Source organism: Sminthopsis crassicaudata, chromosome 2 (genome assembly GCF_048593235.1).
Source record: "Sminthopsis crassicaudata isolate SCR6 chromosome 2, ASM4859323v1, whole genome shotgun sequence".
NCBI classification, from domain to species: domain Eukaryota; kingdom Metazoa; phylum Chordata; class Mammalia; order Dasyuromorphia; family Dasyuridae; genus Sminthopsis; species Sminthopsis crassicaudata.
This window is the reverse complement of record NC_133618.1, coordinates 88,975,172-89,119,350: the sequence shown is the minus strand read 5'-3', so window position 1 is coordinate 89,119,350 and position 144,179 is coordinate 88,975,172. Positions and strand designations below refer to the sequence as shown.

Sequence of the window (144,179 nt, the reverse complement as noted above, 5' to 3'; positions counted from 1 at the left end):
TCCTTAAAATGATAAGTAGATTGACCTAAAACCAACAGCAAACATTATCTATAATGAGGATAAGCATGAAACAATTGCAGTTTTTTTTTTTTTTTGGTATTTTGTATTTTATTTTGTGTTTTATACTGCCTATGTTTCCCCCCTGAATCCCTCCCCTTTTTCTATCCTAGAAAGTCATTCCTTATTACAAATTTTTTAAAAAAATATGGGGTGATATTTGAACTATAGATCATGGCCTCAGAAAAACTGAAATTTCAGATTGGCCCAAAGAGTTATGGAAAATTAATTGTGGGTATAAGCAAATTGCAGCATATTACAAATGATAAGTCACATTTGAAAAGTCATTGAAGACATATAATCAAAAAAAGGATGTGGACTGGTCAGTTAGCAAGAATGAACAATAATAGGAGGACAACTTGAGTGCCACTCGGGTATACACAAAACTCTAAAAAAAAAAATAGCTTGTCAACTGACTATAAACTTTAACTGAGCTGTTGGTAATCTGAATATGAAGTCCTCATTTTGTGATTATCTCATAGAATCATGAGAGAGTATATCCTTGGGTGATGGGGAGAAATCTCAGAAGAAGAAAGAATAGAATTATTTCTATTCTTAATCTCTCTTCACAGTGTATATATCCTTTTGCAAAAAAGGATGTGATTTATATACATCATATCAATTTGGGCATTCATTCTATAAATCCATCCAAAACAAAAAGAAAATTGCAGCTTAAAAAGAAAGAAAGAAAGATGGCTCACAGGCCCTAAAGTGGGTTTCATTGTGGATATCAAGACAATATAATAAGAACCATGAATATAGTAAATTAATATAATAAGAACCATGGGACATGTGACTATCTCATATTGTAATGCTTGTAGTAAACATTTGCAAAAAAGTTGCCATGAAAATAATGGCAGATTATTACCAATGTCTCTGACAGAGATTGAGGAGGTAGAGGAAATCTTTGGAAAACTTAGTGAGATCATTCAAATTAAGTCTGAAAAATATGTTGGAAAAGATAATTTAGTAGCAAGAAAGAAAGGAGGTCAAAGGGTTACAGGCAATACAAAATCCTCCGTAGAATGAAGATTTTGTTCAAGAAGAGAGTCAGGAGTTCCTACCTAGAAAATTGACAAAGATGACATAAAATGGAAATAATCAGTTTAGAACAGTGTGAGAAACTAGGTACACATATATATTGTTGGTAGAACTAAGAATCAGTACAGTTATTTTGGGAAATGATTTGATATTATGCAAATAAAATGAGTAAAATGTTCATACCCTTTGAGCCAGATATTTTGTTATATAATATTTGCTACAATAAATGTATACATGTATATATGAATCATATATGTCCTATATCATATATAAATATAACTTTAAGTTTACAAAATGCTTTACATATGCTAACTCATTTGAGTCTCGCAACAAATAGGTGAAATAAATTCTATTATAATCTGAATTTTATAGATGAGAAAATTGTTGAGAGAGATTAAGTGACTTCCCAAGATCACACAAACTAGAAGGTATCTGAAGCAGTATTTTACATTTAGGTCCTCCTGACTGTGCTACTTAGCTCCCTACACTAAAGTGGTTATTGATTCAAGAAAGATCTTGTTTAACAAAGTATTTTAGAGTAGCACTTTTTTTTTTTTTTTTTTTTTTGTGATAGCAAAGAAATAGAAACACATTAAGTACTTATTGAATGGGGTATGACTAAATAAATTTTAGGACACAAACATAATAGGATATTACTTGTTGTTCAGTTCTTTTAGTTGTGTCCAAACTTGGTGAACCTATTTGGGGTTTTCTTGACAAATATACTGGATTGATTTGTCATTTCCTTCTTCAGCTCATTTTACAAATGAGGAAATTGAGGTAAATAGAGCTAAGTGACTTGTCCAGGATCACATAGATAGTAAGTTCTGAAGCCAGATTTGAACACAAGAAGATAAATCTTTCTTTCTGCAAGTCTGGCACTCTATCCATTGTGCCGCCTAGCTGTCCATAGAATATTACTTTGCTGTTAGAAATGATGAATATGATGAATACAGAGAACCATGGCAAAACTTATATGAACTGATATAGAGTGAAGTAAGCAGAGTAAATAAAATCATATCTAAAAATATAATTACTATAGCAATATAAATGAAGAGAACTATCACAAAGCAATTGAAAGTAAATGTTGAAAGATTATTTTAAAAATATCTTCAATGAAGAAATGTGAGAAAACATGCCCCACTCTTTTGCAGCGGTGGGAAATCCATAGGCTTAGAACATTGCACACATTTTTTTCAATGTATTATTTAGTTTCTTCCTTCTCCAGCTCATTTTGCAAATGAGGAAACTGAGGCAAACAGTTAAGTGACTTGCGTGGGGTCACATAGCCAGTTAGTGTCAGAGGTTGAGGTCTTCCTTGCTCAAAATCTGGCCCTCTATCCATTGTATATTTACCCTAATGGTAGTGATAGAGATGAAAAAAAAAAAAAGCAAGAAACAAAAAACAAAAAACAAAAAAACAGATGAGGGGCAGCTAGGTGGCACAGTGGATAGAGCAGCAGATGTGAAGTCAGGAGGACCTGAGTACAAATCTAGTCTCAGACACATTTCCCAGCTGTGTGACCTTGGGCAGCATATCACTTAACTTCAATTGCCTCAGCCAAAAAAACAAACAAACAAACAAACAAAAACAGATGAAAGAAAAGAGTATCAACAAACTATTTTTAAATAGTTAGGAGGTGATTCAGACCAGTTCTAATGATGTTGTGATGAAAAGAGCCATCTACACCCAGAGAGAGGAGTATAGGAACTGAGTGTGGTTCACAACATAGCATTTTCACCCTTTTTGTTGCTTGCTTTCATTTTATTTTTGTTCTCATTTTTTCCCTGTTTGATCTGATTTTTCTTGTGTAGCAAGATAATTGTATAAATATGTATGCATATATTGGGGAAAAAAAGAACTGTTCTGGAAAAAAATTAAAAAATAAAACCTTACCTGTCCAAATAAATAAATAAATAAAATAGGAAGGAAAAAAAAAGTTCAGAAGAGGACTCAGAGTAATTTTGTTGCCATTATATTAAATTTTTATACACTTTTTTTTTTTTTTTTTTTTTTTTTGCTGAGGCAGTTGGGGTTAAGTGACTTGCCCAGGGTCAAACAGCTAGGAAGTCTTGAGTTTCTGAGGCCAGATTTGAACTCTGGTTCTCCTGACTTCAAGGCTGGTGCTCTATCCACTGTGCCACCTAGCTGCCCCAAATTCTTGATTTCATGTATAATCCTTGTTTTAGCTTTGTTCTTTTTATTTTTGTAAAGTAAGTGTTCATATTTGTTGATAATTTTGTTTATAATTTAAAAAATGGGAAAGAGCACTGAAGTGAGGGTGAGAGAGTTAGGTTCTGGTCTAGTCTAGTCTTAGGTGCTGCTTAAGCTATTTTGCATTAGATAAGTTATATATTTTCTGAGTTCCAATTTATCTGCACAACAGGGGAGTTAGATTAGATAATCTTGAATATTCTAAGTTTGAAAATTCTTTTGTTCTCAAGCCAAACTATTCTGTATAGAAGTCCTGTGGTATAGTAGAAGTAGATTGATGTTTTTAGAGTGGTAGGCTTACACTAAGGAGGACTTGGGTTCCAATCTCACCTTGAACATTTACTAGTTGGGTAAACCTGAGGAAGTCACTTAGCTTCTATTTATATGCATTAGATAAATCACAAACAATTGCAATATTCATTGGGTAGAGGAAGTTTCTGGCTTTTTACATATTTCTATTGGGTATTACTAAGTTGTTGATAGCTTTCTCAGTATCTCTGATTATTATAACATTATATTATTAATATATAATTATATATTATTAATATATTAGTTGTTAGGATTCTTACAAGGTGCTAAGTAAGTGGAATTGAGGAGACAGTAGTTAAATCTAGTTTAGCATTGATTTAATCCTACAACCAATAATGGTTTCCTAATGATATAATGATTGGTATATACTCAGTGTGGGACATATAAGGAGGAGCTGTCAGGGCCAGGAAGGACAAGCTCACTCTTGGGGGAGGAGACAGATTCATTCCATCTTCCACCTTTGTGCTGGCTGGAGACTGACGTACAAACCTTTGGATTTGGAGACATTTGGAGGGAGCTAGAGGCAGAAGCTGGCAGAAGCAAAGGACTAGCAGCAGGATCTCTCGGAACCAAGTAGAGAGATAGGTCTCTAAGAAAGCTAACCAGGCCCCAGGAAGGAGACATTACTTGGAAAAAGAAAATAAAGGATCTGGACTTTAACTCCTGGCTGCATTTGAGGTGATTATTGAACTGAAAAAAAATCTGCTCCCAGAGAACATTACACTTTAGAAAAGAATATTACATTTTGACATCCAAATGTGGGATTGACACGATCCTGATTTCAGTGGAAAAGTCTCCTTGACCCAGAAATTAGGGTGAGTACAACAAGGAAACTTTGTTAAAGGGCTAAAATAGTATTTCAGCTAAAATAGCACAGATGTTTAGAAAACAGCCTTCTTTTCCTCTTCAAGGAAAATGTGTAGAGAGCATTGTCAGACTTATGAAAAGCCAAGGTTTGATTATAATTTGGGAGCAGATCACTGAACTTTTAGAAACTGTACAGTACACCTCTCTTTGGTTCTATATGGAAAAAGAATTGGATCTAGAGGAATGGAAATTAATAGGAGTCAATTCTACAATGAAAATGGACCTGACTCAATTTCCAAAGACACACTTAATACATATAATTGAATACAACTGGCTTTCAGAAATTATATAAATGTTAGAATAAGGAAAAAGAAGAAAGACCAGAAGGGGGAAGAGCCAAATAAACTAGGTGAAAAGGATGAAGAATCAAATAAGAATGGAGTTAAGTGGGGCAGCTAGGTGGCGCAGTGGATAGAGCACCAGCCTTGAATTCAGGAGGACCCGAATTCAAATCTGGTCTCAGACACTTAATACTTCCTAGCTGTGTGACCCTGGGCAAGTCACTTAACCCCAGCCTCGGGGGGGGGGGGGGAAGAAAAGAAAAGAATGGAGTTAAGTACAATTTTAAGTATAGTGCTTCACAGCAGGAGAAATTAGGTCATTCCCCATCCCCTGACCTACTTCCTTCAATTAACCCTTCATGGGTGGAGGGAGAAGGAAGAGGGGGAGAGGCAGTGACACAACCACCTCTGAAGCAGCCCATGACAAAATTACAATTGGTTAATGCAAAAAATGAAGGACAGGATATATCTGATTTAAAAATAAATGCATACCCTGTGATTGAAAAGCTTGACTCTTCAGGTCAAAAAAGGAGAAGATACACTTTTTTCAATTTGGAAAAAATTAAGGATTTGAAAAAGGGTTGCAATTTTTATGGCGCTACATCATCTTATGTTAAGATGTTACTAGAGAGTTTGGCTTATGAAGTCTTAACCCCTAGTGCTTGGAAATCCATAGCAAGGACATGTTTAGAACCTGGACAAAACTTGTTGTGACTTTTGAAGTATCATGAATTATGTAGGATTCAAGCCAGACACAGTAGGCAAACAGGAGTTAATATACAAGTCACCTTTGATCAACTAGCAGGTGAAGGTCAGTATACAGAGAATTTAGAATTAATTACCCCATGGCAGCTTATGAGCAAATTGCTAATGCTGCAATAAAAGCTTGGAATTCCCTCCCAGAGAAAGATGGAGGTAAAGCCTTCACAAAAATAAAGCAAGGTCCCAATGAACCTTTTGCAGATTTTGTGGGACGTTTGCAAATAGCTGTCAAAAGAACAATTGGAGGGAATGTAGTTACAAGAATAATGATCAGACAACTGGCTAAGGAAAATGCTAATGGGGTTTGCAAAAGAATTATATGGGGACTATACAAAGATGCTCCTTTAGAGGAGATCATAAGATGCTGTTCCACAGGGGGCACAAGTGCTTATTATACCCAGACTATGATGAACATGGGAAGACAAGGTCCCTCTTGGCAAGGGACTTCTAGAGGAAAATCATTAATGTTTTCAGTGTGGAAAAGTTGGACATCTGAGAGCCCATTGCAGATATGGAGATAGAGTAAGAGGACAGGGTGAGAGAAGACCTGAAACTCTATGTCCAAAATGCCACAAGGGCTTCCACTGGGCCTCAGAATGTAGATTGACCCAGAGAAATGAGAGGCTGGGAGTCCAGCCCCAAAATATCATACAAAGGCAGGTGGGGCATGATGGCAGCTGAGTTTACATCCAGAGAGTCTTTAGAACTTCAGGGCTCTGATGTGATCAACCAGCAGCAGAAAAGAAATCATATGGCAGAAGGAATTACAATTGGGGAGAATACAGGCTTTTTTAACCCAACAGAAGGGCAGTGTTCAGTGAGAGCAGCTCCAATATAATGAGCAGCTCTAATGTAATTGCCAGGTGATGAGATGAAATCTAGAAAGTGGTAAATAGAAGGGATTCAGATAAGTTAACTGCTTGGGAGAAAGGGTTTGCTTGTATTCCTACAGATGGAGAAGGAAACAGATGGGTGGCAACGAGCACCTGGAGAGAGACAGAAAAAGAGAAAAATCTGGAAACAAAGGAGAAGACCTAAGAACAAAATCTGCAGGAATCATTGGATTCCCTAACAGAAGATGAGACTATTGCAGGACTTCAAAACTTGCAGGAATTATTGGATTTCTGGCACACGAACTAATGTACAATAAATACCTTTGGGACTATTTCTAGGACTTATGGACATGTATAAGTCTTCATGTTGCTTCATGTTATTTCTTACATCACTTCTAGCCTGTGCTACTATGTGCTTATGTAATTTATGTAATTATGTATAATACCTCCCATATTGATGGATTTATGTATACCTGTTTTAAGAGTGAGCCCCTTCAGAAACCCATCAATCTGCTTTGATTTCCCATTTCCTTTAGTGTTTTCATCTCCCTTTCTGAGATGTCAGGGAGGGCATGATCACCTCTTTTTATGGTGTTTTCACTCCTTTTTTGAGCAGTCAGGGAAGGCATGATCACCTTCTTTTTTGGGGTTCTCTCCTCCTTGAGAAGTCAGGGAGTCATGACCACCTATGTTCTAAATCAAAAGAAAGTGGGAGATGTTAGGATTCTTACAAAGTGCTAAGTAAGTGAAATTGAGGAGACAGTAGTTAAAGCTAGTTTAGTATTGATTTAATCATAGGACAAATAATGGTTTCCTAGTGATATAATGATTTGTCTGTACTCAGTGTAGGGCATATAAGGAGGAACTGTCAGGGCCAGGAAAAACAAGCCCACTCTTGGAGGAGGAGACAGATTCATTCCATCTTCCACCTTTGTGCTGGCTGGAGACTGACGTACAAACCTTTGGATTTGGAGACATTTGGAGGAAGCTAGAGGCTGAAGCTGGCAGATGCAAAGGACTAGTGGCAGGAGCTCTTGGGACCAGGAGAGAGATAGGCCCCTAAGAAAGCTAACTGGCCCCAGGAAGGAGACATTATTTGGAAAGAGACTATAAAATATTTGGACTTTAATCCCTGCCTGCACTTGTGATTACACTGAACTGAAATGAAGGCTGCCTCCAGAAGCCCCCAAGAAACCTGATCCCAGAGAACAATATATTTTAGAGAAGAATACTACAAGAACCCCAAAAAACCACTCCAGTATATATATATAGGTTTGCCATTTTCCTCTCCAGTTCATTTTAGAGGTGAGGAAGCTGAGGTAAACAGGATTAAATGACTTGCCCGATTTACAGCTAGTAACTATCTGATTTGAACTCTGAAAATTCTTACTCCCTCCTTGCCGTCCAGTGGAAGGACAGTGGAAAGAAATAATAGGTTAGTCAGTCAATAAGTATTTATTAAGTACAACTTAATAAATGTGCTAATTGTTGGAAATATGGAAAAAGGCAAAAGATTGAACTCAATGAGCCTACAATCTACTATATTCAATACTACAATATTCAAACTGTGATGTACAAACAAGCTATATATTGTACAGGAGAAACTTGCTAATAAACGGAGGGAAAGTAAGCCCTTTCTATAAAAGGTGAAATTTTAGATGGATTCTTAAGAAAGTCCAGGAAGGCAGAGGCAGAAATAAGGAGTGAGAACATTCCAAATATGGCAGACAGTCACTGAAAATATTCTATATGCAAGATACTTTGAGTCCAATCAGTCAATAAGAATACTTACTGTGCCAAGTACTGTACTAGGTACTAAAAGTATATTTTAAAAAAATGATGTGAGTTACTGCCATCATGCCCAAAGGGCATAAAACTGTGTATACCCTTTGATTCAGCAATACCACTACTAGGTCTATATCCCAAAGACATAAAAAAAGGAGAAAAGGACCTATTTGTACAAAAACATTTATAGCAGCTCTTTTTTGATATGCAAGAATTGCAAATCAAAGGGATGCCTGTGGATTCGGGAATGGTTAAATGAGTTGTGGTATATGATTTAATGGAATACTATCCTACTTTAAGAAATGATGAGCAGACAGATTTCAGAAAATCTTGGAAAGATTTACATGAACTGATATAAAGTGAAGTGAACAGAATAGGAGAACATTGTATACTCTAACAGCAATATTGTTCCACGAAGAGCTATGAATGGCTCACTATTTTCAGCAATACAATGATCTAAGACAATCTAAAAGGACTAACGATGAAGTATGCTATCCATTTCCAGAGAAAGAACTTAAATTGTTTGAATGCAGATTGAAGCATTCTGCTTTTCACTTTTTTTTATCTTTTTCTTTTAATCGAGTCTTTTTATGCAAAATGACTAATATGGAAATAATTTACATGATTGCACATGTATAACCTATATTTTATTGCTTACCATCTCCAGGTGGGGTTAAGGAAGGGACAGATAGAATGTGGAACTCGAAACTTAAGAAAACCAACCAAATGTTAATTAAAAAAATTTTTTTAAACATATAATTGTGGAGAGCAGAAATAAAATATAATTTTAAAAAATTAGACATAATTTCTTCCATCAAGGAGTCTATATTCTTTTGGAGATGAGTAAAACAAGCAACTCACAGTTTCTGAAGTCATGGTATTTAAAATCCAGTGTGTTTGGGCTGAGGATGGGGCATATGGAGGAAAAACCAAGTATTCAAAAAATAATAGAAAACATTAAGTTGCTCTGGGTCTCAATACCTATACTGGTAAAACAAATATGTTACACTATGGTCTTGAAAGCTCCTTACAGCTTAATAAATTTAGGAACCGATGATCTGCCTTTCACATCAATGATGAGAAGTGATTTTAATTTTTGCCATGAAGAGGATTCCTTAGCTGTATTCTCAGAGATGACTAACCTCTGAGAATTTGCTTCTGTGGTTAAATAAATCAATGTTATATATATGCATATTTAAATATGATTGTATCTAAATATATATAAAATATAACATACAAATATTTGGGATGTGTACATAAATCCATCTGTATGTTTAAAAATGTACACATATTATAATATATATGTTTGTTTCCCTCCTTCTCCCCATTTGTCTTAGTCTTTGTCTTGAGCCCTGAAACACCTAAACATATATACACAGAAAGAAAGGAGAGAGAAAAAGACAGAGAGAGAGACAGAGAGACAAAGAAACAGAGATAGAGATACACAGAGACAGAGACAAGACAGAGAGAGAGAGACAGACAGACACACACACACACACACACAGAGAGATAGAGAGACAGAGAGACAGAGAGACAAAGAAACAGAGATAGAGATACACAGAGACAGAGACAAGACAGAGAGAGAGAGACAGATAGACACACACACACACACACACACACACACACACAGAGAGAGAGAGAGAGAGAGAGAGAGAGAGAGAGAGAGAGAGAGAGAGAGAGAGAGAAAGAGAGAGAGAGATAGAGAGACAGAGAGATAGAGAGAAAGACAGAGAGACAGAGAGACAAAGAAACAGAGATAGAGATACACAGAGACAGAGACAAGACAGAGACAGACAGACAGACAGACACAGAGAGAGAGAGAGAGAGAGAAAGAGAGAGAGAGAGAGATTTTCTATACCTCCTTTTCCTCCCCTGACCACTCCTTATTTGTCTTAGTCTTTGAGGTGAAAGTGTTGTTCCATGTCTTGAGCCCTGAAACACTTAAACATTATGTAGAGGCCTCTCCTCTTGATCAGTTTTAAGCTCATTAAGCGAATTACTGAGCCAGTAAAGTCTCATCTAAACCTGTAGCTCTTGGGGAGATTACCTGTTGTGAAGCTGCCCTGTCAAGAGAGACTCAATTAGCTCAGAATGGATTTGGCTGAGACTCCATGACCCAAGGCTGCTGGCACACATTCAGCTAAGTGTGAGTGTGTGTGTGTGTGTGTGTGTGTGTGTGTGTGTGTGTGAGAGAGAGAGAGAGAGAGAGAGAGAGAGAGACAGAGACAGAGACAGAGACACAGAGACAGACAGAGAGAGACACACACACACATACACAGAGAGACTGACAGAGACAGAGAGATAGATAGAGAGGAACAGAGAATCTAGACAGAGAGACAAAGAGATAGATAGAGAGAGAGACAGAGAGACATAGAGAAACAGAGATAGAGAGATGCACAGAGAGAGACAGACACACAGAGAGATAATCTGTGTATTCTCCCAGATGGAGAAGAGATCAGGGAGACAGCCACATTAGCCTCTGTAGAGAGGTGGTAGCTAGGTGACACAGTGGAATAGGCCTTGAGCCTGGAACCTGCCTCATTGTGCTGCTGGGACCTGGTAAATTTATCTATTCTCCACTTCTTTCCTTGTCCCACCCCCATCTACACCCCCAGCCTCCTGGCTACCTGGTGAACCCGCATTATTTAGTCTTTTGAAGTTTCTTGATCAATTCAAACCTTCTTTATCTGCTGAACCTTTATTATGGTTTTGTCTCTGGATAAAAACAACAACAACAACTGACTTTTGCTGCATTCAGAGCCCATTTGCTATTGAGAAAGGCATTAGAAGGGGAAACACAATAATTAGTAATGCTCCCCCCCCTCCAGATTCTACTTTAAAGAGCAAAGGTCAGTCTTTGTCCAGTGGCTAGGGAAGGGAAAATATATCTTCTCTAGGCTGAAGGTTTAAGTGTATTGAATTCCACAAATAGTCAGCAGAGCTAACTCTCAAAATAGTAAGAAGGAAAGGGAAAAATAAATTTATGAGACCAATTGTCCTGGACTCAAATAAAGAAAAACTGCAATCCTATATTAAATCCTCTTTCAATACAAAGAGTGGGTCTTAAAGCTGGGTAGAGGCAGGAAGAGCTGCCTAGATTAAGGGATGAGTCAATACTCACCTCTAGCCAGCCATGGACTTATAGATAATGCTTCGGCCTATTGATCTGTCTTCTGGGACACCAGGGCCTTGCCATGCGGAGCACCTTTCCATCTGCCTTGCTGTTGCTAGTATAGTCCCCCTTTCTTCCTCTGCTTAGAAATAATGAAATCAATGTCACCATAGCCATTGAAAAGGGTATAGCTCACTTCTAGTCCTTGTGACTGCCTTGGCCAAAGCTCCCTTCCCTGACCCCCACTCCAGACATTGTGTGGTATCCCTCCAGTAAAAGGAGCTCCTTGGGGAAGGGGCTATCTTCTGTGTATACTATCAACTCAGGTCCTAGCAATGTGCCTGATAATAATAGTCACTAAATAAATAAAATAATAACATTCCCTAAATAAATAGTCACTATTTAGGTCACTAAATAGTCACTAAGTAAATGTTTGTTGGTGGACTGATTAATTGAGTGGTAGAGTAGAGAAAGAGAAATAAAAGGAGAGTCCAAAACCCCAAGCAAATGTCCATAGGAATAGGTGGGAGCCCCAAAAGAAGAAAGGACTCTATAAACTCAAGAAACCTTAGGGATTATGCTCCATCTCTTCTGCATCAAGTGACCTCGGGACTTTCTTCTGCCCTGAAGTATCTCCTTCCTTAACATGCCATCCTGTCCAAAATTATCCCATTCTTTCTCAGTGGAGAAAAGACAGAATAAGTCAGTCAAACACATTTATTAAACACCTGCTATATGCCAACAAAGGGGAGAGAAAGAAGGAGGCTGGAAAAGAAGGAAGTGACTCAGAAATGGAAGAATACAAACTTCTGCTGAGTTCATAATTTGGCTTGACAGACAGATGTACAGTGAGCCAGGCAGCAGGGAGGAGCAGAAAGCTTTGACCACTGCCTAGAGTTTCATGATCAGCCTATACACATTCAGCCTTAATTAATTACCCCTTCTTCCTTGCTTCCCTCCCCCCTCTCAGCAAACAAAGCAGCAAGGATTCAAAAAAGTGTGCAGCTTTGACCTGGGAACCAAGGATCCGGGTTCTAGTCTTTGGCCTACCACAAACTCTCTGGGTTTTTAGGCCAATTACTTATTTTCTGAGTTTGAGGATCTATAGAATGAGAGACTTATGCTTGAAAATCTCCAAGGTCACTTCTAGCTTTAAAATTCTTTTCTACAATTCTAGAACTGGTATGTTTTCTCCAGTTTTACAAAGGATGATGGACATCCTCTTTGACTTATCCAGAATTTCTATGCCCCTTTCTACCCATGAGTCTCTCGCTACCTCCCAAGTCCCCTCCCCCCCAAATCAGTTGAAATCCTTAAGTTAGAGAGTGGTTTTGGCCACTTAGCAAAACTAGTTCATGTCAAAATTTATGCTTCACTTCCCTACCCTGACCCCAGTGACTAATCATATTAATGAGGCTTGAGAGGAAAACACCACTTTGTTTCAAAACCAATGTGCACTTGTCTGTTGGCAGTTGTTTTCATTTGTTTCATTTAATTTCTGGGCCAACGTATAATGCCCTTTAAAAGAGAGAGGCAGGAATTTAGGTGACATTGGAAAGCAAACCCAGGTCCATTGATTCTAAAACCAATGCCTTTCCTATGCTAAATCTAAGAACCAGAGTTCAGTTTCTGTCCTTGGTACTTATGCACCATATCCCTCTCTAGGACTCAATCCTACTGCAATCATGAGCCTGGTTAAAATGATCTCTAGTTTTTAATCCTATGATAAGAGAGAAAGTCTATCTAACCAAGGCCTGAATTGCTCTTTCATTTCTAGGCTGTTGCTCATCCTAGAGCCCTCTTTAGAAGGTAGCTGGTCGGATAAATTGGTCACCAGAAAATGTCCATTTTCAAACCGGAAACCTTCCTTTCCTAATATGTGGAGCTCATCATGTTAACAAGTGATCTTTTTCTATAGATCACACAGGAGTGGTTTTCTATGTTGATTTAACCTCTCAGTGTTCAGTGTGTCTATGGTGAATACAGATTCACTTTTTTTTTTTAAATTAAAGCTTTTTATTTTCAAAACCTTTTTTATTTTCAACATTGGCCCCTTGCAAAATCTTGTGTTTCAATTTTCTCCCCTTCCCTCCCACCCCCTCCCCAGATGGCAAATAATAATCCAATATATGTTAAACATATTAAAATATATGTTAAATCCAATATATGTATACATATTTATACAATTATCTTGCTGCATGATAAAAATCATATCAAAAATGAAAAAAATGAGAAAGAAAACAAAATGCAAGTAGACAACAACAAAAAAGAGTGAAAATACTATGCTGTCATCTATACTCAGTTCCCACAGTCCTCTCTCTGGGTTTAGATAGCTCTCTTCATCACAAGATCATTGGAACTGCCTCAATCCAGATTCACTTCTTAAAAACCTGAGCCCCCTTGCATTGGAAAGGCATTCAGAGTCCCCTAGCACTGGGAAGTTTCTGCCCTCAGAGAGAAGTTCTTTGACCATAGCTTGGATGATTACTACATGACACTGACTGCCACAGAAACATTTCTGAAAAACTGTCAGGGCAGAATTTATGGGTCAACATACATGTTATGCAACCAAGGAATACTGGAGAGAGAAAGGACCTTAGGAATGAACTAATCCAATCACTCCATTTAACAGAGGAGAAAATCGGGGCCCAGAGAAGTGAAGTGATTGGTTGACACACAAATGGTCAATGGCAGAATCAAGGTTTGAACTGAGATCTTTGAATTCCAAGCACAGTTCTCCTTCAGTGTTCTTCAGGTTTTTAGAGAGAATATTTTGTGGTTACTGGTTTTGATTTTTGTTTGTTTGTTTTACTATGCCCCCTTAGTAAGTGCCTTTATTATGAGTGAATTAACTCTCTTGACTGATTATGAATAGGATACACACTCATGGACATTCACGAACTTTAAGGAGTATATACCAGAAGTGTATCCCTAAAACCACAAGATATTAAGCATTTTTTCCCAGTGTGGGATGAATTCAGAATTCCTGACTTCAATTCTTCCACTTTCTCTCTTAGTGGAAGAAAGACAGAATGTCAATCAGTCAAAAAAATACATAATAAGCACCTGTTATATGCCAGCAATGAGGAGAGGAAAAGGGAGACTTCGAAAGGAGGAAATGACTTAGAAATGGAGGAATAAAGATTTCTGCTGAATTCATTGATTTGGCCTGACAGGAAGGGAGCATTCAGTGATCCAGGAAGCAGAGAGGAGCAATGGGCTTTGACTACTGCCTGGAGTTTATGGATGAGCCTATACATATTCAGTATTAATTGACCACCCCATTTCTTTTTTCCTCCCCCATATGAACTTGCCCTACATAGGGTAAGATGCAAAGGAGAAATTCCAGGTCCTCTCTGTGTTTCAGAGACCCAGAGGAATTTTTCACTGTGTGTATTATAGGTAAACAAAAAAATGCTCCTCTAGCACAATGTCTGACAGGGACATCTAGTCCACATTCTAACCAATATTGGGAAATCCATATTGGGAACTCAATTGAGACCTGGCTTTCCCTCTGAAGGGAGAAAATATTTTCCCTTCTCATTATTTTTGGGTAAAGTTTTCAAAGGTACCAAGAGAGGTGTGTATGAAAATGTTGTATTTATTAAATTTGTGTACTAAATTTGGAGAAACAAAGGTGAGGAAGAAAGAGGGGAAGAGAGAGAGAAAAGAAAAGAAAAGAAAAAAGAAAAGAAGAATGTGTATGTGTGTGTGAGAGTGTGTGTATGTGTTTAAGAGAGTGTGAGAGTATATGTATATGCACACAAGTTAATAAACTCACCACAAAGGGGACCTGCGCCAAAATGTAAACTGAGGTTGGACTGAATGTCTTGGGAACCTCTAGGCAATAGAACCTAAAGCTTTTAGTTTTTTTCTACTAGAAAAACTCTCTCTCTGCTCCTCCCAATTATATTACTGTATGTTTCATTGATTCACTTCTAACTCAAACACATCTTACATAAAATTTTGATTGGAATATTTTTGTTGTTGTACAGTCATATCTGACTCTTAGTGACCCATCTGAGATTTTCTTGGCAAAAATATTGGAGTGATTTGCCATTTCCTTCTCTAGCTCATTTTAAAAGATGAGAAATTGAGGTAAACAGGGTAAAGAGACTTATCCAGAGCCACATAACTAGTAAGTTATTTGAGGCCAGATTTGAACTCAGGAAGACTCATCTTCTTAACTTCAGAACTAGTACTTTATTCATTGTGCCACCTAGACGTCTACTCTGTAGTGGTCAGTGACATGCAATAATCAAGTCCAATCTATGATAAAATAATTTCTCCTTTAGGGCAGCAAGCCTTCCTAATACTGGGGAGCTTCAAATGTCTTCTAAACATTCCGACTAGCTGGAGTTAAAACCAAATCTGCCCCCTTCTCTCTTATATTCTTGAATTCTAGTTCAATATTTGGTGTCCCCAGAAAACCAGATCTCTTCCTGAGACATTCTAGCAAATCACTCTTTGGTAATTCACAGAAAAAGATCATTAGATGGCATGATGAACTCCAGGTCCAGAGAAGGGAAAGTGGTTTGAAAATAGGCAACTTTGGGTGGTCAACTGTCACACTAATTCGTTTCTCAGAAAGGACTCTGAGATGGTGCTAGAGGTGATAACAATTCAGGTCCTGGTTAGTTGAACTTTTCTTTTTTATAGCTTTCTATGTGCTGATAGTTCTGAGTTCCTCAAGCTCCCTAGGAGGTACATTAATTATTATTTGGTCAACTCCCATCATTACTTGTTGTTCTTCCTCATTTGAATTCAAGTTCCTAGAAATTAAGGGTTGTTTTATTCTTGGTATTGAAGCCACAGCTGCTAGTGCAATGCCTGGCAAATAGGAGGTGTAAATAAATTCTTGCTGACCTTTTTGTGGTAACAAAGAACTGGAAACTGAGTGGATGCCCATCAGTTGGGGAGTGGCTGAATAAGTTATGGTATATGAATGTTAGGGAATATTATTGTTCTGTGAGAAATGATGAGCAGGATGATTTCAGAAAAGCCTGGAGAGACCTACATGAACTGATGCTAAGTGAAAAGAGCAGAGCCAAGAGAACATTGTACACAGTAACAACAAGATTATTTAATGATCAACTGTGATGGATGTGACTTTTTTCAACAGTGAGATGATTCAAGAAAATTCCAAGACTTGTAATGGAAAGTATCATCTGTATCCAGAGAAAACTATGGAGACTGAATATGGATCAAAGCATAGTATCTTTTAAAAAGTATTATTTGTGGGGAAGCTAGGCGGCACAGTGGATTGAGCACCAGCCCTGAAGTCAGGAGAGACCTGAGTTCAAATTTGGCCTCAGACACTTAACACTTCCTACCTATGTTCACTTGACCTGCGCAAGTCACTTAGCCCTAATTGCCTCAGCAAAACAAATAAATAAATAAGTAAAATTGTTATTTGTTTGCTTGTTTTTTTTCTTTCTTTCTTATAATGTTCTCTTCTCTAAAATATAATTGTTCTCTGAGAGCAGGTTTCTTGGGAGGCTTTTGGAGGCAGCCTTCGTTTCAGTTCAGTTCAATAATCACCCCAAATGCAGCCAGGAGTTAAAGTCCAGATCCTTTATTGTCTCCTTCAAAATAGCCTGGTTAGCTTTCTTTGAGTCCTATCTTTCTCCTTGGTTCCAAGAGCTCTTGCCACTAGTCCTTTGTTTCTTCCAGCTTCAGCCTCTAGCTCCCTCTGAATCTCCAGCCAGAACAAAGGTAAAAGATGGAATGAATCTTGACTCCTCCTCCCAGAGAGGGGGTTTGTGGGCTTCTGACTTGTGAATCTCCAAGAAGTCCTTTAGTGGGCTTGTGAACTCCTCCTTACATATGCTCTCTAAAGGTGTGAAGTCTAATGTGTGAACTCCTTTAAAGGTGTAAACTAAGTACATAAGCATTAGCACCTTATTTCAAGTTCTGGCCCATAACACTTTCTCATGTTTTTTTTTCTCTCCTGATCAGATTTTTCTTATGCAGCATGATGAATCTGAAAATATGTTAGAAGAATTGAACATATTTAACCTATATCAGATCGTTTGCTATCTTGGAGAGGAGTAGAAAGAAGTGGGAGAGAAACATTTGGAATAGGAGATTTTACAAAGATGAATATTGAAAACTATCTTTGCGTGTATTTGGAAAAATAGAATATTGTTTAAAAAAAGGCAGGGGGAAGAAACAAAAAAATTCTTGCTGATTGATTATAAGAAGGATCTAAAAATGTTTATCCTGGAAAATAGAAGACTTAGGAGAGACATGATTTCAAGTATTTTTAGTGGCTGTTTTGTGTAAGAAATATTAGGATTGTTTTGTTTGGCTCCAGAGTAGGACCAGGCAAACTCAGGAGAAGCTGCAAAGATGCCAACTTACTTCATATCAGACTCAAGAACAGGAAAACTTTCTAACAACATATTAAAAACAGTAATCTGTCCAGCAGTGAGTTCAATCAATCAAGGAACTAGTATTGTGGTGAAAAAGCTCAAGTTTAGAGCACTCCAGAGCCAAATCTCCAAGGGTTTCTCTTTCTCTTTTCCTTACCTCTCTCCTAGCATTGACCACTAAGTAAATGAACACCAACAGACAAAGAGAGCGTTATTTAAATGGCGGAAGTGTTGAAATCAAGTTCTATAAGAATTGATGGAAGGAACTGAGGATATTTAAGGGGTATAATTGCTGGATGGAACTTTGACCAGAGGATAGAAAAAATTCTAAAAAATTTGAGCTTTCCAGAATTTGAATGGCCCATTCCCCTTCACAGAGACTTTCAACGGGATGACTACTTGCAAGGGTTGTCTCAGAATGATACTTGCTTCTGTCATGAGTTGGACTAAACACGTCTGCGGTCCCATCCAATTTTGAGAGTCTGTTATTGAAAGATTCTCTGTATTGGCCGTGTACTAATCATCTGCCTTTTCTTGTATTTCTTAGTCTGCATCTAAATCTGTTGGTATCCACTACCTTTCTGTTTTTCTTTCTCCTCAATCATCTTATTAATACTCTTGCTGGCTGAATCTCTCTGCTGCTCATTTTTACTTCTTTCTTTCTTTAATTCTCTATATTTTCTTCCTTTTTTCACCTATTTATTATCTTTATTTTCATCCTACCATTTCCCTTAATTTCTTGTCTCTGTCTGCCTATGTCTACTGGTCATCCACATCACCAATGGAAAAAATAAACTGAAAGATCAGAGGAGAATCAGTTTCTAAGTACTCCAACCTTCTCTCTGTTGACCCTATATTAAGAAGACATGGGATTTATTTCCTGATCTGAGATGCTACCTGCAGAAACTTGGAGTCAGAGCAAAAGGGAGTTATTGGTAGAAGTATTTTTCCTGTCATTCCCTAAATTCTAGTGGTCTTATACTTGACCAGGTGGTAGATTAAGTGAAGTTAAGGCCAGATTGGAAGGGATTGATGGAGAGGAGAATAGCAATACAATAGCTTGCAAGAAAGAGTCATGTGTAGGAAGTCATGAAGAGTGGACAGAGACAAAAATGATCCTTATAGACATTCACAATCAGTGTGGTCCCACCCCCACCCCATCCTAAACTCTACTATTTACTACTTGATTTTCCTTTCTTATCAGGGTTAACAGGTGATTAGACATTCAAACATATGACAGCTCTACTTTGCCCTATATTCTCAAGTAGGATTATTAAAGTGATGGGGTTTATTTATAGAATTATTTTTATTATATATGTATATGATACAATATAATATAATTATTTATAGAAAGAATCTTCACTTTACAAAAGAATTAATTACAGGATTCTCTGAATGAATACTATTGTATTTAGGAGTGTACATAGGTCAATAATCTTTGACAGAAGGATGAGTTTGGCATGAATGATAGAAAGGTGAGGTATCAGAGACTTCTGCTGTTGAAATATTAAGATCTTCTCCTTCCCTCTTTCCCGCACATCAAATAGTGAAATAGAAGAAACAAGCAGCATCTTTGGCAAGGGAGGAGGAATGTGAATGGAAATCAAGCTTTCATTTATAAAAATTCAACTCATGTTCAACTCTTTATTGATGCTTAAAATGAGGTTACTCTTCCTGGAAACCACTTGTCCAACTCAGGTTATAACTTGTTGATCTTTTCATATTCTCTACCAAGAAGTTCCTATTTTTTCAACCTTCTTCCTCTTCCCCCCCCCCCCATTTACTTCCTTTTCCTTTCTTTTTAATCTCTTCTTGTTCCCCTGGCCCTTCCGATCTCACTTTTGGAAACCAGGCAGAGTCTCTAGACCTCAGCAGAGGGTTGGGGGCACAATGAGGTTTCTGTGCTGCTCCAGTTAGCTGTCAGCATGACGCTGTCCCCAAATGAACAGCTCCTTTCACGCTTCATTGGCCAGGGGCTCCAATGAAAGCTACAGTTTGTACAAGGATTTGGGCACAGTTTGGGGTTCTTTGGGAGTTATATGCGCAGCCCTATTGCCTGATTCAATGTTAGGCTCCACAGTGATATGGTATCTGCCTATCCTGTCTAATGGACAGACTGGTTCAGACATTAAGAAGTACCAATAGATCGTGGAATAGCTCAGATATGCTGAGTTGCTTAATTTCATTACTATCCTTAATTCCTAATCCAATTCCTTAATTTCATACCTAAAATCTAGGTCTGAGCCTGTGTGCTTGCCAGCATTGAAAATGATAAATATAGAGGTATGGAGGCAGACATTCATTAAAGATTGAGGGGGGTATATAGAAAAGAATAACATGGGTGATAATGCTCACAGTCTAGCTCAAAAATTGAGCCATCCACTCATGGAACATTTGGAGAATAATCCCAAACCTGCTAGAACATGTATGGTCGATAAATATATACTGGGATTGGGGGTAGGAGGACTAGTGAGCAGTTGGAAGCTTCATGAAGGAAATGAAAGTTGAGCTGAGAGCATGACACCAGGAATTAAGAGATAGAAGTGCTAATTCCAGATCTGCCAAATAACTGTTGAACTTTGTGCAAATTTGATTTCATTAGATCTCTGTTCTTCATCAATAAGATGAGAGGTTTGAATGAGAGAACTTTCAAAGTTCCTTCCACCTGAACATTCTAGGGTTCTATTCAACCAAATTATAGGACATCAGGACTCTAGAAGCTCCTCGCTCCATTCCCTCTCTCCTTTAGGAAGTGGTCTATTCTCCATGATTGAAGTCGATGTCTTGTGAAAATGAAAAGACATGGAAGGTCATAGAGGAAGAGTCAGAAATGTTCCCTGTACAGGACTGAAGGTTGGATATGACAGTGTCAGAGAAGCCAAGGGGAGGAAGGATGAATATCTATTAGAGTCCACTGTTCCTTTGTAGAGAGGTATATGGAGGTTAATTAATAAATGTTTAATGAATTGAATTAAATTGAAAGATTAGTGGATTTTAATTCAGAGAATCTGAACTCAAATCTTCTGTTACTACTTTTGTGACTTTGGGCAAGTCAATTAAGCTTTTGGAGATTTGGTTCTCTTATCTGAAAAACATCTGAAAAAATTTTTTTTTTAGAATGTGAGGTTAGGGAAGTCCCTCCCAGCTCTAAATCCTCTGATCCCAGGTGGGAGGGAATAAGGAACCAAAAAAAGGATCTTGGATTCAGACATTCAGATGCATCCTTCAAAATCTAGTTCAAGTCCCCTCAATACAACAAATTCAACAAACAAGTATTCAATTTAGCACTGTGTACTGAGGGAGAAACAAAGTTCATAGATTTATGTGAAAAATTGTAGCCCACAATGAACTCAATTTTTATTAAATTCCTAGAAGTGCCAAACCTCAGAATTAACAAGGACTCAGAGGTCAACAAGTTCAATGCTTTATCTAAATGAGAATTGTGTCTTTATTACACCTGCCTAGTGGTCACTCAACTTTTGTTTGACATCCTTCAAGAAGGAGACTATCCCAAGAAAGCCTATATATCATTGTTGGACAATTCTAATTATTAGGAAGTTTTTTCTTACACAGAGACAAAAATTGCCTCTCTGCAATTTCTACTTTATTCATCTAGTTTTGTCATCTAGGGCCATGCAACTTCTATCTCTAGGTTCACAGAAATTTGTCTGTTGAGCACTTAAAGATCTTCTCCTCTTCCTTGCATTTATTTATATTTATAAACTGGTCCCAACTATCTTTCCAGCCTCAATGGATATTAACACTCCTTCCACACTCTTCGATGCAGGCATTTCTCACATACAACCCTCTCTCTCTCTCATCTCTTTGCTCTGGCCATTTTATATACCTGATAGGAATCCTTTCTTACCTCATAGTGACCCTCTCTTCCTCAAGTACCATTTTGTGCAATGAAACTTTTCTCCTTTGACTGAGTGACAATGAGAGTGCTCTTCCTTCTAAATTACTAATCACTAATTTATGAATTTAACTAATATCTATCTATCTATAGATTTATCTACCTACCTACTTGGAGGCTTGGGACTTGGAGGTTGGGCTTTGGCACACCCACACGTTCGTACTCCTCACCCCAACCCCAGATTCTGAGTGTTGCCATCCTATAGAGGGCTCAGACCCACTAGCGACTATAGAAAGCATTGGGTATTTCTACTCCAGGGTGGGATGTGCAAACCATCAAAGTGAATGTGGAGCTCACCAACAAGTAGGTATTAGCACCACATGATAGTTAAGTGATTACTCATACTATTTCCCCTTATTAAAAAAGAAATAAAGTTTGTCTGACATGACCTGTTTCTGATGAAGCTATGTTATCTCTTTATCATCACTGTTTCCTTTTCTAGTTGTTCACTAACTAAAACATTTCATAATTTCAGACTTTTGCCAGGAATCAGTCAAGCTCATTTTATAGACTCTTTTCTCCCCCTCCATTCTTTTTATGTTTTCTTTTTGGAAAATCAGAGTGTTCATCATTCTTCAGTTCTCTGGGACTTTTTCACTTCTTTGTGATTTTTCAAATATTATTTACAATGGCTCATCAACCTCATTCTCCAAAGACTTCATTGGCCTATAGTTCATCTGTATCAAGGGCATCTATTTTATTATTTATTTTAAATATAAACTCCCTGTTTGCCATTTTCCCCCTCTTTTCCAGTCCAAAGATTACTCTCTTTGGTAGAGAAAACAAAAGCAAAATAACAGTTGAGCAACAAAGCTTTCTCCCCATCATCCATTATTTTTGTGCCATCTACTCTGAGGGAAGCCTCATTTCTTCTCTGATCTTCATCTTTTACCCAATTTAGCTTCAAAACAAAACAAAGATAAATGAACTAACCAAAGTAGAGGGGGTGTCCCTTTTTGTTATTTCTGAGCTTCCCTTGCAGTCTCAACTCATTGTGAACTTAACCAGTCCTGACACTTCTGTCATAGGACTATGCCCCCATGCAAAGCTCCATTCTTATTCCCGTCTTTGTACTAACTTGCTGTTTCCCTCCTGCTTGGATTATATTCCCATTTCTGCCACTTAGAATCTTTTTATCAAATTTCAAAACTCTGTTTAAATAACATCTATGTGCAACCTTCTCAGACTCAGAAAGCTTTACTTGTAGTTATTATATATATATATATATATATATATATATATATATATATATATATATATATATATATGTATGTATGTATTGACAGACATATTGTCTTTCCCAATAGATGTAAATACCTTGAGGTTAGGTAGTGCCTCATTTTAGTCTTTACATACCCAGTGCCTGGTACAATGCCTGGACCATTAGGCCTTAATAACTAGTGGTTGATCCATTAGAATGTGCTTCCTTTTTATTTTGCCTTTTCAGAATCTTCTCCTTCATGTTAATACATTCTTGTGGTGGGGTAAACTGATACAACTATTCTGGAGAGTAATTTGGAACTATGTTCACAGGATATAAAAGTATGAATACCCTTTAATCCAGCAAATATCACTACTTAGGACTGTAACCCAAAGAGATTTTTTAAAAAGGAAAAGGACCTATTTGTACAAAAATGTTATAGCAGCTCTTTTTGTAGCAAAGAACTGGAAATTGAGGAAATGCCCATCAATCGGGGAATTAAAAAAGTTGTGGTTTGTGATCATAATGGAATATTGCTATGCTATATGAAGTGATGAGTAGAATGATTTAAGAAAAATCTGGAAAGATTTACATAAACTGATAAAAGTGAAGTAGCAGAACTAGGAGAACATTGTACATAATAACAGCAACATTGTGCAATGATTAACTCTTTTCTCAGCAATATAGTGATCAAAGACCATTCTAAAGAACTCATGATGAAAAAATGCTCTCCACATCCAGAGACAGAAGTGAAAGAGTTTGAATGCAGATTGAAGTATACTTTTTTTCACTTTCTTTATTTTTTTGTGTCTTTTTTTTCCTTTTGTCTGTCTTCTTTTGTAAGATGACTAATATGGAAAACTGTTTTGCATGATTGTGCATGTCTAACCTACATCAAATTACTAATTGCCTGAGGCAAGGAGGTAAGAGAAAATTTGGAAGTCAAAATTTTAAAAAATGAATGTTAAAAATTATCTTTACATGTAATTGAGGAAAATAAAATATTTAAAAAATCTTCTCCCTTCTTTAGAGTCAAATGAAGTTCTAAATCCTGCATGAAGCCATTCTGGATTCTTTAGTTGTTGGTATTGTCTCCTTAAAGTTCCCAAGTACTTTTGTTCCTCTATTGCCCCATGAATTAGTGGTATTTTATATATCTTTGTGTAAAATTGTATCAGTTTGTGCCAGTGCTTTAGGGTGGAAGGTGGCATATTAAGTTTAGGTAACAGCCTCCAGGTAATATATTAGTTTTTTTGTTTGTTTGTTTTGTTTTGTTTTGTTTTGTTTTGTTTGTTTGAGATCAGAGATTGTTCTTAGTTCACAGAACAGTGCTTTGAACAGAGAGGTTGTTGAAATTTATTGAATTGACAGAAAGAAGCTTGAGAGATCAGATAAAGATGTTGAATTTTGTTTTACTTTTAAGAAGGAAAGAGATAAGAACATTTTTAAAGTCAGTAGAGAAGTGGCTAGAGTTTTGAGAATAGGAGAAAGGGGGACTGATCTAGGAAAAATTCCCAGAATGGGATGAGAAGGGATAACAGTAAAAGAGGTATTCTCCTTGTTATGAAGGAGGATTTTTTAGACAGTAGAGTAAAAGAAGAGATTGAGGAAGATATAAAGGAGATTTAATCTGTGTACTGGGGGAAAGAAGGAAGTACATAAAGATATGGCCTTGAGTTTCTTGATAAAGTCAGGAGGCAAGATCATGAGAGAGAGAGAGAGAGAGAGAGAGAGAGAGAGAGAGAGAGAGAGAGAGAGAGAGAGAGAGAGAGAGAGAGAGCTCGCGAGCTCGCGGGCGCTACGTGTGACTTTGGGGGTTTGGAAAAAGGAGAAAGTTTAGAACAAAAACTTGAAAAACAATAGTCAATCAGGAAAGAGAAAAAAATTGGTAGGTAGCAGCAAGGAATCAGTTGAGACTAAGTAACATAAATGTTCTTGTGACTGTGTTTTGCTATTAGGGAATAGCAATAATGAAGGTAGGTGCTGGAAGTGGACCCAGGATAGAGAGTAAATAGAGATTGAAGGTAAATTATTGAAAGGTGGAAGAAAGTACATAGCTGAACAGAGCAAGACAATGAAGTGAATAATAAAAGGCTAGAAATACAGGAGAAGTGAGAGAAAAAGTGGAGGTAATGATAAAGATAAAAAATAAGCTTAGGAAGAATGGAGCAGAAGGAGAAATGGAAGGATAGGAACTTGTTTTCAGAGAAGAGAAGTTTAGAGTTCAGGATTAGGGAAGTGGGACATTTTTTGAGAAATGGTGAGGTCTAAGATAAGAACATTCTTGTGGGTGGCTTTAGGACCATTGTAGAGGTGGATTATGAGTGTAGGGAGAGTGGATGAAGTAAAACAGTAATGTTCCAAAGGATATCAGTGTGAACACTGAAGTGTCCAACTATGATGGATGGAGAAGATTGTGATCCGGTAGTTGATCTCCTTGAAAAAAAAAAAAAGAGGGAGAGTGACCTGAAGGTCAGCAGGTGAAAGCTGCTTATAAATCTGCAAAAGTTGATGAGGAATGATGACAGTAGATCTGGGAGTGGAAATATGGAACAAGGAACATATTGACTGTTTTCTTTGTCAAGTGTATGAGGGTATGTGTTGCAGGCAGGGAGGAAGAGGCACATGACCAGCATAGGAGGTAGCCAGGGATGAAGAAGATTCTTTGAGGAAAATTCAGTGGATTCTAAAGTGACTTAATTGATCCAAAGAAAATTAAATCTATGCTCCTGAAGGCTGGTCTGAAACCTGCAATTCATAGGGATGTATACAGATTAAATTATGTGACCGGGAATCACAGTATTGGTGAGAAGGGAAGGAGGAATACACCCTTCTTCAAAATGGTGAAGAAAGATTAGCCCAAAGGGCAAGGTGGCGGAGTGAAGGATGCTGGGCCTGGAATGGGAGAGTTTTGATTTGAATCCCAGTTCTGCTACTTTTTATTTGGGTGATATTGGACAAATTCATTCTCTCTTCTGGGTCTTAAAAGCTTCTCTTTTCTGTAAAATGAACAGGTGGAAATTAAATAATCCTTTAAGTCACTTCTTGCTCTAAATCCATCATCAACAATAAATAAATTGCAAGGTTAAGTAAATGGGGAAAGAGCTTTGGGCTATTAAGTCAGAAATGGAATCCTTACTAACTTTATATTCCTTTGTCATTCTAACCAGATCAGTCTGTTCATTGCCCCTTTCTCCCGCTATATTTCTTCTCATGTTTATGTCCTCTTTTCTCTTTCCTATTTATCCAAATCCTACTCCTCCTTCAGGGCCCACCTTAAATTCCTTCTTCACAAAATCTTTCAAATCATTCTAACTTGCCGTTTCTGAATTTTCATAACATTTAGAGTTTGTAACACACTGTAGCAAGTCAATTCAATTCAACAAAGATTAAATGGTTACTATATGCAAGGCACTGATGGTGGGAGTTATGAAGATTTTTTTTTATAAGTCCTAATTCTTAAGGATCATTTGATTATAGAAAATTATAGGAAATTAAACTAAAAGGATCTAATCCAACTCCTTCCTTTCTTTACAGATGAAAAAACAGATTCAAAGAGATTATTCATTATATTGTTTCACATGTTAATATTGTCTGTTTGCTAGAATGGGTAATAGAAGGTACTTAACAAAAAGCTTGTTGAATTAACTTGAATTGATTGCCTGAATACATGAAATTTTGGGGGTAGGGAATCATTGTTTTAGATCATTGGAACACTCAAATCCTCCACTAAAGTCTTTCTCTCATGCTTCATTCTTTGGTGAAGATGACCCAGTATTCTTGAAGCCCATGCCAGCAGAGCACAAACTCTGACAGATTCTACAAGCTGGATGCTGTGATCTTCATGGTTGGAGAGAGACTTCAAAAAGATGTGATCATTGGAACATCTTCTAAGTACTCAAGGCTTTACTTTCAGTCAAGTGAAGGCTACTGCCAACTCATTAGCTCTTGAATACTTTGTCTCTAAAGGGCCAATCCATTCCTCACCTTTCCCTGGTTGCTCCCTAGCTTATTTCAAAGCCTTCTTTGGAAACTTTTCCTGATCTGTTCAGTCATTTCACTCTCTCCCTTTTGAACTTACTTTGCACCACTTCATGTATACGGTACTTACTAACTCTTGTACACATTGTTGACCCTCAATAAAACATCTTAAGCTTCTTAAAGACTGAAATTCATTCATTGTCTTTGTGTATGCAATCTCTAGGACAGCATCTTGTACACAGCAGATGCTTAATAAATGTTTGTTGAATTAAATTTGTTGAATCTGATCTGTAGAGTCATCACTCTCTCCCTTTTGAATTTACTTTGCATTGCTTCATGTATATATGATACTTAATACACATTGTACACATTGTTGACTCTCAGTGAAACATCTTAAGCTTCTTAAAGACTGAACTTCATTATTTTTGTGTATGCAATCTCTAGGACAACACCTTGTATACAGCAGATGCTTAACAAATGTTTATTGAATTAAATTTGTTGAATCTGATCTGTTCAGTCATTATCATTCTCTCCCTTTTAAATTTACTTTGCACTGCTTCATGTATATATGGTACTTATTAACACACATTGTACACATTGTTGACTCAGTGAAACATCTTAAGCTTCTTAAAGACTGAACTTCATTATTTTTGTGTATGCAATTTCTAGGACAGCATCTTGTACAGAGCAGATACTTAATAAATATTTGTTGAATTGAATTTGTTGAATCAATGCAAACCTTAATTTTCTAGAAATAATTTAATAAATACTTCATTTTACAATGATAGATCCATAGTAAGCAAGAGCCACCCACAGTGGTAGGATCAGTATACTTTAATAAGGTGTCAGTGGCAAAATACAGTTCCTTATAAAGTTAAAGTTCCCATACACGTATAATGTCATCAGTAAGAAATCATCAATATAATAGTTTATGAAGTCACTATGCCAACAGGTCAGGTTAATATGAAGCTTAGAACCTTTTTCAGAGTGTTTTTAGTAAAACTGTAAGGGTAAAAAAATGCCCTTTAATGAGGAAGCAACAGAGATAGAAATAAAACAAGAGTTTATGTGTCAATAACCCTTCAAGTACTCACATACTATGCAGGTTTGTCAAAGCTGCTCTGCCCAAAGAGCTACTCATCCAACATGGATGCTAGAGAAATTAATTCATTTTGCACTTAGATTTCTCTTTAAAGTTATTGTGTGGTTTTTTTTTTTAAATCTTGGATGAGTCTTTCCAGGCTCACCAAATCATGGCTTGTTATGAATTTTTTTTCATACTTGGGTTTGTTTTTAATAGTTTATTTCAATGCACCCATCATGACAGAAAAGGTTCTAAATGCTCAGTGTATTCAAACCAAAAAAAAGTAAGCTCCCCATATACAGTGAATTAGAGTGTTCTTGGAACACTCAGTTACAGTGCTTCCCTTTCTGAGCAAGTCAGTGCAAGTTAGCAAAGAGAACATAGAGAATCTGGCTTGGAAGCTGCCAGGCAGGCTGGTCACCAGTGAGTGGGCAGTGCCAGGCAGGAAACCAGCAGGAATTTCAGCTTGCCTCTCCCTACCTGGGTACAGGATTGCCCTTTGCCTTCTCTTCCAGCTTAGTCTGACCACAGATTGTCGAGGCTTTTGGGGCTATGGTGGACTCCAGCTCCTTCCTGGGTACTCACTTCGCCCCTCAGCTCTGCTGTACCCATGCAAAAGTGTCCCTCTGAGAGTCTGGCCCACTCTATACAGCAAACCTTGTTTCTGAATCTTGCTTCTGTGCTCTCTACATCAAATCTTGTTTCTGAATCTTGTTTCCTCTCTTTAATTCACATCAAAAGCTATTTTTAATGGCAGTCCTGAAAGCATCCTAATCTCAAGTGGAATGCCAATAGAGTCACATCACTCCAGGAACTTGAAGGGCTATCAACAGTAAGAGCAACAACAAAACCCCAGAGATTAAGAAAAGTTGTATTATTCCCCCCCCACCCTCAGCTTTCTCCAGCCCTCTCCCCACCCCTCACCCCATGACATCAGGCCCAGCAATAATAACAATAATAATAATAATAATGCATACATAATACATACTTAGAATATAAGGGAAATATGTCTTTTAATGCATCAGTGTATTGATTCTGCTGACTTCTGACTGCCTATTAGGCCTGCAGCAGATAGGACACAAAGAGCTAACAGTGGAGGAGAGACAATTAGCAAGCAATGTTAGTGCCAGCCTATGGGAAAGATATGTACAATCCTGCAATATCAGCAACACCGGGACAAACAAAATTAACAGCTTAAAAAAAAAAAAAAAAAAAAAAAAAGCTCTTAAAGTGATCTCTGAGCAGGACTCCATTTCAGTTTTGAAGTTTTTAGATATAACAAAGTACCAATATATATGATAAACACTTAACCCAGATATCAATTGTCTTAAAAAAAATACAAACCTCAGGTATGCTTTTGTATAATAATAATAATAACAACAATAATAATAAAAACACCAACCCACCAAATGGAAAAGACCCCCAGAACAAAACACCACACGATTTAGGAAAACCTACAATGTGCCACTTTCACAGATAACCACAAACATTGCAGCTCACTCTTCACATTTCTGTTTCTGACAGACGGTATCATAATGAGAATAGTCAGCTTGGAGAAAAAAAAAAAAGACATTACATTTACAATATGGTCATTAGTGCCAGGGAGGAGAGAACAGAGAACGGGGGACCGAGGGAATCATGAACCACAGTTTGGGAGCAGACTCGTTGTTGATTCATTTATCTTTGGCAACAACAATACAAAATAATTCTTTGCAATAAAATGGAGCCAAAGTGTTTTCTCTACAAAGGCACAAACACACACCACAGCTCGTTAGTATAGATATTGCAGAAAAATTCATGGTGACTATAAATTAGAAATAACAGGATTCAAGAAAGTAAGATCATATAAACTTTTTAAACATTTTCATTGAGAGAGGAAAAATACAGTAGCTGAAACATATTTCTCTTTTAAACATGGATAATAAAGTGAGTAAATTCAGAAAGGCCACTGTTTGGTGACGTAGACAAATTCGACATGTTAAGAACATCTCGTAGAAAGTGTTTTGGTGTTAGAAATATCATCTAGTTGCAAAAATAGAAACTGACGCTGTTGAAAGAGTGTTGGCCGAGGGAGGGGTTGCTACCGCCTGGCCCTGGTTCAAGTGGCCTGGTCCAGGGCTCTGAGCAGTTCACTCCCTTGCAGGAGCGTGGAGCTGCCAGGGACAGGGACATTAACCTCACAGTCATATCTGGTCAATTCAGGCAGCAAATAAGGTTCAAACGAAGGACCAAGAAGCCGGCTTGTCATGCCTGAAAAAAAAAATAAAAAAGAAATTAAACATCTTTGTAAAAAGAGTCTGGTTGACTACTAATTTTTGAGTGGTAAAAAATATGATTCAACAAGTGTTGGGTGCCTGCGTCCAGAGCTGTAATTAGGGCGGAGCCACCTGGGAGGGGATGGTATGTTTCCTCCCTCCATCCCCAGCCATCATGGTCTCCAACTCTGAAGGAGTCAGCCTGAGCTGCAGCACAAGACCCTCATCGCTCACTCATCCTGGGGGCTTGTGGTCCCCTTGTTTTTTGGGTCTCATTTCCCTCCCAAACTCCCATGGAGGTTCAGACCAGACTCCAGGGTTGAAACTCCCTCTTTTTTTTGATGTCAGAGTGTCTTTTTGCCACCTACTTCCCTCCCCCCCCCCCAGCTGAAAAGGTCTCATTAGCTGTCCAGCTTTGTCCTAGGGGACTGTGTGAAATGCAAGAGGAGAAAACCCAGTCTCTTCTGGCACAAGGAATTCAGAAATAAAGAGAAAACTAACACAGGAAACAGAAATAAGTCTAAGGTATGATGTGAATAAAGGCTAAAAAAATTGTGTGGTCCAGACCAAGTCAAACAGGTTGGAAAAACTCCCCAGTGCTGAGGGAAACTGATTAAAATAGAAATTATAATATCATTGGAAATAGTTAACAAAATAAATAAAAATGCCATAGCATATATATTAATATGAGTTTTTCTAAGTCAATATGTGGCTTCCAGGGATCTTTATGTGTGGTGGAGCAACCCTATGGTTTTTGTTTTTTATTTTTTAATTTTTTAAATAGGTCCTCTGTTTTTAGTTGAGTTTGACACTAAGTGCTAGGACTTCTGAAAAGGGAAAGCTCAGTTCTGTTAGCCTCTGTGCTCCAGGGAGGCTTGCAAGAGAAGGTAAGGGCTCTACCCAGAAACTTTGAGAAGTGGCAGGTTCGGAAGGAGGAGGTAAACTGCAGAGCCCCTTGCTTTGCTTCTTCCCCTTGGTGTCTGTTAGGGAAAGGGAGCAGAATGCCCTCTAGTCCTTCCCTGGACATTCCTAACATCAGTCATGCTCCAGAGTGGCCTTTTCTATTCTTTAGGACCCTGATAATCCAATCCTCTGGCTGCCCAGCCTGGGAACCATCCTCCCTGGTTGAGAATCTGGTTGGATATGCAATCTGACAAATTTTGAGTGCCTGCTCTCAGGGCACAAAAAGCAAACATGGCTGGGGGAATATATCTGAGCTATCTCACTCAGCCTCTCACACACGTTCCAGGTTCTTGTAATGTCTATGACACAAGCTCATAATGTATTTTTCTTTCTCTCTTCTTGTTTGTGGATAGTGAGCTGGGTCCAAAATCAGGAAGTCCTGAGTTCAAATCCAGTCTTATTACTGGACTTCTCTTCATGTAATCTCAGATGTCATTAGGCCTAGTGTTCTTTACAAATATTTCTCAACAAATATTTATTGAACCATGATAATTTATGAGGCACTATGTTCTCTTCCTAGCCTCTGACCTCTTTGCTATGATTGAACCCCATAATGAGATGGGATGAGGAAATGACACTCACCTGATAACTTGTGAACCAGTGGTGGTGGTGGTGGGTTGTAATCCTGATAGTGGGGAGTATAAAACTGGGGAGAATAGACCGCTTTTGGATTTTCCCCAGGGTCCAAAGATGATGGTGGTTGTGGGGCTGGCAAATGGCTTAATGGCTGGCTCAAGCCCAGAGCTGGATTATGGATAAACTCATCTGAAAGAAAAATGCTTGAGAATGAATATGTTATGGCTATCAACATGGGTGTAAGACGTGGGTGTAAACATTGTTCAAGTCTGGGAGGAGGATAAAGGGGTTGTTAACCCATTGTGATGACCTTTTCCTCTTAGACTAATCATTGAAACATTATGGTCAAACTTGATTGGGAAGAAGATACTCAGAATCCCTTTGCAGGAATGAAATTATAGGATTCAGAGCTCAAAGGAAATATAGAAATAAAATAACAATAACAGTTGGCATATCATAACACTTTAAGGTTTGCAAAATGCTTCACAAATATGACTTCATTTTATTCTTTATTTATTCTTACAACAATGTATATTATTATTCTATTTTATAGATGAAAGAACTGAGTCTAATAAATTAAGTGACTTGACCAGGGTCATATATCCTGTAGGGGTGTCAGAGACAGGATTTAAACTCCAGTTTTCCTGATCCCAAGCCCAGGGCTCTATTATGTCAGTGTATTATAGATTAAATGAAAGGTGCCAAGATCACTTGGAAAAGGCAGGATTTGAACCTGACATCTGTGGCTTTTAATTATACCAGGGAGGAGCCAGGAATGGCCATTTATGACCCTTCAGAAGTGATTTTTAAGGTTGGGTTAGGATTCCAAATTTCTCAGACAACAATCATGAGGGGCAAGATAGCAGAAGTTAATAATGTAGCCCTTGGCTTGGTTGGGTTAAGGAGACCCTTTGAAAATCAGCATGGAGGATGAAGTCAAGATATTTCACTGGTTCTACCTTGCTTTCAAAAGGCATAAATGCTATGATTAAAGACAATGTATTACATTTTGTTTGACTTCTTAATATTCCACAAGCCTTTAACATCTATGATCTTTTTTGAGCTCCATAGTGACTGGGCAGGTAAAAAAAAGATCTTACATTTGGCTGATGAGTAAAGTAACATCAAAAGAGGTATCAGAGACAGGCATCTAAAGTAACAGAGTCGTGTCCTGTTTTATCTATTTCTCTTTCTACCAGAACATTAAGAATGACTTAAGGCTGGGGTACTTACCATTGAGGACACTCATACTCAAGGATTTCTCTGGCATTAAGGAACAGTTTCCACCTTTGAGACTTTTCATCCTTTTCCACATTAGGTGAGGAGCATTACTGCCAGGCAAATTTCCCTTTGGATCAAAGAAAGTAGAAAACCCATATTTTAGCCAAGGAAAGAGAAGAAAGCCACCTCAGAAAAGTTTGCCAGTGATAGAGGTTAAAACAGCTCCATAAGATCATTCTATACATCATTGGGATCCACACTAAGAGTGCATCAACTCTGAGGGCAACCAAAGTCATGGATGGGTGGGGCAACATGTCTCTACTTCCCATGCACAGATAGCAGTGTACTAACATGCAAGACTTTTAGGTAACAGCAGTGTGATTCATTGAACAGAACATCTTTCTTTTTTTTTTTTTTTCCCTCTTCTACCCAGCAGGTAATTGTGAGACAAACCAGATTAAACTGGGAGAAATTGTGAACTGATCCAACTATTCTGCAGAGCAATCTGGAACTATGCTCAAAAAGCTCTCGAACTGTGCATACTCTTTGATCAAGCAGGGGACTGGGCCTGTATCCCAAAGAGATCATAAAAAGGGAAAAGGATCCACATGTATAAAAATGTTTGTGGCAGCCCTTTTCATAGTGGCAAGGAACTGGAAACTGCGTGGATGCCCATCAAGAGGGAAATGGCTGAAAAAGTTATGGTATATGAATGTTATGGAGTATTATTTTTCTATAAGAAATGATAAACAGGGTGATTTCAGAAAAACCTAGAGAGACTTACATGAACTGATGCTCAGTGAAGTGAGCGGAACCAAAAGAACATTATACACAGTAACAACAAGATTATGTGGTGATCAACTGTGATGGACTGAGTTCTTTTCAACAATGAGGAGATTCAAAGCAATTTTAATAGATGGAATTTAATAGATGGAAAATGCCCTCTGTGTACAGAAAGAAAACTGTGGAGACTGAGTGTGGATCAAAACATAATATTTTCACCTTTCTAGGGTTTATTTGTTTGCTTGTTTTTTTTTTTCCTTTCTTGTGTTTTGATCTTGATCAGATTTTTCTTATGCAGTATGACAAATATGGAAATAGGTTTACAAGAATTGTACATGTTTAAGCTATATCAGGTTGCTTTCTGTCTTGGAGAGGGGGAAAGTAAGGGAAGGAAGGAGAAAAATTTGTAACACAACACTATCTAGACATGTATTTGGAAAAATAAAATAATATTATTTCATAGTCATTTCAGGATGTATACCACAATGCTCCATTAACCCCTAATCCCTCTGCAATGTCTTCCCTTATAAGGGAGGGAAAAAATAGTCGAGCCAAATTAATGGACACAATGTACACATTTAACATCACATGCAACATTCTACAACCAAAGTCTCCACCTCTGTAAAAAAATGAAGTAAATACATTTTTCTTGTTCTTCTAGGAGTTACTTAAACACAGGCATAGCCACAGATACAGATAAAGACACAGATACAGATAGCTACAGATATATATATATATATATGTATATATATATGTATATATATGTACAAATATAGACACAAATACATATATATGTGAGTGTATGTGTGTATCTACATACACATGGGTATAGCATAGACATATACACATGCATGCACACATATCCATTCTCCCATGACCAAACTTATGGAAAACTCACCCCACTCATGTCCTGAAAGTTTTGTTCTTCATACTCCAGCTGCCGCTTCATCTTCAGTTTGTTAGAGAGGGCTATCATCGCTGGATTCATCTTATCTGGGCCTCGTGGCCCCAATCCCTTCACCAAACTGTCAGGGGCAAAAAGGGACAGAACAGTTTAGTTGGCATATCTATCAAATGGGGGAAATGATCCAGGGTATCTCAAAGGCCCCTCTAGGTCTAAAATTTGTGATTCTATAATACTAAAAGCATGGCAATACTAAGCTTTTATGTGGAAAAAATGAGCCTTTGATTATTTAAATAATTTTTCCCTCTCTTATCTGGGTCCCTCATGTTCCTTTTGGTAAGACATTAAAAAACAAATACTATAAAAGAAATTAGTCTGCTTTACTCTCCCTCTTTTCATTTTATATTTCTAAGGTTCCTTTAACTGCACACTATACAGTCAGCCCAAGAATAGTCAGTCAATGAAGTGACAAGATCTGAGTTCAGTGGGAAGTCCCTCCCTCATGCTTCCTGGCAATAACATTCTTCTCCTCATTTTTAATTCTGCCTAAAATTTCACCACTAAGAACTGAACTAAAAATTGTCATTTTAAAGCTCAAATGCCTCTGAAAATAATGATGACAATGATGAGTTTTATATATATATATATATATATATATATATATATGTGTGTGTGTGTGTGTGTGTATGTGTGTGTATGTGTGTGCGTGTGTGTGTGTATGTATGTACATATAAAGACATATGTCTTTAAGGTTTACAAATGCTACATAAGTGTAATTGTATAATGATATCTCATTTGATTAATAAAGATGACATGCCAATCTTGGAAGTCATCAGTAACAATTTGATCAAGTCAGAGATTTCAACAATGCAGTGAGAATAGTCCTATTGAGAAAATGAGGTATAATGGAGCCGTAGATGATTTTTAGAATCTGGATCTTGTAGAGATGTCACTGTAGTGGGGGCTTTGAACTCCCACTTGCTTGGGGGAGTTCTGGATATGAGGCTATTACAGAAAGACACAAAGTGGAGACTGGGGTCACCTGAGACAAGCTTTGTCTACTTCCCTGTAGCAACAATAAGATTATATATTACTCCACAAATGTAAATTGTTATTAGTGTTGAGGCTGGCCCCAAGCAAAATGTTTATCTTCTGGGGACCCAGCTACTCTTTCCGTGAGTCTTTGTCCACTTTCTTTCAGACATTCCTTCTGTATTTATCATTTTAGATTTGTAGGATTCTCATGTTCTCACCTTTCCTCCTGTTCCCCCACTCTCAGGAAAGATCAGTTACTGATGTTTTGTTATGAATAAGAATCACTAAACTCCCTCTCTCTCTATGAGGTTTGCATTTAAAGCATGATTTTAGTTTGTGGAACTAAAGATTTAAAGGGACTTCAGACATAGGGGCAGCTAGGTGGTACAATGGATAGAGCACCAGCTCTGAAGGCAGGAGGATCTGAGTTCAAGTGTGATGTCAGATACTTAGCACTTTCTAGGTGTGTGATCCTGGGCAAGTCACTTAACCCCAATTGCCCCAGCAAAAAAAGAAAAGAAAAGAAATGTAGAGAAGGAATTACAGAATAAATGGGAAAGATACTTTTGAGGGACCAAATGATTTTCACAATGACCTTGTAATCTTTCCTACCAGGGTAGTTAGCCCCTATTCTATCTGTGGATAAAGCTATCCCTAATTGATATTTTTAGTTTTCTTTGCAATAACAATTTTTCTTGAAATAACAAAAACATTTTTACCTTTTCTTATACATTGAGATGTTGGGTGCTGGCAGAGGGGGCCCAGAGGGAGATCTCAAGGATTTGGCATATTGATCTGCTAGTGTCCACTTTATGGGTCCATACTCTAACGGTGGGTCAGGGGGCCACTGGGTATTAGACCTCCCTCCCATGGAAGAGAGTGGGGTACTGGCAGGCCCATAGCATGGGGGTAGGGTCATCTTGCTCCCTCCATCAAAGAATATGAATGACATTGGCTGGGGGTCCAGATCTGACTTCTTGCTTTCCATCTGATGTTGGTACTTGTCCAGCATGAAGGGGTTATGAGAGGATGTTGGGGCCAAGGGTTGGAAGATGCTGGTCATGGTACTGAAATTGGCCTGGGGGCTGGGCTGAGCATTCTCCAGTGGGGGACGTTCCTCTTGGCAGATGGGGCTCAGTTGGAAATCTTCCCCATCCATGGGGATGTAGGGAGCCAGTGTCTCCAAGTCCAGCTCATTGAAGTCAGTCTGTATAGAAATAAGAAGGGATAGCAAGAATCCAAAGGAATCATGGTTAATTCTCATTGCCACCATCCTAAATTAGGTCCTCTTCATCATCTGTAATCTGCTTTTCTGATCTTCCTGAAATGTAGTTTGATAGCAAACATTTTAGCTACCCCCTTTCCAACCCAAGCTTTTTAGTTTCCTCTTCTTCCATTAGAATTCAAGCTTTGACAAGGGCAGGGACTGTCTTTCTGCTTGTATTTGTATTCCCACAATCTGGCATAGTGATAGGTATACAGCAAGTACTTAATAAATACCTGTTAACTGACTGACAGGTACCTACTAAATGGACATAAATATGTTAGAGCTAGGGATAAGATAAAGGTGAAAAACAACATAACACATATTCTAGTATGACAGCAATGGAAGCCCATTGAAAAAATGACTAATTTCACAAGGAGGTAGAACAGAGTAATTAGAGAAATTCAAGGAGGGAGGTATCTAGGTTGCTCAGTGGATAGAATATTTGGACTTGGAGTCAGGAATACCTGAAATACTACTTCACAGACTTAACTAGCTATGTTGACACTAAGCAAGTCACTTAAACTCTGCTGGCCTCAGTTTCCTCAACTGTAAAATGAGAATAATCACAGACCGTATTGCACATATTTATTTTGAAGACAAAGTAAGATAATATTTATAAAAAATTAAATAAATATGTAAATAAATCATAGTGGATATCACATAATAGGTGCTATATAAATAAATGTCTATTCCCTTCTCCTTCCTTTCCTTTCCTTAAGGAAGTTCTAAATCCACAATCCTTTGATGAGATAACTTTTGGCTGGAGGTGGGAATCTGAGAAGACCTCATGGAAAAATTGGTACCTAAACCTGAAGAAAGAGAAGGGAGATCTCAAGAGTAGGGATGTAGATGAGAATGCTCTGTAGGCTTTAGCAAATGTATGGAGACAGGATTGAGCAGAGTTAGAGTAGGGAACAAAGTAAAGCTGTGTAGAATATAGGAGGGACAGTAATATGAAATAAGCTAGAAAGGCAAGCTGAAACCAAGTTATAAATGGATTTGGATATCAGGATAAGGAGTTTGTATTCTACTTCAAAGGGAGCCTCCCAGATTTTAAGCCGGAAGCTGTGATGTTGACATGTCGGACCATGACCTACAATACTCTAGCTATAGAAAAGAGAGACTAGAGACTGGAAGACTATTTAGGAGACAATTATAATAGTTCCTAGCTAAGAGATGACCAGAATCCTGATCAAGATGGATGGTCATGAAAGCGATTTTCATCTAGTCATTCCTCTGCTTAAGAACCTTGGAGTATTAAGGATTTACAAGCCCCCAATGAAAGTAAAGGTAGGAATTTCTCTCTCTGGTCACTCACCTGGGTGTTACATTGATTCTTGGACTCAGTATCCATAGCAAAAAGCTTTTCTATCATTTCCATCTTTAGATTTTCATCCAGAGAACTATAATAATCTCCTGGGCTGCTTGGCTATGGAAAGGTAGGATAAAAGAAGATAGAAAAGGGGATTGATTATTAGACAGTTGGATACTCTCTCCTTATTAACCAAGAGGTCTTGGGCCATGGTTGTTGGTAAACCTCAATGGCAGTCTTATTGGTTGTTTATATATGTTACCTTCTATAATATGTCTAGTCTGGTTTATATGCATTTATATGATTTTCTCATTAGTTCATGTGCATGAGCTCTGTCTCTCCCATGAAATTGTAATGGGGCAAATGGAGAAGGGAAAGTCACCTCTTTTTTTCTCCCAGGTGACCTACCATAGAGTAGGTACATGAATATTATTCAGTCTAGACTTGTCAAATTAGGCAGGGATTTGAGTAGAGGTTGCCAATTAGTTCAAATGTCTATATTTTTCCTAGCTGGATTTCCTATCTCCTAGCAAAGAGAGGACAAAGATTCCTGTCAGCTGGAATTACTCCTAGCACAAGGTCATGCTTAGTAATTGAGCTTATTAAAATTTTTTTATGATGAAATATGAGGAAATGGGGGTCTCTGGATAAATTCTTTCTAAATGTAAGGTTAATGATAATGATTTTGATAAAAATCATTAGCTCTCTCAAAAAACAGGGCCTCCTTAAAAGACGATCTCCTTGGTCCCCCCACTAACTAGAAAGTAATCTTTTGTACTTCAGACCTCTTAAGTAACTTATTTGTACTCATCATTCATTTAGCATATTATATTATATTACTTCTTTTATTAGATTAGAATATCTATAATATAATATGATAATATAATAACTCCACGAAGTAGGGATAGTCTTATTTAACCTTACTTCTCTCCTGAAACCTAATAATCTTCCCTGTAAAAAGTAATTAGCCCATGTTGTACAGAACTAAATTGTTCAACAAGCAACCTGAGATTGTCAAAGGAAAGAAGAAGATAATGGAATAAAGAGAGACCTAAATCTTTCCTTCCCACTTTGTACTTGGTTGACCTGCAATCTACCCAATAATTGCTGTCTTGATTTGCCTCCTACCGTGGAACAGCTACTGTTGCTGCTGGCACTGGGGGTAGTGCTGCCAGGAGGGGCCATCTGGGGTACAGTAAATGAGGCCTCACTCTGGGAACTGTGATTCTTCATGTCTCCAGGCCATGGCTGGCTTGGGGTCAGGAGGGCTTTATTGTAAGTAGATGATTCTTCAAAGCTCTGGTTTCCTGTAGAGATAAGGGACATCAGTCAGGGTAGGTTTACTCTAACTTAATTCATCTCACTCATGAATATATACAGGAGGCAGGGGGACTCAAACTACACAGGAAAGGAGGCAAAAAGCTTTGTGGACAGATCTTGGGTTGATCATGGGTTTCCCTATGATAATTTAAATTTGTAAATTTAAGTTGTGTGTGTAAGAGAGAGACAGTCACAGAGACACACAGAAAGATGGAGACAAAAAGGAAGAATGTAAAAAAAAATTCTTCATTACTATAGAATTTCTTTAAATGGAGATCTCTCTCCTATACATAAGTGTCAGGAAACTATAGTTAGTGTCTCCCTCTTTAAAAGAACAAATAGAAATGATAATATAATATAAATAATAACACAGTGGCTAAAGCACTGTACTTGGAATCAGGAAGATCTGAATTCAAATCCCACCTCAAACTTAATAATGTGACCCTGGGCAAATCACTTAAATTCTCTGTACCTCAGTTTCCACATCTGTAAAAAGAAGAATATGGATTCAGTGATAAGGGTTTCTCTAGCTCTAAATTTGTGTTCTTAAGATAAAATGAAGGTATCAGAATAGCTGAGTTCTTTTAATCCTAAAATTCAAAGAGTCTAGCTTAAGGTAGGATGAACTTTTTTTTTTAAACAGAGATCCTAGTGCTAAATACAAAGCCCTTAGAGATTCAAGACAAAAAGAAAGCTGCCATTTCCTCAACTCACATGCATTGAAATATTTAGAGTAGTATTCTTTATAGCAGCAAAGAACAGGAAACGAGAGATGTTCATTGATTAGGTTATGGTCAATGGTAGTATGTGAATAAAGTACAATATGACTGGACCATAAAAAATGAAGACTATAGGAAGATTTATATGAACTGATACAAAATAAAGAAAGCACAACCAGAAAATAAACAACATACACAGAAAGCACAACAATATAAACTGAAAGGAAAACGTCAGAAACCAAAATCGAACACTTTAGTTGTAATGACAAAAAGAGCTGACAGTGTACCTCCTTCTCTTTTTTCAGAGCTATAGAACTATGGAAGCAGAGGAAAGATCACTATCAAGCTTGACTGACATACCAGTTAACTTTGTGAAGCTGCTTCCTTATTTCCTCTATTTAAAAAAAAATTCTTATTTTTAAACAAAAGATAGTCCTTTGGGTGGGGGAAAGTGAAAGACTATATTAGGAAATTAACATGATGTAAAAACAAAAAAATGTCAATTAAAAAAAAGAGAGAGAGAAAAGCATGTTTAAGGTGGCCAAGGCAAAATGAATGAAAGCTACCCTTGCTCAAGAGTCTTCTAGATTTCTTGCGCAGGTGGGAGGTACTGACCAAAGTCCAGAGAAATGATGGCATCTCCTGCTGTAGGCGCCAGTTGCGCCAGCTCTTCGGGCTCTTCCTTGAGCTTGGTAAATAGGAAGTTACTCTTCTCCGACACAGGGACTTTGGTGTCAAAGATACTGTTCATGGCCATCAGGTGGGGCTTGAACAGGGACTCAGTCTGGTCCATGGAGAACACCACATCATTCTTCTCGATTTCACTAATAAAATGAAAAAGAGACTTCAAGTCCCTTTTTACAGAGGCAGCATGGCGTGAGGGAGATCAGGAAAATTTGGGTTTAAATCTTGCTTAGGACATTTGTTGTGTGGCCATCTGCAAGTCTCTCTGAGACTTAGGTGACTCCCTAAAACTTGTCTACTAAATTATACAGGGTTGGGATCTGTGGCGCTTGCAGGAATCCTCTTATTCACAAACTCTGTCTTTTATATGTTTTCTTAACAAGAAATGTTCAAGTGTATCACTGCCTCAGAACCCCAGAGCTCCTGACTGCTGTGCCTCAGGATATTCTCAGCAGGCAGAAAATGGGAGAACAGAACTTGTTTATCTGGGTTTTTCGAAGAATGGTCTAATTCAACTCTATTACTAGCCATGGGGGTGATTACAATCATAACACCGTCTAAACACAAGCCGACTAAGAAGGCTGCTTTTTATCACTGTCCATACACAGACTTAAGCCTCTAGTTGTCTGACACCGGGTTTTCAGAAGTGGCTTTTGGGGACAGAATGTCTTCCTGGTACTGCCTCCTCAGTTACTAACGATACTAGTTAACAAATTTCCATCTTCCCTTTCCCAAAAAGTAACTCTCATTCTTCTCCACTCTGTATCAAAGACAATGTACATTGTAACAAAAAATAAGGTGGGGATGGGAAAAGAAGATAGGGAAAATAATAAGAGGCAGTTATTAATTCTCCATGAATGCTTGTGGGTCTTGATAGAGAGAGGTCTGCCCTTTTGTGGAACTTTATGTGTTTGAAGTATTCTAAATTTCTCAAGACTTAAGAATGCTATGGGTCCATTTTTAGGTTCCCAGCCCATCTCAGAGGAGTTTTAGAAGGACTCACCTCAGGACATAGTTAACACAGATGATGCACTGGGGTTGAAGATTTCGGGTGTTGTAAATGACTGTCCCTTGAGTTTCCAGCCACACATACCCACCATGCTTGGCAAGCATCCGGTATTGGCCACTGATCACCTGACCTTTGGTACACACTGAAGAAAAATGAGAAGCAGACGTCAGGGGACTAGAAGGAGTTTGCATCAGAGCCAGAACTCATGCTCTGACAGGAAGAGTATAAAATGTTAGAAGTGGAAGGGACCTTGGTCCAACATCCTCATTTTACATATGGCTCATTCAATATGTAAAGTACCTTTATCAAGCATTTTCAGGCACTGTGCTTAAAAAAAAAAAAAAGATAAAAATGATCCTTGTTCTCAAGGAACTTAGTGAGAACACATCACTCCAATGATAATGTATATACAGGATACATACAGAATAGTTAGAAATTGTGGGATTAGAGTACTGCTAAGTATTTCTATATCACAACCCTCCCTAGATGGCAGATAAGATAGATGACCTTTTGGATGCTTCATGGTCAGTGTGATTGAAAGGAAAGAAAGTTGTTTAACATGAGGAGACCTGGATTAGAATCTTGGCTTTCCCCTTTATTTGTTGTGTGACTGAATAAGTCTCCGAGATTTGCCTAATTACACACACAAATATACATATATGCATACACAGGTATACAATACTATAGAACTATGATGCTGGATGGTGATTTGGAAAGACAAAATATAGGCACACAAATTAGGGGGTAGCCAGATTAGGTGGTCCTAAAGAAGGTTTATCCTCACCTTTTATACATACATAGAAACAGCACACACATCTTGATAGATTGCCAAAGCAGAGGAGGAGGACCATCATCCCTTCCCTTTCCTATATCCCTTTTCTCAACTTGCTTTTTCTTTGTTGAATTTTTGCTACTTCTGGGCTATTTCTGATACTCAATTTAAACAGAATTTCATCAATACTCATATGTACAGTGAGATCTCTGTCACTAGAGCCAGAATACATCACCAAGAGATAAATTTGTCACTGCTTTTGCAAAAAAAAATCTTAACACTTTCCCCATGGTCAAACCCAAGGATAGCTGGAGCATTTGCTCATTCATGGTCAGGGCAGATCATTCCCTTTCTATTCTAACTCTGGGAACCAGGATTTGGCAGAACTTAGGCTGCAGACAATAATTCCAGCAAACTTCCACCAGTTCATTGTTAGCCCAGGCAGACTTTCCTTTGTGTGGAAGAGATACAGGATTAGTATTGTTAATGTTGATTAAACAGTACATTTGTGGAAGGTTTTAATTGTATTTCTAGTGATCAGACAGTCCTGCTCTGTCACTGCAATATAATTACATCAGTTTTCTAATCACTTGCTCATCATTGCAAGCATGATGAGAGGGCCTGCTACATCACAGACAGGCTTTTTACTGCCTTTAATCTTGATCCTGTTTTTTTTCTAAGAGCACATAATGTTCCCATATAACAAAGAGTAACCAAGCCTTCCCTTGAGAGTTAACATGGGATAAATTACAAATCCATTTGGAAATGACAGCTTTCAATTATCTGTCTGTTTTAAATAGTGAGCTTCTCCAGTCATTAGAAAGGTACCCTCCTTCTTCCTCTGTCTCTCTCACAGAGTAATATGCAAACTAGAACAAACCTTCAGATTAGACTTTTTTAATTGACTTTCTGAACAAAGCAAAAATGGGAACAAAATCTGTCACAATTTACCAACAAATGGTCAAAAGATTTATGGGTGATACCAAGGAGGGAAAACAAAAGCTTCAGTTTAAGTTGATAAATTGATTTTACTTCCAACTCATGCCCCATTCCTCCATCTTTTGGATTAGTAATTTAGGACATATTTTTTCATATGCCATTGATAGCTAGATTTTTTTCCTCTGAGAATTGTCTTATTAGCTGGACTAATGACTAGTGGTCATACATATTTGAAATAGTTTCTTATATATTTTTCTATCAGACTTTTATTAGAGATACTTGTTGCAAAGCTTTTTTTTTACCCAATTAAATCATTATTTTCTAATTTGAACTATATTGATTTTGCTTATATAAAAATGCTTCCATTTTTTGCAATAAAATTATCCATTTTAGCTTCTCCTGCAGAATCCATACTCTCCAATGAACATATGATTATGTTCCTGTTAAATCATGTTATGTTCTAATATTAATTTTTATAATGCATGATAAATAAATCTGTGATTTCATTTCTATTTGTATAGATTGCAACCCTTCATACTCTTTCATTCTATGTGTTTCTTGTCCATACATTTCTATAAATCCTCCAAAGAGGTCTTAACCCATTTCCTGAAAGACTTTTTCTAGTTCAAAATTTTGTTTTTTCGTGGATACCAGAGCAGCACTTAGCTGTCCATCTATTATGTCTCATACTCAATACATGATCAGGTCACTCCTTTTCCAGCCATCCATGTTTTTGTCCACATGGATTAATTTCATTATAATATCTAATAGCTAACATTAACATAGGACTTTTGCTTTCAAACATATCTCACTTAATTCTTCCAACTGTCCTGCGAGGTAGATAGATAATATAAGTATTCTTAGCCCCATCTTATAGGTAAGGAAACAGAGTCAGAAGAGAAGTGACTTACTTATGATAACACAGTTAGTAAGTGGCAGAAACAGGATTTAAATCCAGGTCTTTTTTTTTTTTTTTTTGGTCTTTCTAAGAAGACTATAAGCAACTGGAGATAGAGACTGCTTCTTCTTTTCTCTTCCATAGAACCCAACCCAGTCATACACTAAGCCCTTAGGAGAAACTTTCCCTCAACCATCACTCTCATTGAATCCAAACTATAAATAATGCAGCTTCTTCTATCTAAGGGCTTCTCTCTCTAAACTGGGGGAACACAATCCCCAATACTGCTGATCCATTCTTGTCTAGGTCCTATTACTCAGGCCTTTGCTAATCTGTCACCTGAAGGAGGGCCAAAAGTGCAGGGTTCCCCTTGTGGGAAATCTACAAGTGCACATTTTATTATCCAGTGCCCAACCCAGACTCTATCTCTGAAGATTAGGGAAGAAACGGGGTCACTTACAATTCTGGTGACTCTTGGTCATGCTCTCTGAATCCAAGGCATGGTAAAACTCATAGGCAGAGCGTCCGAGCAGCTCTTCAGGATGGTAGCCAATCAATTCAGTAATTCTTCATTAAAAATCAAATGCATATAGAAAAAGAAAATTAAAAAGATGAACAGATTTAGCAAAGATGAGAACACATCCAGATAGCCATAGTTAGCTTTGGTTGGTTGTCCCGTATCAACTGTAATCAAACACATATCTTCTCTTCCTCATCCAGACCTCTGCCTTTCCCCCACCCAAGTGCTACCCAAGTAGGTCATCAAACTAACATTCTATCAAAAATAAGAATTAACTTAATATGCTCTGACATCACCCTCAGAGATAGGAAACATATCTATTTAAGGAACTCTCTTGCAAATACTTAGAAGGACCAACACTTAGGACAGGATGCTGACTGGTAACAGAGACAAGGCTGGCCTTATATGTAAGTGGAATAAACCTTTCAAGATGTGCTTTCTGTGTCATTGGATAGATAATTTGACTTCTAAAATTCTACACTTCTCCCTGAGTAAAGCCAGGAATTCTACTTTAGTGTTTCATCTCTTTAGCTTGAAGCTTTGATCCCATTTTCAGAACAAAGCCCCCAGGAGTCCATACCTTAAATGGTTATCAGTCACCAGAACCTTAGCCTGGATATGAATGGCATTTGATAGGGAAAAGAAGAGAAAAAATTAGGAAAGTACTGAATATCTGAAGGATGAGCAGGCAAGAAAAGGACAGATCAAGAGAAGCTAAACTTTCCAATTTAGCTTTAAACATGGTTTTTAAATTACTATTGTAGATTTTTTTGGTACTGGAACTGTGTCTGTTTAGAGAAGCAGAGTTAGGGTTCCATTTCTAATGCAGCAGAGCACAGGTGAGTGCCTTAGGCATGGAGAACTGAAGTCACTTGATCAGGATTCCAAAGTCAGTAGATAAATTAGATAAAATGCACCTTCTCTATGTTATATATCTCTACAAAGAGAGCAAAGAAGAAAGAATGACCTTTGGCTTCCTTCCTTCCAGAATCTTTTGTTTTTTTCTCTAATTCATTCATTAGATTCAGGAGGAGATTATACCACCCAAGGCTAGTGGGGAAGAACAGAAGCAGGCAGAATCCTTTTGGTTATCCACTGGTGTCTCCCTTGAACTCTCATAATCCCAACCCACTTACAAACCCACTTAGTTTGATGGCATCTTTTGCTGATAGAGACAGCTAAGGGGCATGGTGGCTAACTTGAATTCTACTTCAGATGCTTCTAGCTATGTAGTCTGGTCAGGTCACTTAATCTCTTTGTTTTTTCATCAGTAAAATGGGGATAATATTCGCATCTCCCTCTCAGGGTTGTTGTAAAGAGCAAATTAGTGACATACTTGGTAAAGTGTTTTGCAAACGTTAAAAGTTATATAAATGTTCTCCTTGACTATCACTCCTACACTGCTATGACATATCCACTACTATTACTACCATACTAATAATCACAATGAGGTTTTGATTTTCTACTAGAGAAGCAGATCTAGGCAAAGAAAGGGTAAAGTTTCTTCTTGTGTGGTACGTGGGGCCCAAGCCAAGTTATACCACAGCAAAACTAAGTCAGAAAGGCTTTAGCATCAGCTGATTTGGCTGAGGCAAAGAGGTTTCTCAAGTGAAATTCCGGTCCAGCCAACTTTAGTACAGGGACTCACTTTCCCTGAGCTGCCAGCTATGGACTGAGAAGGATTTGTTTCTTTCTCTTGGCCTTGAACAGAGAGGGGCCTGCACACATGCTCTCTGGCCTCCCACACCAATGTCATCAACTTAGTGTCCCTCATAGAGAGGGAATGGAAGGAGCATCTGGGGACAAGACAGTGCTGGTCCTCCGGTTGCCAGGAGCCCAATTTCTTTACAATACATTCAAATTCTTTCAAGTTTTTTTTTTAAATCCTTCTAGGGAAATAGGATAGTTGGAATTGAATTGGTGATTGGAAAGAGGGTTGAAGAGGTTTTTTTTGGGGGGTGGTGGGGGAGTATACAAACAAGGTTACTTGCCAAATTCATTCATTTGCTAGGGTGAATAAAAATTCATCTATTAAAATATAACATTCTCTAGAAAACTTAAAAATGAGGACTTGGAGAACTGAGGAGTTCATTACACCTCCCTACCCCCAAGAAAAGTTGAAACATTCTCGTTCAAGGTTAGTATAGTCCAGAGAAAACTCTCAGGGTAAATATTTATAATAACCATGCTGATAATATAATATCCATTATCTAATTAATGAAAGATGTACAATGACATGTTTTGAAATTAGAAAAACAAGCTTATTCTTCAGAACTGCCAGATAGTTAACTAGTAGCTGCCACAATTTATCTTGTCAACTAAAATAAACATTTAATGTTTCTTCTTACATTTTTAAAAACAGACTACCATAAAAAAACAACACTGGGAAATACACTGAGCTTATACACAATCAGCTACCATTTGAGTTGTCAACGTTCACAAAGCCAGGAAACCCCAACTTCAAGCTATGGTTCTCTGCCTCTGTCTGCCAGCACGTAGTTCCCCTTAATGTCCATGACTTGGTGCCAATTTACAGGGACAGGGGATTGCAGGAGTCCAGAAAAGGCATTCCAAGCATTTCAGGATGCTTCTAAGAAGTAGGCTATGCCAGACCCTGGGAAAGGAGTTTGACTCTTAGAGTTTCAAAAGGCAACTGAAGTCTACAAATAAGTTAAAAAACAACCATACAATTTCATTTCTCATCCTCTTTCTTTTTAAGGAATATAAATGTAAAAGGTACAATCAACTTACCTACTTCGAAAATTCAATGGGAAACATCAAGATTTATTCAACAGATATTACAAATATTTAAAAGGCTATTTTCATTAAAGGACATGGACAGAAAGTGAGGGTTGAAAAAGAATACTAAATAGGGAAAGAAAAAAGGAAGATGGAAGTAAGAGAAACAAATAGGGAGGAAAGGGGAAAGAGACAGACAAGAGAGAGACAATGGGAGAAAGAATGAAATGACACTTAGAGAAGACACAGAAAGACATATTTCCATATTTTATATATTCTATTTTACAATATCATCATTGTTTTTGAAATTGTTGTTCACAACTCTTTGAATTATTCTTTATCCTTGAAAAAACAACAACAATAACAAAGTATACATTAAAGAGGTTTTCCTGAATGGAAGAGCAATAGCACAACACCCTAAGGAAATGATTCTTAGGACTACAGTGACAATGATTAGAACATTCCCAAAGTCAAATGAGATTGAGCATAGAGTCTCAACACAATCTCAATGATCTTGATACTTTTCACTATTTTTAAATTATTTTTTCAGTTTTATTTTTATAGGGTGCTAGATTTGGAGTTACAAAGACTTGGATTCAAATCTTTCTTGATACTTATTTTGTTGTATCTGTTTAACCATGGGTAAAATACTTAAATGCTCTGAAACTCAGGACTCCAGCACCATTAGATTATTTGCATACTTAAGGTACTAAATTAAGATTGACATTCACTGGTCTCATGAAGTGTAAATATGTGTAAATGCCAAAGACATAGACTTTGAGCCTATGGACACGGACTCATCATCTAGGTGGGCACAGTGGAAAGAAGTCTGACTTTGGAGTCCAAACATCCTGGATTCCAATCTGACCTTTGCTACTTATTAGCAAGCCTTCTAACCTTCTTAGACCCCTGTTCCCCATCTGTAAAATAAGGGGGTGGATTTCATGGCTTCCTGAATTTAGCATCAGCATGAATCGAATTCTTAAATTCTTTTATCTTTTGTTAGATAATGTTCTTCCACTCAGTAGGCCATTTCCCATACAACTTATAATATAGGGAAGACATCACACTACCAAAAATTAGAGGAATATTTTCTGAATGACAGCAGTCCTTAAGTCTTTGATCTTAGGAATTAGGAAACTAGTCATCAAAGTTTGTTCTTCAACCTCTTTCCTCTCCACTACAAGGCATACTTCTCTGCATATAACCTCCTTTTCCCCTAGATGATTCTTGTTCATAAATTAAAGCCAAAAACTGATTTTTAAGTTACACTCCTTGGACACAAATCCCACACACATTGTTTTTGCTTTGGGTAGTAATGTATTATCTTTCTTGTTCACAGTGGTTTTATGTTTCTTATTCTTCTTTCTCCAACTTGACTATAAGCTCTTTGAAGGCAAGGAGTGAATCTTAGATTTCTTCCTTCATAGGATTATGAATCCATAACTATAAGGGACCATCATACCCAATCCCATCATTTTTTTTTTACAAAGGAGGAGCAAGAAGCCCCCAGTGATTAAATAACTGTAACTGTCTGAGACTTGATATGACCCCCTCCAATCTTCCCAATTCCAAGTCCAAACTATATCTTAAGACTTGCAATCTTAGGCAAATATTAGATTCTTAATAAACAATGATTGAATAATGAATTTAATGTATAGCAACTTGGGAAAACATTTAAGAGCTGAGTGCAATCATCTAAGTCCCAACTTCTTAAACCATGGGTCATGACCCCACATAGAGTCTTGTAGCTGAAGGTGGGGAGTCACTAAATTATGATTTATTATCAGTAAATATTTGATTTGTATATCTAGTTATATACCTATGTGCCCATGGTCAGGCAAAACACTTCTTGAGTGAAAAGGAGTTGTGAGTAGAAAGAGTTTAATAATCCCTAATAAGTAGAAATATTTAGGCCATGTCATCTTCCATTTTCTTCTAATTGCAACATTGATCTATGATTAATATTTTTTACATGTTAGCTACCTCTTTGGCTTCTTCCTCCTCAGTCATGTGTCTGATTTTACAACATATCAATAAAAACAGGTCTGTTGTGTTGGGAATAATTAATGATGAGCTTAGTAGGGTTTGCTATAGAAGAAAGAATAAAGTGCAAACAGAATCTTCCCAATTGTCTGCCTTCCTTAATTTTCTGTGATTTAAAATACTTTTTTTTCATGGCTAATGTTTGTATAGCACTTTAAAATTTGCAAAGCATTTTACAGATATCATCTCATTTTATCCTTTATTTGGAGGCAGCTGATGCCTTTTTGCTCCACCTTTCCCTCCTTTCTTCAACCTGCTATATTTACAATCTCTTTGAACCTAAGAAAATGTCCCCAGGCTGCCACTAAGATCATTTTATAGGCTCTAAATTGCTTTCCATTTTCCTCCTAATATCCCTCATGGGAAAATACTCCCTTTTGTAGGAGCTCATATTCTCTCATGCGTGTCACATTTCATTCTATCTGGTGTAATTCCAGATTAATACTGAAAGTAGGAGGGGAGAGCCAAGCCCCTTCCTTATTAGCTAATACAGGTGAGCAATGATTTTTGGAGTGTTCATCTTTGGCTGGGTTTTGAGGATTTGGGTGTTTAGTGCATGAGAAGGAAAAGCAAGACAGGAAAACAAATGGAGATGACAAAAAAAAATCTAAACTTAGTTCAAGCAAATAAAAAAAAATACTTAGGGATTAAGGATTTAAAATAGCTATGGGCTATGGCTAAATTGGCTAAACTGCCCATGTGCCCTTAGTAACTAATCTGCTAATCACTTCAACACAACTTCTCCTCCACTGCACAATTAATGTCATTAAATACCTCTCTCCACTCACCACTTCAGCATTACTGAATTTAGAGTTTAGTTCCTATAATTGGATCTCTTGAAATACTAAAGCTTGCTGGGAAAATAATGCAATACCCTCAGAATTTTTAAAGTAGTTCCACTTATTGTGAATTACAAAACCTTATGCCTCTGTTTGATGACAGCAAAAGTTATTAGGAGCTGATGAATAATTATTACTAATGTTGTACAGTATCCTTTACAAGGCACTGAAAGAAAGTTTAGATAAGCCAAGATGAATTAAAATGAGGCTAGGTCAGGTTTAGATCTTTGCTCTCATGAAGCTTGCCCTTTACCATTGTGGCTAAGACATAAGTAGCTATGAGGCATTGTGCATCTGAGACTTACAAAAGTAATAAGGAAGGTCTAGATATCTGCTCTCTGCTCTTTCCTGCACTGGTCACTTAGTGAACATGGCTTGCCCCCAACACAATTGTGACAGTGATCGAATTGGTTTCCAGTGTTCAAATCCTTCCCTCTTTTTGCACCCATTCCCTCTTGCCTGACATCTCTATTCCCCTACCAGAATTGCTATTCTCTCTGACCACTCATCTCTATTTGCTAGCTCCCAAGGGTAATTATTCTTTAATGAAGATCAAAGTCTGAGATTAAAGGAATGAAAAACTCATGGTAGACTTTCATTGGCAGGGAGGAGGAGGGCAAGTTAATAACAGTATTGTTAGATTGGGTAACAGGATCTTCCCAATTCCCCTCAAATTACAGTAGGTACAGTGCCGCCAATTCTGTGAACATGGAAAGGCACTATATAGTGTACACACACACACACACACACACACACATACACACACACACACACACACCCTTTCTCTGTCTCTCCCTGTCTTGATCTCCCTGTTTCTCTCATTTTGTCTCTCCATAAGACAAATAGATAAATCAGATAGACAGACAGATACTATAGGGCTATACGTGGCCCTAGAGTTAAATCTGGACTACTGCCTGTTTTGAAAGGAGCCTCGACCTAAGAACAGTGTGTTAGTCCTTCTGAGGTGGGTGGATGAACTTTAGCTTAGAAATTCTGAGCTGCAGTAGGGATTATAGGTCTGTGACATATACCTCTCTTGAAGCTGGAGCTACCCTTTGAAAATACAACACTATAAGGTATGCATGTTTACAGATCTAGGAGCTAGAAACACAGCTGGTCCTATCTGTCAGAAAGTAGAAGGTGGACATTCAGTTGCTTCATTTGTTCTATTGATGTCTTTGTAGATTGGTGTCTGGAGCTGAGGGAAAGGGTTCTGGTAGGTTTCTACCACAAAGATCAAAAGTGTTGAAGCTTTTGAAGAAAAGGGATAGGAAAATGACTATCTGGGAGAGAGGGTTGTCCCAGAAATACCCAGGCCAGGCTGGAAAAAAGGGGAGAGAGAAATTTAATCTGGACCAAGAAAATGAAGTTTTATCCCATAAACCAGTTCTCACAATCTAGGTCTCCTGGATGAATAGGGAGGGAAAGCTAGGCACTGGAGAAAGGAAGTTTCCCAGCTGGCAAAAGGTTTTTCCTAAGTGGTTTCCTTCTTGGTTAGAAAAGAGATTATTTTAGTTTGTGCACCCTTCATTCAGCCTTCAGCAGAAAGCTTCTTTGGAGGGTTTCTCCAGAATCATAGATTTAGAACGACAAGGGATCTGAGAAATAATCTGGTCTGGGTTCTTCCTTTTACAGAAGATTAAAATAGAGACCTAGAGAGAACATCTCAAATAACTTAATATGAGAGAGAAATAATGATAATGATAATGATAATGACAATCATTGCCTCTCTCCATTGAGACTCCATTCTCTGAGGCTTTGTGGGGGTAGAGGATCCTGGCTTCTCCAAGGCTACCCTGATGAGTTAGAGAGGTTTTAGAGCAAGAACCCAAGTAACAGACTGAATCACTCTCATCCAAAGATCAGGCTAAGTTCTAAGAAGCTCATTAAGAGAAGGTTGGACACCATGACAATTCATGAAACCTTCCTATGGCTCAGAGGCAGAGAGTTCATTTTACTGACTAATGAAACAAATCTTATGATTTCTTTAGAAGTCGTGTGATGGGACGACAGGAAACTAACAGGCATATTTCTTTATAGGAACCATATAATTAGATATTCCCACAATAGCCAGAGGTTCTTAAGGAACTGATGCTTCTGGCCACGATGGGAAGCTGGCAATTCTAGACTGCTAGTTCTGGAAGAAACCTTACAGATGACCATATGAGTGACGACATCACTCTCCTACTCAGCAAACTCTAGCGGTCCATTTGTCTCTAGGATAAAATAGAAACTCTTGTTTGACTTTCAAAGCCCTTCACTCATCCAACTTCCCAAACTCTCCAGTCCAACCAAACTGGACTTCCTCACATATGGCCCTCCATCTACCGCCTCGGTGCCTTTATCTTCGTGGTTCCTCACACCTGGAATGCCTTCCCTTCTTCCTTCTACTTCATGGCATTATTCTTTGTTTCCTTCAAGTCAAGCATCATCTTCTATATGAAACATTTCTTGAGGTCCCTATTTCTTTATGCCCTCTCTCCCAAAATTCTTTCCTGCTTATACACTCATCCTCCAATAAAATATAAGCTGTTATATTTTTGTTTCTATATTCCCAGGACCTATACAATGTCTGGTGCATAATGGATGCCTAATGAACTGTTTGTTGATTGATAGGTGGGTGAACTCATCGGTTGATGATTATCATGTCTGATCCATGTATTTTACATGTGGGGAAACTGAGGCCCAAAGTGTTCCAGTGATCTATCTCATAGCTCCTTAGTGGCAGAGCCAGGGTCAGAATCCAACTTTCCCTCTGCTCTTTCTACTATCTCATGTTGAGCAGAAATAGGGGATGGTTTTGTTTTCTTTTTTTGAGAGGGATCATTTTCCACTGGAAAATCCAATAAACTACAGCTGTACCTGAACGTAATTTAGATGGGCCAGAAAAAGCCTGGAGTGTAAGCTGGAATTATCTCCATGGTCCTTCCAGCCCTCCAGATAGGCTTCTTTTATTCTTCCACATCATCTCCCTATTATTCTCCAAGTCTCAGTTGGTCAACTGAGTATAGGAAGTGACAAAGAGGGAGGAAAGTAACAGGAGTTATCTCAGGAACCTTTGCTGGAACATTAACCGCTTCCCTCCCGAAATCCACTCTGCATCAAACTCTCATCCTGACTTGGGCCCCAGAGAGGAGGAGATTCTCACTTTCAATCTTAGCCCTAACAAAGGTTAAATTCAAGAGAAGACTCAGGGTCAGAAAAAAGTCCCAAATGGGGCCCTACTTGGGAGAGATTAGTGCAGGTTGAAGTCTCTAGACTAAAAGGCTTTTGGGCAAAAGGCCCAGGGGACTTGAGGAGGAGAACAAAGCCCAAGAGGAAAACCACCTGGGGAGGAAGAGAATAAGAGAAAGATAGGGAGCTTTAGGTCACAGTTTCCAGGCTGGAACTCAAAGCCACCAGCTGGTGTTTCACTTGGAGGGGAGGGTTGGGCTCTCCAGCCAATTGGCCTAGTTGAGGAGAGTGAGTGTACTGGAGAGTGTCTGAAGGGTACGGAGAATACAAACAAAAAATGGGTTGGACTTGGTTCCAAATGGGAGAAAGGCTGAGACAGGTACTATTAATGCATAGATGGAGACAGTTAAAAAACAAACAAACAAGGATTCTGTAGGGGGGACATTACACAGAAATGCAGGTGTATGTGCCCAGATACACCAAGATACGGGTATGTTGTAGAGGCTAGTATTTATAGAATGTTTTAAGGTTTGCAAGACACTTTGCATATATAACCTCACCTGATCTTGCTTACTACACTGGGAGGTAGATACTGTTATTATCCCCATTTTTTCATATGGAGAAAGTGAGGCTGAGAGGGGTTAAGTGACTTATTCAAACTAGTAATTAATTGCCTGAGAGAAGATTAGAACTCAGTTCTCCCCAACCTGTTTTAGGGTATAAAATAAACATAATCTACCTGTGATATGCATCCTAACAAACACATGAATGCAAATTTCAATTTAAAATAAACTTATATCTCTGTACACACATAATTAACAATATACATATACACAATAAACACATGCATGTACACATACAACAGATATAAAACACACATATATACCATATATATACATGCACACACATACACATATACATGTGTGGACACACTCAGTCCTATGTCCCCACTGCTCAGAAACAGAAGCCCCAAATGCCCTCACCTGTCATCACAATAGGTAAACTTCATGTCCATGCTGTGACGGCTCAGGAAGGTCTTGCTGTCTAGGGGGATGTCCATGGTGGATGGATGCTGAATGGGCTCACACATGATGATAAGGCAGGTGAGTAAGGGCTCCTTATACCCACAGAGGCTGTGGGGAGCACAGCTATTGTAGACCTTCACCTGACCTGTGCAGTGCAGGACCTGGAGACAGAGAAGGGATTCAGAATGTTTCTGTTGCCTTAGAGAAAAAGCGGGCAAAAGAGTTCCCCAAGGGAAGCCATGTTCGGAGCACCATCCATATATGTTCTTCCCCTACCTTCCATGTGGCAGATTTTAGATTGACAGTTCTGCCTCGGTTGGTGACGGTGCATTTCATCCTCATGAAGAAATCCCGCTCTGTGGACACATCTTTGCTTTTCTTCCCAAAACCAGACCCTTTGGGAAAAGGGAGAAAACAGACCAAAGAGTGGTGAGAGCATTGCAAATTATGCCATGTGAAGGAACTAGGATATTTAGCTTAGAGAAGAGAGAGGACTTGGGGAGGAAAAAAAAAATCATTGTTTTAAAGTTTGTGAAGGGCTTTCATGGTAAAGGAGTAGATTTATTTTTTTCATGGCTCCAGAGGGCAAAACTGGAAACAACAAAGTGAAAATTATAGAGAGGTAGATTTTTAGCTCAACGGGAGAAAACTTCTTAAAGATCAAAGTTCTCTAAAAGAAAAATGCTTTGCTTCGTAAGGGAGTGAGTTCTCCATCTTTGGAAGTAATCAAATGGAGGCTGGATGTCTATTTGTCATAGACACCATGGGGTGGGTAAGTGGGTGGGAATTCCTATTCAGGTACAATTTGGATCACACAATCTCTGGGATGGGTCCCTTCCAGCTCTGAGAGTCTATGAACTGGACTTTACCACCCTAGCTCGGACAATGGACACAGAAGCAATTTGCTGATAGTCCGTGAATCTTATATTTTAATCTCCTTAAGAGACCCCCAAACCAACTCCCTTTCCTTCTTCCCTGCAAAATTCAGACTACGGATCACACAATTACCAACTGGTTGTACTCGGCTTCATAGTGATCACCTTGTTTACCCAGACTGAGTGCAAGCTCTTGGAGAATGGGAAAAATACCAACTCTGGAGACGACATGAATTTAAATGCTGCTTCTTCCCCTTGCTGTCTTTGTGACTTCTGGCAAATCATTTAATTTCCCTGATTCTCTTAACTGCTCTTATCTATAAAATGAGGGAGTAGAAATGGATGACTTGGAGGTCCCTTCAAACTCAAAATCTAGGTTGTCTCTTTCTTCTCTTACATCATCACCTCAGGACCTAGAAAAGGAAGTGTGTTTAAATTCGACCCTAGAAGTTTAGTAACTACAAGATCTTGGCAAGCCATTTAGCCTCTTAGCTTCAGTTTTTTCAGCTGCAAAATGGGGATCATAATAGCACCTATCTGGAAGGGCTGTTGTGAGGATCCAATGAGATCACATTTGTGTTTTGCAAATCTTAAAGTGTTCTATAAGTGCTAGCTAGGTAAGCTTTAAATCTTACTGATAATGATCTTTATTTTGTACTTTGTTACTAAATTTAAAATTAATAATTTTATGCCTATTTAATGAATAATTATGAATTAATTAAAATAATATATATTAATGCTTGCTAGACTCTGTGAGGACAAGGGTTATATCATATCTAAACTCTCTTCTCTCCCCAGAATGACTCTCTCTAGTATATAGTGGCTCATTTTATAAATATTTGGTAAATGAATGAATGTTGAATGATTCTTAGGATCATAGACCTAAGCTGGAAGGGACCTTACAGGCCACCTAGTATAACCTTGAGGAAACAGACATCTGTGGAGATTAAGGGACATGCCCAGGATCACCAAGGAGCAAATGGCTACCCAAGCCCACTGACCCCAGGACCTCTGCTTTTCCCACTCCACTGTGCTGTGTCCTCATTGTAAGAAAGATATTTGCTGAGAGAAATCCAAGCCTATTTCTTAAGAGTGGCAATGTGTGTGTGTGTGTGTGTGTGTGTGTGTGTGTGTGTGTGTGTGTGTGTGTGGTGAGAGGAGGGGTGGAAAGGGGAATTGCTGGAATTTAGATAGGTCAAATGATCTGGCCACGGGCATACAGCCCCATAGCTGGGCCCCAAAGGTCTCAAGTTTCCTCACCTATAAAGTGGGAATGGTCACCCTTACCCAGAGCCTATCAGAGGGGTTGTGAGGAACGTACTGTGTAATTCTGAAAAGGGCTCAGGAAGAATGGCAGCAGCCTCCGTACTTCTGATCTAAGACCCAGACTCCCTTTGTTAACAGCAAAATGCACCAAACTTCACCTGGGTGTCTCTAACCCCATCTCAGGATGAGAAGATGTATTTACTTGATCTGCTCTGGAGGCAGGGAGTATCTGGGGAGCCATAGGAAGTGAAGGGAGGGGAGGAAAAGGGAGGGAAGAAGGAAAGGAAGGAAGGGGAAACATTTTTCTGATCTTGCTGGAGCGGGAATGCGTCCTGCCCAATTCCTCCTTCAAGAGGCTGTCTGGAGAAGTTCCTCCTTTTAGGGAGAATGAGATTATAGGCTGACCTTGAAGGGCAGTTGCTGGGGTTCAAGCTCAGCTTCCATTGGAACTCGGGAAACGAGCAGAAGTTGCAGAGACAAAGGCCAGATGGTAGAGCCAGGAAGCCCTTTGCCCTGTACCCCATCTTTCCTCCCTCCCTCCCTTCCCTCTTACTCCTACAAATTACCACAGCAATAAAACCTTCCAAGGGTTTCAGGGACAAGTTGTCCATTGGCTGATCTACCACAAGTTAACCTAAGATATTGATTCTAGCAGAGGCCATGCTTCTGGACAGATCAAACCCAAGTATAGACAATAACAAGTGTTTTTATTTATTTGTTTTTTAAGGTGCTTAAACATCTCTCTATTTGGGAGGTGAGTGGATTGCCATTGTTTTTATTTTTAAAGAGATCACATTATAGGTGCATAACCCAGTTTATAATAATGATCATACCTCACATTTTTATGGTCCTATATTTTTAAAGCTTACTTCTCAACAGCCTGCAGAGATAAAGGATGCTGTTCTATTTTACAGATGTGGAAAATGAGGCACAAAGAGGCTAACTGCTTGCCCATGGTCTTCTAGCCAAGAAATATCAAAGAGAGGCTTCCAACCTAGCTCCTTCCTGTCTCCCAGTCTAAAATGCTTTTTTTCACCATAGCAAAAGGTTTTGCTACATACAGGGCATCCTATATTTGAAACCAAACAAGAAGCTCTGTAGGTAATGACTTAACCCCCAGCACAAAGCCATATTCTTGGCAAGCACTCAATAAATGTCTTTTAAATAAAAAAAAAATTAAAAAGGAATTGATTGTGGGAATGAATCCTAGGCCCCACAGTAGGCTAGGACAGAGAGAATAGTTTTTAGAGGACACCTCTCATTGACCCTCAATTTATGCATACAGAACCCTTAAACTCTTTATACTTTGGGATAGGTCTCCCCTATAAATCAGAATGTCTATAATAGGAAAGAAAATCTTCTTTTTATCCAACTTTCTGTTCATGGTACAGAGTGAGCTTATGCTTCTCTTGGCCAAATAGGTGTTCCATTTACCCTGTCCTCCTTGGGCAGAACACTATACTCTGGTCTTTTTCTTTCCTCCTCTCCCTTATCAAAACTTAGGCTTTCGATTTCCCATCTCCTAAATGGTCTAATCCTTTCCTCAATCACAAAGAGCTAATCTATGCCAAGAATTAATAGGTTCTAATGAGTTAATGTGTTACTTGTCCTGTGTAACATAAGGATAATTAAAAGAGTCTTGCCAGAAAAAGTACTTTAACCCAAGGGAAATTCCACTGTAGAGATGGACTTTCTTGAGCTAAGGCAGGCTCACAGAGATATATTAGAGTAGGAGATCTAGCATCTTATATAACTTATCAAAGGTCCACTTGGCCTATGCGCTTGCCCAATTCTACTGCAGGGAAATTACTAGATTATAATTGCTAAGAGTCACCTTGTGTTCACAGACAGTAGACAACTGATTATAAAACCATAAACTTCCCCAGGATTTATTAAAAGCAGGACGCTATGAATTAAAAAGTTACTTTACCATTCTTTAGACTCAGGTTCTCTCGGATCTCTTCATGGTCACAAGGGTGAGTAAAGTCAAAGATACTGTGTCCGGTGAGTTCCACCTATTCCAAAAAATAAGATGAGTTGGGGTGTTTCAGAATCATTGTTCTTGCAGTAGGGATGAAGGAACGCAAGTAAAAAGTCAATTTGCTGAAGTGGGGATGGGGAAGGAATTGATTCTAGGCAGGGAGGTGTTGGTAAACATTTAACAACCAGCTCTTCCCAAATGCATGGCACACTTTTAAGATAAATCAGCATCATTTTCATCACTTTCTAGACAAATCAACTAAACAACAAAAGATTGTAGATTGTGCAGATAAATTTAACAGTCAGCAGGAGGGGCTTCAGCACAACCCTGATTTTAGGTTTCCTGATACCCTTACCCCCTACAATCCAGAGTGTCCTGGACCACTAGACACTACCAGTTGACACCAAGATAGAGAAAATACCACAACTTTTAGAAAAGAAACTGGAGTGGGGACAGGCTATCTAGTATGTAAATTTCCTTCAGGATTGGAGGAAATCACTGCCATCCAGCTGCTGATCAGTCCTAGGCTAGCCTATAGTGGGTGATGTCCAGAAATAGGGGATTTCATCCCAGGAGCCTTTTGTGATAAAAAGAAAGGCTCTGCTACAAGACTCAAAAGCTCAGAGAAGAGCAGAGGAGAAGGAAGAAAAGGAGGAGGAGGGAGAAGAGGAGAAAGGGACTAGGAGAAGGAGAAAGGTGAGGAGGAGGAGGGTGAGGAGGAGGACGGTGAGGAGGAGGAAAGGAAGCAGGAGGAGGAAGGCGAGGAAGAGATGGAAGAAGAGGAAAAGAAAATGGAGGAGGAGATGGAGAGGAAGAGAGGAATAGGAGAAAGAGAAGGAAGAAGAGGAGGAAGAGGAGAAGGAGAAGGGGAGTAGTAGAATGAGAAGAGGGAGAAGAAAAAGGAGAAGATGGAAGAACAAGAGGAAGAAGAGCCAACCTGTGTGAGTCCCATGAACTTGTTGATGTTTTCTGACAAAAAGATCATGTCTCCATCTTGAGTCACCACCGCGATGAATCCTTCCAAAGCTTTCAGATACAAGTTGTCCATTTGCTGGTCTGCCTCAACTTCGGTTTCATTCTCAGTACACACTGGAAAGAGAGAGCAGGGTAATGATGACTAGCATTAAAATGGACCCAGTTTAAGAATTTTGTGTTTCTACAAATGTACAAATATCTCTAGATAGATATAGTAGTGTATACACACACACACACACACACACACACACACACACACACACGAGAAGCAGTGTAGCAGGTTGGACAAAAGGCTGGGTTTTGGAGTTAAGAAAACTGGGTCTGTGCCCTTAACTACCTTCTATGTGACTCTAAGCAGACTGGATCTCAGGATACTCCCCTAGGACTTCCCTACTTAGTTATAGGTGGGTTCTACTGGCAGAGAGCAGGGAGTTCCCACACCAAGAATTCTTCACACTGCTAAAATCTCAGATTCTTCATGAATTTTGTGCTTCTGGCTGACTTTGCAGGCAGATATATTTTATATATTACATGTCTCAAATGTCCTGGTGAAGTTTTAAGGTGTTTAAAATTGCACCGACTATTGGAATGTGACTAACATGGGGGGAGAAGAAAGGTGAGGTAGGTAACTTAAAGTCCTTTCTAGCTTAAATCTTATACTTTTATAATCTAGATTTTTAAATGATTTTAAAAAAGAAAAAGAAGAAAACAAAGACTTTTGGGACATGTTTATCACAACTAAGGCAGACTAGGCCAACAACAATGAGCAAATAATTTATTCAGGAGTTAAGAAATGGAGTATTTTGTTTAATCCAATGTTCTTGTTGATAGTTGCTATATATTCTAAATATGGAGTAAAATTTTTTAAGGAAAAATATATAACATGAGAATTGTAAGTTAAAGTTTCTCGTTCCCTATGCCCTCAATTCTGAAAGGTACTTTCTGTATTTTGTAGGATTGTACATGGAAAAGATGAAAAGAGTGATGGATTGAGAATCATAGGAGCTGAGTTCAAATCTTGCCTCTATTACTTGTGTGATCTTAGATAAATTACTTAAATTCTTGCTATAAAATTAGAGAGTAAGAGTAGATAACTCAAGTTCCTTCTAGATATAAACATTTAATAGATGAACCTATAAACATATGTTATATATATATATATATATATATATATATAAACATATGTTATATATATATATGTAAAAGATATAATAGATAAAAGTTCCTTCTAGATGTAACCACATGATAGATAATATATATTATGCTATGATCCTATAGCATTACTTTATAGCAATTGTTAATTTTAGGAGTATGGAAAGAAATCCAACTGTACATACAGCAAGGATTTCAATGTTCCTTCTCAGGCATAGAATATCCCTTTGAAAAGCAAATAATCACATGAATAAAAGAGTAATCTGGAAGCTGAATCTTCTTTTAGACATTATTCTACTCTCGCCCTCTCATTTCTTTGAGACTTAGTATTCCTGCCTGTTGTCACGGTTGGAAATGAGTTTTTTGGGTTCGATTCCTCATCTCAAATTCTGCAGATAATGGCCTTCTTGGGAGATCCCTTCCCCAGTGAATATAAGCTCATTAGTAAGGGAAAAAAAGTAAGGGAAAAAGCCCCTTCACTAATGCAGGAGGACACTTTCTCTGTAACTCATAGTCTTGGAGAATGGCCTAGGAGCAAAAGTCTCAAACCTGTGATCCCCAAATACTCCTAAGAACAGCCTGAGCCAAATTAAAATGTAATTGAGAAATATTTAACAAGCTAAAAATATAAAAAACATCGTTAACATGAATTTATGGCTTTCTAAGTCAATATGCACCTGGAGGCATATTTCTGTATGGCTCAGTGGTTGTTGCTTCCAACACTGACCCACAGCACGGCAATATTAACATGCTGACTCCCAGTATAGATCACCAGTGACACTTGAATCCAGATCTTGACTACAAGGCTAGTTCTCTGTGCACTGTGTCACACTGCCTCTTGCCACTTTCTTCTCCGCCCAATATAAATTTAACTCCAATTTGTGCTTTAAAAATATGAATATAGCAGCTTGAGCTCTTTCTTCTGTTGGCTCCGGCAGCAGACCCTGTCCCCCAGTCATTCAGTCCTGTCTGACTCTTTGTGACCTCACGGACCATACTGTCCCTGGGGTTTTCTTGGCATAGATACTGGAATGGTTTGCCATTCCCTTCTCCAGTGAGCAGAGGTTAATTGACTTACACAGTTAGTAAGTGGCTAGGGTTGGATTTGAACCATGATTTCCTGGCTCCAGGCCCAGCACTCTAGCCACTGAGCCATCTAGCTTCCTCTGTTCTCCAAAGGTTCATCGGTCACTAAATGAGGAACTCAAGCCTTATGTTAGTTCTCAAGCAGCTCACGGTCTGGTTGGAGAAACAACAGTCTCCTGTTTCAAACAATAAAATATCATTTCAAGCCAGAGTAGACTCCAGAGTCAGATTGTATGGGCCAGACTAAATGTCCTAGGAATTCACAGGATCATAGATTTAGAATCGAGAGATCTAGTACAATCTCCTTGTTTTACAGATGGGAAAACTGAGGCTCAAAATTACAATGGGTCTGCAGCAGAACCAGGAGAGTTGGGAAAAGTTTTCAGGAAAGGGTAGAGAAGTGGAGACAGGTCCTGGAAGAGAGGAAGGGTCTGGACTGATGCTTAAAGATAAATGGACAATTTTTGAGCCAGGGAGTGAGATGATCAAAACTGTATTTTAATGGTAACCTATCTGATTAGAGCAGGAAAAGGTGGTCCAAAAGTTAGAAAGGGAAACCTGTGAAAACATTGACATGCCAATTATTTTGGGCAGTCATCAAGTGTTCTGTTGATATTTGCAAAATTTAAAGATTGTGCACTTGTTTTAAACAAAAAAATAATGCGTGGTCATTTAGACCATTGGCCATAACCCGAACCAAGCAAGGGAAGGGAGGGCAAATCCAGGCTAATCTGTGTTTCAAACCACAAACTCTAATTTGCTTTTCTCACTCCTCTCCACATCCATTCAGGGTTGGCCACAAAAAGGCCTACAGAAATTCAGGTATTCCTCATCTTAAGCAAATCCAATCTAGATTTACAAGGCAGTTAAATTGAGGAGTAATTTGTTACCCTATAAATCTCTTTTTCTCTTTTAAGTAGAGATCACCCCTTCCCTACTGTAGAATTTGATTTATAGGTAATTTATTCAGGAACACATTTCTTGTATCAGTCAAGCCCAGGGTCAAGTTTATTAATTTCATCATTTTGACTTCCTTTCCCCTTTCACATTTGGATTCAGAAATGCAGATTTCTATTTCTTTGAAAGGAAATGGACCCAATATGGAGGTTCTCTAGAAAAGAATGCCTAAGGTGATGGTGGGAAAGAACATAAACCTAGAATCAAGACGTCTCATCTGTATGAGTTCAAATCTAGCCTCAGACTCTTAGTTGGGTGGTTCTGGGCAAGTCCCTTAACCATATTTGCCTAAGCACCTCATCTATAAAATAAGCTGGAGAAGGAAATGGCAAGCCAATCCAGCACCTTTGCCAAGAAAATCCCCAAATGGAGTTACAGGAATAGTGCACAACCGAACAAAAACAAGGTGCTAGTGGGTCAGTTCCTTACACATTGGGGTGGGACTGCTGGGTCAGGGAATCTGCACAACTCCAAGTTGCTTTCTTTGACAGACAGACCCCAGATTCAGCAGGTCCTCAGTCTTCTCAGATGTTTAATTACATACAATAATGCCCAGCTAGCTTTTCCTCTGCCTCACCCTAACAGGAGGGAGAGAATGGAGGGAATTTCTTTTCTGCTCTCCACCCTTTCCTGGCTGCTGGGAATAAGGGAGGTAGTGGGTCTCTGGGGGAAGAGGGCTCATTCCTGTGTCTGAATGGGATCCTGGTGAGAATGGGAAGTGTCTCCCTGCTCCTTGAGCCCTAGTCCAGAATAGGACCCTGCTCTCTGCTAGAGAACTGGCCTGATGAACTGATAAATTAATCTGCTGATACACTAATGGGTACAATTAATAAACTAATGCAGAATATGGAGGGGCAAAGGGCACTGGAAGAAGAAGGCCTGAGTTTAAGTACCAGCTGGCAAATCCTTCTTTCTTGATAAGGCTGTTTCACAACGTGAAAAATGCCACTGTCTTCCTTTGCAGGCTTCTTGTGGAGAAAGAATTTCATAAATGATAATAAGCAATATAATATTAGATATTATGACTACTGTTCTCAGGAAATATTGCTTCATTTTTACAAGAGTTTTTCCTGGAGACACAGAACCTTATATCAAAACCGTGGTTGTGAAGCTGCCCATGAGGGATATATTTGACGTGAGAAGTCTTATCTCTGATATTCCTACCCTTACACCTATTATATATACCCTTACACCTACCATACACACACACCATACTATGTAGGCAGATTCCTAGTTCACCTATACACCTAAGTTCTTCCACTAATTATCTTCATTTAATTTGAAATTCAAAGTCCCCGGGGCTACTCTGAGGGAACTATCAGAGCTAGAGATGGTGTGTGTGTGAATACACATTTTGGGATTCATTTTCTGAACATAACAGCTCATGTTTTGATTTCCTGTTTTCAAAAAGCTGCAGACTGGTTTCCAGACTTATTCAGAATGTTTGCTTCTAGAAAGAGATGATATTGAACAGATGGTACCTGGTCCTAACTGTAAGAAAGGGCCATCAAGGGCTATGAATGGAAATCAGTATGTGTGAGGGAGAGGGGAGGTCACTGAAAGACACTATGGGACCCAGGAGTAATGAATTTGGATTGGGTTTTCTTATATTTATATCTTGGGAGCCAAGAGCTCCTGCTTCTCTCTTTTGCAGGGTGACTCCCATGAGCTGAAAGGAGTTCTGACCTTTTCCCAGAATATTCTCAGGTCACTTTCCATGATTTTAGAATACAAAATAGAAGCAATAATCAGAGATGCTGGGTTCAAATCCCCATTCTTCTATTTACTATTTGTGTGCTTAGGAGCAAGTAATTTTATTTCTCTGAACCTGTTTCCTCATCTATAAAGAGGTACGAGTAGACTAGATCAAGAAGTCTGAATGAAGGGTCTGTGAATTTTTTTTTTAATATGTGATAACTCTATTTCAAAAGAACCATTTTCCTTTATAATCCTATATCTATCTATCTATCTATCTATCTCTATCTATCTATCTACCTATCTATCTATTATGCATTTAAAAACATTACTTTGAGGAATCTGTAGGTTTCACCAAAGAGTGACTGAGCCCTAATAGAAGCTCAGTCAATATTTGGTGACCAGTTAATTGATCTTTGGTTCCAACTCATTTTCCCTCCTGCCATCCATTTGGGTTTTAGCTCAAAGGAAGCTGGTTAATCACTGGCACAGGAACTGGGCTGTCTGGGAGGAAGGCTCCCCCCAAAATCTAAAATAATATTCTTTAATGCTAAAACTAGCCCAGGGAAGTAGGCTTTAATGATTCCCCACTGCCAAATTTGATTTTGCCAAAAGATACAAAAAGGTTAGTTAGGAACCTTGGTCTGGATAACTTATATCACATTGGAAATTCAAGACCCAATCCCCACCCTTTTCATCATCCTACAATGAGGAATGAAGGGCCACTAATTAAGTGGCTAGGATCCTCAAGAAAAAGTGAGGCAAGCGTTTCAGTAGTTACCACATGACTGAATACCTCATTATACAAAGTCACATACTGGTCATTGTTTTTTGTGTTCATGTTTTGTTTTCCCCCCAAAGATGATAAACTCTTAAAGGGCACAGACCTCTTCTGTATTGCCATGGCATCTAATAATATAGAGTTGGCTGAGTTCACAGTAGGTATTAAAATACTTTCATTTAATCAGTAGGTATTGACCAATCTCCATGGTCCTAGCAGGAGATTTTTGGGGGAGTTAATCCAGGAATCACTACAGACCCAAAAAGTGAGATCCACACAAGTGGATCTTCAACACCTGACAAAGGAATGAGATCTGGAAGATAGGATGAGCAGCTCTAAATTCCACTTTCTGGGGCATGGCTATAATAATGTATAGAACTTTGCACAGTCGACTGCTCTTTGAGTTTTAAACTCTTCCTTTGGAAAATGGGGGCAAAAGTACCACTATCCAGGGCTATTAAGTGAATCAAAGGATGTGTTCAATAATTTATAACCACGAAGCACTATATTAATTGTCAGCTCTAATTACTGCTTGGCACAGTGGCTGAGCACATAACAGAAGCTCAGTAAATATTTGGTGACCAGTTAATTGATCTTTGGTTCCAACTCATTTTCCCTCCTGCTATCCATTTGGGTTTAAGCCCAAAGGAAGCTGGCTAATCATTGGCACAGGAGCTGGGCTGTCTGGGGGAAGGCTCCCCACAAGGTCTAAAACAATATTCTTTAATGCTAAAAATAGCTAGGGGAAGTACGCTTTGATGACTCCCCACTGCCAGGATGTGCATTGGCCCTGAGATTGGGGGCATCTTTTCCAGAGTACTGGTTTGCTTCCTTCAGACAATGTAGCCCCATGAAAAGGGGGTCTTCATGTAGACCCAGGAGCTGGAGGGGCCAGAGGTTGGCCAAGCACAGCCAGGATAAGCAAAAGCAATGGCCCCTGGTTTGGATTTTCTAAGGCTGTGAAATCAGAGCAAGCTTCTTCAGGAAGGTCGATTTTTACTGTAACTGAAAAATTTCCTTCAGAGGAATTTTCAAAACCAATTTTTGTCCAGTCTTGGAAAATTCTACTTCTACTTCCTCAAATCTTACAGCTAAAACAAAAAAAGCTTTTGTGATTTGCAGGATACCTTAAAGACACACTCAGCTCTTCTTTACCTACTTGAGGATGGGGGTCAGGTGGGGATGAGGGGATGATGGTGGGAATGGCATCCATCAGGTGGCTTATCTTTTAAATGTTTTACATTTGCCTTGAACTGACCCTTTCTACTACCATCTGTGTTATCCACTAACCAGTGTGTGCAGGTGAGGTGAACTGTGTAATATTAAATAGAACCAAAGAAAATTAAGAACCTAAACTATGGATGGGGAAAATATACTACTATGCATTTCAAAGTATATGCTACTTTGTATTATCCAAGTCTCTAAAGCCAGCACTTATTAATTGTGAGACCCAGGGTGAACCGCTTTTGCATCAATGAGTTGCCTCAATTTCCAACTCTACAAAAACAGGGAAACTAATATTTGTGCTATTTATTCTATAAGGCTGTTGAAGAGTTCTATATAAATGTGAGATATTATTATTGCACAATAGAAGCACAATTGATAGAGAGCTGGTTTTTGAGCCAGGAAAACTTGAGCTAAAGTCTAATTTCTGACATATAATGGTTGGAAGATTCTAGGCAAGAATCTAAACTTTGGTGTTAGAGGAAATTCTGAAACTATAAGCTGGGGAGAAGGTATGGATATGCATCCTAAAAGGGCTTTTCTCACATACGAATTTATCAATAAAATCACAGACTTAGTATCATATCCATATATTATGAACAGCCATCTCAATTAGCATAGATAACTTTATATAACTATAATTTTATATTTTATTAGTTAATGATATGAAAGCCAGCATAATGAAATAGAAACAAAATGATTTGTAATCAGAAGCTATTACTTGGTCCCTAGGTGATCCCACTTGGACAAGTAGAGACAATTCTCTGGGTCTCATTTTCTTCATGTATAAAAATCATAGTATTAGACTAAGTCAGCAGTTATGAATCAGTTCCATTATCCTGAGTAAAACTTTTCCTTCTTTCTAAAATGAAGGGGTATCCAACGTCCCTTCCAGCTCAAAATTTTGGAAACTTTGCTACCTTAGGATATTTTTCAATTTTAAAATTTGATTTCTGCTACTCCATATGAAGCGAATACTTCTGGGAGAATGGTACATGAACTATACAGAATGACTTAGCAGCTTCTAATATCTGAGCAGCCATTTTCTGAGACAATTGGCTGTCATAGCTTAACGGTTTTGTCTTGAGGTCAATAAAATGGAAAGGGAGGATAAATATCTTATACAATACTTCTCTTGTATCTCTCCTAAAAAGGGGAAGGAGAGTGATGGTATCAGAGATTTAGGGCTAAGAGATTATTGGAAGGAGACAAACTTTCCCTCCTTCATACTTTTGCCATGAGCATATAGTTAAACCTACTGAGGACAGAGGTAGAGGGAGGGAGGAACATGGGTATAACAAAATCCTGAAAACATTTATCCCTCACTGTTCCCATCTTTCTTCCCGTGGGCTAAAAAGCTAAAATATGGATTTTTCATTAAGCCCAGCGGCACCCATGTAACTTCCCAGGGATCAGCAATTCATCTGAGCATCCTTTTCAAGGAATAAACCACACTTTCAAAAACATCCCTTTAATGCCTCTCTGGTTTTAAATGAGGAAACAAAGGCAGTTTAATGCCCTTGTTTAAGAGGTTGGGAAGGCAATGACTTATTTTCTAATAAAACCAAAGTTTGCATAATTGAATAAATTCCAGGAAAAATAATGCTACCCAGCAGGCAGTGCTGTTCCACTGAGATAGAATAACTTAGGGGTCACTGTTTGTTGAACACCTCCCACAAAAAAACAAAAACAGAAAAAACTAATCAAGTGACAGTTCTATTGGTGTTCCCTCCTGTTAAGCGGGTGTTCTGTTCCCTGCTCCACATGGAAGCGAATATTATAAAGCTATTGTTTGAGTTGGCTTCCTGTGATACTAATCTCAGTCAGAGGGAAGGTCCCGACCCACAGCCTGGATTCCTAAATGTTACAGGTTTCCTCTCCAACATTCCCACCCAGAACTGCCTACTGAGAAAATCAAAGGGAAATGTGTCTGAGTGAAGACGAAGTCTTTCTAAAGCCAGCCTTGGTATTTTGTACACTTTTCAACTCTGAGTTGTACAACCAGCTATTTCCTATTATGAAATGAGCTTGAGTGGGAGAATTGCTCTGAGTGCTAAGAAAGAACTTGAACAATACATTTCCAGTTTGCTTGCCTTTGGAAAAGCCTAGTGATGCTTGCTACAATTTAAGAGATGTTGCGGCAACAAGAGCACTCAAAAAACATGAATCTGTTAGTTCGATTTTTGTTTGTTTGTTTGTGCATTCGGTTTCCTTTTCACAATGTTCTTCCAACAGAGGCTGGGCTTAAAATAGGATTACGAGTGGTTTTAAAAGAACATGTGTAAATTAATTTTTAAAAAGAACACATACACTCCAAAAGAAAATAGCTCTATAGAAGAAAAAATTTTGCTAACACATTCTTCCTGAAACAATATCTATGAGATGCCTAGACTAAAGAAGCAGGAGAATGAATGCAAAGAGAAGTAGCAACAAACCAAACTTCAGAAAAAGAAGTCTAGGACCCTGCCATTTTTTTAGCATTATCTATCTCTCTGACCCTTAATTTTATTATCTATAAAATGGGAACGATTACTGCTTCTTCATAAGGTGAACATCAGCCATACAGAATGACTTAGTAGCCTTTATTTGAGCACTAATGGCTTCTGCTTCTTTTTGGGATAGGTAGCTGATAAAGCTTAGCAGTTTTGACTTGAGGTTAGTAATATGAAAAGGAAGGGAGAGCATCTTATATAATATTTCTCAGTACTGTAAACATCTTGCACCAGAGGAATCCCTATATATAAAGTGCTTTAGATTTTCAAGTGCCATACTTTTTTTTGTTAATGGTGAATTATTGATATTATTGGTCTTCCAATGAGGTTATGCTCTGGTGCATCTCTTGATGTGGAAGTGAACCTTGGTTTGGGAAGGCTGTGTTGGAGAAGCCCAGGATTTGGTAAGTAGCAGGTGATGTGTCTGTTAGTAAAGAACCAGCTCTTGGAGTTCAGAGAGGTTCATTGTCAGGTAATTTCCGCCCCCATGGGAGACCCCATCCCACCTCAGCAACTCTGGGAGCACTATCTATGACATGGCTGCGAGGAGGATGTATCAAGAAAATCACAGATCCTTCAAGCAAAAGCTCTGGATCCAGAAGACAGAAAATAAATAGATACATGAATGAATAAACAAACCAGTTGAGCAGGACTTGCTCTTCCCCTTCCTTTTCTTAGTGGCTGCTGTGCCTTTATGAGGGCATCTCCTCAAGGCCATCACCAGCAGATCAGCAAGGGTAGAAACTTTTTATACTTTTCCTTTGTTTCAGCCTCCTAGCAGCTCCACAGAATAACAGGACAACCTGATTACCAAGAACGTTTCAAGGTCAGCCCCCTAGCCCAGTGGCCCAAGCTGTCCCGAAGGATGAGTGGGGTGCTCAATTCAGTCCACTGATATCCAACATTTGCTACATCTTGTAAACAGACACAAAAGTTCCAGAGTGATGTCATTCTGAGGAGGTCCCTCGGGTATAATTTTCTCCCTGGGATGCAGGGGCTATATAAATTGTAGTAGGATAACATACCATAACATAGTATAATAGAGACAGCAAGGCAGAATTGAGAGAGAGCTGGGCTGAGAACCATAAACATCCTAACATCCCCAGCCTACGTGATGATAACAAGAACAATATCATGACCTGGCTAAGTCACTTTATCACTAAGTCTGGCACATTGTAGGTGCTTGATAACTGTTAGTATTGACTACTGACAACCTTTCAGAGCTCTAGAGGGGGGTAAAAAGGAGTGTATGACTATAAGTTGCTAAGAAAGTGTAGACCTGTTATAGACAGAGTTCCTACACCAATGAGAATACAGGTCAGTCTCTATCCCTCCCTCGATATCCTACTTTGGATCACCCTAATTTCTTGCTTCCTTCATAGCAGCCTGGGGTGAGGGGGAAGGCACAGGGAGGTGAGCAGTAGTGGAGGAAGGGATTGGAAACCCCCTTTCCACAAATCCAAAACATGATCTTGAAAAATCAGGCATGATGATGCACAAAAAGTTTCCAAATCCTGGAAGCTATTTCTTTCAACAGCATGTTGCCAGTTAATGGAGAGGCAAAAAGAGCTATCTGAATGAATTGGCAGAAATTAAATTAGAGCATTGAGAAATTGAGAATTGGTTTTGAAAAAACAAGTATTTTAGGACAGTATAGCAGAAGGCATATTAGACTGGTGCCTGAATTTCTCCTGATGATCTTTGGTTTCTGTGGATTCATATAAATATCCTCAGCACTGGGTGACAAAGGGATGGGAGGAGAAACACTAAAAATTAAAATTAAAAAAGCGTGCTTCTCAAGCAATCCTTAACATTAAATCAAATCTTAATGATGATAGCTAATAATTAAAATTCACATTTGCTTTAATTTTATTGAACTTAATCCAACTTCATAAATTGGAGAATTTTCTGTAACATGATCATGCTTAATTCTGAAGCATTTTGTTTCATATTTTAGAGTTGGAAAAGCTGTTAGTGGTCATCCAGCTACAACTCTCTGATTTTACAGATGAGGAAACTGAGCCCCAGAGAGGTTAAATAGTGTGCCCCGGGTTACCCAGGGAATATGTAATGGCAGAGCTGAACACCACTTTGCAGAGGTCACTGGTTGCTCTGTCTACCTGGCAGCCAGCCCTGCTTCTATAGGGACTTATCAGCCCTCCTTTGGAACAGTAGCAGGAGAGATATGATAAGGATTTGTGCTTATAAGCTGCAACATTTCCTTGATGTTCCCAGCATTAGTTTCTCAGCATGAACAGTCCCTTTCATAATATTTGTCCATATCTAGCATGAACTTTTGCTTCAAACCATTGTTCCTAGCTTTCCTATATCCCAGGGTGGTGAATAATCACTTCTTTTGTATTGTTACTTTGAAGGTATTTATAGAATGTGGTCTTGCCCATGGCCCCTCCTCTAGGGTTTTCTCTTCCTCTAGAATGTACACATTTAGCTTATTTATGCCCCCTCCCCCCCTGCACAGTTCCTATTCCTCAGTCCCGGATCAATCAGGTTGCCCTTCTCTGTTTTTTTTTTTTTTTTTAACCCTCTATATCCTTCCTGTTCTTGAGGGACAAGAATAGCATATTATTTTGGCATTTTCTCTCTCTTTCTCTCTTTTTTAAATTAGATTCTCTTCTATTCAAGATTTCTTTCTTAGAATAGCACAATTCACAATGGAAATGGGATTGACAACTGGACTCTGAGGGAGTATGTTTTCCCCACTTAAATGGTGGGAAAATGGAAGACAAAAATTATTCCTCTCCACGCCAGTCCCCTGCCCCACAAATCTCTTTAGTGTTCATTCTTCAAACCAAAATTTCAGGGAAGAAGGGATGTTTTTTGGTTATAATTCTGATCAGAGGGGAGGAAAGGAGAGAAGGGAGAAAGGGAGGGAGGAGAAAAGAGAGAAGGGGAAAAAAGGGAAGGGAAGGAAGAGGAGGGAAGGGGGGGGGGGGGAAGGAGAGCCCAGCCTGTGTGAAGGGAGGCACCAGAAGACAATCTTCAGGGATTTTTAAACTCAGCCTCTTCCATTTTACCTCTCTAATCGAGTTATCATGCTTCATGCAAGCTTCATGAGGGCAAGTTTCCTTCATAGTGGTCCAAGGAGCTCAGGGTCACAGAACAGAGAGACTTTTACATCTTGCTTTCAGCATATTATCTTATCTTCCATAGCATGACCCAGAATTATTTTTGGATCTTGTGAGAAAGGCATAAGAAAGGGTACACCTACTCCTACTTTATGGCCTTGAAAATGTTTCTTTTTGGAGAGGTAAAACTCTTTTTTTTTTTTTTTCCCTGAGGCAATTGGGGTTAAGTGACTTGCCCAGGGTCACACAGCCAGGAAGTGTTAAGTGTCTGAGGTCAGATTTAAACTTAAGTTTTCCTGACTTCAGTGCTGGTGCTCTATCCACTGCACCACCTATCTGCCCCGAGGTAAAACTCTTAAATGTTGCTCTCTCTCCTCTCCCTTACCATCAGCCCTAAATAGTTGTTTCCTTACCAATATTAATTAAAATCTTAAATTGTAATCCATGATAGATCATATGATAATGCTTAACTTTATTAACTCTAGCATTAAGGTCATTCCTTAATTAGGAACTCAGCATTAAGGGCATTCTTTAAATCCCATAAACTGATTAGCATATAATGTGATTTTTTTTTTTTAAAGGAAAAACAGGTGGCATTTATATAACATCTTCTACGTGCTAAAAGCTATACAATATTATCTCATTTGATTCTCAGAACAACCCTGGAAGGTAGGTGCTATTGTTATCCCTATTTTACAGATGAGGAAACTGAGGTAGAGTTTAAGAGACTTGCTCAAGTTCATAAAACTAACAAGTATCTGAAGCTAGATTTGAATTCATGTCTTTCAGACTTTAGGCCCAGTGCTCTATTCACTGTGCCATCTAGATCATCTAGATGCCTACTTATTCAAACTGTTTGAAGGGGGAAAGAAAGAGAGAAAGAGAGAGAGTGAAAGAGAGAGAGAGAGAAAGAGAGAGACAGAGAGAAAGAGAGAGAGAGAGAGAGAGAGAGAGAGAGAGAGACAGAGAGACAGAGAGAAAGAGACAGAGACAGAGACAGAGAGTCTTCTAGACTTCAGGCCCAGTACTTTAAATAGCATCTAGATGCCTACTTATTCAAACTGTTTGAAGGGGGAAGGAAAGAAAGAGAGAGAAGACAGAGAATAATGTTTTAAGATTTACAAAGTCCTTTTCCCCTGACAAATGTCTGAGGCAGGGTAGACATCATTACTCATTTTTCATATTAAAAAACTGAGGCTCAGATTAACTAAGGAAACTTCCCTCAATCATGTGACTAGAAAATACTGGAATCAGGATCCAAGCCCACTAAAGCTACTTCTCCCCACTACATGGTAGTGACTCTAGCAATATCTAACACAAAGGAATGAGTCCCTAATGATGAAATTTCAGACCAGAAAGGTAGGTATTCTCCACAAGGCAGACTTTTTAGGAATTCTTTAAAATCACACCACAGAGGGCACCTCTTATGGGTGAGGCTGGTCTTTCTGAGGGAGGAGAGGCGTTTGTTAGTAATGCTGGCTGCAGGTGGGTGGTCTGTTGCCCATTGCTGGCCCTTTCTCTTACCAGAGGACAGGAGTTTGTGTGTCCGGAGGAAGCTAATGGCCAGACGCATAATGGAAGCCTTGTCCAGCTGTGAGCTGACATTGTGAGGCAGGGGGAGCTCATGGGCAAGCTCGTAGAAAACTTCGGTTTCCTTGCTTCTTCTACATCGGGCAGCATCTCTCGACTTTTCCTTTCTCCTCTCTGAACTGCTCCTGCACAAAAAAAGAATGAGAAAGAGGGCTTAAAGTATTTCTGAAAACACCCTTTTCATTGTGTCCAGTCCTTTTGCTAGTAAACATCCTATGAAAGAATTATAGGATAGCTGAACCATAGAGGTCATGGGCTCCAATCAATCAATAAACATTTATTAAGCAACTGCTATGTACCAGACATTGTGCTAAGGATTGAGGGAAAACATAATCCCTGCCCTCAAGGAGCTTACAATCTAATGGAGAGACAACATACCATATGCCAAATAAACTGGATAACAGGAGAAATAAGAAATAATTAACATAGAGGTAAAGGTGCCAGAGTTAAGGTTTTGGGAAGGCTTCCTGTAAGAAGAGGGATTTTAGTTGGGACTTAAAGGAAGCCAGGGAGCTCAGTGGGAGGGACGAAGGAGAGCCTTGCAGGAATGGAGGACAGTTAGACAGATTGCCTGGTGCAGAGAGATGGAGTTTTTCATGGCACAACTGGGAGACCAGGGCACTGGATCAAAGAGTTGGGGAGTAAGGTGTAAGTAAGACTGGAGGAGCTAGGTTATGAAAGTTTCTGAATGCCTCAGTAAGGACTCTCTTTAGTGGACAGAGCACCAGCTCTGAAGTCAGGGAGACCTGAGTTCAAATCTGACCTCAGACACTTATTTTGTCCTAGCTATGTGACCCTGGCCAAGTCGCTTAACCCCAATTGCCCCAGCAAAATAAAATAAAATAAGGAATCTCTTGGATTATATCCCTGTAAATTAGTGATCCCATTTTAAATTATAACAACAACAATAATAATAGCTAGCACATATATAGGGTTTTAAGAGTTCATGAGCATTTTACATGTCATCTCATTTGATTAACCCAAATAGTATCTATAATAATAACTATTGATAACATTATGAAAGTATCACTATTATCACTCCCATTTTACAGATGAAAAAATCCAAAACTGACAGAATTAAGTGATTTATCCAGAGTCATACAAATAGAAAAGATATGTGAAGTCATTCAGTAAGGAGAAATCATTGAGTTCTCCAGGCACTCCACTCTATTTTTGGAAAAAAATAGTCGGTAAGAAGTTTTATTCCAATTTTTTCCATTGAGTTAAAATATGCCTATTTGCAATTTAAGTCCTTAAATTAAAATTAAATTAAATTAAGTTAAATTTAAATGTTCCTAGTACTGCCTCATACTGGATGGATCCAGAACAAACTCAATCCCTACTTTATATGAATAGTTCAAATACTTGACAAAGTAATGATGTCCTTTGTACATCTTCTCTGCTTTAGGAGAAATGACCTCAGATCCTTTACCTTATCCTCTAATGGCATAGTCCCCAGAACTCCCTGCTTCAGATCACCATGCTTCTATTAAAGGCAGCTTAGGACATTGCCCATCACCTGAAAGATCAAGGCCAGATTCCTCAGCCTGACATATAGTCCTTCACAATCTGGCTTCAACTTCTCTGTCCAATTCTATCTCCCACTATGACCCTCCATGACCTTTCACTTCAGGTAGGATGATCCATTCACTATCTAGAGATGAATCTTACATTTTATTTTAGTTAGGACAATCCATTCACTATCTATGAGATGAATCTTATATTTTATTTCAATTAGGATGGTCCATTCACTATCTATGAGATGAATTTTATATTTTATTTCAATTAGGATGGTCCATTCACTATCTACTGGATGAATTATGTTTTATTTCAGTTAGGACGATCCATTCACTATCTACAGGTGAATCTTATGTTTCTTCAGTAGGAGGATCCATTTAGTATCTACTGGATGAATCTTATATTTATTCATTCTTCTGACCTTCTACCTTGTGCCTCCTTTCAATTACATATCCGATTATAAGTCCTCCTCAAATCCCATCTATTCCAGAAAGCCTTCCTTGACCATTCCCATTCCATAGAGTTATTTCACGCCTTTGAAATCCAGCTACACTCTTTTACTTATTGCACTCATTCATTCTGCACTGACTGCACAAGCACTGATCTTGCCTCTCCCAATCAGAAAGTAAGCTAGCTATGACTTGTCCTTTTTTCCCTTCTTGTATCTCTTGGATGCCTCACCCTGGACTGGACACAAAGTAGGTAGGATATAGATTAATTAAGAACTGGTAGCAAAACAGATGGAATATTGATGTGGAAGCAAAGTTGTGTGGGTATTGGGGAATGTCCTTTAGACATCAGCAAGATAGAGGAAAGATAGACAAAAGTTTTTTTTTCCAAATAATTTCACATAATTGTTATTTCTGTGATAAAAACTGAAAGCTCTATCACAGCCAGAAAAGGAACAGCTAGTCAGGCATCTTAGGAAATGCTACATACTTTGCAGTCCTAAGCACATAACTAGTCAGTTTTAAATAAGGCCATGACCTAGCTTGGTGCCCGGGTCCAAACTCCATTATGCCAAGCTTACCAAGGTGTCTCTCCCTCTTTCAAGCAATCAACTAATCAGTGGTCATGAAGTGCCTGCTTTGTGCTGGGCACTACAAGTTGGTGCTAGGAACACAGAGACAAAAATATAAATCAGTTCCTGCTTTCAAGGGACTGACTTACATTTCATCAATAAGGGGTGATGAAATTTCAAATAAGAAAGTGTGTTGAGAAAAATAACATATTCCTAAGTATGAAAAAATTAATATGAAGTATATTTTTTGAGAAATCCTTGGTATTTGAAGGAATAGAAAATTTCAGACAGCATGTCTTTCAATTTCAGGGGGACTTATGTCTTTTGGGAAATTATTTAGGGGGATTCTAGACTTTATCCATTATTAGTGCTGGAATATCTACCAATAGGGACAGGTTTAGAAAGGCTGTCAGAAAAGTTCTTACATTTCAAGTCTCCCCATCTAGTCCAACATAGTCACACTGGCCCTTCTGGGTTCACCAAGTGAGCTCCTTGAGTCTTTTTGTTGTGGAAGCTATGACAGCTACGTGATTCAATCCAGGTCACCATCTATTAGCCTTCACTTTTTGTCATGTGGTGGTAACCCTGGGTTTTTTGAAGTCTATGCCAGCAGATCCTAAGGGTTGGGTGCTAGTGAGCTTAAAAGGCCAGGGAGTATCCCTCACATCTGAAGACCAGTGAAGTTAAATTCAGAGAGGCTCACCTCCTGGAGGGTTCATAAATTCATACAACTGTGAATTCAGAGCAGGAAGGAATTTAGAAGTCAACTAATGCAACAACCTCTTCATTTTACAGCAGAGGAAGCTAAACCTAGATAACAATGACAATAATAATATAATATCAGCATTTGTTTTAAGGTTTGCAAAGCACTTTCCCAATATTACTTCACTTGATCTTTGCAACAATTCTCTAAGGTTTTACATCTGAGAAAATGGAGAGAATACAAAGCTGGATCTGAACTCAAAGTAACTCCAGGTCCAGAGCTTTATTCACTTTGACATCTAGCTGCCTAGAGAAATTAAATGCCTTAGCAAATGGAAGAATGGGAATTTGAATTCAGAATGGGACTACTAGACAATTATTCTTTGGAGCCAAAGCATCTACCCAGAATGCCATGGAAGAATGGTAAATTTTGATATTTCAAAAGATCTATGATTTCACCTGAACAAATAACTTCAAGACTTTTTTTTTAGTTCTCTAGATATCAAAACCTTGGGATGTTCTCCATTCTCCTGAGCAGGAGAAGGAAGAAGTTTGTTTTCTTCTTAATAGCATGACAGACATTCTCAATCAGATGCCTTTGCCAGTTTTTGCTGTTTGGGAAGGCTGGCTTTCCTAATTTTCCCTGAGGGTTGGTTAGTTACCCAAACTAAGCATACAATCATACCAGAGAAACAAATTTCCAGCATCTAGCCAGTCCAAACCTTGGGGGATACCGCCAGACCTCAGTATAATTATGAAATGGGGGAGGTTTGCTGACGTACTCTCAACCTCCTCTTTCTGCTCCCTGGCTTCTGTTCCCCTGTGTTGTCTCTTTTCACTCCCATTTTATGTGTCCAATTACTTTTGCCCTTTCTCCCTCTAAAAACTTACTCTCAGGAAAATTCTGAGATCATCATCATCATTTCTTCTTACTGTTGTCCTTGTTAAAGAAATTTCGAGTTTGGAGACCCAGTGTATAGTGGGAAAATCACTGGTATTTCAAAGGATTTGGGTTCAAATACTCTATCTTCAACTTATAAGCTATGTAGCCTTAGAGAAGTCATTGAACTTGCTGACCCTCAGTTATCTCATCTATAAAATGAGAGGATTGGACTAAACATAATATGAATCAGCACTATGACATCTCCCAATATAGACACTCAGCCCCACCTCTCATCTTCCCTAAAATCCTAAAAGATGCTATTTCCAAATCTTGGATCTGTATACTACCCCTCCACCCCACTTTCTAATATTTGACTGCTTGGCACATAATAATTGCTTAGTAAATATTTTTCTTTCCTTCCTTCTTTTTCCTTCCTCCTCCTTTCCTTTTTTCTTTTCCTTTTCTTTCCTTCCTTCCTTTTTTCTTCCATCTATGAGTGAGATATTTGATAGGAAGGAAGGGTCCCCTCTAAAAAAAATCACATTAGTAAACTGGCTACTTATTCTGCCTATAAATGAAGCTAGTGATGCTGATTTTTAAAAAATTTGATCTGTAATTTCATTGTTACAGGGAGTTACAAATGAGGAAACTTCTCTTACTAATCCAGATCAGGATGTGCTGTGTACCTGCTAGATTCAGTAGACCTGTTAGACTCTGGAATTGCCTGGATATAGAGAAAAAGCCAATTTAGTAGGGTCAGGTTCTTGAAGAAATATTGTACGTCAAAATATATTCCAGTGGCAAGTCAAGTAAACACGTATTTATTAAGCACCTATTTTTGTGGTAGGCATTGTGCTAAGCCTTAGGGAATTCCAACGTGGAGTTGTGATACTAAATATTTACAAAGAAAATCTTCCTCTGACTTTTCACTGCTTCCCAAGAAAGCAAACTAATTTAGAAAGTATCACATTTATCACTATTCAAAGAAAATAAGTGGGGGCTGAGAAATGGGAGGGGAAAAGGTCAGTTATAAAGAAATACCACTACTTTTCCCCAGGGGTAACATAGTTAAGTGTAAATGGGAGAAAGGATTTTTCCAAATAACCAAACATCAAAGAAATATGATCATCAACATCTCTCAGAAGAGACATGGAAATACAGCAACCAGTCTTTTTACCTTACTCCCTCCCAAGTGTTTGGGACTGTCCCAAAAGCAAATAGTATATGACAAATTTGACCAGTTTTTCCATGGTCTCTACTCTGATGGAGACATATAATCATACTGGAAAGATAAAACATAAATTTAGGAACTCCAGGGAGAAACCTCCCTTTATCAGGGTAGCCTGAGGCATAGGAATTGATTTGCTCAGGATCCTAAAGCTAGTACATATCTGAGGCAGGATTTGAAACTGAGGTGCAATATTGCCATCAATACCAGGTAGAAACTGTAAGAAGAGAAAAATGAATTAGAAGGCATAGGACTGGAGTGGTCAGATAAGGCAAGAACTAAGTCCCATTTACATGAACTGATGCAAAGTAAAGTGAGCAGAAGCAAGAGAACATCAGACATTTTAATAGCAATATTGTATAATGATCAATTGTGAATGATTTAGCTATTCTATTCAAGAAAATAATCCAGGACAATTCCAAAGGACTTATGATGAAAAATGCTATCCACTTCTAGAGAGAGAGAACTGATAAACTTTGAATGCAAATTGAAGCATACTTTAAAATTTTCTTTTCTTTTTCTTGTTTTGAGTGAATGTGCATTTTCTTTTGCAACATGACTAATATGGAAATGTGTTATGCACTATCTGCTTCACAGGACTATTCCTAGGAAAGCACTCTGGAAACTTGTACAAAACCATAGAAATGTGAGTGAGAAACTAGTATGGCAAATAAGAGCCAGTCTCTGAAACAGAAATACCCGAGTTGAAGTCTTTTGACATACTAGCTATTGGATCCTGGGCAAGACATTTAAACTCTCTCAGTGCCCCAGCCAAAAGATGTTAGATTATAAGGATATTCAATCAGTGAACAAGAGTTTACAAGCACTTACCCTGTGTCAGGTAAAGATGCAAATAAAGACAAAGAGCTTACCATATAATAATGGAGGCAACATGCAAACCATTATTCACATACACAATTTATAAAGTAGAAATGGGAAGTCATCTCAGGGGAAGGAGGTTGGGAAAGGCCTCTAGCAGAAGATGGGGATACCAATGAAATCACAGGTCCTCTCCAATAATAATAATAGCAATAATAGAAATGTGAATTATGGTGATAAAAATGGTGGAAATGGTTACCCTTGTTCAAAGGGTAAGTCTTAGTTTAACAATGCCCACAGAGCCTAATGACTTCTTCTTGCTGCCCATGGCCATGCAAAGAAGATATTTATGAAGTTCTTCCCTTGAAAAATGAGAAATTCAAGTCCAAAGAGCAGTCCAGGATGAACTTGCTTAATGAGGCAAGCTCTGGAGAGCTCACAAAAACCAATGTTAGAGGAGGCCAGAAAGTCAACGAGTTACATTTGTCACAGTCCTTTGCCATCCATTACATGATTTTATTTTCTCTGGGCTCTGAAAGGCTGGCAAAATAGTTCCATCCTCACTTTAAAACAGAGATGTGGATAGATTAATGGTTGAGGAAAAACTAACATATCAAAATGGGAGACCCTGGCTCCTAGGCCAGTGCTCTCCACTAAACATTTCCATAACCGACTGAAAACTTTACTTGGAAATGATAAGAGAAAAAAGTTGGAAGTAAAAATTTAACCAGATGTTTTGATTTAGAAGCCATAAACTCATTTTTATTACACTTTACAATGATGGGCCTTTTAGAGTTGGAATCAGGAGAAATCTGGGTTCCCATCTCTGACATTTACTTGCTGTGGGGCTCTGGGGTTATTATTTAAACTTCTTAGACTTCTATTTCCTCTTCTGCAAGATGGGGCCAATATATCTATATTACCTACTCAACATGGTAAGAATTAAATGAAATCTTCTAGATATGATGATTTACAAAGCATATTAGAATATTATTCTTTTCATCACAAACAAATAATTTGGGCTGTTATATCTCATGGAAAGTCTCTGGCTAATGTGAAATCTTGGGGGGGTGATTATGGTAATAAATTAATACCATTACAGATTAAGAATTATTGGCACTTTAAGTGTGAGGATGACACATTTTTTTAAATGCAATTAATGGAAAACCTCTCCTATTTTTCACAATATTTAAGTTTCTTCACACGCTTTCAGATTATTAAAATTGTTCAGAAGAATATTGTTGTTTAGTCATTTCAGTAGCCAATTTTTCATGATCTCAGTTGGCATTTTTGTGACAAGAACAATGGAATGATTCACAGATGAAGAAATTGATGCAAACAGGGTTAAGTGACTTGGTCAGGATCCCACAGTTACTGTTTAAAGCTACATTTGAACTCAGGAAGATGAATCTTCTTGACAATAGGTCCAGCACTCTTTGTAGTGTGTCATTTACTTAAAGGAGTTCTAATCCTACTTAACTACTAACCAGCTATGTGACCTTGATCACCACTAAACCTCTCGGTATCTCAATCTACTCATCTGTAAAAATGGAAAGAAAAACACATGGTTTCTATCTAAGGATTCACAGCCAGAAGAGACTTGAAAATCATGCAGTCTACCCCCTTATTTTTAAGAATTTGAACTGTTGGCTGAGAACTATTAAATAACTTGCCCAAAGCTATGTAACTTGGACAAATGTCTTAGAGTAACATTGGCTTACAATAGCTATGTAGTCATAGATAAGTTTGTTTTTTTTTTAAATACCCTTGAACTTCTGTTTCTTTAGTGGGTTAGAAATCAGAAAGACCTGAATTCAAATCTTATTAGTTGTGTTTCTATTTGAAACTCAGTTAACTTCTCTATCTGCCTCAGTTATCCTCCCTCCTTTCTTCCTCCTCCTTTTCTCCCTCCCTCCTTTATTTCCCTTTCCTTCTTTCTCCTTCTTCTCTTCCTCCCTTCCTCTTCCCCTCTTCCCTCTCTTCCTTTTCCCTCCTTCCTTCCCTTCCTTCTGTCAATAGATTGCTCCAGAGATTTCATGACACTGTTAACTGAATTACCTTAAAAACAAAATAAATAACTGCTGGCATTTATGTAATAATTAAAGGTTTCAAAAATATTTTACTTCCATATTTGATCTTCCCAATAACCACAGTCAGAAGTAATCATGATAGCCAGCAATTATAAAGCACTTTATGATTTATAGATATTATTTGATTTGATCTTTGAAAAGTAAATGCCGATCATAAGTGGAGAGTAAGACTATCATGTTGCCTGTGACTTTTCCAATCCATTTCTAAAGGCTGGAAAGTAAATGCTCTTTTTATCTTCATTTTACAAGTGAGGAAACTGAGGCATGCAGAGGGTAAGTGATTTGGATCACTCATCTAGGAAGTGTCTGAGGCCACTTTGATCCTCTCACTCCAAGTCCAGACATCTACCCACTCCACTTGCACAGTTGCAAGATATAAGACAGCAGCATCACACAATGCAAATGTTAAACACCTGTGATTGTGCAAAGCACTAAACATTAGGTGCTGAGGATACAAAGGCAAGAACAAAACATCTCCTACCCTCAGGGAGCTTGCAATCTTATATAGACAAAATCAAGTAACCAGGCAGTATATGATCAGGTGTCTCATAAATTGTTGACTTCTACTGTCAAGTTCTGGGAATTCAAAAGAAAGAGAGAGCCCTGTTCAACTGAAATGCTTATCATACTCTTGTCAACAAGCATTTAACAAGCACCTGCCACATGATGACCCTCTTTCTTAGGAAACATGGTACTAAAAATAGAGAACAAATAAATATGGATTACACTTCATACCTATACAATGTTTTAAGATTTGCAAAAAACTTTTTTTTGTCATCAATTCTGTGAACTAGCTAAAGCTGAGGCTCAGGTCAGTTGGCCAGGGTACGTGATGAGTATTGGAGCCAAGATTTGAAACTGGATCTTTTGACAACACAGGCAATTTTCTTTCTTCTATACCACCCTTCCTCATTGCACCCCTCCCCCTAAGGCAGTCTCTGGCTTTGAAGAACTGGCATTTTAGCTGTTTGTAGATAGGGTGGAGTAGGAGAGAAAATGCTGTGAGGCTCCATTGGTCAGAGATGATTCAAGTCACTTAACCTCTCTTTACATCAGTTTCTCAACTGTAAAATGGAAATAATAATGCACTTATCTTGTTGGGAGGCTCAAGTGAAATAACATTTAAAAAAAAATTTAATACTGGAATAGTTTTCCCATTTTCTTTTCTAGCTCATTTTAAAAATGAAGAAATTAAGGCAAATAGAGGTAAATGACTTTCCAAGGTCATAAATGTCTGAGGAGAGATTTGAACTATCAAGATGAGTCTTCCAGGCTCTAAGCCCTACACTCTAACCTTTATACACACATATTCTCATGGCTATCCTTAAGATAGAAATTCAAATTCTGGAATTTTCTACTCATGAAGGAAAGAGAGCATCAAGTCGCATTGAGAGGAAATGCTAAAAGGAAAAGACAAGTGATGAAAAATAACCTAAAATTTTCTCATGTTTTTGGAAAGAGGGAAGGGGCACATTGCCGAAACATCTTAACTGGGAAAAAAAATGTTTGCTTCCAATGCTTATCTTAAAAGCCTTTCTTTAATTTTAGGTCATTTCCCAAGGCCTGGCTCAGTCTCTGGGGAGATCTCTACTTGGTTAGTAACCAAATGACTTCCTCTTCTTGGCCAAGAATATTCTGGTTTCTGGCTTCTAGGTAAATGCTGGAGCAAAACTCTAAAAAATTATCTATCTGGACTGGAAAGGGAGCTTAATTAGGAAAAGATTTTAGCTTTGCCTAATAAGTGGGAGGGAATAGATGGAACATGGATTTCAGAAGTTCAGAAATGGCATATCTCTATGTGACTACTTATATCAAGCAACCTAGAGATGGGAGAATTCCTAAAATGATCATAAGTGGAGAGTAAGACTATCATGTTGCCTGTGACTTTTCCAATCCATTTCTAAAGGCTGGAGGAATGGCTAGCAAGCTGACCTTTAAGTCAGGAAGATCTGGGCACAAATTTTGTGACACTTAAGAGCTGTGATCATAATCGCAGATAACCCCCCAAAATTACAAGTCATATAGTTCATCAGCTCAATGAATTTTCTTCTTTGTGAAATAATTGGTAGGAGGATTATTATCCTCATTTAGCAAGATAAGGAACTGATCTCTGAAAAGTTAAGTAATCTGCCCATAGCCACATAGCTAGTCAAGACATGTAAAAGCTAACACTTGAACTCAAGTCTCCTATCTCCAAATCTACCATATCATGATTAAAGTAAAGGAAAGCTGCCAACAATCATAGTGCTTCTCAAAAAAAGGTATATGGGAATGAGGGAAAATGAACTGGCACCTGCGTGAGGAGATCATGAAAATCTGACAATGTTTATCCCCTAGGAAAGTAATTTATCTGCCACCTGCAAATACAAAATGGGAATAATAACAGTACCTATTGTGAGATCATGTTCGTAAAGCACTTAGCATGTTGCCTGGCACACAGTAGGTCCTTTTAACATGGCTTATTATTACTATTGCAATTAGGTAATTCAGAATCCCTTCCTATTCTATTCCCTTGCTAGCTTTCCCCACCCAGGCCATTTTCATTGCATGAATCCTGGAAAGTGAATTGTACCTCAAATAACCTTCCAGCCTTCCCTCTTCTAAGACTTGACTGTGGAACATTTATTCCTTCCCTGAAATTACCCCTGTGGATCCCTGTTTAGAGCCCAGAATAATGTCTGGATACCATTCAACTTGGCTCTCCAGTGGTGATTTCTGTTTTAGAGAGATTAAAGATCCTTATCTGGTGGTATTCTGTGTTCCTGACAGTCCAGGGTGAGGAGAATCGCAGGTTCAATTACAGAACAAGGCCCTAGATAACTCAGCCACTTATGTAATCTCCTAGAGCCTGCAACCCTACTGCCACCTTCTTAGACAGAGCTGGAGAAACAAGCCTCCAACCCATGACCTTCCATCTTACTTTGATATGAATCCACTTAGTGTGAGCTAGCTGGGCTGAGGAAAGGCTCTGCTTAAGTGTGGGCCCCTGGCCCAGGGAACGTGTCCTTTTCCATTTTAAAGCTATTGCTATAGGGCTAATTCTTCTGGGCTGGTGGAAGAAAGGAGTCTTTAGATTCTGCTTGGAGTCCACAGCCAAAATTAATGAGGGGATCACTGCCAGGAGGACTCTTTTCTTCTACACTCTGAGCTCTCTGTAGGTGTGCCTCTAAGGACTTTCCATGGTGATGGCTTCAGTAGCAAGGTCACTCCGAGGCACACAGAGGTAGGGACACGTTCGCTTGGATTTATGATCAATCCTCCACCAGCTTCTGGACTCCCCTGCAGCTCTGGCTTCTTATCTTATATCACTCACTGGCTTCAAGTTAAATTAACTTGCACCGGATGTCTTTGTTGAAAGAGAGACAATGAAAGTCAGGCTCACAGATGGGCGTGGACCTCCAGAACCTGGGAAAATAAAGCCCTTTTGAAGGCTGTAAACTTTCTTTTTAATCCTTTTTTAATAAAGGAGAATGCCTTTATTAGTCCATTCCCAACTTTTCACTACTTCTCCCCCCTCTTAACACCCTCCTTCCTTCCTAGAAACATGGAATAAATCAACTAGCCAGACATGGCTACATCAAAATCTTTGAGACCAAACCTAACCCTAAAATCATTGTCATTCAAAGAATGCTCTCCAGGGATAGGTACTAGGGAAAGGAGAAACATACCAGAAATATATGGTCTTGTCTTTGCCCTCAAAGGAATTAAAATTCATTTGGAAAACCATATTCTGGACACGCATGAAGATTTCTCCATCAATATCCAGTATATTCCTACCAACACATTTTTGTTCATTCCATTCTCCCAATCTTGAATTCCTCCCCTGCCCAGCCTTTTTTTACTTTTTTGACATTCATCTAAATTCTACCTATGACATTTACATGAATTCTATCTATATTTCAAGGCTCAGTCTAAGTCCCAACTCTTTCATTAAACCTCCTCTGATTATTCTAAGCCACAATGATCTTTTCCTACTCATAAGTGATACTTAATCATGAAGCCTTGTGAAAAGAATCCTTGTAGTATACTGTCATTTACCTTTTTGTTATGTTAGTGTCCTTGATGATCTATTTACAGGCTCATAAATAAAGAGCTAAAAGGAATTTTAGGGGTCTAGAGATGGCAACAGATTAAAACATAATTGGTTTCCACTTAAGTTTGACATTACTAACCTAGTCCAAGCATAGTATTTTATAGATGAGGAATCAGAGGGTCAGGGACATTTGGTGACTTGCTCATTAAGTGTTAATAACAGGATTTAAACTAAGTTCTATAACTTCAAAGCTTTTGATTTCCCCCCCCCCCCCATTGTATCATGGTATCACCTCTGTTTCTGTTTGTTCCTAAATTGTAAGATCCTTTGAGGGCAGAGATCATCCTGTCTCTTCTTGTATCTTCCATAGCAGACAGTACAAGGTTGAGCATATCCTCAACAATTAACAAATTAACAATCAACAAATTAACAATCAACAAATTCTTGTTAAAATGTTCAAATAAAATAAAATTAGGAAATCAAAGTAAATCCTCTGCTCTCTCTTGGAGATAATAGTTGTTTCCAGTATCAACAGTGCCCCTATGAAAAGACAATAATTCTCCCCTACCCAATTTATCACTCTTTCAGAGTTAATGCTAAAAAATTGGTTTTCTGAGGGTTTTCTCCATTTTTTCCTGCCATACTCAGTTTGATAAAACATCTGGTGGGGAATGGAAAAACTGCAGAGGTTAAGGGAGTTTTCTTTAAACTCTTTCCTAATCCTGGGCACCAGTTCAAATGCCCCAGCTGACTACTTCCCATCAGCTCCTGGTGATCAGTGACTATCAAAGCCAAGAGTCATTTTTTTTCCTCTCTCTTCCCCCATATCTTGCTAAGTCAATAATTATGACTCTTCTTCCCTGATCTTCTCTAACTCATCTCCTCCGCCCTGCCATTGAGCAAAAAAATGGCAGAGGGGGGCAATTACACTTTTTTGATAACTACAAAATAATCACATCATCAGATATATTTCTGAAGGGTCTTGATTTTCCTTCTATAGACCTCATTATCCAATTATTCATGTGATGTCACAGTAAACTCTTTGAGGGCAAGGACTCTTTCATGGCCTTCTTTGTGTTGTTAGAGTCCTGAGAGGAAGATACTTAAAGAACATTATCTGACTTCTACATCATTGCCTAAAAGATACCAAAATAGGTTTAGGCAAAGAGAATTTTAGGTATTTTTTTAGTTTCCTCCTTGATGAATTGTGTTTTTGTTTTATTTTATTTATTTATTTTTAGAGCTAACTTCTTTTTTGTAGTTTCTCCACTTAAACATTTGTTGTTATCAGATCACTTTGGGATTAACGCAGATACACCTCCCAAGTGTGTAGTCCATTTAATGGTAGAGGTCTCATTGTATGAAAATTATACGAAATAAAAGATTCCAGCACAAATCAGCAAGCTTTCCTTCTCCTAATTTTAGGCACAGGAGAAGCAGATCAATCAATATATACCATGAAATTGAACAAGGCTTAGTCCTGGCTCTGCTACAGTGACCTGAACAACCAGGGCTCAGTTTCCTTATCTATACAATGAAGAGATTGCCATCTATGTCCAGAGAGAGGCCTGTGGAAACTGAGGTGATTACAATATAGCATTTTCACTCTTTTTGTTATGGTTTTCTTGGATTTTATTTTCTTTCTCATTTTAACTTTTTGATCTGATTTTTCTTGTACAGCAAGATAATTATATAAATATGCATGCCTATGTTGGATTTAACATATCTTTTTATCATGTTTAACATATATTGGATTACATGTCATCTAGAGGAGGGAGTGGGAGGAAGAGGGGAAAAATTGGAACAGAAGGTTTTTCAAAGGTTGATGTTGAAAAAAAAATCCTTGCATATGTTTTGAAAATAAAAAAAAAACTTCAATAAAAAAAAAAAAGAAGCAATTGGACTAAGTGATCTCTAAATGATACCCATAAGTAAGACCTTTCCAGGTTTTCTTCTTTTCCAGATATTCCTTCTTAGGACATCGTTTAGAAAAAATCCTTGCAATTTCCTTCACTCACAAATCCCCTTTTTCATCTTCACTTCTCTCATCCTCTGCTTATCATTAACAACTTAGTCCTATTGTCTTAAAAAATACACATATGTACTGTCTCTATAATTCATTTATAAACTCCTTCAGGACAAGACCAATGGATTATATCATACGGAGGGTCCATTAGAGACAGTGCTAGCACATAGGAAATACTTAACAAATCTTTGCTGATTAACTGGTTTCAGATACAATCTAATTGGCCCTTTTCCTTTTTCTTATGAACCAAATCTTTTTCCCTATCAGGAAATCGTCTCCTCTCTCATACCACTCTCCAAACCTGATGCATGTTTCTACTCTCCAAGAGTCCTGTTTCTCTTCTCTTTAACCTCTAAACCAGACCAGCCTATTTTTTCATTTAAATTCTCTACATTTCTTTTCTCCTTCCTACAAATTTGGAGTTCAAATTGGAAGAGGAGAGACTATTTGCTTCTTGAAATTCTGTCTCTAACTGTGCAGAACAAGGGAATATCTATGGGATGGAGGCTAAGAGCCGGAGTGCCAACTGCACATGATGCTAACTCATTCTGAATAGGGCTGTTTTAACGAATTCATTAGGATGCCATCCTGGAAGTGCAAATCCCTAACGTCATGTTGAAGATACCCTCTCAAACCCTGCCACATAAAAGAGTGAATGAGGAACAGAGAACATGGAGGGGGGAAAAACGAGCTCTTTCATGAATGGAGAAAATGAGGCGTTCATTTTCATTTTCATCAAAGTAAGGGACAGTGGAAGGAACAAGAAGGATTGTCTGGGGGGGGGAAGTCACCCCCCTCCCTTTGCTGAACAAATGATCTAAATTTAACCATTAGATCTGAAGGGTGAGGATGCTTAGACTGAGTCTTCCTCAAGAGACCAGCCCCCCCATACCCTACCTCAAATTATAATAATACTAGAAAAATATGGAGGGTGTCCAAAATAATCACTGTGTCATGAGAAAACAGAATTCTGCTTCCCCAGGGGCCAGAGATGGGTATATTCAAGAAGCAGAGGGCAGAATCTCCCACTGGCAGAGCCAGCAAACATGCTGGTAGAAAATGATCAGCAGAATTGTCAAAAGAATACTTTTTTTCAAAAATAACACCCCAGCAGCTGGTTCTCTCCCCTTACCAACACGCTTTTTTTTTTTTTTTTTTTTAAAGGAAAGACACATTTGTTTAGTTTATTAATTACAACTAAAGTTCTTTGGTTTGTGAACAGAGCAAAACACCAGATATGCCTAAGTAATGAGTCTGGTTTTTGTTGTGTTTTTTTTCCCCCTGAACTTCCAGTAGCTGCACTTGAGGCCCACTCATTAAAGGATTGTGAAAGCATAACAGAAAACCAACACAGAACCCCTCTGACCCTTTTAATTCTTTCTCATTCACTAAAAAAAGGGGAAATGACTCCAATGAAGTCTGAGAATCTTTGTGATTCTACGCTTCCCTCTTTATCCACCCCCATATCCTTCACTGCCTTAATGGGAATTTTTATATTGATTCAACATCATTTCAAAACAGAAAAATTTTTTCTCCCCAAAAAGTACTACTCCTAGATTTGTGACTAATAATATTTACAAATTCATACACACACTTAGGCAGTAAGAGTTTCCTTCTAGTTGTTTAACATATCTCTCAAATGCCAAAATTCACTGCAGTTTCCCAAATTACTCAATTTCCACCACCTCACCCCAACCACCCAGGAGACCCTTCATTCCACAAGCATATGTGGTGGAGTCCTACAATGGGGGAAATATACAGCTTATCACTGTGTGAGACCCAAAGAAATGGGTAAGTCAGAAATCTATTTGGTGACAATCTGGTAAGCCCCCTCTCAGACTCATGTTTTTAATCCATCTATTGATTGACTGACCTACCAATCCATGATTTTTATTCAATCCCAGAAATAAGCATTGATTAGGTACTTACTATATGGCAGGCATTGTACTCAGTGCTGGACATACAAAGAACATAATAAAACAATCTCTGTTCTCATGGGCTTTATATTCTATCACAGACACAACATATATACAAATAAATATATGCAAAGCATATAGAAAACAAATATAAGATAAAATTCAATACCATGGAAAAAATGATGAGAAATCTGAATAAACAGAGGAGAAATACAGTTCTCAGGCTAAAGGCCAAATGACAGAAGTGATAGAAAATGCAACAAAATGAAGACCTGTGCAAAATAAAATGCATGGAATTACAAGGGAAATCAAGTATATTGAAATAGTTATTGAATTTGGAGGGAGGATGGTCAAAGACTATAGTTAAGAACCCCTGGTAGGTAATTTCTAAGGTACCTGCTAATTTTACCATTCTAATATTAAGCTAAAAATATGAAACCTTATTCCTGTCTTAAGGAGCATTCATTCTAGCTAAGGAGATGAGTCTTGAAAAAAAAAAAAAAGTTAAATAGCAATTAAAAAGTTCTTTCCCAAACAACAAATGATAACACCTGGTATTGGGGGAAAGGGAAGAAGGAGGAAGGAAGAGAGATTGTGGTGACACATGAAAAAAAGGCATAGAAGTAAGAAGGAGCATGGAGCATACAGAATAGAAATCAGACTTGACAGTGAGTTTGTATAGGGATGAAGTCAAGAGTCCTAACAAATCTTTACACCTAGAGCAGGCATTGCAATTACAAATGATACTTGGGACTATGGGATTTTGCAGGAGGGGGAGGTATGGCTCCCACCTTGTGGGTGAAGTGGAGACCTTAAGTACCACCAGAGAGACCAAAGTACCAAAGTAGCAAAGGGCAGAGATCTTAAAATGCCATCATGTGTCTCTTCCCTCTCATTGCTCACACAACATAGGAAGCAGCCATATTATATCTTCTTATTTTTTAAACTATTGTCAGTAACCAGCATAGCAGCCCGTGCCATATAAGTGACCTCAAAAATCAACACCTAACTTCAAGTCCCATATACTGACACATACTGACTGAGTGATTCTTGCAAAGTCACTCAAACTCTCTGTGCTCCAGGTCACAATCTTATTTAAGACTTAGTTTAAGACTTACATCAATAGGGAAGGTTTTCTACCCTAATGAAACCATATTGAAAAAGAAAATATTCTTGACAATATGATGCTATAGTCAGTGGCTTCTTCCTCACTGACATTTAGAATTTATGAAACATGGAGGTAGAATTGTAGCCCTTCCAACTAGGAGAGATGCTTTTGAGGAAAGAATTGACTTAAAGCCAATTTTCCCTCTTGCCTTCCTCTAAAATAAAAACAAACAAAAAAAAATCTCAAAGACTGTATCCCTAAAAAGTTAGAGTGGAAATGGGATTAGGAGTTTAATGAAGACCCCAGAGGTGGCTTGCAGTGATCAGGTAGACAAGGCTCATCTTAATGAAATTGAGATTGAGATAAAGAAAATGAAATTGAGAACTAATCTCATTAGAGTCTCAATTTGGTTATAGTTGGAATCATGGGCTCATGGTTTTAGCGAGAGGAGAGATTTCAGAGACCAACTAGTCCAACTCCCTCATAATGCAGATGAGGAAACTGAAGCTTAGAGCAGTTAAGGATTTGCTTAAGGTGACACAAGTATTTAGTGACAGAGCTAAAATTTGAACTTAGGTCCTCCAACTTGACATTTGATGCTCTTTGTCTTGTGGTACCTCTTAAAGAGAATGGTAAGACCTTCCTTGTCTAACCTCATTTTTCAGAGGAGAAAAGATGCCCTGAGTTCAGATTAGAGCAAATTAAAATTCAGATCTCTTCTGACTAGGCCAGTGATTATTATTTTTTTGTTCATTTTTTAAATGAACCTATTGAAATTTGGTCTTCCAACTACCACCCAGAAGAGTTCAGATCTTCAGGATGTCAGCTCCTAGTCCCAAACTCTGGACAGATAGCTGAACAAGGAAGAGACACCTTCTAGCAACACTGTAGCCTCAAACTCACCTTGTGCCAACTCCTTCCCTCAGAAGTAAGATTTAAGAAGTAGAGAAGGCAAAATTTAAAGGGAAAATAAAGGTTCCATAGTTAAATGGCTAGCTCCTTCTACCTTGCTTTGTCTTGCCCTTTTCCTTCAGGATAGATTATGTTGAAGGATGGTTAGAAACTCCATGGCTTGGAGAAACATTTTCTCCTCTTGGCTCATAGGATGTTCAATATTTTCAACCTAGCATTCTTACCCAATCACCTTTAAATTTTCCCATCATGAGTCAACTCCCAGTTGTTTTTCCATGGTTATACCTTTGGAAGCAATGAGATAAAACTTAAGCAGTCAAAAAGAGTTGAAGAAAAGGATTTTGAAAGAAAGATCTCTAGGAATAGCAGAAAAAAGAGACCAAAGGTCAGGTAATTTTTGTTGATAGAACATTCAGGTTCTAGCAAGCCCTCAACATCTGGGAATGTAGATGCCTGGTTGGATCATTCCCAGCACAGATAACCCCAAGTCAGAATCATATCCCTCTTTCCTGCATCACTCACTAGCCAATTTGGACAAGGAACATAAAAATACTTTCTGGAATCAAAGTAAGGGTAGAGGAAGGAATGACTTTTTTGTTACAAGCATTAATAGAGGCATACTCTCTGGGGTATACACCAAAAATCGAGCCATCACTGCTGTTTCCATAAGGTATGAATCAAGCAGCAATTAATAAATGGTACCTAAAGAATAGAAAATAAATCTGTCCAGAGATACTTTGACTAAGAAGTAAAGGTAGGGGCAGCTAGATGGCGCAGTGGATAGAGCACCAGCCTTGAATTCAGGAGGACCCGAGTTCGAATCTGGTCTCAGACACTTAACACTTCCTAGCTGTTTGACCCTGGGTAAGTCACTTAACCCCAGCCTCAGGGGGAAAAAAAAAAGAAGTAAAGTTATTTTCTTCAAAATTCTCCCCTATTTCCCACCAGCTCTCAAACTCTTTTTTTTTTTTTTTTTTTTTTTTTTTTTTTTTTTACCATTGTGGAAACTGAACATAACCCGAGTATTTGATAACTAATTACACCTTGAGGAGCAGTGTAAGTCACCAAACCTCTATTTCTAAAATATTGCTTCCCATCATAGCATTTATTCTTCTACTAAAAAATAAATAAAACAATTACAATAAATCCTAGAATGTTTGTTGAGATTTAAGACAAAGATTGGATAGGCATTCCAGGGTCTCCATAATGTAATTCCAATCTATTTAGCCTTCATGCCCTCTTACTCACCAATACAATCCATGTTAAGAGTCATATTTGTCTACTCTGTTTCCCAAAGCAAAAGTTGCTGATTTCCATATTTGTGCCTTGGCTCATGTCACATGGTCTAATAGATCCTCTTCTTTCCTATCCAAGCAATTCATTCTTTAAGGCCCTCTATAAGTCCTAGTTCTTCTAAAAAAACTTCCCCAGGCCCTCTTCTCTCATGTCTCAACTCCCACTCTCTTTTCCAATGACAGCCTATATATATATATATATATATATATATATATATCCCTTACCTTCCTTCCCTTCTTCATGCTTCTTCATGGTTCTTAATGAAGACATTATGATAGATTTATACTGAGCTTCTATGTTATAATGGATTACATACTGAGCTTCGAAATGGGCATAGTGCTTAATGGTGGCAGCATATTATAGCTGGATTATATGCTTACTGAGTCTGAAATCAGGAGACTGGAGTTCAAATCTTGCCTATAACATTAGTCATATGATCATGGTCAAATAACCTAACTTCTTTAAATCCTAGTTTCCTCATCTATAAAATGGGGATAATAATATTTGGAATACTATCCTTAAGGAATTGTTGGATCAAATAAGTTTATATGTATACATTTATATATATTTGTGATATCTATCTGTTCATATAGGTATACATAGATGAATACAGATTTGAAAGTATGTATATATATATATACATATGTGTGTGTGTGTGTGTGTGTGTGCACGTGTAGGTATTTCTATATAAAATCTTCAAGTGCTAGATAAAAACATTAGTTACTCTTACCTATGTATATCCATCTACATACTGCCTTGTGTAGATTACTGACTATATTTTCATATATCAAATCTTCCTCTACATTGGGCAGACTATAAACTCTCCCAGGGTGGGGCATGAACCTTATTCCCTCTTTGTAACTTCATCTAAAGCTCCTAGCTCGGTGACTTACAACAAATATTTTCTGATTAAGTGTTATCTTTTTTAAGTCTTTTTAGTAGATGAAAAGGGAAATTAATGAGTTAGTGGTTATGATTCATCATTTCCAGATCATTGAGAAGTGGACTTAGGAGTTGGTAAATGTGTTTGAGTCAATTTGGTTACTGACTAATTTTGACTAATTTCTCTGCAAGGAAGGGAAGATGCATTTATTAAGTGCCTACTGTGTGTCAAACACTGTACTAAGTGCTTTACAAATGTTTTATCATCGAGTCCTGGGAGGTAAGTACTATTATGATACCCATTTTATGATTAAGGAAACAGAGGTAGACAGACCTAGCACCACATAGCTACTAAGTGCTTGAGGCTGGATTTGGATCAGTTCTTTCTGATTCTTGGCCCAGAGCTCTTTCTACTGTCTTCTGCAGTCCCAAACTAATAATATTCTATCAGTTGAGCCACCTTGCTGCTAGATTGTGGAGGGTGCTTGCTGCCTCTGGACTTCACTTCCCTTACATCTGTAAAACAGGAAGATTGGGTTAAATTACATCTGAGGCCACAGGATGATGATAGGATCAGAGATTAAGAGCTTGAAGAGACATTAGCTATCATTTTAGTTCAACCCCTTAATTTTAAAGCACCATAATGTGCCAAACAGACCCAAACAGCTCTATAAAAAGTCTTTTGACATATCTACCATTCTGAAATTGTCTTTCACTTAAACAACTGAATTTGCAGCTGTTCCTGCTGAGGAAGTCACAGAATCAATCCAGTGGAACCAACAATCAAGAGGAAATCAGACCCTTTCACTGGATTTAGCTAATAAATCTTAAAAGTATTTCCTTGTAAGATGAATGGATATTCATCAGTTGGAGAATGGTTGGGTAAATTATGGTATATGAAGGTTATGGAATATTATTGCTCTGTAAGAAATGACCAGCAGGAGGAATACAGAGAGGCTTGGAGAGACTTACATCAACTGATGCTGAGTGAAATGAATAGAAACAGAAGATCGCTGTACACCTCAATGTTGTATGAAGATGTATTCTGATAGAAGTGGATATCTTCAACATAAAGAAGATCCAACTCACTTCCAGTTGATCAATGATGGACAGAGGTAGCTACACCCAGAGAAGGAACACTGGGAAGTGAATGTAAATTGTTAGCACTACTGTCTATCTACCCAGGTCACTTATACCTTCGGAATCTAATACTTAATGTGCAACAAGAAAATGGGATTTACACACATATATTGTATCTAGGTTATACTGTAAAACATGTAAAATGTATGGGATTGCCTGTCATCAAGGGGAGGTAGTAGAGGAAGGGAGGGGATAATTTGGAAAAATGATTACAAGGGATAATGTTATAAAAAAAATTACTCATGCATATATACTGTCAAAATTTTTTTTATAATAAAGTGACTTTGTTTTCAATTAAAAAAAAAGTATTTCCTTATTCTTGGGAAACCATCAATGAGCTTCTGCTGAGAGTGCCTTCTTTAGGAGGAAGCTGAATTTCTTAACTAACAACTCTTATCACACACCTAAGAGATACCTCTTACGTTGGATTTCTGGCAGGAAATACCGCGGAGGATGCTTTTTGAGTTCTGGCCAAGTCTCTTGGGCTCAGTAATAGTAATATTACTGCTTAGTAATGCTTAGTAATAGGCCAACCAAAAGAGAAAGGAGCCTGAGCCAGTGTTACCTCTTAAAGTTAGAAAATAGACCCAGGGACTTCAGAATAGACCATCCTCTCTTGGCCCAAGTTTTGGTTTTTAAAAAATCTCTTTTTACTGGTTCTTCTACAGAAAGGGTTAATGCAATCCAGAAACTCCCCTTATCTAGTCAGGCTGGCAGGGATAAACCTCTGCACCAATGGTTCTGTCAGTTTTTCTGCAAATTACTTTTATCAGAGATAATTTTGCTTTTTATTTCATTACCCAGACAGCAGACAAAGGAGAAAATAGGCTGATTGTTTTTTTTCTTCCAAACAACACTTGTACTGTCCATTAACACTGACAGATGACAGGGGCTGAGACTCTTCAGCCACATTTTTTGAGAGATTTTTGTCACAAGTACTCAGGGCTTAACTCCTGTGTCTCCTCAGGTGTGCAGAGGACATGATGCTGCTTTCTATCATGTCTCTCAAGCTAATGTAGGGGCTCATATTTGTCACCATCAATTTCATTAGCATAAGAGAAGAGACACTTGACTGTCTGGTTATCATCCCACGCCAAAAGAGAAACCATGCAAGTGGGAAAAGGGGGGAGAGAAATAGAGGAAGACAAAGAGAGAGAGAGAGAAAGGGAAGAAGGGAGGGGGAGGGAGGAAGGGGAAAGAGAAAAAGAGAGAGAGAGGGACAGAGATAGACACACACACACACATAGACAAAAACAGAGTAAGAGACAGAGAAACAGACACAGACACACAAGGGAGAGAGAGAGACATGCGTGTGTGTATGTATGTATGAATGTATGTATGAAAGAGAGACACACAGAGACAGAGAGACAAATACAGAGAGAAATAGAGACAGAAGAGAGAGAGAGAGAGAGAGAGAGAGAAAGAGAAAGAGAGAGAGAGAGAGAGAGAGAGAGAGAGAGAGAGAGAGAGAAAGAGAAAGAGAGAGAGAGAAGAGAGAGAGAAAGAGAAAGAGAGAGAGAGAGAGAGAGAGAGAGAGAGAGAGAGAGAGAGAGAGAGAGAGAGAGAGAGAAGAGAGAGAGAGAGAGAGAGAGAGAGAGAGAGAGAGAGAGAGAGAGAGAGAGAGAGAGAGAGAGAGAGAGAGAGAGAGAGAGAGAGAGAGAGAGAGAGAGAATATGCCAGTATTCTTAACTCTTCTTGGTGGAAAGCAATAATTAACAAGTGAGTCATCTGCAGAGTAAGACTCTTGAAGGAGAGGGGGAAGGGAGACAGACTAAGTCACCAAAGTAAAGCCCCAGTGAAGGTTTGTAGTTGATGAAACTGTATGAGGTGACCTAATCCTAACTGTTTGCATAACTTTGTTGAGAAGCTACAGCTTTCCCGGCCCTGTAGTTCTAAGAGTGATAAACTGTAGTTCATTTCATCCATTCCCCCAAAGACATGGTGTTCTATATTTCCCAGTTCATTATTTTTTCTTGAGAAGGGCAGTCCTATAAAAATGCTAGACTTAGCCTCTTCACTGTAATTATCTCCCAATCCTCTAAAGGTTTGGCCACATGAATTTAGCTTTTCCCAGGCATAATCTGTCAAACTTCACAATCCTGGGTATATCCTGTTAGTGTGACCCATCAGGCTAAATCCTGGGCTGGGTGAACATTGGCTGACCCACCAGGGCATTTCTTCTATTTTTATATTCCTTCTGCTTTGACAATGGGATGATTGTGTGGATACTACAGGAGGTGATTATCCCCATGGGCAAGAAGCCCACTTCACCACAAAGACCTGGTCTCAGCTCAGCAAAGCCTTCTGAGGTCACCCTTGCCTTTTTCAATTCCAAAGAGAACCTCATGGGAACCTTAATGGCAGAGGGATACCTGCTCTTTATAAGAGAGCTCATTTCAAGTATTACCTACCTCTTTCCTCCATTTAAAAGACAAGCTACATCTAAATAAAAATATCACCTGACCTGCTACATTCTGCACATAAAATCTTTTTCACATTTAATGAGCACCAACTCTGTGCCAGCCTTGAGCTGTGGAGGGAAACAGAATCTTTGCTTTTGGAGAATTTACAGCCTAATAATAGGTATTCGTATTGTTGGCTTCCATCAAGGGAAAAAATACTCCTTTCTCCTCTTGGTCCTCAGATCCTCCATGGAGTTAGGATGAGTGGTGTGGATGGAGTAGGTATTTCTCCAAAGGAAGATTAATCCAAGAAGGAAGATGATAATTGTAAAAGCTGGGACTGATTAATAGAGGGGCACCCTATTGAAGATGGAAAATGAGAGGAACTTCAATAAATAAAAGGGAGCAATTAAAATGTGACAAATCTCCTACATGTTACAACAAACACATGCTACTCTAATTATTCTGTGACATCAGAAAGTAGTCATTGGTTAAAAGTAAGGTGGTTTTCAGTCATTCAGTGAATGATTCATTACAATGCCTGTAGGCTGACACTAGAGGGATGAGGTTGGTGGTGAATGAACAAATTGAGGTTTGTAATAGTTTACATAAGGTGGGCAGGACCAACACGTAGGAATTGTAGAATTTTTTTCACTGAATAGTATTTTATTTTTTTCAATTACATGTAAAGATTGTTTTCAACATTCTTTTTTTTGTAATATTTTGAGTTCCAAAATTTTCCCTCCCTTTCTCCCTTTCTTCTACATCCTCCTTAAAACAAGCAATCTGACATAGGATATACATGCACAAACATTTTAAACATATTTTCACATTAGTCATGTTGTGAAAGAAAAATCAGAACAAGAAGAAAAGACTACGAAAAAGGAAAAAAAATAGTAAAAATGGTATGCTTTGATTTGCAGTCATTCTCCACAGTTCTCTCTCTGGATGTGGATGGCATTTCCCACAAGTCTATTGGAATTGTTTTGGATCATTTTGGATCTTGGATTAGCTGAGAAGAGCTAAGTCTATCATAGTTGATCATCTCACAATATTTTTGTTATTCTGTACAATGTTTTCCTGGTTCTGCTCACTTCACTTAAAATCAGTTCATGTAAATCTGCCTGATTATCATTTTATAGGACAATAGTATTCCATCACAATCATATATCACAACTTATTCAGTTATTCCCCAATTGATGGGCACTCTCTCAATTTCTAATTTCATGCCACAACAAAAAGAGATATTCCAAACATTTTTGTACATGTGGGTTCTTTCCCCTATTTTATGATGTCTTTAGGATACAGACCCAGTAAAGATGGATCAAAAAGTATGCAGTTTTATATCCCTTTGCGCATAGTTGGAACTATGTTCTCCAGAATAGCTGGATCCATTCAAAACTCTACTCAATGCATCCCAGTTTCCCCAAATCCCCTCCAACATTTATCATTATCTTTTCCTGTCATCTGGGCCAAAGTGATAAGGGTGGTTTGACTTTTTGCTTGATTGTTTGAAGAATATTTTATTTTTCCAAATACATGCAAACATAGTTTTCAACATTCACTTTCGCAAAATGTTTATCTGCTGCTTAAATTCATAAGATTTCTTCCCTCTATAATCATCTGCTGAATTCAAAGATAAGACATTTTTCAGAGTCTATTTAGGAAGAATATTCCATAGGTTTAAGAATTATAAAAATTGGTTAATTCTACTCTAACTTCACCCATCAATTGACTACCATCTCACTGATGGTATTCCTTCCACTGATAATGAAACCCATCCATATATCCATGGATGTCTTTTCTTGCTATGAGATTCACTTCCAAGTTCTCTAGCATATTATTCATGCATAATACATTCAGTCTAGAAAAAGCCTTTCCATAGATGGTGTTATTTATGTATTTGATATTTTGACAATTTACCAGAGCAACTCAAGGGTTATATAATAGTTTCCTTTTACTCTTGTTACCTGACTAGCCCCATTTTTTTTATCATCAATTCCTAAATGATATCCCTTAGGTAGCTTTTGCTCATCATTGGAAATATGAGGTAGCATTACTCAGAGATGGAGTTAAAGTCAACAAGACTTCTTGGGTGAGCTGGTCAATTAAGGTGAGAGGAAGGAGCACGCTTTTTGCTTGCATTAAAGCTAATGAATTCAATCTTGTTCTTTAATTGCATCACTCAAAGCTCTTAATATTTCCTTGTATAACATTTTCCCCATCCCCATCTCACACACAAAAAAAGAATTAAATCTAAAATTTTATCACCTTTACCCCCAGTTCCATTTTGGTTTATGACCAATTTGATATAGATCTCACTTATATATAGATATGGATTTGATATAGAGAAATTATAGAAAGGTAGGGATGCCTCTCCAAAATTCTCTGGATCTGATTCCTTTATATCTGTGGAGGCTCAATTAGTATTTATTTGTTGTAAAGGTTTTTGTAGGAATGATGAGCAGAAGGGGGGGGGGTCTGTGAGTCTCTAGGATTTATACAGCAGTTGAGTACTCTTTTTAAAAAAATAAAGTAGGGGACTGAAAGAAAGATCCAGAAGTTCCAAGCATAGACATAAATAGTGTCATGGGTAAAGCATTGAGCCTGAGCTCTAGAAGACCTGAGTTCAAATCCAGAATCAGACTCTTACTAGCTGTACAAGCCTGGGTAAGTCACTTAAACTCTGCTTGCCTCTGTTTCCTCAACTGTAAAATGGAGAAAATAACAGCACCTCCCTCACAGAGCTGTTAGGAGGATCAAATGAGAGATTTGTAAATTGTTTAGTACAGTGTCTGGCACACAGTAGGTGCTCTATAATTATTTATTCCCTTAACCTATGCCTTGCAGTTCTCTACCAGCCTATGCTTCCACAGGGGTTTTGGTGCTGAGGCAAGCAGGTCAGAGGAAGAAGATGAGTGAATGGAGTTGCTAGTGAGGAGGGAACAGGGTCACCCCATGTTGATCTATTTCTCCCAAACTCCACTTACTTTCCTCCAACCCCATCAAAGGCATGGATTGAATAATCTGCTGAATGGTTTTCTTTCCTCTTCTACAACTGTCTCCTTCCAAGTCAATTGTCTTCAAGTGTCAGGATTCCTTATTTCTCCCAGATATTAGTCAATTCCTTAGCCTTTGCTTTTCTGGACTGAAGTATCCTAATTTTAAGATTCCATCCTTATATGTATTCCAACTACAGAAAAATGTTTAAAACAAATTAAATGCCTACTACTGCCTTCATAAAGTCATCTTTGACCCTTTCTGATTCCATTAATCTCTCTTCTGAATTCCTATTAAATGACACCATAATAAAGGAGAAAGTAAACTGGCTTCAGACTAGAAGGCTTGATCCTCAAGTGTGTGCTAATTGTGTGAATTTGGCAGGCCACCTCATCTCTCTCTCTAAGTCTTCATCATCTCTAAGTCTCAGTTTTTTTCATTTATAAAAAAGGAAAGATAATACCACCAAACCTCATAAGGTTATTGGGAAGAAAGCACTTTATAAACTCTAAAGCACCAATTAAATACATAAATGGAAGCTGCTATTATTACCAGCTTTGTGCTAACCAGCTAGACTACATGATTAAGCATGATGAGATGATGGATCCACAGAAACAGAATTGTCTTCCTGAGGTTAGCTTTGTCTCTAGAGCCAGATGGCAGTTCTTTGCAAACCGAAGCAATCTCTTTCATAGCAACGTGGATCTATCTTATGGATATGGCCTTTGAGATCACGTAGGCCAATCTCATCATCCAACCAACCAGGATTAAGCCAGGGAAGCTCAATGACTTGACCAATCAAGATCACATATTAATTAGTAATTAATACTATATTAAATTAATTTGCAATAGGCCTGGCACCTATAGGCCCTTTATAATTGTTCATTAAGAAATGAACAGAAGAGAATGTGGACCTAGCTTCTCTGACTTTAAATCCATTGCTCATAAAGGATATATCAAATGAGATAACATAGGTAAAGTGCTTTGCAACCTTTAAATACTTTACAATTATAATATTCATTTGGTGGAGTGATGTTCAACTCAAATCTTAACAAAATCAATAAACTACATAAGGTTCTTTGAAAGTTACATAGTGACTTAGAAAACCACATGTTAAGATTATGTGCTACTGTGTTTTCATTTATTTTGTTAAATGTTTCCTTATGATGTTTTAATCTGGTTCAGACAATCCTTGGGAGCTTTGGCCCACAGGCCCATGTTTGACACCTCTGACAATGCCTCAGAGGTCTTATGTTCCCCTGTTTTGGAGGCTGACTTGATATAAGGATGAGATTGGGATGCAAGGAAGGGTTGCTTTTCAATAGGAAAAAGAAGGAAAAACACTTGGCTCAAATAAAAGTGCCAAAGAAAGTGGCTGAGATCTTCGTATGCTTCAATCAGAGTTCCAGGTCTCTTCTTTCCACAAAGCTGGACTGGAGATTTCCATGTAGTTTATTTAATTTAAGATATTAGATTCTATTGGAAATTCATATACCTCTAAGGGTGTTGCTGAGTTATTTCTATCATGTTCAACTCTTTGTGACCTCATTTGGGTTTTTTTTGGTAAAAATACACAGGTGGCTTGCTATTTCCTTGTTCAGCTCATTTGGCAAATGAGGAAACTGAGGAAAATAGGGTTAAATGACTTGTACAGGGTCACACAACTAGGAAGTATTTGAGGAAGGATTTGAACTCAGGTTTTCCTGACTCCTGACAACTCTCTATCCACTCTATCTACTGACCAACCTACCTGCCTATCTAATTCTCTCCCATAGCATTGTTACTTCCCTGACTGAGTGGATCCTGCCCCTCATCTCTTGTCCCATTCAGCTCTCTGTAATTTGTCAAAGTGGGAATAAATCCCAGCTCAGCCTCTTTGTCCCTTTGTGTCAGAGGACAAAGTCAGTCTCTTAATCACTGTGGGCTTCCTAAGCAAAATGATGACCTTGCGAAGCCTTTTCAACTAATTTGTGTTCTAGGAGTCCAAGGTTCTCCTAATTGAAATATTAATACAGACAAATAACCTTGGCATTCATTTACCAAGAGGCAGTATGTGAGGTGAAAAGTTATAGGCAGTATTATGTAAGTGGAGAATAGCAAGGTTGATAAATGAAACAGGTAACAGAAGATTTACACACACCCACACCCACCCACACACACACACACACATACACACACACACACACACCACACAGAGTCACATTCTCCTTGTGCTTGGGAGAATTAAAGAGCTGCTCCTTCAGGGGAGGAGATAGTGAAGGCAGTTTCCCAATTTGCCTACCAATGCCTGATCCAATCTCTAGAATTAACTTTGGCACTAGATTATATACTTCGAAGATGACCTCTAGGGCTTAATCAAGTTTCTTCTATTACTGTAGTTCCAAGGACATTTTTTTTTTCATTAGTCTGATATCTATGATTGGGTGACTGACTGAAACTAAAATCTATAATTGATGTTGATTGACACTGGTTCTCATCTCCTTTAAAATATTATTTAATAAGAATTATTAATTATGATTATTAATAATAAAATTATCACTTATTTTTAATTAAATGGGATTGATTTATTGTACCCCATTCTTATACTTGGTATGATACTGACCTAGAAGGGGGAGACAGCTCCCTTTGTGTGGATAACTTCCTTTTCAGGGATAGCTGAGCCACTGGAGGAACTGCCTCATTCTGAATGTTGTGACCTGTGTCTCATACAGTTTCATCCTTTACCTTTACCAGAGATCCCTCTCCCTATTATTTTCCTCTGGAGACAGCTCTTTTAAAGATAAATGGAGCAAGATAAGGGCAATTTCTTTTGCAGGAAGCAATCACTCAGCTTAATCATTTGTACTATTCAGACTTTAACTAAATTGCACAGTTGTTTCCCTTTCAGAAAGGATGAAAAAAATTGTCTCTAGCTGACTGATCACTCAATTGATGTTGATTAATCAATTGGGCCCTTAGATGGGGCTCTTTTTACTTTCCCTTTCCTACTGAATATTTATGTTTTACAAACAAAACCATACCTTGATAATAATAATAATAATAATTCTGAAAATTAGTGTGGAAAGATTTCTATTTTCATAATCAAACTATATTGTTTTCAGAAAGAAAAATGGCAGCTATAGGTCCATGGAAAATATCTAGGTTGTTGAGCAAAGAACCTCTATGCTTGATGACTTGGCAAGAGCTGAGAGGGCGAATTCTGAAGTCATTATTTCAAACACTCCCTTATCAGCATTGTCACATACTTGAACAGATTAATAGAAAGAATCTGGGTTGCAACCAGGCAACTGAAGGGAGTGGTCCACAAGGGAAAGAAGGCTTGATCTCAAACCAGAGAGTCTGATTTGAACTTCAGTTTACTTCTTCCACTTACTAGCTGGATGACCTTGGGGAAGCTATTCACTTTGGAGCTTGTAAATGGGGGGAGGGGGCAGGGGAGAGAAGATGGAACAAATGTTGTCTAAGGTATTCACTATGTTAAAATTTATGATCCTATAGACTTTCTTGGATGGGGTCCAATTAAACCCTCTTTTCAAAGAAGTTAGCCTCTTTTTGCAGACATCCATAAATCCAAAAAATCCCACTTCACCCAAAATGCATCCCTAAAAAAAAAAAACATTGTTAAAACATCTCATGTGAAAACCAACCAAACATTATTCAACATACACTCATTTAGTCATTCAACAAACATTTATTAGGCATCTGCAATAATACATGCAGAACACTATGTCATGGAAAACTAAAACATTTTACACGAAACATTCCTGATTTTATGGAGCTTATACTGTAGGAAAGGGTAAGATACAAACATAAATAACTATAGTTAAATACAACATATGATAAGTGCATTGGTATATTGGAAAACAAAATGGCTATATGAGATTCAAAGCTTGAGGTTGAGTTGAGCTTTAAAGGATCAATAAGAATTCAATAGGGAGAAGGGGGGTGGGGTGGGATTCAGAGGACATACCAGGCAATAAATAGGTATACTCCACATAGTGAGGGGAACACATAGATAAAGACATAGAGGCAGGGAACCACAAGATATATATGGGGACTAGAGACCAGTATAGTAAATAAGTTATCTTATGATTAAACAGGGTAAGACCCATCAAACAGGAAATAGTGAATATCTAATTCCTAAATTGTTATTCCTGGGAAACCTATTCTAGATTCCTTTTTAGACAACATGGGAAAGAAAGAGCAGCAGCAAAAACTGTGTTCAATGAGTGGTCTGGCCTGGTTTAACCTCCTAGGGATTTCCTGTTTCCACTGGGAAAGTTAGTCTATCCTGGGATTAAATGCCAGATTAAAAACAAAATTACTTATAACTGTCATGGTAACATACCTGAAATAAATTGTATACCTGTCAACTGAAATTCTCCTTTTTGCTGTAGAGCAAAACCTTGATATTGAGCTGGGTTGGAATGAGAAGCGAGGCATGCTGGGTCCAGCCTGCCGCCAGTGCCACCGGCTCCACACTAATCCCTTTTTCAGTCCTGAACACCAGCGTTTACTGGTTTTGGAATGCTTTCCCCCCCTTGACATTTAACAAGCCAAAAAGCTCCAAATGGAGGCCTCTGCCTCTCCTGTAAGGACTTTTATATGAAGAGATTAGTTTTCCACTTACGTAACCACCTTTAATAAATGGTTTAAAAATTTATATTGCAGAAAGGCTTGACATCTTGGGGTTGCCAATAAATGGCCATTTTTCATGTAAACCATCCCCTGCTCTCACCTATTGCTTGGAATTGTAGCCAGGACAAGCCAAGATGGACATTGCTATATTCTTCTCCTTTGGTCTTCCAGATGGATAATAGAACTGACTTTATCTTCTACCTCATTTCTGTCTCCCCCATCCCTCTTACTGTGGCTGGAGGGAACATTAAAGTGCAAATGAATAGTGGTCCTAGGTCCCAGCAATCCAGACACTGAAGCACAGCTGGAATTAACTAGCTGAGAAGGGCCAGAGTTCTGTTAGCAGGATCAACTGTGGTAGAGAAGGGTCAATCCCAACAAGATCTTTTTCCCATCTGATAAGGGGAAGAATGTCTCCAGAAGGGCTCATTAGAGTTTTCATGTTTAAAACCTTGAATACTCATTCCAACTATATCTTGGGTTAATTTAGAGATAACTACTGGTCAATCTTGTTGCAGGTGATACTTTTTCTTTCCCCCTACCTATAGCTCCTTTTAAGTACTTTTTTTTACCTTCTCTATCTTTATTATCACTGCTCACAATGGGCAACTAAACAAAGATTTAAGTGCCTCGTTCAAGGATCTGAATCTACCTCATATCTGGCAATTTCTCTTTACCCATCTGTACATGTTTGTATATACAAACACAAATTCACCCACACAGATCTATTAAAGCTTTAAAACAAATTTTGTATGTTCATTTTGTCCACTCAACATCTATCATTTGCATAGTCCTGTTTAAGGTATTGTAAGAAATTGCCCTGCTTTGTATCCCCATCAGGTAACAAGGACTGGCATACAGTAAGTGATTAATAAATGCTTATTGATTGACATACAAGAAGAAAAATACCCTTTCTCTAAGAAATTAATGGTCTCATTGGGGAGACAGTCCAATCTCTTCCATGTGAGATGAAGATGGCATCATGGTATACTGGCAAGAGTGGGTACTCTTTAGCAAGTCACAGTCTCTGGGTCCGAAAAATGAATTAGGATCCTTTCTAGTTCAAAATTTATAATTCCATTTCAATTAGTCAGCAAGTATTAATTAAGTTCTCATCATGTGCCAGATATTGTGCTAGATACGAGGAATGCAAAGAAAGGCAAAAGTATCATCCCTGCCCTCAGAGAGCTCACATCTCATCTTTAAAATGAGAAGCTTGGATTAGGTAACCTCTGAGGTCCCTTCAGTATTAGTGTCACTATTTGACATGATGCCACTATGCCTGGCATTTAGCAGACACTTTATAAATACTTATTGGCTGATTGACATTATAATAATTAATTAATTTCAACACTTGCAAAGATCAACATAGGTACTTGCTCCAATGAAGTAGATTACAACCTTCCCTTTGATCCTTCAAGATTCTAAGTGAACTGAGTATCATTTTAGGGGGCAAATGCTCAAGAAAGCAAACTATTATAAGGCAGAGAAAGTGGGATACTATCTTGCCTTATTTAAGCTCCAAATTTAAGGATTCTTGATAAGGATGCTGATTAATTTGATTGAGAAGGAAGGATAAAGGACTCGTACTTTATTAAATTATTATTCGTACACTGCTTTAAGTTTATAACCAGGTGTTTCTTTTGTTGCTGTTGTCATTGAGTTATTTCAGTCATGTCCAACTCTCTGTGACCCCATTTCTTGGCAGAGATACTGGAGTGGTTTGTCATTTCCTTTTCTGGCTCATTTGACAGATGAGGAAACTGAGGCGAGCAGGGTTAAGTGACTTTCTTTTGTAATACAATGTATTTTATTTTATACATTTAAAAGCATGATTCTGACAGATGAGGAAACAGGGTCTGAGTCATATTTGAATTCTGGTCTTCCTGATTCCAGGCTCATCACTGTGCCACCTCATAACTTTGTAAAATACTTCATGTAAGGATTATTAGTCCCATTTTATAGATGATGGAACAGGTTCAAAAAGGTTAAATTATTCTGTCCAGAAAAACAGTAACTAGCTATTTAGAGATACCTGACTCAAAGAGTAGCATTCTTACCATTAAGACCATACTTTTAGTGCTTCACCATGACGTTCTAGAGTTCATAAAATTTTTCTCCTCTGCCTTAAACAGGGATGGGTTATCAGACAGACAATATGCAGGGGGACCCTGACCAAAGAGAAGTAATGACAGCACAATCGAAGGCCTTTCATAGAAGGCAGTTTCACTTCTCCCACTGTATAACCCTTGAAGATCAGAGAGAACCGAGCTAGAATGACATTCCTGCATAACAATATGATATAACTGTGCTTCTCCCATTTACTAAAAGTCAGTATTCTCATTTATCATTCCCAGATCCCAGTTGGAGACAGTGACATTGGTAATAGAAAGCTAGTCTTAGAATAAGACAAACCTTATTCTTCCCATTATTAGTAATGTGACCTTAGACAAATGACAACCTCTCAATGCCCCAGGCAACTCTCTAAGACTTATTATTTATAGAATAGGTGCTGATATCCATTTGGTAGACAAGCTTCTTCCCTGCTGGAAGCTCCATTGATGGAATCATGGGTTCCCCAGGAAACCCTGCCCCCTACAATCAATCCCAGATGTATAAACTAAGATGCTCTCTAGTGGTCTCTGAAGCCTCCCATTTATATAATAATGAAATGTCAAAAGCATCTGATTTAGTGACTTATGGAGGACTGATATTTGAAGATACGTTTATGTTGAAAACAAAAAAGAGAAAGGCTAAATGCTCCACAGAAATATCTTCTCTAAGACTTCTGGGATATCCTGTGAATATTAAATGAAAAAAACAATTTTTTTTTCTTTTGCAAAGTTGCCTTCCCTTTTAGAATATCAGCTCCTTGAGGGTAGGTACTGTTATTGTGTCTTTTTGGCCTTTCTTTGTAATCTTAGCTCTTAGCATGAAACTTATCACAACACAAGTGTTCTTGCTGGCAATTCAAAGACAAACCTTTTAGGCTAGGAGCTCTTAACTTTTCTGGAAAGGTCATAGAACCTTTGTCAAACTGATGAAGCCTATGGACTCTTTCTCAGCATCGTGGTTTTAAATGTATAAAATAAAATATATTGAATTATAAAAAATCAATTTTGTTGTAATGTAGTTAACATTTTAAAAAATGTAATGGATACAAGGTTAAGAACTCTTCCCTGTGTCTGAGAATTAGTATCCTTAAATGATGCTCCCACTGATGATTTATTTAATTCAAGTAAACTTCTGGAACATGTAGCAAATACTTCTTCCCCAGCTCCTTTCCCCCTCCCCCGATCCCTTTCTGAAGGTGCAAGCCAGGTGGCCACAAAATTTATACAGTAACCTTACTGTACTTCTGTTTGATGTCATTCAAGTTTATCATATTATCAAGGCTCCACAAATAAAAATAGATATTTAGCTATTGTTTGCCAGTGAGCTGGAGGCTTCAAAATTACCATCCTCCTTTTAGTTAGTGAAGGTTCACTTCACCGTCCCCATTAGCCAACAAACTACTATTAAAAAAGACATTTATCAGATTAACACTGAGTGCTGCAAAAATCATCTGTAGGCAGCATGCACTTTTCCACGTAGCAGTTGCCATAGCAACAACAGCTCTCCGTTCATTGTACCAAAGTATCAATTTTAACAAAGTCTTGTTTCATAATGTTCAGGCCCAATTCAGTGTCCTCTCCCTTCCTTTCCCATCAGGGTGTCCCCGCCTCAAGCTCCAACTGTTGCTGCTTATGCTTGGGAAGAGTTACAATCAGAGATAAAGACCATGCACAAATTGAGGGCTACTTGAGAAGCCATCTGCATTTCTACCCCTAGTATAGATACAGAAAAAGAAAATCAACAGTGATAATTTCATCCATTTTGAACATAGCTCCTTCCTGACACCCACGTATACACACACACAAAAAGCATCCAAAGTTGGTGAAGTCAAGAAATTTGAATAGCGGTCTGACCAGTCATTCTAGAAAAAGGAGTAAGGGCTGAATCCATACTAAGGGAATATAATTACAAAAATTATGCTATAAAATAATCTACATGGATAGCAGACAACTGGGGAAGATATTCCTTGCCTTGAGAAACTGGGGGGAAGCTTTTAAACCCATGTGATAAACCTGATTAGCTTTATCATGGGTTTAAATTCAGAAGATATAACTGATAATCTCAAAGCAGAGAACATAGGGAGCCCTAAAAAAAATTTCTTCTGAAGCACAAGCAATTATACCCATTTTCAAATTAAGCTTCTAGATGAAATCAAAGAAACCTAGTAATTCGATTTTAAAACAAATCCTTAAGAGCCTAGAAAAAGAATATGGACCAGGAGCAATGGAAAGGAGAGTTTTATTGAAGACCATAATCTAATCCTACCTATCACTACCAGTCAAACTCTCCAAAATGGCCAGGAAGCTGCTAATAATTAGCCTTAGGAAAGTATGATTATAAAATGCAGCAACATGTTTTACTGACAGCATATTCCTCAGCTGCAGAGCCAATTTTTTATCCTATTCCATTTTTAAGCAATTTGTCCACTACTCTATTTTTCCCTTTTAATTCCCTAACACATAAACATAACCTGTAAAAATCAGAGCAAGAAAAAAAGGTGACAATATGGGTGTGGGGGCGTTATAACTGGTTATAAAAATTTTAAAAGGCATTGACAAAATGAAATAATAAAGCCAGTTTAAGTAGAAAACCAAGACATAGGAACATTGAAGGAAAACGAGTTCTGCCAGCAATTATTTCATCATTTTCCTTGTTCAGAATCATGTTCCCATACCAAGCACACATGCTGGAGATCAACTCACAAAATATTGGATCATGAAGGTAAAGTGGAAAAGGCATTCAATGTGGAGCCATGGGACTAGGGTTTAAATTCTGCTTCTGATACTGATTATTTATTTGATTTTGGCTAAGTAATTTTCTCTCTCTGATCTTGGATATATCTTGTTGGCACATAATTGTTTACATGTTGAGATCTTGAGCTCCTTGAGAGCAGCAGAGACGGTTTTTATGCCCATCACTTAGCTTAGTGCTTGACACAATAAATGCATGTTAACCAACTGACCTGAGCTCTCTCATTTATAAAATGTGGAGATCTAACTATGACCTCTTTCCCAGCTTTGTTCACATATTCACAATGTTAGAACTTAAATACCTACCACAGAACCAAACACAGGGAACCAGATTAAATGCAACCAGGAAATATTTAATAAAATAAATAAAATATTATGTAAATAATGTTAAAATGTGGTTTTCTGAGTCAATATTCAGCCTACAGAGATCCTTTACCTAAGGTTTTGTAACTTCTATTTCTCTTTGAGTTTGTCAGCACTGATTTAGTCCATTTTAGAGATGAAGAAACGGGACCCGGAATGCTTAGCAATTTGCTGTCTGCCCTACTACCTATAGTTGGTGGAGGCTCCAGGACTGGAATCCAAGTATTCTAAGGCTCTTCCTGGCTCTAAGCTTCCACCTCAAGAAATTCTTCTGCTACAATGTATTCCTCCTGCCTTCATTCTTCTTTATCATCTCAGAAATTATAACCACAAAAGTAACTATAAAACCTTTTTGTATGTTGTTATATCCTCTTTTTCTATCAGTTTTATAAATTCAGCTGTACCAAATTTGGGACACCCAAGGAGGGTTCTAGAAGAGATGATGAGAGATGTTTGTTTCCTTTCAGGCTTTAGGTCCATGTTCCTGGGGTTTAGGAGAAATCCAACATATGGGTCCTTTTTTAAGGAGTCTCAAAATTAATATTTCATCTCCCTACTGCCTTCCCCAGACAGGAACTTTACAGAGTAAATAGTCCAACCCCTTTATTTCTGGCTGAGTAGACAGGGTCTGGGAGAGAATCTTTCAGGAACATTTAAGAAACTTTTCGGGTCAGTCTCTAGAATCTCTATACTCCAGTACTCCAAGGGTAGTTTTGGCTTGCTTACACACACACACACACACACACACACACACACACACACACAAAATCCCACACCCAGCTCCACATCCTGCTTTCCCTTGCGCAGTGTAAGTGAGCAGCCCCAACATCCAGGGCAGTCATTCAAAAAGCAAGGAAATATTATGCAAGACCACAGGAAGTTACAGGAGACAGGATTCTGGGCAGGCCTGGCAAAGAGTCTGTGTGAACTCTAGTTAACAAGCGGACTTTGCTCAGTGGGGCCAAAGCCAGCAGAAACCTTCCCAGCCCAGCAAAGGATAACAGTCCACATCATGTCTCTGGTCAATGGGCTACAATCCAGAACTTTATGTACCTGATGTAAAATAGATAACCCCAAGTCCAAACTGGTGTATATGTGTGTGTGTGTGTGTGTGTGTGTGTGTGTGTATGCGCGCGTGCACGCATGTTGACTCAAGTTCAAAATTCTTCCCAGCCTCTGACCTATCCCCTGACTCCACCCCTTCTATGACATTATTTGGGTCACTAATTTTCAGGCATAGATCTTGATAGGTGTACTAATAGGGATGTGTGGCAAAGCCAATAGAGATTGAGACTTGGGTCTGATCTCTCTAAAAATTACTTGTACACTTCCCAAGTACACTTATACTTCCTCAGTTTCCCCACCAGTAAAATGAAAATGCTACCATGTTCACTTATATCACAGGGTTGTTAGGAGGCCCAATTCTAGACCCTTTTCTCAACCTCTCTGGTTTATGAGGTAAGAAAAAAAAAGGTGAATCAGGATGTGAAAGTTTATCATCTCATACCTTTTAAGGAATTTTAGGAAAAATGAGCAAGATGGTGATTTGAATTATTATTATTATTATTGTGGATAACAACAATGTTATTCTAACTCTTATTTGATTTTTAATTAAAAATTGTTTGTATTTTTGAAATTTTGTTTAATTTTTTTTTTTTTTACTAACAACAATGATACCCTAACAAGATGTTGATACATCGAGTATTTTTCAAAATACTTCCCTTTGCATTTAGTCACTTGATCTTTATGGCAGCCTGGCAAAATGGACAGAGTAAATATTTCGTCTCTATTTGACCAATGGGGGAAAAATGTTTACAAAGAAAAAAATCTAACCTATCTGATGTCAGAGAATGGCTGAGTTACCAGTAGAACTCAGGTTTCAGGATTTCTAGTTTGAGGTTCTTTCCACAATAGCACAACTCCTCTCTTTATCAGCACAAGAGCGTCTGGTTGACAGAATTATACTATTTTGGCCTGAGAACAGTTTTCAAGGACAATCCTGATGCTCTACATGGAGGAAAGGTCAAAGAGAAATTCTCTCATATAAATGATGAGGATAGTGTTGGCAGTGTCCAGCCTTTTACACTTCTTAAACTATAGTCCCTCTGTGGTTCTGCCTCTGTTGAAGGCAGAATTTTCTAAAAAAAAAAATCACTATCTCTTAGTATCCTCAGATACCAAATTTCAGACCATCATTTTTACCTTTCTCTTTTTCTTCCATTTGAAGCTATTTCTAGCATTTGTAAAGCATCAGGCTATAGTGGGCACTCAATACATCAATTCGACAGTGGTACTAAAATTTAGAATCATAGAATTTCCAGGTATTCAGAGCAAGAAAGGACTCAGCAAGATCATCCAATCCAATCTTTATTTTTCAAATGGGAAAACTGAGGTCAAGGTGATAAGTGATGTGATTTGCCTAATGTAATTTATCTCAAGTTGCATGAGGCAGTATAGTTGAGTAGAATTGGGAACTGGGAGGCCACTAGATTCAAGTCCTACCTCAGACACTTACTAATAATGACCATGAAAATCTCACTTACCTGTAGCTCCTTATCTAAAAAATGGGTATAATAATGACATAGTTTGTTGGGTTATTGTAAGGATCAAATATGTAAGTATTAGATATATATGAATATATAATACATATCTATTTGATATATATTTGTATGATATACATGTATATTTGATATATCTGTGATATTATATTTAATATGCATGTATGTAAGTTATATGTTTGTATATGTGTAGATAGATCCTTAATCTTAAAGTGCTTTATAAAGGTCAGTTATTATTATTATTATTATTATTCTCTCATGTCCTAAAATTAAGGATGTCTGGAAAAAGAAAATCTATTTCTCTATTAGAAGTGGACACATGTTGTAATGACTGAAACTAGAAAGAGAACTGTGGTCATAGGGGCAACTTGTCTTTCTGTCCTTGTCTAGAACACTGGCAGCAAAATGTCAGAAGTAGGTAGGATCATGTTGATGTGTAGAAGGGTCCACTAAAGCCACATTTGCTCTATCACTGTGCAGGCAAAACAATTGTTAATTGTGATATGTACGTACAGAATTCTCCTGGGACTCTGCTTTGTATTTCCAGACGCCACCAACACACAATAGCTCTTACGGTATAAACAGAACTAAATAAGACAAACAATAACGTGAACAAGAGGAAGAAAGTAAGTGTTGTGGAACCCTTGTGGGGTGGAGGGAAGAGAGTGGGTTTGGAAGGCAGGAGACCCAGATTCTCATTTTGTCTCTGTCATTTTTTATTTTTGTTTTTGTGAGGCAATTGGGGTTAAGTGACTTGTGCAGGGTCACACAACTAGGAAGTGTTATGTGTCTGAAGTTGGGTTTGAAGCCAGGTCCTCCTGACTCCAGAGCTGGTACTCTGCTAACTGTGTCTTCTTGCTGCCCCTTTTGCCATTATGTCATCTGGGCAACTTTCTCATTTTTGGGCTTCTGTTTCTTCCTCTATCAAATAGGAATAGCCAATCTCATGACTGTGTCATGAGAACTGTATAAAATAACAAATGATTGTATAAAAATTTTTGTTTTGTATAAAATGTATAAATATTTTTTTGTATAAAACAAAAATAACAAATTTCAGAAGTGAAAAACATCATGGCTTCATATAACCACAATCACACTGATCAAGGAGACAAGCATTTACTAAACACCTATTGTGTGCAAACTCCAATATGGATACTTCCAGCATATAGATCAAAATTTATCCAAAATTTCTCAGCCTGATTCTTGTTTGTGCCCCCAGAAATTCTCCAAAGGGAGCAAGCCTAAAGTGCCAGAGATTCCCTTCAGGGTCTTCCAACATTATGTAAGTCCTAGAGCATAACTGATATACCTGTAGGAAATCATATAATAAGGAATTCTGATGTTTCATCATGGTGTGGGAGTAACTTAAAACTTTGGCAGGCTTGATCCAACTGGAAAGGGTTGGAGTATGACCCTGGAGATGAATTCCATTCCTGTTATCTGATGCTAACCTAGCTCAGGATAGAGAGGCTCATCACTAGAAGGTTGGACTACCAGATGATAAATACTTTGACCGTAGAACTCCAGGGAACAAGCAACTTACTAAAGAGCAGAAAGATTGTCAGCCAATCAGTAAATATTGCCAAAGGCCATGGGGAGAGGCAAGGAATGTATAAGGAAGCTGACACACATTTCAAATAAGGACATATTTTCTAGGAGTGAGGTAAAAGATATCACTGAGGAAATGTATGATCAGAAAAGGAAATGGGCTAAGTATAGTAGGGAGTTTGAGGGATCCATTTGACTTTCAACATGTATGAAAGACATAGAAGACTTCTTCATAGCATTCTGGGTAAATCCTCTGGAGCCATGGTATCAAATTCAAATTCTTTAGATCCCGTGGGACACATGTGAATTAGAAGATTCATTTTATCTATATTTTATTGTGCTTCTATTTATTTTGTTAAAATATTTCTCACTTATCTGTTAATACTGATTTCAGCAGTGGCCACTTGGGTCATGGGCCACATGTTTGACATCTCCGCTCTGCAGAATCTCTGGAAGAACAGGGTCACAAATTGATGGGTCATAATCTTTACCAAGGAAAGGAATGAGCACATCAATGAGATCATGGATCCATGTCAGTTTTTTAAACAAATATGTTTATTTATTTTATACCTATTTATAATCTGTCCCTCCTACTGCCTCTCTCTAATTGAATAATGACAAAACTCTTCATCATTAAACATGAATAGCCCACCAAAACAAAACAAACTACTTCCACACAGACCATGACAAAACCAAAAATGATCAATTCTCTCTCACGTGCTCTCTCTCTCTCTCTCTCTCTCTCTCTCTCTCTCTCTCTCTCTCTCATACTCTCTTTTTTTCTCTCTCTCTCTCTCATGCTCTCTCTCCATCTCTCTGTCTGTCCCTCATGCACACATATATTCATACTCTCAAATATACATACACTCCTTTCTCTTCTTTCTCCTCTCCTCTCCCTTTCCCCCTCTTTTCCCCCTCTCCCAATTTTTATCTCTCTCCTGTCTTTTTGCATTTTAAGCTCATTATCTGTCTGGAAGGAGGTACATTCTATTTTTTTGTTTTTGGACTCCTGCCTTATCACTACATTACTCAAAGTTTTTAAGGCATTGTTTTCCTCTGTAATATTTTTGTCACTGTATAGATTATTCAATATTGACAATATTTTGTCACTTTATAGATTATTCTCCTGCTTTTGCTTACTTCATAGTGCTTACTTCACTCTGCCTCAATTCATAGAAATCTTCCCAATTTCCTTCAAAACTGTCCATTTCATTCTTTTCTATGATACAATAAGATTATGATCTCAACAATCATCAGTAATTTATTTATCTATGGCCCAATAGGAGAATATTCCCTTAATTTTCAACTTTTTGGCAACTATAAATATTTTTGCACACCGTCCCCACTATTGGGGAGGAATCTTTGTTCCTTGAGAAGCAACAAGGTAAGAATCCTAGACTTAGAAGCAGAAGATCTTGATTCAAGTTCTGTTTCTGACACCTAACAAGTTCTATGATTCTGAACAAATCACTAACCCTCTCTGATCCTCAGATTTTTTGTAATTATAAAATTGTAAAATGAAAATAATATGCTATTTACTAGACAATGTGTTTTTTTGGGGGGTATATTGAAAACACTAAGATAATGCATAAATATGTTATTCTTTTTCCAAAATCTATTTTTGCCTATTGTCCCAACTCCCAAGTTGTTCTTTCCTATGTGAAGGAGGCCTCTAATTCAGAAATCATAATATACCCTTGGCCCAGCAAAAGACCAAGCTCATGTTACCAGCTCCACCCATGTCCTTAGACTTTCCTTGATGACTCAGGTGCCCCTAGGAGAGTGAATAGCTCAATTTTTTTTTTAATCACTGTAGAATTACAATATACATAAACAATAAAAAACGGCAGACACAACATTTCTATCAAAGGAAAAGGCTGGCCATTCCCTGGAGGACAAGACTTCACAACAACAAATGGCTGCACCAGTTCCTGAATCATAAGAGAGGCAATCACTCTTTAGTCTGTGGACTGACTTGAGACTTAGCAGTAACTGGATTTGAATCCAGTTTAAAAAAATTCTGAAAAGATAAGATTGCAAGATTTTCAAATTTTCTATTAAGGGTTGAATCTGCTATAAAGATAATCCTTTGCAGAGGTGACAGTTAGGGAAGAGGTTTAGGGAGTATATGGTTAACAAGATCAAAGGGGGTCAGAGGTGAATATGGGACAAGTCCAAAACTAACTCTGGACAAGTCACACCTAAGCCTGATACATGTCAAGTCCTCCACAAACATGATGATCAATGCTTGTCAAAGATCTGCTAACACCAAAATGTGTAGTTAAGTCATTTCACACCTCTGGGTCTCAATTTTCCTGTCTATAAAATGTGGATAAGAATACTTATAATATTTCAAAAAGTGACTATGAAGAAAGCATTTTGCAAATATAAAGCTTATAAATATCAGTTAATGTGGTTTGATCAATGCTGGTAGAATTATGCGGAAGCAATAGTGCAGACTTGAAGATCTAAGGTCTGGATGCCAAATTTAATTCAAACAAATATTTTCTAGGTAACCTGTATGTACAAAGCACTGAGTTAAGCCATGGGGGTATACAAAGATGAGAAATTATTTAGTCCCTATTCTCAAGTAGTTAATAACCATATAAATTTACTAAGGAGACTTGATAAATGGATAAGTAAACATAATCAAAGATAAAATTGAATGAGGTAAAGAAGAAATCTAGAATTCTACACTAGGAAATTTTGATTAGGGAGAGAACACTTTGATATGGAACGCTTCAAAGGAAGATGGTGGGCATTAGGGAATGCTTCATTAAAGAGTTGGTAACTGAGCTCAACCTTAAAGAAAGAAAAGGTGCTTAATAGGCAGGGTTGAGGTAAGAGTAATTTGTAGGCAGGAGGAAAGCCTGTTTGAATATGTGGCAGTGAGAGATGACAGGTTAGAATCAGGGACCTCAATAGGGCCTGAATGTAGAGAGAAGTTAAAGATGAATCATCAAAATAAAGCTAGGGAGGTAGGTTAGAGCACAGTTTGGAGGGCCTCCAATGCTAGGTCAATGAGTTTCTATTTCAAATTACAGGCAAATGAAACCAATCAGATTTCTGAAAAGGCGGTGACATGGATGATTGGGAAACTTATTTTGGCACCTTTGTGAAAGAAGGACCGGAAAAAAGAGAGATTGGATGCGAAACTATTATGATAGTCTAAGATAAAGGTGATGAAGGCAATGTGAGCCCAAGAGGAAAGAATAGTAATGGAATATGTTGACTAAAAGTAAGCTTTAATTGAGCAAATGAATTCAACTCAATTAGAAGGCAAAGTTTCTTGTTAAAAACCTTTCCAGGGCTATTCTCCTCAAAAGTACCACTGTACAGTCACAGAATTATTCTATAAGAGGTGAAGTATATAAATGGTAAGCCTGGCTCCACTTCTTTGCATCAGAATTCAGAAGATTTTTCTTCAGTGAGGATTAGGTTTGAAAGCTAACACCATGCCTACACATGCATCTCGAGCTGGTGACTTCCAGGTGTCTGCTGGGTGCAAACTATAATCTGCTAAAGCAGGAAAGTCATAGACTTCTCCGACCTTTTCTATCAGTCCCAAAGTTCTAGTCTTTCCTCTTTTGTCAGCTCTAGCCAGGTACTTCAGGGCAAAGTCCAGAGCTGGGCTACTTGCTCTGCAGCAATTCTGAAAAGATAACCCCATTGAGACAGCCTAGCTATCTCCATATGCCTAGCCCAGATGCTAGGTAAACAAAGTCAGAGGTTTGTTCCTGGCACTCCTGAAGTGTTGATGGATGGATGGATTCTCTTGTTGTCTTTGAGGCATACAGCAATACGCCTCAGAACATTCTGGCAAACTGTATGCTATCTTAAACCAGATTTGGGCTTCATCTCCACCCTAAAAATGGTTTGGCGTTCCTGTTAGGCCAGAGATTCCTGGTAGTTTTGCCAGATTTCTCTTCTCCATTTCAATTTGCCTCTGGCTGATAGTGAACACTTGTTTCTGAAGCCCCTACAGAGCAGACAGAGGGAGGTAAGGAGCCTTGACATGTAACATAGGTGGAACAAATCAAGAACCAGATGACCCAGATTCAAATTTCAGATCAGACCCATATTAATTGTATGACCTTCACTAGATCAGCTCTCCTCTCTAGGTCCTGGGTACCTCTTCTTTTTTTTTAAGCTAAGGTCTTCCCCTTTGTATCAGTCTCTCACTACATCAGAGGCCAAGTCCAGTCATCCTGATCTATATCTTTATTATTTATTTATTTATTTTTTGCTGAGGTAGTAGGGTTAAGTGATTTGCCCAGGATCACACAGCTAGGAAGTATTAAGTGTTTGAGATCAGATTTGAACTCAGGTCCTCCTGACTTCAGGGCTGGTGCTCTATCCACTGAGCCACCTAGCTGCACCCCGTCTCCTTTGATCTATATCTTGCTACTGGACTTATATGACGCCAGAGGAGAGAGTGAGGCTGGTGATTATGTACATTCACTTACAAATTATGATCTTCTTGAAGTCATGGTCCTCTTCCATAACAAAGGACAAATAACAACAACCATCACCTCATCTGTATAATGAGGAAGTTCAACTACATGAACTCTGACTCCTATAACTGAGAAGGATGGAGGAAATGTCCTAGAACAAGAGATATCAAAAAACTAAAATCTTAAAAGGCAAGATATTGAGAAGAGAGATTATGGAATTCACCAAAAACATGAATAATGACAGGCCACTCTAATTGACATACTCCAGTAGCCTGTCACTAATATGATCAGCTAGATAGATAGTGCAATAGACAGAGTACCAGAACTGGAATCAGAAAAAACCTGAATTCAAATCCAGCCTCAGACATTTAGTAGCTGTGTGCAACTGGACAAGTCATTTAACCCTGTTTGCCTCAGTTTCCTTATTTGTAAAATGAGCTAGAGAAGGCAATGGTAAACCATTTCAGTTATCTTTATCAAGAAAAACCCAATGGGGTCATGAAAAGTAGGACACTACTGAAAAAAGACTGAACAACAAACATGATCACATTTCATTTAGCCTTGGGTTGGACAGTATTTTCTCTAAATAAGTAGAGGGGCAGAGGATTTGGAGTTAGATAGCCTGGGTTTGAGCCCCAGAGCTCTGCCACTGATAATGCAACATAAACGTAGTAAATAGCGTCATTGCTTGTACAGAGTAGGTGTTGAACAAATGTTTACTATTGGGAATGAGTGAATTATCTTCCACAGTTTCTAGCACAAGGCCAAGCAAAGATAGCCAGATAGGTAGATAAATACACAGATAGATAGATATTAGGTTCTCAATAATAACTTGTTGGACTGTTTTCCACAAAGGTAGAGTTAAGAAGAAATATTTAGAGCAAAGAATTCAGCCAATGGGCTTTAGGCCTCCTGAACTAGACCCCTGATTCTCAGGACTATGAGACAACCTATCACTAAGATAGAACCCCTGTTATCACAAACTGTCCTTCATGTGTTGAGCTTCATTCTAGGAAATTCTAGGAAAGTAAGAAAAGAACCCAAAAATATAATCCCTGCTTTCAAAGAGTTTCCCAATCAAGGGAAATAAGGAAAACACCTCTCCTATTGCTTAAAAGTTTACATTGTTTTACAGGAATTGCCTCATTCAATCCTCAGAATGTAATGATGGTAGCAAAATTATAGTCTCTATTCTGTAAGGATATATCAGTGGATATAAATATATGTTTATATGCTCTGAAGAACAAAGTAAAATTATTTTAGTGTATACTAAAAGGAAGAGGGGGCTCACAAGTGATGAGGTATACAGGGGCAGGCCCTTCCCCCTCTCTGGACCTAGGCTTCCTTATCTTATTGAATGAAATAGTTTTTGAGATCTCTTCCACTCTTGAGAAACAATTTTGCATTTCTTGGATTAATTTGTTTGTGTTGTTGTTTTTGAGATGTGGAGGAGGGGAAGGTTGAGATCGGATCTTATCCACAAGAATAGAAGATGGTTCTCCTTATCTTAAGGCCAAACTGCCCTGAAGCTCCACATTTGCTTCTGGGTTAGTTTGCTGGCAGGCTGTTACTCATCTATGGGTATGAGGTGTTTTCTTTAAGTGAATCATTGACATGATTCTGCCTGGCCTTGCAGTAAAGACATGGTGGGAACAGCAGCCATGGTGAGGTGGCTGGGGGGGAGTAGAAGAAAGTCACTTTTTAGCCTCCCTCTTTTTTACTGAGATGGCAAAAGAACCCCTCCCATGTGGTGGGGGAAAGTCCAGCCCCAACGTTGTCCTTCTACTGTCAGAAGACACTGTAACTGGATTTAACAGGGTTGCTGTTGTTTTAAATTCCATTCATATGTTCAGAACTGTGCTAAGAGTTGTGAATGATACCAAAAAGGGGTGTGGGGAGGAATTTTGTGGGCTTGAAGAGCTTACAAAACCAAGACCTACAGAGAGAACAACAGAAGAGCTGGTGAGGTGCTAAAGCAAAGAAAATTAAAGGCATAAATATATATAGTAGACAGTAAATGTTGTGGGGTGGGCAGCAAGAGGGTAAGTAGGAAGCCATTGTGAGTTAAAAGAGAAGCCTTGAAGGTTAGATAATATTTAAATAGCAAAAGGAAGGGATAATTTTGAAGGGGACAGAGAGATTTAGAAGAATCTAGCCCAAACTTCTCATTTTACAGATGAAGGAACCAAAACCCAGAGAAATTAAATGACTTTCCCAAGACCATATACAATTGAGATAAGATTTGTACTCAGATAGGTCTTCAGGTGACAAAACTAGTGACTTCTATATTATTTCATGTTTCCTCTGAGCTAGCCTATGAATACTTCACAAGAAAGACTTCCAACAAAACATAGGAAAAAACAGTCTTACCCCTAGTAATTGTGGCCACTGATTACTCAGGATTCTGGATATGAGAGTGACAGAGACAGAAGAAAGAGAGAGATAGAGACAGGAGGAGAGAAGAGATACAGACAGATAGAAGAAGAGACAGACAGAGGCAGACAAAAACAAAGAGAGACAGAGAGATGGAGATATATACACAAAGACAGAGAAAAAGTTAGACAGAGAGACAGAAAAACAGAGATAGGGAGAGAAGGGGGGGGAGGGAGACAGACTCTAGTTTAACAATCATATGGAGACATTTATAGAAACTCCATTGTGACCAGTGAAATGTGACCTTCATACTTTTCTTATCTTAATATCTAAGTAAATATTTGTTGTGCAAGCACACAAATAAATGTTCTAAAGGTGAAATGTGGTATGTCTAATAACAATAAAACTTCTCCTGGACTCAGGTCCAGAAAATCATCCTGGCTATTTGTCCAGTTTCTTCTACAGCATTTTGAAGGATAGCTATATTGGAGTTATATATTCATTAACATACTAAGAGGGGCAGCAAACTCACAGGAGCAGAGATTAAGCAATAGGAGGCATTCTGATATCTGGATGAACACTAGACCAGGAATCAGCTCTGCTCCTAATCAGCTGGGTTTATTGGATAAGTCATGAGAGGAGTGAGTTCTCTTTCAGTTCTAGATTCTATGGCAATTTACAGAAAATTATTGCAATCCCATTTTCAATAATAAACTGTGAATAAAAAACAAAAACTAGGGACAGGTGACCATAAGATGAATTTGCTCTGAACATCTAAAATCATCAGTAGTACTATTCCCCGCCAAAAGGAAGCTGACTGATTGATTCTCTCCTATATCTTTCCTCCCCTCCCCAAATTGATTTTGTAAAACAATGCTGTCTAGGTCTCATATTGATAGGAGCATTTATTTTCAACTGGTCCTTGCTACTTTTAGGTGGTCATCTATTCATCAAGTAGATGTTAAAGTATCTATTTTCTAAGGACTAATCACAGAATCACAGAATATCAAACCTGAAAGAATGTCAAAAGAGTTATCGACACTAAATTCCCCCTCATTTGGCAGAACAAAAAACTAATATTAATATAATATAATGCATCAATAATGTATTGCCCAAGGAAATTAATGACAGGATTATTATTTGAAGCCAGATGATCTGACTACCAAGCCAGCTTCTTTCCATGACATCATGCTAATTCTGGTCAAGCCATCCCTTCTCCCCAACTTTAAAAGAAGGCTTATAGCCACAAGTCTTCCTTAAAATAACTGAAGAATAAGATATAATTTTCTGAATATTGTTTTCTACCCCAACTTCAATGAAATGAATAAACCCCTGGTTTCCACTGCAGAAGACAGAAGCCCCAATTCTGCTTTTGATACTTACACTAATGGTATGACCCTGGGAAAGTCATTTAACATATCTTACCAGCTCCAATTTCCTCATCAGTAAAATCCAGATAATTATACTTGCATCCTCTGTATTAGGGAATTGTGAGAACTTAGTGGGATAATATATGGAAAATGTTTCACAAACCCTTGTACCACAGACATAGAAATAGAAAAAGCTTTTGATCACCTGTTTAATAAAAAAGACAAGACTAGAAAGTTAATGTCAATGCTTTAAGAAGGCTGGTTTTTAAGGCTCAGAGGAATTGTGATTCTTTTCATACTGAATGACAACACTAGTTTATATACATGTAGTACTTGAAGTTTTAAATCCAGCTTTTCTGAAGCTTTGATGTTAATTTTCTTTTTTTTCTTTTTTCTTCTTCTTTCTTTTAATTACGATTTAAAATTTTCAAAACATATGCATAATTTTCAATATTCACCTCTGCAAAACTTTGTGTTTCAATTTTTTTCCTTCCCTTCTCCCCGTCCCTTCTCCTAGATGGCAAGTAATCCAATATGTTAAACATGTGAAATTCTTCTATTCATACCTCAACAATTATCATGCTGCACAAGAAAAATCAGATTAAAAAGGGAAAAAATTGAGAAAGAAAATAAAATGTAAGCAAACAACAATAAAAAGGTGAAAATGGTATGTTGTGATCCCCACTCAATTTCCACAGTCCTCTCTCTGATTGTAGATGGCTCTCTTTTTGATGTTAATTTCTAGTACCATCTTTCTTAATGCTCCAAAGTGCTTTGGCAGCAGGAAATTATAAAAGTAGGAAGGAACCCTGTAAATATTTTCTCTAATTATTCATTAGTAATAAGAATCGTTAACAGTGACTTTTGAGTCACTACTTTTGTGTCTTTGGTTCACTAACTTGTAGTAGTCTGTGGCATAAATTGGTGGGCAGGGGCCTGGCCCGGCCAAAAATGCAAGTCCTGGACTAATTTTTTTCTCCAGAGACTTTCTCTTCTCTGAAACTCAAGGTTTCCATCTTATAACTGGGAGGATAACAGACTTTGCCCTCCTACCTTTCACAGAGACATAGCCAGAATGAATGAAGTCATCTATTCAGAGTACTTTGCCTTGGATGAAACAACAACAAAATAATTACTAGGTTTTCAAAGTGTTTCACATTCATTGTCTTAATTAAATCTGAGGTGGGTACTATAAATACTATTGTCATTTTACAGGTGAAGAAACTGAGGCTGATCACACAAATGGGTAAGTTTCAGGGATGGGAGTTAAATTCAAGTACTTCCTTACTCCAAACTCAGATCTCTTACTATAACACCAAATTGCTACCACATATAAAATATTAAAATTCAAATATTTGGTTTTATTTTGTTTTTTGATGGTCAAGAATTATATAAATAAGATGTTTTTCCTTGTTCCTCTGTTAGCAAAAACATAGGTGGTGCTGTGGATAGAGAGCATTAGATCTGAAGTTAGGAAGACATAAATTCAGAATCTGTCTCAGAAACTAACTCGATGCAAAGCCCTAAACAAGTCACTTGGCTTCTCCCTGCCTGTCTTCTCATCTGTAAAATGGAGATAATAATACATCTTTCTACCTCCCAGACTTATTGTGAGGATCAAATGAGATTAATTTTTGTAAAGGTCCTTTACAAACCATAAAATGTTATGTAAATGCTTGTTATTATTATTATTATTATTATTAATATTTAACTGATGATGGTCTAAAAACTATTTTCTGGGAAAACAATATATGTATTTATATTAGAGTTGATCTATAATTCAAAACAGAAAGAGAAAGGAAAGAAAGCCAACTAGTTATGGCCAGAAAACAACAGTCTCGGAGGAATAATATTAACATCTTAAGAAGCTTAAATCATTAGAGGAATTATACATTTTTTCAACTTTTTCCAGATTATGTCCTTGCAGGGAAAAAACTAAATTCCTCTCCTCTATCCCCCCTACTCTTAATCAAATAAAACTGCTTACTTTTCATATTCCCAGGCATAGGGCAGGTCAAGATCAGGCCACCTCTGATAAAATATCAGACAAAAAAAATTTACTAAAGCAACTTTTCTCCTTGTCAGAAAAAACAGTTGGTGAGCTCCTACAGAAGAGACTGTTGGCATTTTGCTGCTTCATTTGACACACTCATGAGTGAAGCGTAATGAACACATCATCCCTTTCAAGCAAACAGTTGAATCAAATCAAATCATAGATTTTTGGGATTCCCAGTGCTCATCAAATGTATTTGTGACATAGCATTTTTGTAGTCAGAATATAAGTTTGAATACTGATGCTTCTGCTTAATAGCAGCAGTGACTTTGGGGAATTCCTTGATCTTTGAATCTCAATTTCTTTATCAGTAAAATGGAAAGAAGGAGATGATCACCAAGAATCGAAGTCTCCTCCATCTCAGTTTTTGGCCTGGAGATGAGGAAGAGATGGAAAAGAAACTTTCTAAAAGGCCATTTCTATAATGGGCAAGAATAAATTTCTAGTGTTGAAAAGCAGAGAATTAGAAAAAATGGAAATGGACCCATGCCAAATACAAAGAATGGGGAGGTCTTTTTCTTGATTGACAACTACTGAGAAAAAAATTCCATTCTACATTAAAAATAGATCAATGCACCTCAATTGTTCTTATGCAAAATGATTAAAGATACTTTCCAAATTAAGAAAAAAACAAATACTTTCATGAATTCATAAAGTCTTTGATGATGAGGCCATAGAATAAATGCTTTGCTGATGTTCAGGTGGCCCCCCAGAAATAGCCTAAGGCAGGCTCACAAACCAGTTTTTCTTGAGAAAAGTAGGGCAAAATCAGGCCAACAGGGAGTAGGTGACATTCTGGGCCTATTTCTTGTCTGCATCTCTATATCTATCAATTTCAGGATAATATGGAGTACTTTAACACTTTATGTTCAGATCAGCTCTGAATCTTTTCAGACCTAGAAACCTGAAGACAGGAGTTGAAATTCCGACTCTGCCATTTATTCTGTTTGACCTTACTTACATGTCCTTAACTGTAAAATGAAGAGCTTGGGCTAGACAATTTGAAGTCACTTTCCAGTTCTAAATATATGATCCAAAAGATCCTATGAGTTAGACACTAAATTATACCCAGCTTCAACTTGAAAATTGCAGATGCTTGCCAGCAGCATTTTTTGACATCATCCATTACTACTAATGGTAATAGTAGTAGACACTCATATAAGTTTAGGAGAAATCACCAAGTGGCTTTTATTATTATTATCATCATCATTATTAACAACAATAATGTGTCAATGTAATCATACATTTCATTTTTTAATGAAAGGCGCCCTTTGGGAGAACCTTTGCAAGATTGAGGAAGATCAAATAGCATTGTGTGTGTGTGTGTGTGTATGTGTGTGTGTTTGTGAATGTCTGTAGCTCCTTAGGGAGAAGATACTATAAAAATGTAAGATATTATTATGAAGATGATTGCTTCTATTCTTTATTCTTTATCCATTTTTTCCTGTCTAGTGCTTGTGGTTTCAAAAGATCAAAAGATCTAAAAGAAGCATTTTATGCCTTGATTTGGAGGCTGGATTTTTTTCCCCTTGAAGTCACAGAGGAAGTCCTTGCAACAGGTTATTCTGTAAATGAAGTTTGATGACTGAGTAGCATTAAATCTTGCCACCAATCCTAGTTAAAACTTGGGGGTAAAAGGGAAGAGCTTTGAACCTCTAGGACAATTGGAAAATGTTGGGAAATATGCCAAAGGATGGGAAAATCTCTGAAGGACAAGAAACTCCAGAGGTTCACAGTCAGAAGTGAGTCAGAAAAGTGAAGGAACACACTTTGAAGGCTGAGAAATCAGATAGCTCCCCAGTGCATGATAATACACAAGAAAAAAAAAAAGTAAAAGAAATGGTTTAATAAGACAAAATGTTGATGTTCAGAAGAAACAGGTCCCTATTAATATTCTTTAGATGTTCAAATCCAATTTTCCATTACTGCCTCTTATCCTTTGAAGCCTAAGAGACTTTTAAAAAATACGTTCAATCCTTTCAATCATATCCAACTCTTCATGATCTCACTTGGATTTTCATGGCAAACATATTAGAGTGATTTGCCATTTCCTTTTCCAGCTCATTTTATAGCTGAGGAAATGGAAGCAAACAGGGTTAAATGATTTACACAAAGTCACACAGCTAGTTAAGTATCTGAGGTCAATTTTGAACTCAGGTTTTCCCTAGTTCCTAGATCCAGCACTCCACTGTGCCACCTAGCTACTCCCAAAGAATCAGTAGACATAGACAATAAATTGGTAGGTATAGGTCCATTGAGGCTAAAAGAAAGTTATATATCCTCTGTAAGAGACATGTATATCTTTTCACATCCCCCTACATTAGGATCCACAACTGTGACCACCAAATATAAAACTAGAACAAGACTTTAAAAGACAGTTTATAAATTAAAAGGAAAACCACAAACATTTCCATCATTACAGATGTCCAAGAGAAATAGCCTAAATCATTTTTCAATGGGAAAAAATGATATCTTGACCCAGATTCTTCTCCAACATACCTCAAACATTCTCTGATCTCTGAGTAAATGAAAATATAATATATATATATATATATATATACATATATATATATATATTTCAATCTATCATGTTCTTTTTTGTTATCATTATAAGACACAAAAATTATCCTACATATCTACAACTTTTTCAGGACCCCATTTGGGATTATTTTCTTAGTAAAATGGCTTTCCATTTCCTTCTCCAGCTCATTTTATAGATGAGAAAACGGAGGCAAACAAGTTTAAGTGATTTGTCTAGGGTCACACAGTTAAATGTCTGAAGGTAGATTTAAACTTAAGAAGATGAATCTTTCTAACTTTAGGCTATGTAGTCTATTCAGTGTGCCATCGAGCTGCCTCTAACCATGAATCCCATAAGACCCCACAGAAAGCATATAGAAAGTTAAACTATAATGACAACTTTATAGTTTCAAAAGTCTACATACTCACATGGCAAATACTTATAAGTTTAAATAAAAATCAAACCATAAGAGGCTTCTTTCTCTAGAGACAGGTCCATGATTTCTCTTTGCTAAAAACAAGAAATCTTTCTCCCAGAACTGACAGAGATTTTTAATAGCCCTTGAAAATCCCCTGTGCTCAAATCTGCCCCTCTGCCAGAACCTTTCACTTTCAGAGGCTTGAGCAGGCCACCTGGCAACTCTAACACTTCCAGATGCATAAGGATAATTGGCAGGGAAGTCATACTATCTTCACACTAGCTATCTGACTTGCTCAGCTACTGCAGAGTCTCAGTTTTCATTCAGAGATAATTAATTTCAGGCAAAAATCAAAATGATTTAATTTTAAGAAAAAAAGTTAAAATGATTTTAAAGCTGCAAAAATAGCATTTTAAATAGAAGAGAAGTTAGTGCGCTTTAGAATGAATGTGACTAGATGCAGGTGGCACACTCACCTTCTTGGATGGGAAATGATAATTTGTCCACAAGGACAAGTTCTTGTCCTGACTTCTGCTATGAATTAGCTTTGTGACTTTGGAGAAATCACTTAAATTCTCAATTTTCTCTGTTAAATGAGGACATCTGAGGCATTCTTTAATTCCTTTTTTGTGACATAGAATCCTCTGATAGTCTGGTGAGATATATGGAGCTCTTCTCAGAATGTTTTTAAATGTACAAAATACATAGAATTATAAAAGAAACAAATCATGTTGAAATACCATTATCAAAATATTAAAAGCTCATGGTCAAAACTCCAATCTAAGGACCTAGAAACATTTTTGATTACAGTGTACACAGAATACAAGATAGTGGTGCATTTTTTTTTCAATTCCACCAACATTTATTAAGGAACTACTATTTTTATGTGACCACTATTATCTTTCTGTATGACCTTGAGCAAGATATCTTGGCTCTGTGGGCCCTATATTTATATTTTGTGAGGGAGGTCATGAGTTCAAATCCCTTATCTAACATTTATCAACTCTGTGATTTTAGGATAAATCTTAAACTGTCTAGGCCTTATATCTCAAAGATCTCTTCTGAATTCTATAAATTCATGACCCAAAATATTTCTAGGTTCTTTCCACATATTATAGAATTTTAGAAGCAGATGATTTAGGGAGATGTCACATGAAAAGACTGAGTCCTGATGAGATGTAAACAAGGTGCTTTTGTTTATATCTCTCAGAATATTCATTAATGCCGAGAACCTAAAAAATAATTGAGTCTCCTTTATGATCAACTTAGATTTTCCTCTATAACTCAGACTAAGGTATTACAAAACAGTACCTTTATATTTATATTTATTTTACATTTTATTTGATTCTTATCACAACCTAAATGTCATCATTCCCTTTGTACAGTTGGGGAGACTGAGACAAAGAAGGATATAAGTTGCCCAAGATCGCATAACTAAAGAAAAGATGAATCACCAGCCACTTTTTAGCTCTTCATCTAATCTGAGTTAGCTTACAGTACAAACTCTTCCCAACCAACAGTAAAGCACTCCTAAAAAAAAAAAAAATAGTGAATGAAACTATAATACCAGGGTCTTGGTTTTCTTTACAAGACAAAAGAATCACAGTTTTAGGGCTGGAAGGGGCCTAGAAAAATGCCCTAGTTCAGTGCTTTTATTCTATAAATGAGGAAACTGAAGTCCTTAAGAAGTTCGTCCTAAATTTACACAGAAAGGAATGAGCTCTGGTTATCTCCCCTTACATCCACATCTTGCATTTCAATGAAGAAAACAGAATATCCATTTTTAAAACTTTGATCGCTATAGTAAGAACCAATGAAGATTATGAAGACTAATTATAGTTTGGAATACATGCACTAACCAGGATTTCATTAATGTTTTGGGACCACCAATTTTGACAAGTTTCTGCTTTAAATGATAACTTCAAATGGTTCATATTATTTTGGAGAAGCACCACAAATGGTTTTGTTGCTGTTATTATAATAGCTGACATTTGGAAAGGAGAAACTTCTTCATCCTAAATTTAACACCGCATATGATTAGCTGGAGTTTCTAACAGATTCCTCTATGGCCAGAACCAATGCAAAGCTCATTGGCATAGCACCCTCTCAAAATAAATATTACACTAGTGCACCTTGCTGCAAGGCTACAGATAAGACAATCTCTCTCGGCACAGAACCAGTTTTCAATGTACTCCTTCATAGTTTTTAATTACAACTTGGTCCCTCCCAATAAATAGCCTGAAGCTGGTCAACACACATATTAAATATGGCATTAGAAAATTAATCTTGACAAATGCATCAGGTTCACTAGCAGATAAAGATCTCTCCCTCTCCTTTCTCTCTCTCTCTCACACTGTCTCTGTCTCTGTCTTTCTCATACACACAGGCTCCTTTTTCTTCTCAATCTATGAAGCACAGAAAATTAAACAAGTTGTGAGGGTAGGCAGAGAATAAGAAGTTCTGTTTTCCAATCTAGTTCAAGGTTCAGGGAATCCCAGTCGGCATCTCAAATAGCAGGTTGACCCTTAATGAAGTAGTTTTAGGCCCAAATACATAACTTGAGGGCTAACTCCAAACTCTGTATCTCTTTATTTGCTTGCTCGCATCCTGTAGAAGAGGGCAAGCCATCTGGTATGTTGAAATCTGTAGCTCTCAAGTTCCTAGCAATAATTAATATACATAATGGCAGGACGTAGCACATCACCCAGCGCAGGACACCGTAGGAGGAGATGACATCTCTCACACATTTGTCAAGATTACGATCAAACCACACCCCCCCTCTGATTTCGACATTCTCTGATAGAAATCTGGGATGTAAAACGAACAATAAGTTCTCATTGGCTGGTTCCCCAGCCAGTCCTGGGCTCTGAGCACAGAATTTGTGTACAAGTTCTGTTTAATCATTATTGTTACTGGCCTTATTAGAACGATCGATGCTCTGCTCAGACCAAACATGCTAGACTTCTCCTAAGTTTATTCTTCACCCAAGCTGCTCTCGGTACACTATTAAGCGGCTCCAAAAATAATTTGCGCTTCCTCGCCTGGATGCTTCAGAGCGACCCAAAGGCTAGTATAGGGTTCACAACATTGACTCCATCCACAAACTACCAGCTCCGCTACGCTTAACCAAACTAACCACAGATAGCAGTTTGGTCTCGTAAATTTCGGCCATTACAGAAAGGGAAGAAATCGAGCAGAAATCCCAGAAATGTTGTTGGAGGGGAGGGAAGGGGGAATATAATCAGAGACGCCAGTCGATTGCCCGATTATCCAAGAATATGGATGGGAAATGTCATTTCACCCAGCGCCCCTAGGAGTACCCAACTTTGGGCGACGGGATGAAAAGAGTCAAGTTTAGCAGGGGCCGCTCTTCCGTTTACACAAATCCAATTCCAAGCGCTTCTCTTCTTCTAGCCGGGATTCGTAACCGATGCTAATCACCAAAAGCAGGTCAATAACCAGACCCTTATTCCTCCCAGCTTCCCTCAACCCTCCACGCTGCCAAACATCTTCGGGCCATTGCAGAACTGCGGCAAAGTTCCGCTGGGTAGCTCCCCAAGGCAGCGTGGGTGATCTCAGGCCAAACCTCTCCACAACCTCGTCCTCACGCAGGGAACTCTCGCGGCCACTTTAACTTCACATCCACCTGGCCAGAGCTTGGTCCAGGAAAAGAACATTCTTCCTTCCCCCCTCCCAGCTATCCCCCTTCCACTTTTGCCTTCTAGCTCTCTCACGGCGCGGAAGGGAAAGGAAAGCGTCAAAGTAGTGATTGGGGAGACATCTGTGGTTCGGACTCTGCTAGCTCTGAGTTCCACTATGGAGAAAGAAGGGTTGTCCAGATCAATAAATACCTTTTTGACTGTGGATAGTTGTGGGAATTGGGTAATAGACAAAAAGTGCCCACTAATCCACTTGCTGGGGCCAGGACGTATCTGTTCTCCGCGCTCCGGGGATAGAGCACTCGGAGGGAAAAGCAGGAAAGCGATAGTTCTCCTGCGTTGCCTTTCACCTACTGAAGAGGGATAGAAAGTGGCGGACCGAACTTGGCTGCCCTTCTCTGCCCTCTTCGAAGGCACCCCAGTACTATCCAGTTCCTCCATTCCTTCTCTGGGCGATCAGGACTTCAGGGGACGAAAACATCTGGGGATTACAGGGTGGTCTCCACTTCCATTTAAATCGCCAACCCTCTAGAGGATATTAGTTCCATCGCCCCACTCATAGATAGCCCTTTTCTGCCTCCGCGTCTCAAGCGGCCAGGGTGCTTTCGAGCCAGCTTAGGGCACCGCGCAGGAGTAGGGGACACTGGAGAAGCGAAAGGGGTTGCTGCTGCTTCCGCTCTGGGTAAAGTGAGAGGCGAGGAAAGGTCTAAGAAGTCAATTCTATATCCAGCCCTCGGGCCGCACTAGCTGACTTGGAAAATTTTTGAGAAAATACCCCACTGCGTTTTCTTATGGAGACTCGAGTTGGCCTGCTCCAGGGTCACACCTGGTCTTCCCTGAAGGTCCCACCAACCTGACTCCGTCAGAACATTTCTGCTTCCTAACCCAACTTGTTGATCCCAGCCAGAGGCAGCTTTTAGATCGGTAACCCCGGGATCTTTCGCACCCTTCCATCATCGCCACAGTCAAGCTCTGCTGTCCCCTCCTGTGGTCAGATCTGAGCCCTCTCGGGCCAGATCTTTTCGGCGCCTCGCTTACCTTTTCTTCTCCTTGTCAGCTGTCATTTTCACGCTTCTCGAGCAGGGCCACCGAGAGCCTTCAAACTCCGGCTGCGGATGACTGCTGCCTTTAGAGATTACTGAGGCCTTGGACCGATTTCAAAAAGTCCTGAGCGCTCTCAGGTCCAAAGCGCTCCGCAAAATCAGGTGGAAGTTTGCAGGTGGTTGGGTAAATGCGGGGAAAGCAGAGGGTGGAGAGAGGTGACGGGGGGAGGAACCGGGAGGAGTGGTTGTAGGAGGGAAGGGTGGAGGGATGGGAATAGGGGAGAGGTTGTCAAATGCGTACGGGGAGAATGAAGAAAAAAATTTAAAAATTGTTTTCAAAAAATGAAATAAAATAAAAATCAATGGTGGAGGGCGTACAATTCAGATCAAAGTATGTGTGAAACAAGTCCTCGGAGCCGCGCTGTGGCGGCCGTGGCGATCGTGGCCTCTGAGCTGACCATACAGTCTCAGGACACTGCCGAGGATTGTACAGCCCGCTCAGGAGAGCAGGGGCGCGGGAGCGCGGCGAGCGCCTGGGCTCGGGGGCTGGCCGCTTCCCGAATGTCAGGAGCAGCAGGCAGCGGCCCCACTTTAAAACTTCGGCTGTCCCTGCGCGCCGGGAGGGATCGGGGTGGAGTGGGTGGGAGTCAGGGAGGGGGAGTCCAGTGACTGGGGGGTAACTTGGAGGAGTGGGCGTGGGGGCGGGGGAGCTGTCAGCCTAGTCCTCCTTAGCCCGACTCAGGACACCAGCTGGGGCAGCCCACTGCGTCTCCGCCAATGGGGGAGACGCAGCTCCAGCCTCTGCCCCAGACCTCGTCCCCGCCCCTTCTCTTCCTTCCCTCCCCTTTCGGGTCGGGCCGGCCGCCCTGCCCCGCCTCCTCCCTCTGCATTTCCTGGAGTTGTTTATGAGGTGGGAGGGGTGGAAGGAGGCTTGGAGCCTCGCGGACCCAGTGAGGAAGGGAGGAAAGGGGGAGCCAGAAGGGAAAAGGGTTTGAGACACTGGCGGGGAGATAGTGGCAAGATAGGAGAGGCGGAGTCCTACCCGGGGACAGATGGAGAGATCCCCGCAGCTTCAGTTTGCGCGCCCTCCCTCCTCCCCTGGTTTGTCCTTGGGGGCTGGGAGGGAAGAGTCACATGCCGAGAGAGGTCCCTCTCTTAGCTCCTCCTCGCTGTGCCCCTCCCCGGCTTTGCTCCCCATCCGAAGCCAGGAACTTTTGCTAACTCCCAAAAAGTCCTTTCCATATTCGCTCCTCCCATTCTGTTTCTTTAACTAACTCAGACTAACTCTAGAGCCTGCAGTCCCTGGATCTTGGTGTGGTTGCTGTTTCCAATCTGGGAATGAGAGCGAAATGCTCCCAGGGCGGGGAAGCGAGGCAGCAGCCGGTGGGAGCTGTGGGAGCTGCTGGGTGAAACTGATATTGTAGAAGCAATGGCTAAGGAGGCTATGGGATCCTGGGACTGTTGGGGGAGCCTGTAGTCAGATCTACTTGGCAAAAATGAATATAATCAAACCTTGGACCTTTTCTCTAGTGCCCCCTCCTCACTGTACTTAAATTGTTTGTCTTTTATGCGAAGGTGACCTAGCAACCCCCACTTCTCTATTCCACCCCCACCTTACTCCATCCGAGACCTGGACTGTTGTTTTTCTTGACTCTTCCAGATATATAACAACAACAGAAAGGAAACTTGAAAAGTGTCTTGTTTGGGCCGTGGTAGTGCGGGCCTTTGCCCCATTTTAGGGACGTTCTCCCCATAAGATCACTCAACCATGCTTTAGGGGATTTTTTTTTTTTAATTCAAGCTTTTCTGTGAGTGAAAAGAAGAGCTCAAAGATGGAGGACAATTTTTTGGCCCGTTAAGGCTTTAAGGCTTGGAGTCGTTCATCTTCAGTTTCCACACACCTTCAATTTTCCAGGTGAATTCGATTCTGTAACACTTTGGACTGCAGGACATCTTCGCTTGAGAACAGGGAGTCTAGGCCTAGAAAATCAGGCCTTGAAACTCCTATTACTACCCATCTCCCAATCTTGGTAACTGAGCACCTGTTTTCTGAGGGAATCCACTCTCTTCTTGCCTTCAAGTAAAGGGGAAACAGGGCTTTACCAGGTTCTAAAGAAAGAAAAGTATGTTATAGGAAATCCAGCCTGAGGCTTTAGTGGAGTTTTAATCTTTGAAACCTTGGGAAAAGCCCAGGGGTCTGTACAAACAGGTGTGAAATGGCAGAGGGGACTGAGGGCCAGAGAACTGGTCTGTTCAGACTTCTTCCTGGGCGATTATTGCCTTCTAACATCGGCATTTTTTTGGAGTAGAGGGAAGAGTAAGTAGGAATGCTTGATCTAGAGCAAATCATTTAAATGAAAGTTTCCTTATCTGTAAAATGGTAGTAACATGTACTGCCTATCTCACAGAGATTGCTTGAAACCCTTTATGAAGGTTATATAAATGCGAGAGTTTTTTAGGGGCTGGAAGGGGAGGTTATCTGGAGCTGTGATTTTTATCAGTGTATATAGCCCTTGTTGTGGAAAATCCCAACACTTGATTGATGCTCTAGGATCCTATAGTCTTGAAGATGTCCTAGGTAGCTAGAAACTAATTGACTTGCCCTTGATCACACATTAATGTGTGATCACACATTAATACAATTCTCCTATCCACTTGGATTTGCTTCCATGAGCTAATATTCACATATAAATATATTTGTTTGTGGCTAGTTTTTACCCAGAGTCAGCTGGGTGGGCCAGTGGAAAGAGTGCCAGACCTGAAGTCAGGAAGACTTCTGAGTTCAAATCTAGATTCAGACACTTACTAGCTTCACAACTCTGGGCTAGTCATTTCACCCTCTTTGCCTTAGTTTCCTCCTTTGGTAAAAATGAGTGGAGAAGGAAATGGCAAACTACTCCAGTATCTTTGCCAAGAAAATCCCAAATGAGTCACAAAGAGTTGGACACAACTAAGTAGCAGTGGTTATACATGTGTAAATTCTGGCCATAAAGTATGTGTGTGTATACATATGTGTGTATATGTTTATGTATCTTTAAAAATGTTTCTCATACAAAATGAATAACATTTTACTGGGAAAGAGTAACTTAGAATTTTCTAGGGAAGGATTTTGGGGGAGGGTGTTGGATGAGAGAAAAGCACTATGAAAGATTTGGGCAAATCTTGTCTTTCTTATTTTCCCAGGAGTCAGTCAGTGTATAGCACTATGTGTTCTGACTTGTAAAAATCACACATCATGTTCCAGATCTCAAGTTTTAGCCTGGGAAACCATTTCTCAGTTTGGCTACTTTTTTTCCTATCATATTAGTAACTGTTTCCTCATTTTTATCAAAGTGATCATATGCAAGGCTAGCTAGGACCAGTCTCCTCCATTGGTTGATTCACTTATTATAATGGGTAGTATTTAAAACTGCTGATATTTTTCTCCTGAAGTCAGAAAGGAAGTAGTGGAGTGGGAGGAAGTGAAAAAAAAATTTGCCCATTTCTCAACTCTCTGAATGCATTCATTTGGATGAAAAGAAGGAAGATCTTTAAGGAGCTAGTAACAGTATTGGTGCCCTAGAATACCACTGGCAGAAGAAAATGGCTTACAAAGCCACTATCTTTACTTTCCAACTGTAATGCTTTTGTCCTCAACACAAAACTGAAATCACTGAAAGTTTTGAATTCAGATTAGTTTGGAAGATTTGTAAATTTGGCCCTATAGCTTATTTAAGGAATGAAGAGTTAAGTAATTCATAAATTACTTAGGATTATAAGGATCTCTGCTCTCCGGTTTTTCTGACTGACCACCTGCTTTAATTTGAGGGTCTATATGTCTACTTGCTGCTCAGCTTCCTGAAGGGCCTATGTAACATTCTCTCTGGTCTAATGTTATTTCTTTTTTGTCTTGTCCTGAGGAATGGGGTGGACTCAGTGGATTTTTAAAAATCCCTTTAATCTTTACTGGAATGGTCCATCTAGAGAGCAATGGATTGAGTAAAATCTCCCTTGAGGAGAAAGAGTGGGAGGTCAGGCCTGGGAATCAGGTGACTGAGATATGACTGAGAGAATCCTAGAATGTTAGTGCTGGAAGGGACCTTGGATTTCATCTTACAGCTGAGGAAACTCAATCTCAGAGAGGCAACCTGAAAGTCAGGTCTCCAGACCGTTCCTACTACGCCACTGATTTAGACACATTGACTTGTAGGCTTTAGAGGGCAGTAGAGAACACTACCGAACTAAGCTCCATAGTGTATCCTGATTAATGAACTGGGAACAACTGGTCCCTCTCCATTTCCCCATATCAATCACATGCCTGTGGGACTCTGGTGATGGGCACCAGCCCATACTCACAAAACCCTTGACTGAGCTAGAAACAAGACAAGGTGAAGAGTCCCTTTCCTCTCTAAAAGGCTACCTACAGAGTGTAGGGTTAGGAAGAGAACGGTAAAGGAAGTTAAGAAGGAAATCTGGTGGGAAGAAAGAAGGGCTAGAAGAAGTACTTGAGAGGCTCATTAGAGAATAATGCCCAATTTTACTTGGGATATCATTAATGGATAAGGGTAGGTCTAGAGAAGCACTGGGAAGGGCCTTTTTGCCACAAAACAAGGATACACAGAACGGTGTTAAAGATAAGCTTCAACTACCCTGCAATTTAACAGAGGAACCAAGAAAATTCCTTGATAACCCTTTTTGGTGTTGATCACAGATCAGACCTTCACCTACTTGAGAAAGGAGTTGCTTTTGCACTGCAGAGCATAATCAAGATCGGTGGTCTGGAAAAGAGCTGCAAAGGGAACTGAGAAAAGTGGGACAGAATTAGTCAAACAGCCAACTAACTGTGACAGGATGGGAAAGTGTTTTCATTGTTTCTGGGAGGGATTGAGGTAAACATGGAGTGTTCAGACAAAGCTTAAAAGTGAAGGAATGGTTACGATGGATGGAAGGGATGGGCATTGGTATCCATTTCTCTGAATGATCTTAAGCATCAGATGTCTTACTAATTTGCAGCTTGTTACTATTGTACAATTCAAATAGATATGCTGAAACATTTTAAACTCAACATGTCCAAATCATAACTCATCCTTTTCCTCCCAAGAGAAGTTACTGGACTTGCAATCAAGAAGACCTAATTCAAATCCCACCTCAGACATTTATTAAGTATGTGATCCTGGACAAAACACTTAACCTCTACCTCAGTTTCCACATCTGTAAAATGAGCAGTCTTTCTACCGTGACTCTTTTACTACTCCTATCCATCTTCTGAACAGTTGCTAATGTGATTTCTTTAAATGCAAATCTGACCATACTCATCCCTTTCCTTACCAAACTCCAATGCTTCCCTATTGCCTTTAGAATAAATTATAAGCACCTATGTTTGGCTTTTGCGATTCTCCAACTACCAGTGCCCTACTCCCAACTGCCTTGTTTTTACTCTCTTTATTTATATTTCTATAGCTTATGTTTCCCCTTCCAATAAAATGCAATCTCCTTGACTTAATAAATGCTTGTTAATTGTTGACTGATTGGTTGATCAAACATTTCCCAGTCGTGGAGAGCTCACCACTTCACGAGGCAGTCCAAACCTTTGTTTGATAGTTTTAATTGATGAAAAATGCTCCATTATAATTAGCTGAAAGCGGCTCCTTTTTAATGCCTGCTCATTAGTATTTTTTTTTCTCTTCTAGTGTCAGCTCCCTCTTTGATTAAAAAAAAAAAAAAGCCCTTTAAACATTTGAGTAGTTACTTTGAGTCCTTTTGTGTTTCTTCATCCTTGTTTTTCAAATGTAAATATCTGCTGCCCTAATAAAATTGGAAGAAGCCCTGGTAACTTTGGCAAAGCTGCTCTCCTCCTGGAGTTGTGCTTCTCCTCCCTCCAGCTCAAAGGGGCAGCAAAGGCGTCCTCCAGCTAGAGGATCAAGAGTAGACCTTTGCACAAAATGGAAAGGAGGTGCTCCCAAGGTCTTTTGGGTTGTTCAGAGGACCTAGATACCACAGGGATCAAGACTTTGAAGCTAAATTAATATCACAATGCATGTCTTTGTTTAATTATTCTGGCTGCCCCAGAGTCCTTTTTTTTTTTTTTCTTTTTCTTTTGTCTTTCAGAATACATTTAGGATTTTTTCTGGTTATAGATGTACATTAATTTTTAAAATACACATTTCTTTATGAATTATGTTGAGAGAAAAATTGGAACAAAAGGGAAAACCACAAGAAAAAAACAAAAGAAAAAGAAATAAAAATGAACATAGCATGTATTGACTTACACTCATTCACCTTAGTTCTCTCTCTGGATGCAAATGCTGTATTCCTAGTTCAATTTGTTTCACTCAGCATTAGTTTATGTAAATCTTTCCAGGCCTTTCTGAAATCAGCTTGTCCATCATTTTTTTTATAGGACAATAATATTTCCAATACCTTCATATACCATAACTAATTCAGCCATTCCCAAAGTTTTTGGGCATCTATTCATTTTCCAATTGCCACTACAAAAAGAGCCACTAACATTTTTGCACCCAACACATGTACCCATTTTGACCTTATTTTAGTATAGGATGTGAGATGTAAGTCTATGTCAAGTTTCTGACATGTTATTTTCCAGTTTTCCCAGAAATTTTTTGTGAAATAGTAAGTTTTTATCCCAGATTCTGGAGTTTAGGGGTTTATAAAATATACATTACCATAGTGGTTTTTGTAGGTATTCCTCCATTTCATTTAGATTATCAAATTTATTGACAAATAGTTGGGCAAAATAACTGCTAATTATTGCTCTAATTTCCTCTTCATTGGTGGAAAGTTGTCCTTTTTCACTTTTGAGACTAACAATTTGGTTTTCTTCTTTCCTTTTTCTACTTTTACTAAAGGTTTATCTATTTTGTTGGATTTTTTTCACAAAACCAACTTTTGGTTTTATTTATTAATTCAATGATTTTCTTACTTTCATTTTGTTAATCTCCCCTTTTATTTTTAGAATTTCAAATTTGGTATTTAATTGGGGGATTTTAATTTGTTCTTTTTCTAGTTTTTTTTAGTTGCAAATCCAATTTTTTGGTCTCTTCCTCTATTTTATGCATAAAAGTATCTAGAAATATAAAATTTCCCTTAATTACCACTTTGGCTGCATCCCACAAATTTTGGTTATGTTGTTTCATTCTTGGATGAAATTATTGACTATGTCTTTAATTTGTTGTTTCACCCATTTAGGATTGGATTATTTAGTTTCCAATTAATTTTTGATTTATTTTTCCCTGGCCTTTTATTGTATGTAATTTTTATTGCTTCATGTTCTGAAAAAAATGCTATTTCTGCCTTTCTGCATTTGATTTTAAGGTCTTTATGCTCTAATATATGTTCAAATTTTTATAGGTTCCATGAACTGCTGAAAAAAAGTGTACTCCTTTCTGCCTCCATTCAATTTTCTCCAAAGATCTAGCATAACTAACTTTTTAAAAAATTTATTTTCCTCCTTAACTTCTTTCTTATTTATTTTGTGGTTCGATTTATCTAATTCTGAGAGAGCAAGATTGAGATCCCCCACAAGTATAGTTTTGCTGTCTATTTCTTCTTGCACTTCTCTTAACTTCTACTTTAGGAATTTAGATGCTATACCATTTGGTGCATATATGTTTAGTATTTATATTACTTCATTATCACTGGTACTCTTTAACAAGATATAGTTTCCTCCCTTAGCTCTTTTGACAGATCTAGTTTTGGTTTTGCTTGATCTGAGATTAGAATCGCTACCCCTGCTTTTTATTTTGTTTTTTACTTTACTTGAAGCATAATAGATTCTGCTCCAGCCTTTTACCTTTACTCTAAATGTATCACTTTGCTTTAAATGTGTTTCTTGTAAACAACATATTGTAGATTCTGACTTTTAATCCAATCTGCTATCTGCTTTCATTTTATAAGAGAGTTCATCCAATTCACATTCACAACTAAAATGACTAATTCTGTATTTTCTGCCATCTTATTTACCCCAAATTATGTTTTTCTCTTTCCTTTCCCCCTTTCCCTCCTCTCCAGTATTTTGCTTCTGACCACCACTTTCCTCAAACTGCACCCCCTTTTACAACCCCTCCCCCTTCTTATACCTATTTCCTACTACTTTTGTTTTCTCTTTCCTTTTCCCTCCTGCTTCCCTATAAGGTGAGATAAGTTTCTTTGTGAAACCAAATATGTCTAACATTTTTGAGCCAAGTCTGATGAGAGTAAGATTCATACAATGTTCATCTCACTCCCTTTTCCCCCTCAATTATAATAGGTCTTTTTTGCCTCTTCAGGAGATATAATTTCCCTTATTTTGCCTCCATTTTCTTCTTTTTCTAGTACAATCCCCTTTTCATCTCTAGTTTCTTTTTTATATTATCACAGTAAAATCAAATTATACCTGCACTCTCTAAGTATACCCAGAACAGAGATATAATTCTCAAGAATTCTTTCCTTTTTATCTTTTAATATTTCTCTTGAGTTCTGTATTTGGAGGTCAAATTTTTTTGTTTAGCTCTGGTCTTTTTATCAGAAATAAATGAAATTCACCTGTATCATTGAATGTCCATTTTCCCTGAAAGATAATGTTCAATTTAGATGGAAAGTTTATTCTTGGCTGTATTCTCAGTTCCTTTGCCTGTTGGAATATCAGATTCCAGGCCTTCTATCCTTTAAGGTGGATGCTGCTAGGTTCTGGATAATCCTGAGTGTGGCTCCATGATATTTGAATTGTTTCTTTCTGGCTGCTTGCAATATTTTTTCCTTGGTCCAATAATTCTGAAATTTAGATATAATATTCCTTGAAGTTTTCATTTTGGGGTCTCTTTAGGGAGGTGATTGGTGGATTCTTTCAATGGCTATTTTACCTTCTGATTCTAGGACATCAGGGCAATTTTCCTTGATGATTTCCTGAAAGATAATGTCTAGACTTTTTTTTTTTTTTTATCATGCTTTTCAAGAAGTCCAATAATTCTTAGATTGCCTCTCCTGGATCTATTTTCCAGGTCAGTTATTTATCCAAGTAGGAATCTTACATTTTCTTCTATTTTTTTCTTTTTGGTTTTGTTTGATTGATTCTTGATATCTCATTGAATCATTCATTTCTGTTTGTTCAGTTCTAATTTTTAGTGAATTATTTTCTTCAATTACCTTTTTTAGTTCTTTTTGTATTTGGCCAATTGAATTTTTAAGTGAGTTTTTTTGTTCTATGCATTTTTTCCTCCCATTTCACAAATTCTGTTTTTTAAGGAGTTGTTTTCTTTTTCCATTTTTTCAAATCTATTTTGTAAGGAATCAGATGCCTTTTCTATTTAATTAAATCTATTTTGTAAGGAGTTTTCTTCAGATAATTTCTGTGTTTCCTTTTCCAAACTCTCTTGCAAAGTTCTCATTTCTTTTCCCCATTTTTCTTATAATTTTCTTTTAAAATCCTTTTGGAATTCTTCCAAGAGAGCCTTGTAAAATGGCAATCAATTCATATCAACCTTTGGGGCTTCATCTGGAGATGATCTGCTTTTAGTGTCCTCAGGGACTCAAATCTGTTCTTTTCTTTCTCCATAAAAACTATCTATGATCAGAATTTTTTGCTTTTTTGCCCATTTTTTTTTTTAAAGGGTGAGGTCTTCTTTTTAGGATAAAGGGGAGATTGTCCAAGCTTCCTCTACAGGTGACAGTGGCTGCACTGAGTCAGTGCTGACTAACTTCTGCTGCTGGGTGGGCATGGTTAGATAACTGGGAAATTCTGGGGTTTAGCGGCTCACTATTTGCCTTTTATATTTGTTTTGAATGTGTTACTACTGGTTTGCAACCAGGATAGAGCAGCCAACACTGCTATAGATTCTTCCTGTCTAGTGAAGCCTACACTGCTCTGGGACTGTGCACTGCTTGTGCTTGGCTCACCAGCTTGGCCTGGATGTCCTCCTTCTATGCCCAATTGAAACAGACCTTTTCTGGAGATCTTCTAAATTGTCTTTTGCATAAAATTAGTTACACTCCAAATATTTTGGGTTCTGTCACTTCAAAACCAGTTTAGAGGCTGGATTTGCTGTTAATGTGAAGGACATGAGGAGAGCTCAGAAAAAGACATGTCTCCTCTGTGCCATCCTGGTTCCACCACCTTTTTCCTTTTTTTTTTTTTTTTTTTTTTTTTAAATTGAGCTCTTCCAGGGAAAAAGGAACACTGTCTCATGCTTCTTATGCCAGTGGCTACAACCCTGCTATTTACTTGCTGTTGCACTGATATTTCTCTGAACCCACAGGAGACCCTTGTGTCTGATGATTTGCTGAGGGGATAGGGTGTGAAGTAACTGGCATTGCTGGTGGTACTATCTAGCAGCTTACCTTGTGCTGAGCTAGGCTCATAGTACTGGTGTCTAGCATGTGCTGATGCCAGTGCTGTGTTTTTGCATTTCACTGGGGCTACACAGCAATGTAGGTGGGGCTGATCTCTGAGGTTACCTTTTTGCCTGAGGCTACGTTGAAGTATGTGACAGTTCTCAGACCTAAAGTCTGCCTGTTCCCCTGGTTATGCTGTGGTATTTGGGGGATCCTGATGCCGACCAGGCTCTGATGTCTGCCTGTTTGCTTGAGCAACAATAGGGTTGGCATTTATCTGTTTGCCTGGGGTTATGCTAAAGCTTTTGGAGATCTGGTCCCTGGAGGTTACCTGTTTGCCCCAGGCTATAGTGAAGCATGTGGCAATCTGACTGATGGTGGCACGTGCTGCTTCTCAGAGTTGAATCTTTCCCTTCTCCTGTTTATACTATGTGTGAGTAGCATCCTGATATTGGTGTTTATCTATTCTACTGCACTGGGGTTTAGGATCTTCTTTTGATTTACCAAGGTGAGGCTTGCTGCAGGCTTCCTAGGACACTTCTGACTCTGGACTCTGATCCCCTTTTATCTGAGTGAGACAAAACTTTCTTACCCATCTTCCAAGTTTCTTGGGCTAAAAGAGTGTTTCTTCTCATCTTTTTGCTGGTTCTGCTATTTCAGGATTTGTTTGGGAGTGCTATTTTATAGTTTTTTTGTATGTGAATATGGAAAAGTTATTGAATATAATCATATTGTTATGTCATATATGTTTACTCTACCATCTTGACTCCCAGAAGTTCCCTAAGTTGCAAGTTCTAAAATGTACATAGGATCCTAAATTCAAAGCTAAAGTTCACAAACACATGCAAATATGCATCATGGCATGCACAAATATACATGGCATTAGATACATACATAATTTTAGATACCAAGCAAAGAAAGAAGCTTTCTCATTTCTTAGTTTCTCAATGGGTATAGATTTCTAGTTCTCCTAGCTGAAAAAGTGGGGGTTACAATGCTGAGAATGTGCTCATACATATTTAAGATTTTTAGGCTTTTGAAATTCCTTCTTGGTTTT

At 38.3% G+C, this 144,179-nt stretch overlaps 1 protein-coding gene across 1 annotated transcript; it reads right to left on the bottom strand.

The window, feature by feature from the left end:
- Window positions 1–27,474: 27,474 nt before the first annotated feature.
- On the bottom strand, window positions 27,475–133,384 carry EPAS1 (endothelial PAS domain protein 1). Its single transcript, XM_074286728.1, has 16 exons — window positions 132,813–133,384; window positions 73,913–74,103; window positions 59,878–60,029; window positions 58,890–58,974; window positions 55,095–55,213; window positions 54,777–54,979; window positions 44,936–45,042; window positions 41,861–42,008; window positions 40,789–40,997; window positions 39,263–39,441; window positions 38,141–38,251; window positions 36,275–36,762; window positions 34,515–34,641; window positions 32,846–32,960; window positions 31,619–31,801; window positions 27,475–30,068 (listed from the first exon to the last, which is right to left on the bottom strand). The coding sequence occupies exons 1-16, from the start codon at window positions 132,836–132,838 to the stop codon at window positions 29,917–29,919; spliced, it is 2,595 nt and encodes an 864-aa protein (XP_074142829.1). The 5' UTR covers window positions 132,839–133,384; the 3' UTR covers window positions 27,475–29,916.
- Between the last annotated feature and the right edge of the window lie 10,795 nt (window positions 133,385–144,179).

Bases quoted from the DNA above. Each gene is read 5' to 3' on its own strand.
- EPAS1 (XM_074286728.1), bottom strand. From the start codon at position 132,838: ATGACAGCTGACAAGGAGAAGAAAAG. The intron at 58,975-59,877 runs GTTGGCTCTTCT...TTTTTGGAATAG, and splicing joins AGTTCATGGGACTCACACAG to GTGGAACTCACCGGACACAG. The intron at 32,961-34,514 runs GTGAGTTTTCCA...TTTGATCCAAAG, and splicing joins ACTTTCAGGACATGAGTGGG to GGAAATTTGCCTGGCAGTAA.